The 124297-nt window shown below is 41.1% G+C and overlaps 2 protein-coding genes across 14 annotated transcripts; one reads left to right on the forward strand and one right to left on the reverse strand.

Annotated features, from left to right (window-relative positions):
- Positions 1 to 8322: 8322 nt before the first annotated feature.
- On the reverse strand, positions 8323 to 81061 carry CDK8 (cyclin dependent kinase 8). 9 transcript variants are annotated; one of them, XM_055542512.1, is made up of 13 exons: positions 80991 to 81061; positions 56497 to 56572; positions 47406 to 47516; positions 43614 to 43754; positions 28031 to 28088; positions 25634 to 25765; positions 18780 to 18923; positions 16250 to 16319; positions 15368 to 15440; positions 12688 to 12785; positions 11962 to 12040; positions 11686 to 11844; positions 8323 to 9485 (listed from the first exon to the last, which is right to left on the reverse strand). In XM_055542512.1, the coding sequence occupies exons 2-13, from the start codon at positions 56518 to 56520 to the stop codon at positions 9360 to 9362; spliced, it is 1215 nt and encodes a 404-aa protein (XP_055398487.1). In that variant the 5' UTR covers positions 56521 to 56572; positions 80991 to 81061; the 3' UTR covers positions 8323 to 9359. The 9 variants fall into 9 exon arrangements, with proteins under 9 accessions (XP_055398487.1, XP_055398483.1, XP_055398482.1 ...); XM_055542508.1 differs by lacking the exon at positions 80991 to 81061 and adding an exon at positions 80255 to 80893 and having other exon boundaries at positions 18780 to 18893; XM_055542507.1 differs by lacking the exon at positions 80991 to 81061 and adding an exon at positions 80255 to 80886 and having other exon boundaries at positions 11686 to 11841.
- Positions 81062 to 96067: 15006 nt separating this feature from the next.
- RNF6 (ring finger protein 6) lies at positions 96068 to 105782 on the forward strand. 5 transcript variants are annotated; one of them, XM_055542517.1, is made up of 5 exons: positions 96068 to 96207; positions 96870 to 96955; positions 98983 to 99193; positions 100280 to 100375; positions 102979 to 105782. In XM_055542517.1, the coding sequence occupies exons 3-5, from the start codon at positions 99001 to 99003 to the stop codon at positions 104697 to 104699; spliced, it is 2010 nt and encodes a 669-aa protein (XP_055398492.1). In that variant the 5' UTR covers positions 96068 to 96207; positions 96870 to 96955; positions 98983 to 99000; the 3' UTR covers positions 104700 to 105782. The 5 variants fall into 5 exon arrangements, with proteins under 5 accessions (XP_055398492.1, XP_055398494.1, XP_055398491.1 ...); XM_055542519.1 differs by lacking the exon at positions 96068 to 96207 and adding an exon at positions 96371 to 96443; XM_055542516.1 differs by lacking the exon at positions 96068 to 96207 and adding an exon at positions 96399 to 96581.
- Positions 105783 to 124297: the final 18515 nt, after the last annotated feature.

Below are 124297 nucleotides of genomic sequence, written 5' to 3' on the forward strand. Positions count from 1 at the left end.
GGATCACATTATATACCAGGTTGCCTTATGTGGTACAAAGTACACAAGTTCTAGGAAAATGTACGGACTGTCTTATCAAGGTCAAACTCACTTATATCACAATGCCAATAAATCCAGTCAATCTGCCTAATGTTCTACCTGCCCAACTGTCTCCGCATGCGGACCATGCTTCCAGCCAAGATGGAGTAATGGGACCAGATTTACCCTTCTCCTTTACACACTCCAAAAATTGGACAAAATACATTTAAAAACTGGTTTACAGACATCAGTGGACAGCATGGTACTGTTTCCCCGAGAAACAGAAGAGTTTTGCTGGTGCGTGAGAAGCTCCCAGTACAGGAAAGAAGAATCCATGTGAAGTCCAGTGGTCTTGGGGTTCTGAGCAGATAACAGCTACAGTGCATGGAAGCGGAGGAGGAGGGAATTTAAGAGCAATGGACTGGAGAGTGGGAGGGGCAAGGAGAGGGTGCTTTGGAGATCTGCATGGAGGTCCGCTCAAGCCAGTGCGGGCCTGAGAGGCCTCCGCCAGCTGAGACTCGCACAAGCTGGAAATCGTCTGTGTTCCCACCAGTCAGAGCGGCAGCTGGGCCTTCTGGCAGAATTCTCAGAAGGATGTTTCTTTAGTAGTGGGGCCTAATTTGCTCTAGACTGAAAGGCATGCTAGACTTGATATACAAGCTTAGAAACAAGTATCCAAAAGATACAGTTAATTTAACAGTGTGCCAAAACAAAATTTAACCCTAAGCAAATATAACCCTAGCAACCAACAGAGCAAAATTCAAAACATCCAGCATCCAATGTAAAAAACTACTAGGTTGAGAAATTAAGAAGAAAATTCCATTACAGTGCACCAAAAAGAATAAAACACCTAGGAATAAAGTTAACCAAGGAAGGGAAGGATCTGTATACTGAAAACTATACACAATTTGATGAAAGAAAGTTAAGAAACAAAATAAATGGAAAGATATTCCATGCTCATGGTTTTAAAGGATTAATATTGTTAAAATGTTCATACTACCTGAGGAATCTGCAATCCCTGTCAAAATACCAAAGGCATTTTTTCCACGGAAACAGAAAAAAATAATCCCCAAATTTGTATGGAACCACAAAAGACCCTGAATTGCCAAAGCAATCTTGAGAAAAGAAGAGCAAAGCTAAAGGCATCATACATTCTGATTTCGAAATGCATTGCAAAGCTACAGCAATCACAGCAATATGGTGCTGGCATGAAAACAAGACAGAGATCAATGTAACAGAACCCAGAAATAAACCTGTGCACGGTCAACTGATCTACCACATGGGAGCCTGGAATACAGAATGAACGCAGGAAGGACCGCCTCAACAAAGGGGGTCAGGAAAGCTGGACAGCCTCATGCAAAAGGATGAAACTGGATCCCTACAAATGATCTTGGTGATCATTTTTTGGATTTGACACCCACCGAAAGCAAAGACAACAAAAGAAAATGAAAGTGGAAGTATACCACACTAAAAAGCTGAAGCTCTGATATTCTGGCCACCTGATGTGAGGAGCCAACTCATTGGAAAAGACCCTGATGCTGGGGAAGACTGAGGACAGGAAGAGAAGGGGATGACAGAGGATGAGATCGTTGGATGGCATCACCGACTCAATGGACATGAGTTTGAGCAAACTCCAGGAGACAGTAAAGGACAGGGAAGCCTGGTGTGTTGCGGTCCGTGGGGGTCGCAGAGTCAGACATGACTGAGCGACTGAACAACAACAAACCTAGAAGTGTCAGCTGCCCCTCCCATCCTGAGTCTGGAGGGGGTCCTATGAGCATTCTGTGCTGATGCATCAGAGAATTCATGGCAGGGAGGGATGGAGGTCCCAACAGAGCTCCTGTCTAAAATGGGCTGCAGCCCATGTGGCCAGTCACTGTCTCAGTGGCTGGGGGAAGCAGCAGCCCCCAGGGGCACAGGGAGTCCAGTATAACTTGGTGCAGTGAGAGCCTCTGACTGCATCAGAGATGAATTGTACTTGTCTGTTTTTGCCTATGTAGAGCCTCTTTTTGCCAATGCAGAAACTCAACTGGAAAAGCAATTACCGCTTATTAATCAAGCTGATTTTAGGGCCTATTAATTAAATCTGCATCAGTTTTTAAAATCCATTATATTGTTGAGTATGCTTTCAAGAGACATTATCAGTAACTAGTAAAATACAAATTCTTTTTGTACTTTGTAATTTAAATGGGAAAGCACATGGAGAAATGACTTTATTTGAGAAAGCTCATTAATTTCATTTCTGGCTCCATGCCACAGGACATGTTCTGTGCTCTGGATGGAGTGGACACTTCAGCAGAATCCTGGGCTCATTCCTTTCTCTGACGCCTGGAAGCTGAGATAAAGCAAATCTGACTTTGTCACGTAGTTGACTATGAGCAGTCTCTCCAAACTTCATTTTTCTGATTTGCAAAATGGGGAAAATGATACTTAACTCACAGAACTTTTGTGAGTGTGTATCATGCAGCACCTGGTACAGGGTGGGCATTCAGTGTTACTTTAGGGTCCAGCTGACATAATCGAGTTAATCGTGCAACTTTGAAGAGGTAGATGTTACTTTGCTTTACATGCTGCTTGCCAACATTTCTATGACACTGAAAGCATCGCTGTTGCCATGACTATTCTTGACAGGGGCTTGGGAAAGCTGAAAGACTTGACCGACATGAAGGAACCGGCAGAGCCAAGACCTAGGTCTTCTGACCCCAAGCCCTGTGTTCTGCTGACTCACACCAGTCCTCGCCCCCCAGGACACCCCTCCCACATGCTGCTTCCTCTCCTTCAGTTCAGTTGCTCAGTCGTGTCCGACTCTTTGCGACCCCATGAATTGCAGCACGCCAGGCCTCCCTGTTCATCACCAACTCCCGGAGTTCACCCAGACTCACGTCCATCGAGTCAGTGATGCCATCCAGCCATCTCATCCTCTGTCGTCCCCTTCTCCTCCTGCCCTTCAATCCCTCCCAGCATCAGAGTCTTTTCCAATGAGTCAACTCTTCACATGAAGTGGCCAAAGTACTGGAGTTTAAGCTTTAGCATCATTCTTTCCAAAGAAATCCCAGGGCTGATCTCCTTCAGAATGGACTGGTTGGATCTCCTTGCAGTCCAAGGAACTCTCAAGAGTCTTCTCCAGCACCACAGTTCAAAAGCATCAATTCTTCGGCACTCAGCCTTCTTCACAGTCCAACTCTCACATCCATACATGACCACTGCAAAAACCATAGCCTTGACTAGACGGACCTTTGTTGGCAAAGTAATATCTCTGCTTTTCAATATGCTATCTAGGTTGGTCATAACTTTTCTTCCAAGAAGTAAGCATCTTTTAATTTCATGGCTGCAGTCACCATCTGCAGTGATTTTGGAGCCCCCCAAAATAAAGTCTGACACTGTTTCCACTGTTTCCCCACCTATTTCCCATGAAGTGATGGGACCACATGTCATGGTCTTGTTTTCTGAATGTTGAGTTTTAAGCCGACTTTTTCACTCTCCTCTTTCACCTTCATCAAGAGGCTTTTTAGTTCCTCTTCCCTTTCTGCCATAAGGGTGGTGTCATCTGCATATCTGAGGTTATTGATATTTCTCCCAGCAATCTTGATTCCAGCTTGTGCTTCTTCTAGCCCAGCATTTCTCACGATGTACTCTGCATATAAGTTAAATAAGCAGGGTGACAATATACAGCCTTGATGTACTCCTTTTCCTATTTGGAACCAGTCTGTTGATCCATGTCCAGTTCTAACTGTTGCTTCCTGACCTGCACATAGGTTTCTGGAAAAGGTCAGTTTTCATTCCAATCCCAAAGAAAGGCAATGCCAAAGAATGCTCAAACTACCACACAACTGCACTCATCTCACACGCTAGTAATGCTCAAAATTCTCCAAGCCAGGCTTCAGCAATATGTGAACCATGAACTTCCAGTTGTTCAAGCTGGTTTTAGAAAAGGCAGAGGAACCAGAGACCAAATTGCCAACATCCGCTGGATCATCAAAAAAGCAAGAGAGTTCTTCTCCTTAGGAGAGGACAGTTCCAGTTCTCGACCCTCCATGCAGCCACTAACGGCTCCCACTGCTGTGTATTCTGACTCCTCGACTAAGGTAAGTTCCCTGAGGATTTGATGATGTCAACTATGGCCTGTTTCAGTTGTTTGGCTCCAAGTGCTCCCAGGCTACCGAACGTTCAATAAATGTCTAATGAGTTCCATACTTCTGACCCCTCAAAGGACATCTGGGTTATGAGAAAGCACACAGCTATCTCCACACGAGAGGAAGACTATTAACTGTTCAGTGACATTTTTTAGTGTTTTGGCCGCGCTGTGCGGCATGTGGGATCTTAGTTCCCTGACCAGGGTTGGAACCTGTGCCCCTGCATTCCAAGTGTAGAGTCTTAACCACTGGACCGCCAGGGAAGTCCTGTTCATTTCCTGGTAATATTTCAGAAAAGTTGGAGCCCCAGCCTTTGCAGACTTAAAAAAGAAAACTTAAAGAAAATTGAATTCAGGGGGATCTTTATATAATTTTGGCCTTGTGATCGTTGACGCACTAACTCCACATCTGCTCATTTAAACACTCTACTCTGATTCATGAGAGGTGAGGAAATGATTGGTCATGAAAGGACTTCAAATTTAACTTACCTGTGAGAACTAGGTCATATTATAAGTCTTAAGAAAAAAATATTTCCATATGGAGAGGACACTAATAACAATTAACATATGCTTATAAATTTGGTATGTGTTAAAAGGCTTACAAATACTGGGTTTTAAGTCAAGTTTAAGGTGCAATTTGATATACAAATCACCAATTTAAACTGTATTTTGATGCGTTTTGAAAAATGTATAATGTGTACACAGAATCACCATACAATCAAGATTCTACCAAATGCTCACTTTTATTGCTGAATATTTTATTTCACTGAATTTATCTTCTTGTTGTTGGTCAGTCGCTAAATCGTGTCCGACTCTTTGCGACCTCATGGACTGCAGCGCACCAGGTTTCCCTATCCTTCACTATCTCCTGGAGTTTACTCAAATTCATGTCTATTGAGTTGGTGATGTTACCCAACCATTTTATCCTCTGCCAACTCGTTCTTCTCCTGCCCTCAATCTTTCCCAGCATCAGGGTCTTTTCCAATGAGTCGGTTCTTTGCATGAGGTGGCCAAAGTATTAGAGCTTCAGCATCAGTCCTTCCAATGAATATTCAGGATTGATTTCCTTTAGGATTGGCTGGTTTTTTTCCCCTTGGTGTCCAAGGGACTCTTGAGAGTCTTCTCCAGCACTATAATTCAAAAGCATCAATTCTTCTGTGCTCAGCCTTCTTTATGGTCCAGCTCTCAGATCTGTACACAACTATCGGCAAAACCACAGCTTTCACTATGTGGACCTTGGCAGGCAAAGTGACGTCTCTGCTTTTGAATACACTGTCTAGGTCAGTCATAGTTTTCCTTCCAAGGAGCAAGTGTCTTTTAATCTCATGGCTGCGGTCACTGTCTGCAGTGATTTTGGAGGCCAAGAAAATAAAATCTGTCACTGTTTACACTTTCCCCCCATTTATTTATCTATTCCTCTATAAACAGACACCCATTTGTGGGCTATAATATAAAGGTGTTTTGAACATGTATCTACAGGCTACTGTGTGGATATGCTTTGATTTTTGTTGGTTATAGAACTAAAGTGCGACTCCAAGGTCATATGGTAAGTATACGTTTAACTTTATAAGGAACCATTGAATTGTTTTCCAAAGTGACTGTTCTAGTTTATATTCCCACCAGTAATGTATGAGAATTCCAGTTGTTTCTTATCCTTGCCAACACTAGATTTGTTGGTCTTTTTTTCCCCCTTCTATTTATTTTTTTATTAAGGAAAAATTTAGAACCACTAAGATGCACCTGCTCAGTTCTGCAGGTTTTCACGTTCACTTGTGCTGCAGAAATCAGGACACAGAAGTTTCATCACCCAAAGTAACCCCCCATTGTCCTTTTGTGGTCAATCCCAATCTTGCCTGGCGGTCCAGTGGTTAAGACTCGCACTTCCAAAGCAGGGATTGTGGGTTCAATCCCTGGTTGGGGAACTGAGATCCCACATGTGGCAGCCAAAAGTTAAAAGGAAAAAACCCCCCAAAACAACTCCCTTTTTCACTCTTGTCCCTGGCGACCACAGTTTTGTTTTCTGACCTTGTGCTTCTGCCTCTTCCATTATACCATACAGGCGGGCTCATGGGCATCCAATCAGAAGACTGTACACTTCAATTTTACAGTGTGTGTGTTGATTATACTTCTATTGAAAAAAAAAAAGCTGTCTTTGTAGAGTTTATCTTCAAGGAGTAGAAAAAGCATGACACAAGTATGTGTTGGTGACAGAAGTGCTATGCAGGAAAACAAAGCCACGCCACGGGGTTGGGATGCTGGCTGGTGGGGAAGGCAGGGACAGGCTGAGTTTTATACAGAGAGCAAGTGGGGGGGTGTTGGGGGTGGGGGAGAGGGGAGCCTCTGATAAGGTGCAATTCGAGCTGACTTCAGAGAGGTGAGGGAGAAAGCCAAGAAGCTGGGGAAAGACAGATGCAGTGGAACAGAAAGTGTCAAAGTCTTGAGACAACACCTGTGAGGGAGGCTCCAGGGACAGCCAGGACTGCACTGGAGCTGGAGGAGCCAGGTGATGGGGCAGGGGACACGTGGGAGGACGTGCGGGGCCTGGTGGGGACAGTTAGGGGTCCGGCTGTCTGGGGGAGGTCAGCCGAGAAGACTGGGGGTGCAGGGAAGAGGAGGAGGTGTCGGCTAGAAGTCCCTTCAGGAAAAGTCGCACATGGGGTGGGCAGGGCTAACAAGCGGGCACGTGTGTGTGTGACGATGTGCCAAGGCTGCCGTGTGGCCCGGAACTGGGCGGGAGGATCCGTCATGGAGGTGCAGGCGGGACAGTGGAGGCGGGAGTCTGCACTTGGATGTGCTCAGTCCAGAGAGAACCTAATAACAGCTCAGATGTGCTGGTGAGGTCTAGGGTGGAAATGTGGGCATCGCAGCCAAGGAGCAAGTGTGAAGAGGGGAGGCCTGGGATGGAGGGGAAAGGGACAGAAAACAGCTATGTGTCAAGAGGTGCTATACAGAGACACGGGGCCAGGGGGCCAGCCAGAGAACCACGGCGGGCGTGTGTGTGTCATCTGTCACAGACGCAACACAGTACAGGAATCTGCAGCTTGGGGAGGACACTGGCAAGCCTGGGCAGCACCACCCAGAGAACCGAGGTTGATGAAGGAGTAATGGCATCTGAGAACCGTGTCCACAGAGTTTCCAGCACCCAGAGAGGAACCTGTTGTCGTGGGTTTGGCTTTTTGAAGTTTATGCAGGAGGAAAAGACAGTGGAGCAGCCTACTCTCCGAGTCACTTAGCCGCTACATTTGCTCAGGCTTTAGAGCAGTCTGGGGGCATTGTTTTTCCTGTGCAACCCTCAAAAGGGCATCAGAGCCAACTGGGGTCCTGGTTAAAATAGAAGACTCCATGTTCCACCCAAGCCTACCAAATCAACCTCGGGTACCAGCCCTGAGAAGACAGAAAGCTCTCGATGATTCTCATGTGCATGAGTTTCAAAAGCACGGCACTGAGGGCAGGGAGAGAAAAACAGAAGACAATCAGAGTGGAAGGGAAATTCAGGTAAAAGGGCTATGGAAGTGACAGAGGTGGGGGCCCTGCTCTCAGATCTGTGCCTTGTGTGAGTGAAGAACTAACACGGAAACACAAACTTAGCTTCCAAAAATTATCCGTCCCATGAGGGTCGGGCCACTCGGTTTTAGGATCTCTCAGTTCTTACAATGTCCTAGAATGTTTTTATTTCAATGCATTGAGTTTTAAAGAAAAGAATATGTTTGTGTTTTTAATCTTCTGTATTTTGTGAAGGAGGGACTCCCTCTCAAATAATTATCTGGGATAAAACAAAATGGGCTCAGCATAACACAGATTCTGGCATTATTCTAGAAAGGGAAGGCTCATTATAATGTCTTTCAGTTAGAAAAGTGTCTATTTCTCATCTTAAATTATTGCACTGAGTGTACAGAGAAACGAATTTGTATCTAAACCTTAGGCCACCACTGCATTGTGGAGGCAAAAGATACTATCAATGAAAACACCTGAAAAGGTTTCCTCAGAGGCCACTTGTTAGGGCACATTTTAAAATAAAACACCTGTGTGTACATAAAAATACAGTTGACTCCATATTTTGATTTATGAAAAATAAATTTATTACATAACACCTTGTTTTTAACAATGTTCAATTTTTTTAAATTCAGAATACTTGTGTCATTCATGTAAAATAGTTTGATACAGTACATTGTATGTTATAGGTTTTCTTTTTTCCTCAAAAATTCTAAGGCTCTCCTACTCCTTCTTCTTTGCTGAAGTAAGGGCACCCTAAACAACGTGCGAACAAGTTTTAAAAAAAGAAAATGAACTGAACGAAATTTTAGTAGCACTACACCAACCAGCTTTAAAATCAGGACAAAATATCTGAATCGGATGCCGCACCTTTTTAAGGAAGTTATCACTCATGCTTTTTTCATCTTAAAGCATGCTCACAAATCAGCAACACCAACAAGAAAAATAAAACACTGTCTATGACAATCATTTTAGTTTGTTTGCTGAACCAAACAGGTTTATATCAATGACAACATATTTAATTACTATCAATAGCAGCTTTAATACCAGTCAAGTCATAGATTGAAAATAAAAACAAACTCAGAAGTTGGAAATTAATCTTTGGGAGTTTTGAAACCTTCCTGGAAAAACTATGTGGCTTCTTGTACTTTCCAAAACAATCCAAGCAATATTCTTGGTCAAAGAACACTGATTAATGTAGAAAATGAATCAACCCACTGATAAGACATTGAAATGAAAGGTGTACCGAAATAATCTCATGTTGAGTCTTGGTTGCTTCGTTAACGTATACTGCATGTTTCAAGTACCAGTTAAACCTCTGTGTGTGTGTGTGTACTATTGGTCAGATAATGTTGTTACACTGGAAGAATTCACCACATATGACGACAAATGCTTGCCCCTAGCACGTTTCACAGCTTCAACTGCTACAGACTGTCACTGAAAAAAATGCATTGGTCAGTCTGAACCATGTCAAGTAAACTATGGAAGTAGCAAACCCACAACACAAACTGTGCTAGCACTTTATTCTCAAGCCTAACTCCAGACAGCGACAACGTGGAAGCCACTACCCCAATCGGTGAAAAGCGGTGGAACTCGGCTACCGGACATCTGACTGCGTGGCTGCACAGTACGTTCTCATGGCCCATCCCAGGCTCCCGCTGAAAGCTGCAGGCGGCCTGCGGCACCGCGACAGTGCATGGACGGTGTCCGACGCAGCTCAGTACCGATGCGTCTGGTGGGAGTACTGTGGAGGCTGCTGGGAGGTAGTTGAGTACCCCATGCTGCTCTGCGGCTGCGATGTGCTTGGTCCGGGGTTGGGGTAGGCAGCATGCGGATTGGAACGCTGGAAAAGCAGAGGAAGAGGAGACGTGACTCGGCGTTGCTGTGGGCTGGCTGCACCCCAGGCCAGCAAGGCTTCTGTGTGTTCGAGATGTCCCTTATTTTACGGCAGTAAGAACTTTAAAGGTCCTGTGCTAGGTACTGGCTTTAGAATTAAAATGACAAAACCCTTAAAATCTTTTAGTGTCAGCCTTTCTTTATGAAGGTCAGAAGTACTGCTGATAAAATAACACTAAAGTGAGTCTTACTCCTGTGCTGCGTGGTTCATTCTATTAACAGGAACACCCTTTCATGCTACTCATACCTACCTCATAAATAATTTATCTGGGACACTTCCTCTTGAACTCAATGATGTATACATAGAAGAAATTCAAAGCTAATCTACATACTTGTTTTTTCAATAGAAAACTCCCAACACCCATGCATGACTGAAGAATAAGAAATGAATACGACAAGAAAGGAAATAACAGAATTATTTCTTCAGCATTAGATATTTTTATGCTCTATAAATTAATGAACCTTGTTTTTCAGCTACAAGCAATATACAAAGGTAAAGCTACAGCTATTGAAATGTAGGAAGACTGGTATTCTCAATTCTAGAAGCAGCACAAGAGGTAGAGTCAAATACCTCTAGTTTCAATCAGTTATATTCTTAATTCTCAGCCCTGCACGTCTCTCTCATGCTATTAGCTCCCCAAAACAAACACTATGGAAGATTAACTACAATTTAATACTTTCCTCTTTCAAAGATATCTAATAAATCATGTAACTCGAAATTCCGCCAACCCTAGCAAAAACAACATTTTAAAGAGAGTGGACATGTAAAACTAGTCAGAAATACTATTTTTGAAATCACTCATAAAAACCACCACAATAACGTCAACACACACACACACAGCAGCATTTCCTTGGTTTCAGTGGCAAAGGTTAGAGTCCCGCCCCCCCTCCCCCACCCCTGCTCAGGACGCACACCTTGTGTGCAAACACACTCGTGTGCCGGAGATGTGCTCGTCTCCCAGGTGGGGAGGGGAGCAGCAACCATGAGCTCGCAAGATGCCTGCCTTGGAGCCCCTGCTCGCTGAGCTCACCGCAGGACAGCCACCACTCAGCAGACAGTGATCCCCAGGGCTTCCTAGGCTGCACCCCCCATGAACCATGCGAAGAGTTCCGATCTGATTCCTGACTTGTAGTCGCAGGCTCTGGGAGCCTTATCCATTTATTACAATCTCTTTCCGTAGGTAAATAATTCTCATGGGTCAAGTTTTCAGTACACTTCCACAGTGAATCCAGACCAGATGGGAACAGGATCAGAACAAGGTATACAGTTTTCAGAACGGGTCTGTCTGTGAAGGAACTGCTGTTGTCACTGGAGAGAATGCACAGGGAGCCGCCTAGCAGGTCTGAGTCTGCGTCCTGAGTCCACCCTGGCTTGAGGGGTGAGCGAGGGAAGGGGCTCAACCTCCATGAGCCCCAATTACCTGCCAATAGCGCTTACCTCACAGCTATCATACTGCCTGGAGGAAGGAAGGTCTGTCCCACACTGACAGAAGAGCTGGCACACGCAAGTCTTGACAAGCTCTTCCTATGATCACGTCACCCCCAGCACCACCACTGACACTCAGCAAGTACTCACTGCGCACTGTGAACGCTACTAAGAGTTTTAAGGAAGATAATAATAATGAACACAGTGACTGGTGTCCTCTATCAAACGACTGTCAGTCCGGCTGGCCACTGCCATTAGCTCACCCAGTCTCATTTCATCCTGACGACAGCCTCACACTGACCATCACCCACATCCGACAAATGAAGACACTGAGAAGATCTGAACCACCCCTTGAGGCTGGATGGGGCTGCAGAAGTGAGACCGTCCACTTCCTGAACACCCCCGTGAGCCAGATGCTGAGGGTCGCCACAGCTGCCCCACGGCAGCGGCAGGGTAGGTGCACCCGCTCATGATACAGATGAGAAACTAGAGCCGTGTCTAGGCTCACAGAGCCAACCAACGGCACAATTTAGGTCCAATCACCCCGAGTCTGGCTAAGCCCCCTCTACTGTACCACCGGGCACCTTCCATGCCCATAGCCCTTCCCATCAGTGTGCTGGCATACACGGGCGGGTCTTTTCTTAGCTTTGTCGCATTTCCCAGAGCTCACAAGCCCACAGGCAGTACTGACACGCAGGTCACTGAGAGACAGCCTGAGTACCTGATAGTCTGAGGTCATGATCAGTCCACCTGAGGTAGTGGTAGGAGGGACGACTCTCACTTTCTTCAACGGGGGTCCCTGGGTGTGACTGCTGTCTTGGTTCCCTGGGTGGCCGGTCCCATTCGTGTGGTTATTGCCCGGCTGCTGCTGCTGGTTCTTCTCAATTGGTTAAACAGAGAGACACAGCTCAACTCAGAGGGAGAACCAAAGATGTCCATGCCAGAAGTCACAGGGGCACCGAACAAAGCCAGATGCCAACTGTACTTTAATACTTACTTTGTCTCCTTTGTCATCAGGTTCTTCTTCTGTTAAAAATTCTCGTTTGGGGTAAGGGATCTGACAACCGGCAAAAACACTGATCATAAGAAAAAAGAAAAAGAAAAACGATTTCTGGTATACTAACCAGTATTTCAAATGCTGTAAGTGGTTTCTTGCTTTCATCTTTTAGTCTGGACTCTACCCCCATGTGTGATGTAAAAGCATCTTTCGTGCGACTGTGACACAGCAAGCCCCTTCTTCTCACCACTGGCCACGGGGGGCGGCCCACTGTGTGAATAGTCAAAATACTGCCAGAGGACTCTGGTTTCTTCTTTGATCCCAGTGGTCCTTTTTTATCATCACAAACAAGAGACAGATTCTGGCAGGAATGTGATTAGTCAAACAAACATTTCTCTTTTACTCTCCATGCTACATTTAAAAGGAAAGAAAGAATGGAAACACAAATGTACTTGGGGTGGAGTTTGCAACTGTAACTGCAAGTGGTGAGGCAGACAGTGTGTGGAACCAACCCCTCGCTAACCAAACGACAGAGGCAAATGATGCCAGCCCCGTGCCAGCTGTAAAACCCGAGGACACTTCAGTCATCAGAGCTCACTTTCTGCCTCTCAAAAGGATTCCCCTGGGTCCCCATAAAGAGCGATGGTGACTTAGAGCTGACAACTAGAGGAAAGCAGGCACCAAAAACGTCTATGGAGCTGGTGAGTGAACAAACTGATCACTTACTCTGATGTAGGAAGCGGGTCTTCTAGGAAATAGGGATCCTGCATAGCCTGCTCTGAGGTAATTCGCTTTATTGGGTCCATGGTAAGCAACTTCTGAAGCTGAAACCACAAGTCATAAACACATCACTGTTTTACTTCTCATAGTCACACCTGTGGCACATTGTGGGATGCATTTTTTTAAATTAATAATACCTCAAAATAGGGACAGCATTTATTGCCCCAAATTAACTCCCCTCTCCAAGTTCCCCAATTATTCCATGTAATGTAATAATTCACATTTTAGTCATTCTAATATTCATTATCTCAGTTGGTTCTCCTGTAAGAACTAACTAAACTCACGTCTTCCTACTCTAAACCAACGATCTTTTCCCTACGTTGTCTAAATTGCTATATCCAATTTAGAACAGGACTAAAATTCTTCAAGTTATTATTTTTCTATTAAAGGGAAAACTTGTAATATAAATACACTAGCCACATGTGGCTATTTAGATGTAAATCCACATGAATCAAAACTAAACTAAATTTTAAAAGTCAGTTTCTCAGTCATACCAGGTCCATTTCTAGAGCTCGGCAGCCGCGCATGGCTCAGGACTGCCCTACTGGACAGCATGGATGGTCGGACAGCGCTCTCCTGGCAGTGCGCACCAGTCTACAAACACATGCGGGGACTGGCACAGAACCACAGAGCGCAGGGGCGTGCTTACGAGTGGAGACTCTAAGGAGACTGCTTGGCTTCAAATCCTGACCTTACATTTATTAGCTGAGTAACTCTGAAACAAGTTACTTAACTGCTTTGTAAACCCATTTGTCAAAGAGGGGTTAAAAACAGTACCTTTTATCATTAAGTTTATTTTCAGAATTAAATGAGTTAATATGTAGAAAGCAATTATAATGGTGCTGGGCACAAAGAAAGCACTATATAAGTCTTAGCCATTACTATCATCATCATCATAACTAATATTACTTACAGAAATGTCACACTCATGTGAAAATTCAGTATCTTCTGGTTGAAATATAATTTACTATAGGCTCTATGAAGTAGAACATTTGATGTAACATGTTATTTAAGATAGTATCTAAATGGTGGTCTCTTGGCTTATAACCTCTGACCTCACACCATGATTTCCAGGCTTCAGAGCACTCCAGAATCAGCCGGGGAGCACTTCCTAACAGCCCCAGATGACTGTGCTGCTGGACTAGGACACACTCTGAAAACCATGGAACATGTGGAGATGGTGGGAGAGGAGACAATCAAGAACAAAAGGACAGGAGATATGTTTACATGCAGATGAAATGTTGAGATGGTGACAGTTTAATTTCAATGAGCTGATATTTCAGTAGAAGCATAATTTTATTTTGAGACTGAAAGGAAAAGCATGGATTTGCTACTTAAAACATTCCACAGGTTTAATGAAATTACATTAGAGCTTTCAGATGGGACTATGCAAGACAGTTACCCTAGCAAAAACAAGCAGGTGAGCGGAAAAGAAGGTTGGTCTCTGGAGTGTCAGTGGTGGGGGTGGTGAGAGGCCTCAGACTAGAATGAGCGGCACCGAGCGGGGCGGGTGGTGAGGATCCCCCTAAAGCGGGGCTTCTGCTCTACCACTGCCACCAGTATTTTGTTAGAATAAATAAGGCCGTAACTCTGAAGGATCTAACTTACCTTCCAATTTGGGTACTATCTTAAGTATATTACAGGAAGCCATGATTTGGATAATAATACACTGTGTAGTGATATGGTCAGTTGAGCACTGTCTTTTAAGTTGCTGATTAGATATGAAATGTATGATACAGGACATGATAAAACATGACTGCAGAAGTAGAAGAGTAGAAGGAGAAGAAAAAGCAGAAATGGAAGAAATATTTGCCAAGTGGCCTGGTACTAAAGGAAATTTTAATCCTTTCAAAGTAGAGAAATTCCTGTTTAATGAACTCACTTAAAAATACTGGGAAAAAAGGATTAAAAGAATTTTAAGCCAAGCAAAATACAACTTGCTTCCCTCAATCCTCCTTTATATTACTTTCTTTGAAAAACATAAAACTGAAAAACATTTTTAATTGCTATAATGTAAAAATGGAAATTTCATTGTAAACAAATTTGACAACAGTTGACTATAATGTCACAAGTCACCTTGATAGTGCACAGTTAGATCCTAGCTCAAATCAGTTTTCTACTATGCACTATCTACACACTGCATCTCTCATACTCTTCCAGAAAAAGCACACAATGCACAGCGGCCCTGAAGGCCCTTAAACAGCTACGTTTATAAGCGGCACCTTGTGAGTTAAAATTCTGTAAACAACCTTTCAAACGACTGAAATAACAAATAATCTCTAAACCTTATTTCAGAACAGTAAGACTGTTTTCATTTTGATTCTTTGAAATTTTAAAATAACTGATGAAAACCAATAAACAGAATTTAAAAAAAGTGACAGACTTGGTTCAATGACTGTCTTTAGAAAATTAAATGTAACCAAACATTAAGGCTGTCAAACCTGGGTTTGGAAAAACCTGGGTTTTGATATCATTACTAGTACACACCAACAAGAACTCTCTATTAGTATTACTATTAAAGAACTCCAAGAATACTGAGTAACCACAGAAATTGAGTCAAAAAAGTCAGGTTGGGTTAAACAGGTGGGAAAAATATAGTTCATTAGTACTGTTCTCTAAAACTTACCAAGTGGAATGCTTTACTATCTGGTTTAACTTTATGTTTTTCCATATACTTGATAAGGCTGCAGTTGGTATACCTGAAAGAGAAACACTATGAAATATCTATATTAGATTTGAGATTAATTTTACATTGGGTAAAATTCTCTGAACAGAATTATTTTAATCATAACCAACACAGAACATACACTGAAAATGGTATTAAATCAATTTTACACTTCATTCAGGACTCCCATGAGTCACTTTTAAGTGGACACCACTGATTAAATGCCAAGATAATTTCATGAATAACACACAGACTGCTTAGCTTTTGTTCACATGAATGCTATCGCAACAATGATCTTAAATAACATATGGGTCAAGAGTTGAACTCAGCCTTACTAGTAAGCTTAAAATAAATACAAATTTCAAAAACACTGTCATATAGGTCTGCAAACTGCATATCCCAATCCCCTGATCCTGCTGTGAAAACAGATGAACCATTTCTTCTTCTCTATTAAAAAACCTGCTTAAATTTACAACCCAACCCAGGAGGAGACAGGTGGCTACCAGCAAAGGTTTGTTTGTTTCAGTCTCTTACTGCTTCAGTTGTGATACCTTTCACAGACACAGAGCTTCCAGAAAGTAACAAATATGGAATGAAATGAACTGACTTTTCCCCTCATATCCAAATCAGCTGCTGCTATTAGATATTCACCTTCTTGTATCACCATTCAAACATCTTAAGAAATGAAGACTACCACAATGCAAAAACGTTTATTATAGTAAATAAGTAAAATTATTTAACAGACTAGTCGTCTGTCAAGTATTCTATCATGCTGAGTGTTCAATCTGATCCTGAGTATTCTAGAAAAGCAAAAATCAACAGTCTATTTTCTTGCCAACTTACGTATTTCTTCTGAAATCTTTCATTAATGTTGAATGTTCAGGCATCTTTTTTATATCTTCCCAGTCTTTATCTGTGAAACACATTGATACAATTTTATATTGTCTAGGTTCCTATTATCAAGAACTTTAATAAAGGTGACTTCGCTTATCATTACATGTCCTACATTTTAACCTCCCTGAAAGTACAGACTTCGAATAAATGGTGAGCTGCAGTAAACATCTTTAACTGTAAATGCATTCTCCATACGTTGTGTTCTCTCTTGTTTTTTTTAAACTTTTTAAATGTCTATTTTCTCTATGTTTTACTATAAGTTATCTCAGTTTCTATATTAAGACACCAACAAATTATAAACAAATATTTCCATTATTAAATTGTTCTATTCTTATCTGTAAAACTTTTGTCCCGCCATGTCTTGGTTAATCCAGCAACCGATCTTTTCAACAATAAATGCAGTATCTTCCCCCTCAGCAGCTGTAAGCTGTCCTTTTTATATGGCCCTCCTTATGCTCCCCTTATTAAATACACTGCTTTACGTGGCAATCAAGGTAAGCAGTTATAGCTGTCTGAAACAGAGAGTAGGATATACGAGCATATGAACAAGTCAGCTAGTACCTGGGCTAGTTTCAATAACAACAACAAAAGCAACCCCAGCTACCGGACCCATCAGGTGGAAACGTCTTGGTCAGTTTTGCTGGCAAAACACCACACGCGGTTTGAGAAACCTGCTGTCCCCATCAAGAGGCGTTACTAAGAGGCCACAGGTGCCCACATTCTACCAGGTAGCTTCACGGCACCTCAGCTTTTAAGTGACCTCCAGAGGTTAGCTTCTCTCTCAAGTGGCTTATAAAAATATCTGCTATCTAGCCTCCAGATGCCACATATTGTAAACTAAATACATACTTTAAACTCCTAAATGGAATTTTCTCCTTGACTACTTCCTTGTTCCAATTTCTTTATTTCTATCAATTTCTCAAGTAGAAATCCTGAGATAATCTTTTATTTTTTCTTCCAATTACAGGCTTACTCTAAAAAATTATACCATCCTTTCTTCTCCATCCAAATCACTTTACATGTGGAGTACTGCTGCAGGTCAGAGCTGGTTTCCTGACTTCAGTTACCCCTCTTAAATTTTTACATACCCCTGCCATAAAAACCAAGTAGAACACAAATCACAGCACTAGTTCTCAAGAACTTATCATAGATTCTCCTTCTTTAGCACATCAAATCTAAATTCTATTACCTGGTTTTCAGATTCCCTATAAGCGGATCCCAACTGTGGAACCACACCCTAAGAACCATTTCAGAACCATCTCCTGTGGAAGCTGCCCCTCCTCCAAGGCCCTGTAAGTCAGGCTCCTTCCTCGGGGGACCCCTGAAATGATGAGTGCATTCAGAAGTGGGAAGAAAAGGCCATTCTTCTCCACCTACTCAAACTACTCCTATTCTTTCAAAATTCTACTTAGAGCAGCTCAATGTCAACTCCAAGAGGGCAAGAATCACATCTGTTATATCAACAATATTTTACATTTAACTCAGTGCCTGAAACATGGCAGGTGCTCAATAAATATTTAGTGAATAAATGAAACTCCCATCTCAACAAAGCAATCTTTGTAGAAATGTTGATCAGTTCTGGACAAAGGTAGCTATTTTGCACTTACTGATAATTAAAGGGAATGTGGAATTATAACTCCCAGATATTTATTAATTTTGAGCCACCAACCTGAGAAAAATTCCTAATAAGAAACAATATATTGTTTCTTATTATTATTTCAATAATAAGTTATTGATATTTTAAGTTATTAATATATATTTATTAATAATAAACTTGTTTATTATTTCAATAATAAGTACTTGACTAGCCAAAACTATGCAGGTATTTCAAATGGAGAGTAATGGACTCCTGTTCTGTCACACAAGGACTGGGCTGGGGCTGGAGCTCTAAAGCCCGTGACGACATGCCCCAACACCCCACCCAGCGGCAGTCAGAGCAGGCCCGCTCGCTGTGCGGGGCTGGGCCCTCACTCACATCCTGCCTGTTTTAACTGGAAAGAATGTTCTTACTGACAAGGGTTATAGAGCAAAAAATGCTATGATTCAATACAATGTGTTTCAAGTAGAAACAGTCTTCAAAATCTGTATTCAAACACCTAACAATGACATTATTATTAAGTGCTGTCAGACAAAAAGACATGCTCCTGAATTCTATTCAGTTGCCAATGGTGAGAACTAAAGGCACTTTTTAAACGCAGATATTTCAAATGTTTTATCATTTTAAATATTAAACAAAACAAAACCAAAAACCGAAATGAAACAAAAATACACTCCTCAAATTCAAGAAACCCATAAATATTTTTATGCTAATATGTGAACTCTACAAATTTTGCTATTTCTATGGGTCTTTGATTAATGCAAGTCATAAAGAATTGAGTAAGAGTAGCTTTCATCAGCTAAAAATACACATCCTTTCAATGACGACATCTAAGTTCAAACAACAGTGATTTAAAAACAAAAACAAAAATATAATGTGTACCTGCAGGAAATCCCATTACATTGAATATTCTGTCCAGCTGGTCATGGTGATAAGGATTACTAGTTTTGATGTCCTCTTGTCGACAGTGAAATATTGGTTCTGACGTTAGTAGTTCTGCAAATATACACCCTATAGCCCAAATATCTTCAAAACAAAAAACAAAACAAAACAAAAAAAAGAAAAGAAAAAATAAAGAAAGGAAAAAAGAAAAAGAAAGGAGGAAAATAAAGTGGTTCTTTCCAAAAGAAAATGCATCTTTATCTTGGCAGGAGTGTTTTTTCATTCTTTTTCTCCCCTATAAGTCATATTAAATCCTAAGCAATTATAAATATAAAAAATATTGCTTGTAAATATATATTCCCACCCCATCCACCCGTATTTCATTCTTTGTTATACCTCCATCCCACCCAGTGGTTTCATTCCAAGTTCAATCAAATTTATTATCTAAATTTTCTGGTGAGTTTAAGTGCTTCACACATTACCTTATCTGTGAAATACATACAAAGCTGCACACAGAGCATAGGAACCATAAATAAATAAAACTAAACAAACAAACAAAAAAACAAACAGAAAACCCAAACAGCCTTGGAAATTGGGCATACTTGCTGAAATCAATCAGCACCATTTTTTGAGGTAAAACACATTTTTTATTTTTTATCTAGTTTATAGACTTATTAGCTTGTAAAGTTTAATAATTATCCTCCTGTGTTAGCACTAGTTAGCAAGGTGCTGTTCCAACAGGAAAAAGACAACGCCTGACCTTAAATATTCTAACAAAATAGCATTTCTCCTGGAAGGACTTTCCGTTCAAAGGGTTTCTTCATGCTATAGCAGTGTCAGACTTTGCAAGTTTAAGTGTTTAAAAGACAAGAAAACAAGGGGCAAAATACTACCTTTCAATAGGCACAGAGGCTATAACTTCATAAGAATTATTTAAAAGCCAGGCAAAGGGATTCCTCTGTATACAACAAATTTCCTTCACTTACTTTAAGATACAGGCTAACTTTCATTCATATTAAATTCTTACTAATAGAACTATTAGAAAGATAAATATGCCAATTTATAATCTGAAGCTGCAGATACTCCATTTCTACCCTTAACAAATCCCTAAACCAGCAATGGCAACCTCCCTACACTCAGGACAGTGCTGTGCACACAGCAGACTATAGTAAACGGTATCTCACTGATGTAACCAATACCTGTGGCAAACATAAAAACTATGTGAAGTCAAAGTCGCTCAGCCGTGTCCAACTCTGTGATTCCATGGGCTTTACGGTTCATGGAATTCTCTAGGCCAGAATCCTGGAGTGGATAGCCTTTCCCTTCTCCAAGGGATGTTCCCAATCCAGGGATTGAACCCAGGTCTCCCACATTGCAGGCAGATTCTTTACCAGCTGAGCCACCAGGGAAGCCCTGAATAACTACAGGAGGACAGTTAAAACCACTATTAAAGCTGATTATTCAGACCTGTTAATAATGGCCACTTAAATAGAAAGTGAGGGGAAAAAATGTTAATTAATAAATAACTGGAAATTCCTAAAATCTAAAACTGGAATATACATATTTCATCTAAAATTACCACACTTATATTTCAAAATAATTAGTTAAACCTCTATTTACTTTAAGATTACAAGCAAGACTATAAGCAAGTGATTTCAAAAATGATGCTGTCTGCTCATCAGTTTTCTCCCCTATCAGAGAACCAAATCAGGCCAACATCACCTTATGAAAAAGTCTCCTCAAGAAATATAAGCCAGGATATCTTCGTTTTACCATCAGAAAGTAAACGGGAAAGTTCATTATTTTGTGATTATGCTTTTTATGTGGAAACCCCACAGAAAGGTGACCTTTGATCATCTCAATCCAAAGGAAGAAGGTAGGCAAGCTAAGTGGGGTCACCGAGAGGGCCTGTGGGTCAGTGTGCATCTTTAAAACCCTACTCATGGCACCTAAGAGACACTCTGTCAACTCAGCCTGGTAATGAAAAACCCCAACAAAGAAAATAAAACATGTAAAGGAAGATGAACAGTAAATAAGTAGTTTAGCTACCCTCACTCGACACTGCTTTAAAAGTCAAGAAAGTAGGAAAAATACTGAAACTTGTTTAACTTTACCCTATATAACTTCTCTCTTCATGTCTTTTCTATTATTTTTCACCTGTTATCAATTTCACCATCCTTCCCTCCTTCAAATACTGACCCAGACAATAATCATGAATTTGAGTTCGCTGATCAGGCTGTTACTTCAGATAAATTTCTGAATCTTTGTCAACAAGTTTCTTCTACCTTGCCTATTTTTTCAGATTGTGCTGAATTCATAAGAAAGTCCTTTCTTGCTCACCTACCTGTCAAATTTCTTCTAGAAAAACTTTTCAAATTAAGAACACACAAACCCCATATACTTCTCAAATTCTGTAACGCTCATGTGTAGCTACAGAGCTAACCAGGCAAAGCAGACACCAACTGGCAGGCTATGCAGACCCAAATGGGGGGAAGGAGAGATATATATTAAATTTGTTTTAATCAATAATTATAAGCCTCTACCTTAATGCAAGAGTAAATTCTCAATTCTCCCCGTCTTACCGAAGTTTATACTTTAGAAAAACTTTTAAGACTGCCCTAGTGACAATTAAAGAGTTGATTCCCCTCTTTTACCCTTCTCCAAAGTCAATCATACAAAACCCTCAACACTCAAAACTGAATTAAACTTTGTCCCCATGTGTAACGAGCCTATCTCCGTTGACTAATCTATCATTTTCTCTCTCGGGTTTAATGACTCGGCTCACAGTCTCCTACAAGGGAGTGAATGACCATGGCACCAAGACCTATTTGCAGCAAGGCTGGGAACAGGCGGGCTCATGTGCTCAGATTTCCCCCACACTCTCCTGCTGCCTGTTAGTACCTTAGTATTAACACGACCCACCTAACTCCACTGGCAGGTTTAAGCCTTCTCAGTGATGTCACTGAAATGAACATATTCAGCTAATAATATGTAAGTTCAACCACAAAGGCTCCTCTATCTGCTTCAGGAAGCCCAAGTGCCAGGAAAGTGCACTGACAGTGGTTTGGAGGCCCTGCCGAGAACCTCCCCGCACCCCTAGGCTACCCACCCGGGGAGCAGGAGGAACGTAATGGTGCAGGAGAGACTGGAAGCAAGGTAGAAGTTTCATTTTTCACTTGTGGATTCTAGTCTTTATTCTTAAAAATGTATATAAAAGTGATTTATGTATGATTTCTGTCTCTCAAATGAAAAAGCAATCTGTAAGATCTTGCATCATTACTTTTTTGATCCAATTTTTTTAATGCAGTTGTTATCACTTTAGTTTTTTGTATTATTACTAACATTTATTAATTTTTTAATTAAAGGATAATTGCTTTACAGAATTTTGTTGTTTTCTGTCAAACCTCATTGGAGGAAAGCATCCTCCAGGACTGCTCTGGGCCAGGCCAGGTGCTCGTGGGGACTGGCACGGACCTTGGTCTCAATTCCTGCCCCGCATTAGTCCCCGGTGCTCTTCGTGCCCCAGAAGGCAGGGGAGTCTATCCAAGGGCACAGAACGCTTAGAGTTAAATGGACCTGAGAGATGATTTAGGCTAAATCCTTGTCTTCAGAAAACGAGGCTGTGAAGGACACATTGTCCTCCGACCCCCAGAGTGACAGAGCTAAAGCAACAAGTCAGAGGGCTAGGCTTCTGCTGTTCAAAGATGGCAACATATTTTCCACACATATTCATTCTGTTTCTCAAATGGATGGAGATCCCTTAAGAGTAAATGACATAATTTTCATAATTTCCATTCCAAGTTTAAAAAGCCTAATAGTTATCCAATAACTTTTGATGTTAATGAGGAGGAAGGCCTCTTACGACCCAAAATAGGCACCCATTTGAACAAAGCAATCTATCTAATAGCTGGTGAGTCCAGCTCTGTGATGAACAGCCCTGACCTAGAACTGGTAAACTGCTCTGGAGGGTAACAGCTTGTTCAGATCTCAATGCTCACAATGAAAGATGGGTTTCTTAAGAAAAAAGAAAAAGATAAATGATGAGCCAGAGTCACAAACCTATGTGATAGTTTATTTTTTCTTCAATTTATATCAATTCAGTCTCAAGTTTTCCATTAATAGCAGCTACAAGTTGGTAATTACTTTCTTATTTGTATAGTCTTTAAATATGTCTTACCAAAAGTAGCACTGCTTTTAAATATTCATTTTCTAGGTGGAAAAAAAAAGCTATGTATGATAATAGTTTACATGCTTAAGCATTTAGAATACACTTGTAAAAAAGATAATCAAATGTATGTTTAGGTAGTAATATACATTGAAAAACAGGACTAGCTTCAGTAATCTTTACTTTTCCTCCTAACTGACTTTTTATAAAATATTTTATTTTGGAATAATTTTAGATTTGTAGAAAGGTTGCAATAATAGCACAAAGTCCCATATCTAATAATCTACCTTTATTTTTCTATACAGTAAAATGTGATCTCAAAGCAGATATAAAGATCAGTGAACATAAAAGGTTTTATGAAAAAAGACACATTGACTTCAAGATTGCTACGAGGGAAAGAGTACAACCATCGCTCCTTCCCCCTCTGAATACACACTGAAGTGACAGCAAAGCCCCAGTAACACAGAGCACGGAAAGAGACCATCAGGGATTCCCTTGGCAAGGAACCACTTCTCACCCGGGGCCATGTAGGCAATGGCCTCCAGCGGTGACAGCTGGGCATGGCCCACCCAGTTAGGGGATTTCAGCTACTACCAGGAGGGGAAGGTGGACGGTGTGACCAAGGACGTTCTCCCTGAAGAGGGAGAATTGTGACTAAGACCTGGATGAAGACATGTGTGCAGACCTGACTCAGCAGAGATACAGATAAAAACATTTCTGGAAACAGTTCAGAGAAGGCCTCAGTCCACAGTATTATTGTTGGATGGAAAGCAGATGTGTCCTGCACAACTCAGGGAAGATTCTGTGCTTGGAAATGTCAAATACAAAGACTATATTTTGAACTGTGGACCACCCACCTCCCCTGCTTCCCAAATGCCCTGAGACTAGCAGGTATACAAAGATTGGGCTGAAGGTTGGAGGATTCTTCCCTAAAGAATCTGAAAGTCCTCAGGGCAAAGACTCACACATGCTGGCATTTAGGGTTCTCCATTAATGGCTGCTCTTGGCTGGATCACTCTAAAGTAAAGCCTGCCAGCCTCGGAGCTCTCCGATCCATGCACACTAAGTTCCCAAGCAGTGTTCTGTAACCTGAGTCTTGAATGCAAAGAGACATCAAGGGTCAACAAACAGTTGAAGAATACTAACCACATGAAAGGGAGACTAAGACAAATCAATGAAGAGTGACTACAAAGAAAACACAGAGAACAAGAGAACAAGAAAGGGTTCTTAGAAACTAAAAAGACAAAGGTAGAAAAACATGAGCAGAAAAGTGGTACAAAGGATACCAGTCCAAGAAATCCTACATCTGCCTACATGCAGCTTTGGCAAGAGAGAAGTAAAACACAGAGGAGGAAATCAAGTCTACTTCAAGAGAATTTTCCACAGACAGGGGATATAAACTTCGAACTAAATGGGCCTGTAGGTGGCCAGCAAATCGTGTGAAACACAAGGATGAGAAATCCTCTGTTTTCAGGAACACAAAACCCCACAGAATCCACCACCACGTGAGACCTTCCATTAGCAACACTGATGTCAGAGCACAGTTGAGGAGCCTCACCAAACTCTGAGGGAAAATCACTTTGTACCTGTAACTTTAGTCCCTGCCAAACTGTAAAGTATGACAAACGCATTTTTTTTTTCAGAAATAGAGAACTAGAAAATTTACCTCTAAGACAGGTTACTTGAGAATATTCCACAGCAAAGTAAGGGATGAAATACTGAAATCCAGAATGAAACAGATCCAACCCAGATGAACAAAAAAAGGAAAAAGCAAGATGAAAATCAATCCAGAGTAGAGCAAAGTATAAGAGTTGGGGATGGAGTTATCCAATAAAATAAAAATGGGTTTAATATCATTCTGGAGAACGTAGAACAAGTAAGCAATAAAGGCATACAAAAACAGAGGCATGAAAAAAGGAAAGACAAAATATATAAGAAAAAAACTACTTGATGATAAAATTCTACCAAATAAAATGAAGCAGAATAAAGATGTCATAAAAGGATTGTGATATAGCTATGATAAAAGGTGGTAGCTGAATATCAAGTCCATTACAATATGTAGTTAAGTATAAACAACAGTGGGCATTATGGTTTGCAAACAGAAAACATCAACAAAGTGGTAACAATAATGATAATGACCAATATTATTAAGAGAGCTTATACATTGAGAGGCTGGTGGGGGAACAAGTAGAAGAGCACTCATTTCCTAATTCTTCATACAGGGAGATAATACTAATAAAAACTGAAAAGTGAGTGACCATGTTCTCAGCTCCTACTTATTTTCATAATCTTCTTCTACTTAATTTTAAGGGAAATCTTTTAGAAGCTAGTCTTTCTTTTGGCAAAAGAAGTATTTGTCTGAAGTTCAATGATTCAGAAATTTTATTGTGTTTATTTCTCTTTTTCACCTAAAATTAAACTTAAAATAGTTTTTACTTAGAATTCAGTATGGGCCCATTTATTTAAAAACCTTTTTAGCATCTGTTTATTTATCAGAAATAGATGTCTGGAATGTATACCCCTAATGCCAATGATGGTATTTCTAGACAGTAGAATTTTATGTTAGTTTTTGCTTTTACTTTTATAATTTTCTGTATCACTTGACCTAAAAAATATACAGACATATGTATATTTCACAACAACAAGGCCACTTTAAAAATGTTACAGAACTTTAATCAGTTCTACTCACCAATAGCTTTGGTATAATGTCTTGCTCCAAGAAGTAATTCTGGGGCTCGGTACCAGAATGTAACTACTACTGGATCCAAATCTGCTAAAGGCTTCAAAGGTGAATTAAATAGTCGGGCAAAGCCCATATCAGCTGTAAAAAATAATAATAATAACAACAATGCTAAGTAAATAGATTTTTACAAATGTAATTGATGACTCTAATTTTACTATTATTATTTAGTAAGATACGAAAAACGTGAATTCTGTGGGGAGAAAAACCAACAAAACATCTCACCCCTTTCAGAAGTCTAAATATAAGCCAAGGTTGAGATCTTCATTCATTGCAAACTACTGCCACTGGGTTACAAACTCACTCTGCTGCCTGAGGTCCAGGGTGACCCTACTCCTCCCGGCAGATTTCTTTCCGTCTGTCTTACCACCAGGGGGACAGGGCTGTGCAGCCAGCCACATGTTCATTCTTTTTACTGGTCACAAGTACCAGGGAATTAGATCAGTTAGGGTGAGGCCTCCCGTTATCTGCATCAGTAAGCATGCTCACTGGTATAAGCTGATGTACAGTATGACAATACCACTATTTCCCCCCACTTATTTGGGTTGAGTTTTTTCTTTAAAGAATTGTGTTTGTTTTTTTTAAGCAGGAAAAGACTTTAAAGATCATATAATTCAATCACCTCCTTTTTCAAATGAGGAAACTGAGGACAGAAGAAACTGATTTGACAAATGTCAACAGCTCGTATCTCAGAGCTGGAGCTGTGTTGAGATACAGTTCACAGCATTTCGCACAGTTTACTATGCAGTGCAGTTATTCAGGCACAGCTGTTTGTCCTAACGAACCATGATCTTACAGATAAAAATGTTTTTGTCTCGCTATCCCTTGGAACATCAAGTACAGTGTCATTACACAGAGCTGCCAAATACACATTGAATGAACAATCACTAGTCATACCACCTATTCAAAAATTTCAAGATTCATCCACCATTTGTTGGATTTTGCTCTCCTAATACACATTTTTAATGAAGCAGGCCTCAATTGATCTACTTATAGAGGTTAAAAAAACCAACACAGAAATGTGGCAAAGAACTAAAACCATGAGTCAGATTACTAAATACTGATTTACAGAAGAATGTATCTTAAGTGTGACTACTTTAAGCTATTGATATCCCCCAAGCCTGTCAATATCATACATGTGACACAGAAATAATTCCAAATGAGATTATTTTTAGTATATAAATTTTCCCCGAGTCTTACAGTAGCAAACACATCTGTAAATACTGTCTGGCTGGGTCTTTTAGACTGTGCATGCTTTGAACTTACATTTGAATTTGATGCCACCACGCTGGTTGGATGAAATCTGCTAAATGCACACCTAAGGACCTAACAGGCATTTGACGCTACGTAAGGACCGACAGGGCCTGATTCTTAAAGCAAGCCAATTGACTAGGAGCATTCTGAGATGCATCAAATGTTTGTCAAGAATTTTGCAGTTTATATCAAGGGTATTTTCCAAGTCTAATTAGAAGGAGAAAATGGGATTGGAGGATTTAAAGGGGAGGGTGCAAAGAAGGGTTGGGAACACCTGGGTTTTTCTTTGCTGGTGAAGTGGTACAAATCAGCTGATAATCCCAATTTATACTAAATTTGGCAATCAGAAATTCCTATTTATTTTGTTATATACTTCCATAATCCTGCTGCTTTAAAATTAAGATAATTTGGTTACTACATTTCTTCTATCCACACACAAACTAAATAAATAAACACACAACTTGGAAATGACAATGAAAAAATAGGATAAATAAATCTATCTCTATCTTTATAAGTTATCAGACCAGAAATGGGTAAAAATTTGCACTGATACATAAGAAAACAGAGCTATTAGAAAACATGCAGAGGCACAGAAAGCTCGTTAATTCTTTTCCCTTCAGGCAAAGGCTCGTTAGAACCTACCCAGCCTCAGCGGTATTCTTAGCTTGTAATCCCTGACCTAGATGAGGCTAACAGAAGGATATGTTCGGATCGACCTGGCTCAGGGAAACAGAAAGGATGGTATGATTAGTAGTTTGCTGTACGCCCTTAGGACTAAAGGCGAGGTTGGCTTCTAACAGGGATAGAAGCCACTCACCTCTACAGGCTATTTTTAATGAAGGCAAAAAATTTCTAAGAAACTCACATGGCTTATTTTATAATTAGAACACTTCAGTCTCTAAAGATTGTCTGACACCTTTTGAGAGTGTGAAACATTTTTCACTTTTAATGTATACTCTTTAGAAATGGCTTCGATCACATGGAACTATATGAATAAATGCATATTATTACAGCAAAAATTAGAAGTGATAAAGCTGCCTGCAAAAGTTTTAAAAGAGTGCTACGCTGTGACTTATCAAAGATATAACATACCAATTTTTACTCTTCCTCGCTCAGGACCTTCACCCATAACTAAAATATTAGCAGGTTTCTGTGGAAACAAAATAGTGTTTTTTTTCAGTAGACAGTAGTGGTTTCTTTTAAATAGACAATACGCCAATATAACATAAATCCACCTTTAAAAAAACCACATTTACTCAAAAATTAAAATCAAACACAGGAAGTCACCAAAGAAGCTTTATGTGTGTGTGTGTGTGTGTGTGTGTATGCCAAGTAATATGCAACTTCATGAAGGCCAAATATGGTAGTGCTTTCTCCAGGCAGAGCGAGGGCTTTTCTTGGCGCTGTTATCAGTCTGCTTTCACTACTGTGGAACATCTGGCAGAAAGTTACAACGCTCTGCTTCCTTCTAACTCTTTCAATTATATAAAACGCCCTGCAACTTTAAGGGGAAATGTATCTTCATATATAATATAATACTGCATTATTAAAATAGCAAGTTAATTACAAAGAAGGGGCTACCTGATAGCTTTTTTTTTTGGGGGGGGGGAACCACATAGTATATATCTATGTTTCAAACAAATTATAGAGAAATCAATGTAAGAGCCTTTTCTAAATGAGTTAGCAGAGTAGTAGAAATTTTCCATGACCTGAACAGTTCTCATTTTTAAATAAAAAAGGAAACTAACATATTAAAATGAGATTTTACAAAGGTAATACTTCAAACAGTTTTTAAATGTCTAAAAACATCAAGATTAACTGTCATCTAAAACCCGTTATGGTGGTGTATCTACCACACTAACATGCAATGTAAGGGCTGCCCTTCTTGAGGAAAAAGGAAGAAGGGAAGAAGGCAGAGGAGGGAAGGCGGCGGCCACAATCTCTCTCAGGCCGCCAGCCTGCTGTCCGCCTGACCTGACTGCAGTTCTATCAGTCTGCCAAATAAGAGCGAAACCCGAGCTCAATCCCTTTCAAATGCGGATCAAAGCAATCTTGAAGATCAAATTAAACATCTTAATGAAGGCTGTGTACAGTGGGAACCAGGTCACAGGCTCCCCTGACCATATTTAACAACAGCCTCTATGCTATTACTGACAAAATGTGACTTCCAGGACATTACTCTACCAACTACCAAACATCAAAATTATTTCTTTATCCTCAGCGAAAGGACACTTCTGAAAAGGCAGTGCACACATTTCAAAGGTTGAAAATTCTGCAGCTTTTCAGGTGAGGAAATGCGGCACCAGAGAGTGACTGGCCTGCTCTGAGTGCGACGGATAAGCTGGGGCGGTAGCAAGGATCCAGCCTGTCCCTGAGCAGAGCCACCCCCTTCCCAACATGCCCTGCTGAGAGTGATTTATACAGCCAGCTTTAAACGGATGTGTATCACCATAGTCATGATCATTATGTTCTGCTCAAGAAAATGTTTCCAGAACCTCTCTCATCACACCCGCTCCTGCCCCGAGACAGCAGGGCAAGCACAAGGAAGTGCAGGGCTGATAATACTCCCCATGAGCCACGTGGAGCTGCCAACCACAAACAGCACTGCCCACCGCTGACACCAGATGAGGCTCTACCCCAGAGCAAACCAGGGCTCAGGGAGGCTTGTGGAATGTGATAGCAGGGGTGGGCCCTCCCAGAGGCACAGGCAGCCTGTCCACCTGACTGGGGGTAGGGCTCAGGAGGGGACCTGGGCATCTGGGCTAGAATTCTCTCCTCATGGGCCATCAGGGCAGGAGCCCCGAGACAACTCTTGAACCCCATTTTGATTCTCCTCTCATCAACTCTGGCTTCTCTACCATCGCCAGGGCTCACTTCCAAAGAGACAAAGCTGATCATGTCACCCCCTTGCTTAAAATCTTCCACAGTGACAGGGGAAAATTATCAGGAAAACAGTGGAACAGAAAATGATAGACACACTGTGAATACAACTGGGTTAAAAAAAAAAATGTGCCACGAGTAAGGACTAGAAGAACAAAAAAGGTTAGTGACAGGTAGGGATGAACTTTTTCACAAGTTTCTTTGAGCCCTTTCCTGTGCTTTACTATTACTTAAAGGCTTCACCTTTCACGGCGCCTCCCCACCTGTGCTGTGAATGGGTAGAAGTCTTCATGGTGGGAAGCCAGGTGCCTGCAAGCTCGGCTCCAGGACGACTCCCCCTACCCCAGGGCACGGCCCTGCCACAAGTGTGCTGCCTGACTGTCCTGTTCTGTGACTAGTCAGACCTTTTTCACAACCACATCAGTGCTGGCCCTGTATTTCTGCCACAACAACTTTCCTTTCCTCTGTGTTACTTGGCAATGTCTGGTTCTCCACTTGCCTTTTAAAGATAAAATATGCGAATACATCCTGACTATAAACAGGCCACATACAGTTAAGAGAGTCTGAAGAGTCAGAGACTCTTCCACCACCCATCACTCCTCCACCGCATCCCGAACACCACGCCATCCTCGAGAGTTACCAGCTGATTATCTGGCTTGCTGTGATGGATTCTGCTAGCACTCAAGTGCTCCTAAAAGATTACTTCCGTTTCTGGCAAAGGCACAAGCACAAAGGGGCATCTCTTTCTTCCTTCTATTCTAGAGTGGAAAAACTCCCTCTTTTGATTTCTTACTCATTCAGCAGCTGGGTTCAGATCTGAGAAGCCCTGGGGTGGGTGGTACTGGTTAGCCTGCTACTAGGCAAAGGGAGGGAAAAAAAAAACCCCTCTTGGTCTTCATTTTATTATACACTCAATGGACTGGCCATGTCCCAAGCAGCTTGGTTCTGAGCCTTGGTTTGGAACAGTCTCTCTATCAAAGTCTTGCCTGGTATTAGGGTTTGGGGCCAAAACTCCAGATAATAATTAGAACTTTTTCTATTAGACAACTCACTGCCTACTGCATGATCTGAAGTAGATCTCAGGGCTGAGACACTAAGCAGACTTAAATTAGTGGTTTTAAGTTCAGCTTTGGCATGCTATATAGTCAGAAACAAAAGAGAACGGTGTTCAGTGCTGTTTTACTATTTATAAGCAGTGAGTTGCTCCCCATGGGATCTCCCATGGTACCATTCCACAGGCCTCAGACAGTGACAGTTGGATTTAGGAGACAAATTCCACACTACATTTCTTTTGAGAATGTAACCTAATGGAAAGTTCAAGAGAAAATGGCAGAAAAACCACAGAGACCATGAATACTCTTTTATTTGTTTAATCAGTACTAAGGAAGACTTCAAAAGACTTGATTTTTGTTTTAGTACTTAATGCCACACCGAGACAATACTATATCCTCCAAAAGGCTAATTCCTTTCATCTTTGTCTATCAGTGGAGAATCTGATAGCCCTAGGGCCAAACCATCCAAGTCACTGATGATAAAACACAGCAACAATCATGACTTTAGTGAACTGCAATCAAATGTAATCATCTTAAAGCAACATACAGAACTCTGCTGGTGACATTTTGATGAGGCACATCCCCCATGAAACTATCTGCTGCTACATACAGCAAAGGTCCAATGTGACCTAAAAGTATTATAGCATCATGACAACATCTTCAAGAATAGTTATCTTACTCACAGAAGTGACTACAGGACACCTTTATTGCCTGCTGAACAATGAAACAGATGGATGAAATACTTTTCCAAGTCTACTTCTTTGATTATTTGAAACTATGCCTTGAAACAAGCCTTTCTCTTGTTTTCTTTCTGCCAGAAAAAAAACTAATTTTGTATTAGTTTGCTATGGAAAAACTTAAACGAACTTTTCGGCCAACCGGAAATTAAAGAGTGTGCCCCTGTTTTACAGTCTCACGGCTTGTCTTGTTTTATGTTGTTGTGCTCCAAAAAAGTCTCCACTGCCATTTCCTAGATGTCTGTGTTCCAGAGATAACCATTCCTGGTGAGACTTTCTGCTCTCCAGACTCTGTCACATTGGGAAACATCATATTGACGACTGGCAAACAGCAGAGGGGGTAAACTGGCTTCATTTAAGGGCCCAACTGGGGAAGAAAACTAAGGGCTGCCGGGAACCGCATCTTGAGAAAGACAGGACCTGGGCTGACTAGTCAGGAAACTGCCATTATCAGTTAGAGGTATCTCACACAGGTACAGAACTGCACAACGCTGGCATCTCTGTCAAGCTAACTACAAAAACTTTTTATTCTAGGGATGAAGCCAGGGTCTTCATGTGTTCACTGACTTTATCAAGGCCAAATGGAGACTCTGAGTCAGTAAGAAAAGCTGATTTTTAATGGATCTATGAAAAGGAGACAGCGCTACACAAGTAACCACTGTCAAGTGCTGCTCTCCAAGATCTGTTTGGAACTAAACTTACACTGTAACCAACACAGCCCAGTGGCACACTTTCTGGACACTTGATAACTCTCAGTTTGGTTGTTAATCATTGTGTGCCATAATACACACCGATCTGTACTTCAAATTACACTTTTCAATTGAAGATGTCTAATTGTTAAGAAAATATTTCTGCTTTTACTTCTAGTTTTGTGTTCTGAGAGATTAATGCAGAATCTGTACCTTTATGAATACTTATTATGTATATCTTTATCTTATACTACACACTGAATTTTTCTAGACATACATTTTTATTGAATGTTTATTTATATATATATTTTTATTTCTAGGGTGTGCTGTGCACATTGCGGGATCTTAGTTCCCCAACCAGACATTGAATCTGGGCCCTAGGCAGTGGAATTGCAGAGTTCTAAGAACTGGACCACCAGGGATTCCTAGGTAATGCATATTTTAAAATATATTCTTTTATATGTCCCTAAATGCTAAGCAGTTCGACTGTACCACATTGCTTCATTCCATAGTTTTTGCTTATTCTTTATTTAAACAAATTTGTCACAATCTGATTTAAAGCATATCAAGGTACATAATTATATATTTCTAATTCCTTCTATACAACTGCCAAATTGAACAAACCATAAGCTTTTTGGTGTATATTCATTATTTCAATCATCCTGCTGTTATAAAATGTGTTTCAATCTTTTGAAATAAAACATACTTTTTTTGCCACACCCCATGGCATGTGGGATCTTAATTCCCTGATCAGGGATCAAACCTGCATCCCCTGTGCTGGAAGGCAGAGTCTTAATGTCTGGACCACCAGCGAAGTCCCTTGAAATAAAATATATTTTATGTGACACTCTAATTTTTTCTATATTTGAACAGACACAGACTCTAGACCCAGAGTTCTCAACTTTTTTTCTTCCCCTAAACATTTGAGGAATATAACAGACTTCTGAAGATGAGGAAGTATGATTAAATGCTTAATAGGCTAAAAAAAAAAAAAACAAACAAACCAAGGATCCCATCAACTATTAGTTACGTGATCTTTACCTCCATTTTCTCATTTATAAAATATGGATAAAAATAATGACAAGTTAGTGTTGCAAAGATAAATTTTGCTAATGTACATAAAAGACAATATAATGCTTGATATATTAAAAGTCCAAAATATAATGATAGCTAACACTATAATTTGTTAACAGTAACTCATAACTGAAGTGATTTAAGTAGAAACTCCTGGGGGCAGGGTACCCATGTATGATTGGATAATACCGCCAAGACGATTTTTCTGTATCACCCTAGGAGATGCCCCTAATTTGTTTTTATCTAGATGTCAGTCACTTATACCTTTTACAGATCAAAAAAACTGTTTATTATTAGTAATAGCCTCTTAAGAATTAAAGCAATAAAAATACAGACTCCTGCAGGAGATTAAAATATAGAAAAGTACAACGAAAGTAAAATTTACCTAAAACTTCACCTCACAGAGTTAGGTCATTACAAACATTTTGGTGGACCTAATTCCAGATTTCTCTAAATCTACATTATTACATGTATACAAATATCTTAGAAAAGCCTTTTTGATTTCTGTATTCAGTTAACAGTGAACAAATAAATAAATGCATAGCACTACTGTATTGATCCTACTTTATTTAGCCTCCCCTACCATAGCTCCTTAGGTTATTTTTAGACCAGAAGAGCTCTAGGACATTGTCAGGTAACAGAGGTAACAGAGAAGTCAGAAGGATAACAGCTGCTGACTTGCTTACACACTTAGAGGTTTCCTTATTTTTATAAAGAACTTCAATCAGAAATGAATATTAAATTTTGTCAAACATTGAATTTTGCAAAAGTTTTACATTTACAACTACTGAGATAACCACAGCGTTATTCTCCTAGCATGATTAATATGAATTCTGTCAACAGGTTTCCAAATACTGAATCATCTTCACATTCTTGAAATGAACTTCATTTACTTGGAGTATAGTAATCTTTTAATGTTCCTCTGGATCCTATTCGCTAATATTTTATCTAAGATATACGCAAAAATGTTTATACGTGACACTGACCGACTGTATTTATTAGGTTTGTGTTTAGGATAGATTCTGAGTTACCTGTCTCACAGGTTAGAAGGCTGTTGAGGAACTGCAGGAAGGGGAATGACATGGTGTGCTTTGCTTTCTAGAGGTCATTCTGATTGCTACGTAGATACTGGACCACAGAAACGTAAGACTGCAAGGAGGGACGATCACGTGCTTGTTTTTTCAGTAATCCAAGTACCCTGGATTAGAATAGCAGCGATAGAAACGATAAGAAGCAAAGTCAAGAGGCAGGAAATGGACTGCAAAAACTCAACTGTGTGCACTGGGAGGTCAGGCTACTGTAGAATCAATGAAGAGGAATGAGTGAAATGAATGAGCAGACCTGGAAGTTCATTTGGGAAGTGCAAACCCACATCCTAAAAGCAAGGGGGTCTGAAATATTCCTGTTGGTTTGCACCTGTCCACTGGGCAGACGCAGGGAGACTGAGCTAGGGGGACTTCATCATCCCTGCTCATCTGCCCTTTCCTCCCTGGCTAACTCTTCCCACAGCGTCTTCTCCCTGAAAACAAGCACTACAGTTGACTATTCTTTGAGAAAAGATGCTGGTCAGATGACTGGGACCAATGGCCAGTTGTGCTACTTCAAATCAATGTCACAGGAGAGTCTTACTGTACTTCAATTTGAAGGTAGCACTGGTAAGAATCCAGTTATTCAATCAATAAATATTTATCATGCAGCTAATATGTGCTATCCTGGGTACTAAAGATATACCAGTAAGTGAAATGGATAAAGTTCGCACACCTAAGGTACTTATTCACAGTCCTAGGGCAACCTAATGATGGACTGGAACTAAAATGCACTGACTGAACATTTATTATGCGCCAGACAACCTAATATTTCACTCTCTATCAAAGAGACAAAAATATGGGTCTGGCTCCATTTTATGTTAAAAAAAAAAAAAAAAGAGAGAAAAGATATATGTGACTTAAAACTCAGATAATCTTCTATTTCTAGCCAATTTTCAGGATTACTCAAAAATATCATCTTCAGTCTCTTTTTTTAAAAAGCTCAATTAAATTATTTAGAATATCTGTCTTGTCTGGTGAGAAATGGGACTTAAAAAAGATTCTAGTGTCTTGCTGATCAAGGGTCTGAAAAGATGATTCATCGAGAATCTGAAAGTAGATGAGAAGCCACATGCAAACTAAGTAACATAGTGTTTTTATAATCAACTTCTAATCTGCCCACATAAGCAGGTACAATGTCTGGAGCTGCACTATTTAGTAAAACAAAGTGGGCCACTTTTTCATCATTTACAAACAACAGAACATGGTTCATTGTGCGTGCTCAATATCTAAATTACACAAATGTGGCATATATTAAGAAACTAAAGGGACTGTTTACAATCAAATACTTCCAAGAAAGAAAACTGTCCAACTGTCATTTAAGTCAACATACTACAGAATAAACACAATATTCGTTATGTTAACCAAAAGTAATGCAAACCTCATTTTAGTTTGCCTTAACTCATTCTTATCAATAAAACCTATGTTTCAGCTTCAAGCCTAAATTTTATGGATACAATTTTGTATGTTTTCCTAGTTATACAATTAGACAAATAAAATTGGAGGAAATCCTTGGAGATTCCATTTATTCCCAGTAAATAAAGCAAATCTCAAGTAATAAGCAATGATTGATCCTGACAATCACAAAGCATTTTTCTTCTAAAAAGCTGTGTTTTAAAGAAACATGCTTAATATATTCCCAATACTCATTTCTAGGAAGCTAAGCACAGAGAAGGAGCAGCAACAGCAGTCAGAACAGAGGCCTTGAACACAGTCTCCTTTCTTCCCAGCTGGCCAATCAATTTGTTTCTTTGCTTCTTTCAGCATTTGGACAGTGTCAAGGTCCTTTCTGCTTCCCCTGTCCCCTAAAGAATGTACTGCCCCCTCCTTTTAGGCAGACAAAAAAGTGTATGCATGGCTTTTTTTCCCTTAATAGCAACCATCCCTTACTGACATAAAACAAATACACTAAACAACACTGAATATTATGGGTGAACTTTAATAAAAGACTAAATAGGTATTTTCTTCTGTTTCCTTCTGTATGATTATAACATGTTAACTGCAAACTATTAGAAAATTCAGGAAGGTATTAAAGGAGGAAAGTGAAACTTGCCTGAAATTCTCCCACCTATAAATAAACCCTAGTTAGAAAAACATTCCCTACAGGGATGCTGCTATTCAACATGATTTTATTATCAATGTCAATACATTTGCATAAAATATTGAAGTATTTATAATTAGAACAAAGTATTTTCTACACACTTGATCTTCTCTTTTCCTAAACACATCAAGTACCTTTTGGGCAACAGTCTAAGACCAGCGGCTTTCAAACCTTCTTGAACACAACCCACAGGAAAAAAATCACTCATGGCCATAGTTACACACACACACACACACACACACAAGTGAAACAGTTTCATGAAGCAACAACCTCCCTCAAGACATATGATGTACTCTGATATTTGCTCTGTTCTACTCTATTCCATTAAAACATTTAAAAAGGCTGGTTGTGTTGTGTGATCTCCCAACTCACAGCTTACAACCTGCAATTTAAAAATCACTGACCTAGAGGGGAAAATCCCTAAATTCAGTGATCCAGCTTTGAAAATAATTAGCTAAGTAACCAGAATCAGGTAATTTAATCTCTTTTCTTCTGAGTTTTCCACTTCCTTGTAAAGAGCTCAGCAGTCAATGAGAAAATGAATCTAAAAATCCCAAGCAAACCAACTAATTATATTACTGTTTACAAACTTTAGTATTAGTAAGCAAATCTAATAAACCAGGTGATCTTTTACTCAAATAAGAAGAATCAGATAAAAAACACCCCAATAATTCATCATGTTATAATCAGTAATTAGGTGCCTTCATAAAGTAGGCCCTATGATACTGAATCTGAGTCAATGGCTCACTCCGAAATTTTGATCGTACTGAACAGTTGCTAGGAAACCAACTCATCCTTCACCAAGCACAGTTAAACTCTCCCCCCACCACCAAGTGATTCCATGTTATCCAATATAATCAAAATAAACTGCAAGGCAGCAGCACTATCAGATTTTTCTTTTTTTAAATAAGCCAGATTAAAGCTCTGAAATAGCTTGAGCATTTTATAAACATGTTCATGCAATGGCCCACTGGGCTATTTCACCTCACATGCTACACAAGACAAGACATCCCCCTGGGATACTTCCAAAGGAAATCTCTGCAGACATTTATTTTCTAGGAAATTTTACTATGGCGAAAAACTGTGCAAAAAACAAAGAACCTATTTTGCAGTGACTGCTCTGTCACTGAGCTATACCCACCCCCCTCCCCTGCCAAAAGAAAATATTCTGAATTGTTTTAGGGCAGGAGTGACCAACTTCAGATAGCTGTAATACTCCAAAACACTCCAAATTTCATATACAGCCTTGTAATTCAGCTTAAAGGAAAAAAGGAAAAAAATTACGGAAGTTATAGTATATCTTACATTATCCATTTGGTGCAAGAGGATGAAAATATAGCCTATGTGCCTGGGAGCTCCAAGTTAATTACCACTATGATAAAATCATTAAAGTGGTAATTAAAATGAAATTTGGGGGGGATACTAGATTTTTTAAAAAATGGAACACATTAATGACCATATGATAACTGATATACATGTAATGAAAGTTAATGGCAAGCAGGTAAGTCATAATAACTACTTCTCTACTCTCTATTAAATTCCTTAGGAAACAAGTCAAAAGCACAAGTCTTTAATACTTACTTAAATACAAGTAAATCATTTGATTTGATTATAAATCATTTCTATGTTAAGTCTGATACAGCTGAATGAATATTTTCAACAAAAAGCACAAAATTCAGCCAACAATAAATTCACTAGAAAATTTTAAAAGAACAACTATCAGCTAGAAATTAAAATACTGACATTGTGATTAGAAATGACCTGGTCTGCTAAATGTAGGATTAAAGTGAAACATTGGCGATGTAAGTTCAAAATAGTTGGAATGTACAGAAGAGAGGCATGCCCACCCCCACCCCATTAACAATTAAAAGAATAATTCACACAGAAGGGACTTCCAGAAGTTCTGGAAAGAAAAAAGTGAGGGATGTAAATCAACAATGATGAAAACGTTCCACCCTTAAGATTAAAGGAGAAAAATTGGAAAAAATAAATGACATAAAGTGAACATGAGAACAAACAGATAAAGGGCCAAGAAATAGGTCTCCCTGGGCGGAACAAAAATCTGGGGGAGAGGAAGGGTGCGATGGATGAGATCAACAGATCACTGTCATTAGCTGAATGGTCTCTGAACTAACTGATAAGAGCTGAGTTCTTTTCAGTGGAAAGAAGGCTGCTGAAAGGACTTAAAATGTGGTATGAATAGAAAAGAATTTTTTCTACACTGTTTCACTGCACTAAATCATAGCAGAGATAAGAGAGAGTGAAGGGAAGAAGTGCAGCAGAGTCTGTGCGCGTCCCTAGATACGGAGAAGTGTCAGGTAACATCGGAGATAAGCTATGGGGAATAACCTTGGAGACCACTTTGCTTCTGTTACAGACGGGCTAGTTCGTTCATTCACCCCATGTAAGCAATACTGTATACATTACTGTGTATTCCACAGGCACTGGGAAGTCTACAAAGATACAAGAAGTCCCAGTCTTTGCCCTCAGGAACTTACCATCAGATAGAGGAGTACAATTACCCAACTAGTAAGCACCCCAGGGGTACTTCAAAATAATGCTACAGGGTTTAGAAGTAAACATTCTCAGTCTCAGCTAGTGTGACTCGGGTGGTGGGTGCTAGGGGCTTTTCTGATGAGATAGCAGGAGCAGAGCTTTAAAGGATGAATAGAATTTCAAATGCTGGAGATGAAGGGAGGAAGGCATTTAGACAGGCAGGACAACCTCTGGGTTGACTGGAAAATAAATATAAAGAAAGAGATAAAAGAAAAACAGGAGACTGGAGCCAGACCATAGTGGTGTTTTTAATCTTCAATTCGGCAGCATGCATACTGGTGAGAAGTGTTTTTCAAATTCTTAATCTATCACAGAATTTTCCCTAGGAAGAGAAAAATTACTGAGTTTGAAATTTCACAATTGCACAAGAAAACAATGACAAAATTTAGAAAGTTTTATTAAAAAAATAATCATTTCCACTGATAGAGCCGAGACAGTGAACTGGCTGGACATCCTCAAATAGGTCACAATGGACCTATTTGGACTGGTGGTCACACCCTTGCCCATGTGCTCTAACTCAATCCCGGAGGACTACATCTCAAAGGCGCGTTCAGTCACCACTGCTGGATCAAGCCTGGCTTCTACACAAAAAGGATCGAATATGACTTGGGTGCTTCAGGCTTTTTACTAGACTGGGCTCAGGAAAAAACCACCAACCAATTAGGCTAATGGACTTCAAAATTCTTATTTTGAGTCATTAAAACATATCTTTACTTGAAGCTTTCCTAATATTTCACACTTAGTTTCTCTTTATGATACATATGGCAAAAAACCCCCCCCAAAACTTAATATTCCTTAACTCAACAAAACACTCCTATTTTATGTAAGCAGATAACTGGGGGGCTGGGGCGGGGGAGAATATGGACAACACAACCCTGAAATACCTCTTCCCACGATGCATGTGTCTCAGTTGACCCGTTTAAATAGGATGGCTATTTTGGGTGTCACCTTGGCTGGACCATAGTGCCTATACATCTGGTCAAAGACTATTCTGAATGTTTTCTATCAAGGTGTTTTTAGATGAGATTAACATTTAAATTTGTGGACTCTGAGTTAAGTGGGATCACCCTCCATAGTGTGGGTGGGCCTCACCCCAAAACAAAAAGGAATTCTGCCAGTGGACTGACTCTGGACTCAAGTGCAACTCTTGCCTTGGGTTTGCCAAACCTGCCAGCCTGACCTGCAGCTTCTGGACTGACCCTGCCTCCACAACTGCCTGAGGGAGGTGCTTAGGAGAAACCTTACTCTCTCCACACAGACCCAGTTCTCTCTGCACAGACCTGTTCTCTCTCTCTGGAGAACATGATTAATACAGGTGATAATGCCAGAACCAGGACTATAGACTGCTAGTCAAACAACTTTCATTTCCAAGGAGAGGAGAATATGAGAAGAGAGGGGAAGGACGCAGTCCCAAAGAAAGAGTAAAGTTACCTTACACACACCATTGTTTTTATTTCTCTCTCCAGTTTACTTTGAATTCATAAATTATCTCACAAATACTGCATAGTTTTCCTTTCCAGCCCATTTCTTAGAACATCTGCACATGTGTACTTATTACTACATTCAGCCCAACAAGAGTTCCAGAATTATCAAGTCTACTTTCTGTGGAGGATGACAGACCTCAGTTACTGATTTGCTACTACATAACGATCAGTAGTGACAACATTAACTTTTATTTATTAAATGGTAACGTTAACTATACGTATCAACCAAAGAACTCCATAACTCTATCAACTCAAATCAGTGTTTCTATTAACAATAAAGCCAATTTTATTAAGCAAAAGCTTCAGTAACACTCTGGACTATTTTCAAATGGTGTTTTTACGGGGTGTATGTTAATTTTCTACCTTGATATGAAGCTTCATGTGGCAAGTCAGCACTTTAAGCAACTGGTCCAATTCTTAACATTAGAAATCTACGTAGATCTGCTAAGGTTGGTATCACCTCATTTCATCTAAACCTGACTGAAAAGGAGCAAATAACATAATTAACTAGTAATTATACTGCAAATAATAACTGCTTGAGGAAAGATTTTTAAAAAAAGGTCGTGTCATACAGCTTCTAAAGAATATTCTTCAGAGTAAATACTTTTAATACTACATATATGAATATCTTATGTAGCTGTAGTTGAAAAATTATACACTATCAATCAAACTCCAAAATTTGATTTTCAGTTGGCAGGAAGGTAGGCACAGTTTTAATAAAAACTATGATTATGAATCTTTCCTTCAAGAACTGAAGAATAATTCAAGAGGCAGGGACCTGAACCAGTAAGATCCAGCCTAGGGGAGGAGGTTATCACTTCGATGAGAGAATGGTTCAGTGGGCCTGCGACGCAGAGAAGGGTCAGGCGTTTGGCAAGAGCACTAAGAAGCCAAGCACAGACATTACAGGAAACCATGCTTCAGACGGAAAGTCAAAGGAGGCAGCAGCAGACAAATAATTGATTACAGTTTAGGAAAGATTGTGGATGAACACACTTCTAAACAGATGGCAGTGGCCTAGCAAGAGTGGGTACAGCACCAGGAGGGATCTGCTTCAGTGAACAGGAATATTTTACCCCGATACTGTTCAGAATTGCCTGTATCTGGTAATAATAAAGTGTGACTACTTTTAGTTTGTTTCATTATTATTTTTAAATCAGCTGCAGACAGTGCGTTCCTTTGTCACCTGCACCTGGGTACACTGCTCCACGCCCCCTGTCTCCTGGGGCACCACCAACACAGACTTCTGAAATGACCTGCTTGACACTGTCTCTATGCCAAAGACAACTGTTCAGGCTGTGTCAACAGAAAGAACTCTTCCAAAAGAAATCAGACTTCAAAACTATTTTCATTACTTTCATTATTTCATAGTCTAATTAACACTAATGTAAGCAGTTCAGGTATATTATGGGGCTTCCCTGGTGGCTCAGATGGTAAAGAATCCACCTGCCAATGCAGGAGACCCAGGTTTGATCGCTGGATTGCAAAGATACCCTGGAGAAGGGAATGGCAACCCACTCCAGTGTTCTTGCCTGGAGAATCCCATGAACAGAGAAGGTACATTATATATTAGATTCTTGCATGGAGAATTCCATGGACAGAGGAGGTACATTACATATTAATATAAAAATTAAATACTGGTTTAAAAATCAGTTTGTGTTCATCTAATGAACACACATATTTTAGTGATGAGAAAATATTTAAATTAAAAATACAACATTATCTTAGCATAATTAACTCTAAGGGAGAAAAATGCCCTTTAACCAGATTCTATTCTTTTAAAATCATGAAAAATGTCAGGAGCTCAAAAGTAGTAATAGTTTTCCCCTAAGCTGACTCTTCTAAAAGCTGAAATTTATTTTCATTTTCATAAAGAGACAAAGGATTTTTCATATTTATGTTCTGTAAATTCACTGCTTATAAATATCCTAATTCTATTAAAAATAAACTTTGCATAAGATAAAAAGTTATTTCAACCAAATTTCTGATGTGTTACTGGTCCTACTGTAAATGCTTTTTCTAGGCTTGAGAACTGGAGATAAAATAACTGCCACATGTATTTCAAGGAGATTTACTGAAGACAGATGAAAGAACCAGAAACTACAACACCTGACTGAAGGCAGAGACGAATGCATTAAACACAGAGCACCCAGCAAAGAGCACGCACGTGAGGGCAGAGCGGCTCCACCTTATCCGGATGGAGACTTCTCCTAAGTACACATGTGATCAGAGACCACGCCACAGCTTCCAGCACTGTGGCTATAACTGCTTGAAATGAAGGCATTGCTACAAACCTCACTAGAGTCACTACATTTACAAAGAAAAGAACAAAAACACAATGTAATTATGCAGTATGAAAGGGGTAAACAGGAATCTGAAATTTAAATGATTTAAATATATAAAGCTTTCATGAACAAGCACAATTTAATCAACAATTTAATGCTATACTTTTTTTTTAAGGGCATACACTATTCTGCGATGTAAAATAAAAATAAAGTCAACTTTTGAAGTTTCTGAATTCTTAAGAATTTAGTGTACCTTAACATGGCAAGGCTTCTTAATAATGTATCCAATCATGATTAATAAAGGCTATTGGCTGAGAGACTGCTACTAATATAGTGGGGTTCAAAAAATAAGCACTTAAACACTTCTCTTCTAATATTCAACTTCATATGCAGTAGGCTCCAAAGGTTGTATTTTCAAGTTATTCATAAATACACCAACTTCCAGAGTTTGTCTGGCATTTAATAATCAATGTAAAGCAAGCCAACGCTTTATTTACAGACTTAAAAGCTTACCAAAACCAGTGTGGCCTCTTTCACCTCTTAAGCACCAGCTCATGTATGTCCCGAAGCAGGGGACATCACACAGAAGCACAAGGCTGGGCTAGTTTTGAGACCGTAGCATTCCTGCTTCCCCTGTAAGATCTGCAGGCCTGTACAGCACTAACATCTAGATATATCACCCAACTCACAAGTGCATCTTTCTAGCTTACACCTAACTACGTTTCAACTTACCAAATCCCTGTGCAACACCCAGTTAGCATGCAGGTAGTGGATCCCATCCAGAATCTGATACAATAGTGACTTCACCATCCCCCGAGGTAACTGAACTGGCTTCTTGTTTGCTTTAGAAGCTCTGTGAAACTTGATTATATGCTGAAAGAAAGAAAAATATCACCAGAAGCTTAAAAAAGAAAAGAAGGAAAGACAGTTTGATAAATAATATTTTCCTAACTGAAAAAGAAACACTCAGGGATTTCCAAAGATACTGAAAATATCATTTCACATTCTGCTGGATAGCATAAATAACCTTAAATAACTACAGCTAAAAAGTCATTTCCTGAGCATGGGATAGGGCCTCAGAAAATAAATTACAACAAAGAAGTAGAAAGTAATGTGATTTTATTTTTAAAGTATAATTAAAAATTACTTTCAGAGTTACTTGACCTGTTTAGTGAAAATTTTCAAGAAACAAATATCTGTTATTCAGCAGTGAATAAAATGTGTATTAAAAGAAAGAAAGAAAAAAAGAGAGTTTTGGCTGGTTGACATAGCATAGGTGTGGTACCTATTTACCACAACTGGGTTATAAAGAAAGCAAATGGAAAAATATTTCAATTAAGTACACAGAAGCACAAAGGAATAATATGTAAATGACCAGTACATATCTCTGGTCATATAATAATACTTAGAAATATGAATGCTTCAGACGAGGGGGGAAAAATGGCCTTGAAACATCTAGCAAAGCTTTCTAGGTATAATGTTAGTGGACATCCAGTAAACATAATGCCGCTTTATAAATAGAAAAATCATTTTACAAATAAATGTACCTCAACAGAAACAAGATCCAATGTTTCAAACTCTCGACAGATGTCTTCATTGTAATGAAAGCACTCAAACTGCAAGAAAATCTAGAAATCAGCTGCAGCCAACTCTGCTGTGCATACCACTGGGCACAGGCCCGAATCTAACAGGCACTAGAGCAGACTCCTGGCCAGTATCTGACTGCATATGAGGTGTATTCTTGAACTTAGTAAAAATAATTAAAACAGGAGTGATTATTTTAATAGTATATTGTTTAATAGTATAACTTAACCTTTTCATTTCCCTTTTCTTAAGATACAGAAGTAGAAAATGGGTAAGAAATAACTAATGACTAATGAGTGAAAGAGTTTTATTTTCCAAAGAAAAAATACAGAGCAAAGGCCTATATTTGGGAAGGTAAAGGGTATCAGTTAGTGCCTTTAGTAGTATGTAGTATGATTAATCAATTTAGTATGATTAATCTATCCTTTAGTAGAAGCATGATATTATTTTAATTTTCTTCTCAGTCATTTTTTTGAAGTACTTAAGAACAGGCAAACAAAACAGAGCTATAGTAAGTCTTAATAATCTAGACTGTTTTGTCACCTATCCAAAGAACTATCCAAGTCACATCACCTTAAGAAGAACCAGCAGCTCTCAGAGCTTAAAAAAAAAAAATTAAGATACATTAAAAAAAGAAAATTAAAACCTGCCAGAGTAAGAATGAAAGGAACAAACATGCAGGGGAGGTAAGATAATAGTTGATGCCATATACATTTCTTTAGGCAGTATTTTCATGAAGGTATTACAAATTACTTTTTTACCAATATTTTATAGCTACAAAAACTACAGTGGAGAAATTTCTTACCTTCACTTTTATTCCTGGGCTATATAACAAATATGCAATATGCATACCATAAGATTTCACCAACACCTAAGTAATTTTTTAAAATGACTTTTTATTCTTTTTGCCTTTGCTGCCTTATCCCAGCTAATTCATTTCAATATTCCAATTAAAATAAGAAAATAAAATGGATAAAGAGTAGTTTTAGTAAACTGAATCATCATTTGGTTTTTATTAAAATGAGCACTAGAAATGCTTATTTGGCTTAAATGAGTTGATAAAGCCAGTAATGACTCTATCCACACATTCTGCTGTGCTGCTAAGTCGCTTCAGTTGTGGCCAACTCTGTGTGACCCCATATATGGCAGCCCACCAGGCTCCTCTGACCCTGGCATTCCCTAGGCAACAGTACTGGAGTGGGTTGCCATTTCCTTCTCCATATACACACATTACATGCAGCTTAATTTATTAAAGTATAATTATTATACCTACACATAAAATTAAATATTACATACCAGTTTTGCTAGAAAACATGTTGAATACAATACTATCTCCTATTCTCAAATATGTCTTATTACATATCATGCTTATCAAACTAGCCTGGAAATTTTCTCATAAATTTAGATTATATAATTTGATTTTATATTACATTTGAATATGATAAGTGTTCAATACTGGCCACTCCAATTTAATGAACTTTTATTAACAGAATCCAAATTTGATTTGATTAGATTTCTTTTACAATAACAGAAGCCAACAAAAACTATCATGAACCTTGGGCAATAGTCTCATAAAAGAGGGAAAATTTCATGTGTCTATTTTGTTTGAAAATAGTTCTTTCCAGGTAACTTATATAAGAATAAATTGAATCAAATCACATTTAGTCATGTAAAATAGCAATCTACAAACAACACAAAAAAACTTTTAAAAAAAAATAAATCTGAAAGCATATGAAACCAAAATAAGTTTCAATTTCTGGAGTCTGTTAAAGTTAAAATGACGGAAATGAGGATTCATCTGGAAATCAGCACAAGACTTTGAAACTTTCACTATTTTCAGAAGGTAAATTTCCTTTTACACAGTTTTACTGAGATTTGTGCTAGCTTTATTTCAAAATTTTGTACTTCCATTTATGAACTACAGCTGAATGAAAAGATATATTTTGAAAATTCTGAAATTGAGCCAGGATACAGTAATCCCTTGCATATGTTTTCTCTTTTTATTTAGCTCAATAAATGCACAGCCATGCTAATTCAGTACATATAGACAGGATGCAAAACATAGAAAAATATTTAAAGAACTTATTATGTATTAAATAGCAGAAAAATATATTTCACAATAGTGAAGTAGTTGTTAATTAATTAACGACAAAATACTGGATGTTATTTACTTGTAAAAAAAAGCAGTAAAAGTATTATATTTTACAGATGGGGAAGCTACCCCTTCAGAGTCATTAAGAGATTTGCCCTATGTCATATGACAAATAGGCCCACTAAATCTCAATCCGAATGAGTGAATCTAAGTTGCTCAATTGTGCATGACTCTTTGAGACCACAAGGACTATATCTATCTATCTATCTATCTAGTCCGTCGATGGAATTTTCCAGGCCAGAATACTAGAGTGGGTAGCCTTCCCCTTCTCCAGGGGATCTTCCCAATCCAGGGATCAAACCCATGTCTCCTGCATTGCAGGCAGATTCTTTACCAGCTGAGCCACAAGGGAAGCCCAAATCTCAATCTAGTTCTCCAAATAAATACAACATACTCAGGTCCCTACACAAGGTATTATCACCTTCTCATCTTAGATTCCCTTCACTATAGAATAAAAGGAAATACTCTGCTTTTAAACTTTACAACAAAACAGTTATTACTGTTACTTTTTTTTATGTTGTCAAAATCCACAGCTAGGAAACAGTATTGAAGAGCTGTTTATACTCTTCAGATTCTTTTGTTCTCTGCAGCATGTCAAACTGATAAGAACAAAAGTAAAAATACAAAGCAATACTCTAGCCTTCATACTTTCTCAAAAACATTCTGAGATCCCTTTTATCTTAAAATAATAACTCTAATACTACGATGAGCTCCCCAAATTGTCTCCAGTTAGTCCTGTTGATCCCCGACTGAAACCACTGCCCCACATCCACCACGGTGCGCCTTACCCAGAGGTCATGTTCGGCATAGTCAAACAGAAGCCACACTTTCCTGTCTGCGTGAGACAGAAACACCTTTTGAAGAGAGATGACATTTGGGTGCTTAAGTTCTCGAAGTAGCTGCAAAACAAAGGAGAGTCATTAAAAATCTCTGTCATAAAAGTAACATGAAAAACCCCACACTGTTTGTAACTCAAAGGCAATACAAACCTAATGGTACTCAATCCTAAAAAATCTAATAAATACTCATATAATTTTGAGATGCCCATACAAATGAATACAAATCTGTGGGCAAAAGATACTGAAAAGATATAATTGTGTAAATCTGTCAGTTTTGTTGTTATTGTTCAGTCAGCTTCCTTCTTTAATGTTTTTATTATGGTAAAATACATACAATGTAAAAATTACCATTTTATGCTACTGATGAACCTATCTGCAGGGCATGAATAGAGACTCAGACATAGAGAACAGATTTATAGACACATTGGGAGCAGGAGAGGGTGGGAGAATTGAAACAGCAGGACTGAAATATATTCGTTACCATATGTAAAATAGATAGCTAATGAGAAGCTGCTATATAACACAGGGAATTCAGCCTGGTGCTCCCTGATAACCTAGCGGGGTGGGATGGGGTAGGAGTTGGGTTCAAGAGGGAGGGAACATATGGATACCTATGGTTGATTCATGTTGATGTATGGCAGAAACCAACATAATAGTGTAAAGCAATTATCCTTCAACTAAAAATAAATATAATGTTAAAATATTATGTTGTAAACATTTTATAATAAGTAAATTTTTAAGAAATTACCATTTTAACCATTTTTAAGGGTACAATTCAGTAGCATAAGCACACTCACAATGCTATGCAGCCATCCCCAACCATCCATTTTAGAACCATTTTATCATCCTCAACAGAAATTCTGTACCTGTTAAGCGATAACTCCCCACTTTTCTCTCCGTGTGAGCCCCTGGTAACCTTTATTCTACTTTCTGTCTCTATGATTTTGCCTATTCTAGGTGCCTCACATAAGTAGAATCATTATTTGTCCTTTTGTGTCTGGCTTATTTCACTAAGCATAACTTAGTCTTTAAGGTTTATCCATGGTGTAACATATATCAAAATTTCATTGCTTTTTATGGCTGAGTACGTTCCATTCCATATATACACATTTTGCTTATTCATTCATCAGCTAACAGTCACTGGTTATTTCCACATTTTGGCTACTGTGAATAATGCTGCTATGAACGCTGGTGTATGAGTACTCAAATTCCTCCTTTCAGTTCTGAGTAAATACCTAGGAGGGGAACGGCAAGATCATATGATGACTCTATGTTTAACTTTTCCAGGAACCACCAAACTGGTTTTCACAGTAGTTTCACCATTTACATTCCCATCAGCAGTGTGTTGAGAGTTCCAATTTCTCCACACCCTCATCAACGTTTATTTACCTTCTAAAATTTTTTTTATAATAGCCACGTCCTAATAGGTATGATGTGGTATCTGCTGTGGCTTTGATTTGCACTCCCGAATGACTCATGGTGTTAAGTATCTTTTCATGTGCTTATTGGTATATCTTCCTTGGAGAAATGTCTATTCAAGTCTTTATCGTAATGTCTATTCAAGTCCACTGCCTATTTTTGAACTGGGTTTTTTGATGTTGTTATTGAGTTGTATTTCTTTATATAGTGTAGACATTAATCCTTTAGCAGTATATGATTTACAAATATTTTCTCCCATTCCACTAGTTGTCTATGTTTTGACATCACACAACGATACACTTAGATCTGTAGTTCGTAATTCTTTGAAAAACTAACTATAGTTGTCCCTCAATATCAGAGGGGGTCTGATTCCAGGACTCCCCAATATCCCACCCCACGTGGGTACCCAAATCCCCCAGTGCTCAAGTTCCTTATGTAGAATGGTACAATATCTGCATAGAACCTATGCACATCCTCCCATATACTTTTACTTAAAATATCTAATACAATGTAAACACTATACAAATAGTTGCTGGAGCATGGTAGATTCAAATTTTGCTTTTTGGAACTCTCTGGAAATTTCTTCCCCCAAATATTTCCTTTTTGCAGTTGGTTGAATCCATGGATACAAAGGGACAACTGTAACAGCAACATAAGAAAACACAACAAAACAACATTCATCACCACTGAATACCAGATGAGAACTAAGATCTGTAATTCTGTGAGATACAGTACCTATTTTCCTAGGTATTTACATTACAAAGTAAAGTTGATTAAAATTTTATAAATGTTTCATAAAATAATAAAGAGCTTGTACAAACAGAAACAACCAAGTAGAACACACTTTCAAGGGCTTATTAACCCTTGTCATCTCCTAGAAGGACATTCTTCTATTTAAAACCTTGTATCTCCTTATTTTATCTCCATTTAGCAACCCAAGTGGCCCTAATAATCCATCAGCAATCCTCCTCCACCAAGCAAAAACAAATAAAACAGCAACAATAAGAAAAAACTTCTCATGAAGCCTGATATTCTGTCTTTATCAGTTAGAAATGATTTACACCGTGCCCTGCAAATGTGTTCCAAAGACATGACAGATCTGTGAGAAAGTCAAGGTCTTAGAACTTAGGACTCCAATATCTTTTATAAGAATACTGTCACCAAAACAGGTATCAAGTAAATGTAATGTTAATAATGTATTAGGGGCTCTGAAATGAATTCACAAAACAAAGACTACGAATGGACTATATATGAAGTCATTTATATGAACAATTATTCTTTGGAAAATGATTATTCTATTTAGGAACAAGATTAAATTCAAGTTATATATTTCTACTTTTAGAACAAAACTTCAAACTTATGAAACTCTAGAGATTAAATACAAATTCTCTGAAACTTAAGCCCAATATCTAAAACTATTTGCTAATTAACAAACAAGGCCAAGAATCTGATACAGGAAAGCTGGGACTTTGGGGTCACTAGGGACCAGTCAGCTGGCTGGAAGAGGGGACCTAGTGCTAAGTTCATCTCAGTTCTGGGTCAGTGTTTTCTCCATTACCTCACAACTGGAACACACTTCTCAGCTGGGCAGCTATTTCAAATCCTCTCTGGAAACCAGCAGGGTGAAAATTATAACAAACAAACTCCAAAGCTTTGGCAAAAGCTCTCTCAAATTTTTAGAAACCTACATATAAGTAGGTTATTCTCAGGTATCGCCTGAATCTCACCTCTGAGATGAGGTTGAGTTCCTGTACTAAAAAGAAAACAGCAGCAACCATTTTACTGAGCTCTTTCCAGGTGCCAAGAATGGGACCAAGTATGTGACATGCACTATCTTACTCCATCATGAATTACCCTATGAAATATTTATACTGCTTCTGTTTTACAAAGAGGAAATGGTGGTGTAAGGAGATTAAATAATTTGCTCAAGGTCACATTCATAAGTAGTGGTTAGAATCAGGATTTAAATGCTTTCAAAGTTAATTAATTTCTAAAATACAAATCCAACACTCTGTGGTCTAATACCAACACCTCCTAAGACCTAGCCCCCAGAGGCAGTAATCCTTCATCCAGGGACACAGATATTTTAAATATATACTAGGCTGTGAACTGGACAGTGGCAGGCACTGTGTTTTGATTATCACGGGACTGCTAGTTTCAAGCACACTGCCTGGTACTTGAAAGGTATTCATTAAACACCTGGTGAATATATGAATAACTGAATTCATGAATAAACAAAATATATCAGCTAAAGGCATCGTCAACACACCCTTTGGCTTCTGAATTGTGGACTAACATCAATGCTTTCATCAAAAAAATCAATTCACTTCTATTTTTAAGAAAATCCATCTGATTGGTCAAATATTAAGTCTTTGAGGGCAATGATTTTACTAGTGAGTAAGTATGATTATTATAGTAGTAATAAAAGTGTTACAGACTTAACTGAGTTTGTGTTTGCAAATTCTTGTGTTGAAGCCCTAATCCCGGGGCCCTCAGAATGATTCTATTTGGAGATAAGACCCTGAAAGAGGCAATAAAAGTAAAATGAGGTCAGTAGGATGGGCCATAATCGAATCAGAAATGGTGACCTTAAAAGAAAAGGAGATGAGAACGCAGAGAGAGATGACCTCATAAAGAGGCCACAAGAGGGTGGCCATTTGCAAACCAAGGAGAGGTCTCACAGGAAACCAACTGTGCAGGCACCCTCCACCACTAAGAAAACACGGTTCTGGGTTGTTAAAGTCCCCCAGTCTGTAGCATTCTGTTGTGGCAGCCTGGGAAAACTAGTACAGTAAATAGCTATTACTACTGAGTACGTACAACATGCTCTCCTGGGAGCTGGGTCACTGAGGGATTGGAGCTGGCTGGAGCTGAGTCTCTGTGAGGAGCTGCCTCTAAGTAAATATTTACACTCACACACTTCCAGGGAGCTGCACTACATTTAGCAGGGCTGATTTACCCAACACCTGCCACACACCAGGCCCTGTGGTAGGTGCTACACAAGGTCCCGGGATATAAAATGTGCTGAGACCTTCCACAGAAGCCCTCTGGCAGCAGATAAATTCAAGTGGGCAGGCCATCTGCATGCTGTGGCTGCCGCAGTGATGACTGGCATCTACTGAGGAGCCAACAGGTACCCAGAGCTCACCGTGCCCTAAGAAGTGACCAATGCTCCTCATGCACAGAAACCCTATGAGATATCACTGCTCTCATTTTACAAAGAGGAAACTAAAACAGGGAAATCAGGTAACCTGAACCTGCTTTGGGTCCTACAAGCCAGGTAAGTGGTAAAGCCAGGGTAACAAGTGAAGTCAAAGTCTCTCAGTCATGTCCGACTCTGCAACCCCGTGGACTATACAGTCCATGGAATTCTCCAGGCCAGATTACTGGAGTGGGTAGCCATTCCCTTCTTCAGGGGATCTTCCCAACCCAGGGATCGAACCCAGGTCTCCTGCACTGCAGGCCGATTCTTTACCAACTGAGCTATGAGGGAAGTCCAAAGCCAAGATAAGAGCCTGGGTAATCTGGGTAGGGTCTTAACCACTCTCTGCAACCCTGTGAGGCAGTGAGCTATGAGAGGAACAAGGAGACCAGTAGCGGGGGAAAAAACTAGTAATCAACAATAAACTATCTGGAAAGCCTCACATATTTAAAAATTAAACCATGTATTTCTAAATAACCCATGAATAAAAGAAAAAACTCACAAAGAAAATGGAAATTGTACTATGTGATGATGATAATACAATGTGACAAAATTTGTCAAGAAAAAATGAAGAAAAACATAGCTTAGGGGCAAACTTATAGTCTTCACTGCCTTATTAGAAAACAATAGTTTTTTAAAATATCAATGACCTAATGGTCCACCTTAAGAAGATAAGAAAGGCAGGCCAAAAGTAAGTAGAAGAAATAATAAAGTTTAAGAGCAAAAATCAATGACACAGAGAACACAAATTACCAAGTCCACAATGAAACAGGCACACCACTATAGAGGCTACATTTATGAAAGACAGTAAGAGAATATTCTTAACCTTGTGCCAGTAAATTCAATAACGTAAACAAAATGAAATATTACATAAAAAATACAACTTAAACACAAAATGCTAAATGTGAAGATATATGGTTTGTGAATTCTGTCAAGCATCTGAGGAAAAATAATTGCCAACTGCACGGAAACTATCAGAATACAGAGGATGAAGAAAGGCTGCCTGACTTGCTCTGTGAGGACAGCACAACTTGAATACTGAAGACAAAGGCAGTACAAGAATGATAATCATAGACTAACATTCTTCAGAAGACCTAACACTCCTTAACAGCACACTGGTAAATCAAATCAAGTGATATATATAATCAAGCAGGGATTATTTCAAAACTATAAAATTGGATAAATATTAGGAAAGTAATCAATGCAGTCAGCCAATATAACAGTAAGAGGAAAAACAATACAGTCATTCTGTATACAGAACTATACAGAAGAACTATACAGTCATTTCAGAACATGTGAAAAAAGCATTTGACAAAATTCATTACCATTTACACACACAAAAAAAGGGAACTTCCTAAAGCTTGGCTGATGATATCTGTAAAAAGCCTATAGCTAGCATTTAACTTGATGGTGAAACACTGAAAACACTTTCCCCCAAGACTGGGAACAAGTAGTAAGATGCTGGCTCTTACCACCATTCAACATCTTCTGAGAGGTTCTAGCCAATGCAATAGGAAAGGAGAAAAATAAAAGAATATAGACAGAAAGAAGTAAAACTATTCCCATTTATAGATGACATAATTATTTATGTAGGAAATTCCAAGATATCACCAAACCTACCAGTGAATTTAGAAATAGAGTTTATATAATATATAGCATTTTAGGGCTTTCGTTGTGACTTGGTGGTAAAGAACCCGCCTGCCAATGCAGGAGGTATGGGTTTGATCCCTGGCCTGGGAAGATCCCACATGCCACAGAGCAATTAAACTCATGCACCACAACTATGGAGCCTGTGCTCTAGAGCCCGAGAGACATAACTCCTGAGCCCACGTGATGCAACTGCTGAAGCCTGTGTGCCCTAGAGCCCGTGCTCCACAACAACGGAAGCCACTGAGTAAGAAGCCCATACACTGCAACTAGAGAAAAGTCCACGCAGCAACGGAGGCCCAGCACAACCGAAAAGAAATAAATAAAATTATACATAAAAAAAGGATGAAGGAAATACTCAGAAAAGATATACATAAGTAAGTGGGTAAATCAGGTAAATCTAAATAAATTTGATTAAAAAAAACTTATAACATTAAAAAAATCAATCCTAAGTACAGAAGCAAAGAAGTAGAAAATATTTTAAAATAATACACACATAGTACAGAAAACATAAAGGAATGAATTTAACAACTATGTAAAGCCTCCACGCTAAAAAACTATAAAACATTGTTGACAGAAATTTTTTAAAAACCTTAAAAATGGAAAATATACCTTCTTAAGATTCATGGCTTGGAAGTTTAAGTATTATTAAGATATCAGTTCTCCCTGAACTGATGTAAACCATAATCTCAGCAGGCATTTTTTAGAAATAAAAATGACTAGCCAGTTCAACAATGTACATGCTAATTCAGAGAACCTAAAATAGCCCAAACAATCCTGAATCAAAAGAATAAAGCTGGTGGCATTATACCACCTCACTTCAAGTCTTGATGTGTGTGATGCAGAGTGATCTGGAATCAGCCATGGAGAGACAAAGAGATCAATGGAACAGAATAGAGCCCAGAAATAGTCCAACACTTACAGTCATTTCGTTTTTTACAAATATGTCAAAGGAATTCAATGGGAAAGAGTCTTTTCCAAAAATGATGCTACAATTGAACATTCGCATGGAGAGAGGGGAGGAGACATTCAAGCATTACATCAGACTACAAATAGAAATGAAGTGAACAGATCACAGACTTACAATAAAAGCTAAAATTGCAAGGCTTTAGAAGAAAACAAAGGGAAATATCTTCACAATCAGCAAACAGACGAAGATTTCTTCAATCAGACACAGAAAACAAGTCATAAAAGGAAAAAACTAGCAAATGAGACATCATCAAAATTAAAAATTTCTGCTCACCTTAGGTAGAAGAACCACGACCAAGTACAATAAAAATAAGGAGTACTCCTTACTGTGCTTAACTGCATTTACAATTATCAACACAGATAAAAAGCTAAGAATGTTTCTGAAATGAATGGAGTGTTGATTTAAAAACTTTTTGTTGACGAATAATAAAGACAGAGGAAAGCACATGAATGGTAAGTGCACAGCTCAGTGAGTTTTCACACGTGAAACCCACATGACCAGACCCAGGGCAAAACCAAGAAACAGAACATCACTAGATCCTGAAAGCTCCCTTGTCTGTCCTTCTGCTCCCTCTCTGCCCCTCCGAAGGTCATCACTATCCTGATGTCCAGCATCACTCACCATATTGCAATGGATTTTAATTCTTTACAACTGACTGGAACACAGAGAATAGTAGAAGTTGCAGAACTGACAGTTAATGAACAGGTATCTTACCTCAAGATTCAAGAGTATGAGAATTTTATCAATGAAATGAAATACAGTTTTCATTACAGCATACCTTTGGTTAAGAACGCCCTCCATCTCACTCCTATTCTTCCCTTGTGGGGATAATACTTACATGGCCTCCAAAATCTGAAACCTTCCTCGATTCTCTAGTTATGTATATATACCCTTTTCCCAGTCACTTCTATCACAGTGCCTGTTATATTGTTCCTGTAAGAGTTATGAGTCTCCTTTCTCATCAGTGTGTAAACACTTAAGGCCAGGGTTCTTGACTTTTCTAAGTTTCTATACTTTAACTTGGTCTAGTTGCTGTCAACATGATACAAAATAATTGACTATTAGTTGAAAACCCAATGGTATAGAAGCTGTTAAATGAGTAAAATTATTTAAATTAATACCTCCAGGCCATAACAGCCTATATCTGTAGAAAGAGGGCTGAAAGCAATACAAGTAAAGACTATTATATTATAATACATATTTTAGAATATTCTGACTAGAGACTGGAAAGATAAGTCTGGACCCATAGTTTCCCAATGGTAAAAAGTGAAGTAAAAGCTCACTTTAAATGTACGAATAATTATTTGGTAATGCATTAACATGAATATTTTCCTGTGGAATCAAAATGAGATTTTAATTACCATATGGCAATGATATACATATGCAAAAGAATAGACAGAAACAATGAAAATCAAATAATCTCATTTTAAGTTCATAAGTAATGGCAATAACTTCATCTTATTAAAATAGAAACATGAATTTTATATGAATTAACATATAATAAATACTTTTATTACACACAATGAAATAAGAATAACTGGATCCTTATCTATTTAGTGACTTTTTTGGGAAAATATATCTATTTATATAAACAACTGAGACTTAATCCCAAATCAATTAATTTATATAGCAATTTTTGCTAGAACTACATACCATCTTTACACTTTTCTATAAATAGTTGATATGAAAAATACTTCTCAACTTTCAATTAATGTGTGTTTGTGACAAACACAATTCAGAGACTTATATAATTGATACGCATAAGTCAGTTGATAATGATGATAAAAAAGAGCTTCACTTACTGCTATTTCTCTACATGCCGACATAGAGATCCCAGTTCCTTCTATTTGTTTTAAAGCATAGTCTTTATCATCTTTCCTGTGAAAACAAAGTGATTTTAATATATAAATAAATCTAAATGTACATTCATTTTAATATATATAAAGAAATAGGAATCACATACACTTTGACACTCTTCATATATAATCACATAATTTCACATAGGAAAAACTTTTTAGATAATCCAGCACAATCACATTATTTGATGAGGGAAGTTATAGTCAAAGGAATAAAAAGACCTGTCCAAGGCTCTATGCTTATTTGCACAGAAGAGAAAGAAGATTCCAAAATGAAGCTCCTGACTTCCACCAAGTAAGGTTCTTTCTGCTTTAATATGTGTGTGTGTGTGTGTACATGTGTGTACATGTACACAATGCATATAAAGTAAAACTTGCTTTCTTAAAACCCACTCAGATATTAAGGGGTCAAAAAAGTTAAGAAATGAATGCATCTCTCATGAAGTACAAAATGGTTATGATTTAAAACATGTTGTAGTTCATATCCCCAGATACCTTCAAAGAGCTTCACTCAGCTTGTGTTTGCTGAGCAGTCACTGTCTCCAGAACTGGGGATTGACTGGGGTTCCCACCTCCATGGTGGAGCTTTCTGTGTGTACCGGTGGTGAGAGGTAACTAACCGGCCCACTACAGGATATGTGCTAAGGCGCAACCCGCAGAGGTGACCCAAAAGTCATGCTGTGGAGACCTAAGCCAAGTCTCCTCAGCGGAAATCCCAACTAACCAAGGCTGAAAGACAGTCCTCAGACCTTCTGGACTGGGGACACTTTTTCTCTCTTGGGTGTCACTGAAGACCCTGTGAAGAGGTTCTATCAATATTAACCCTCTTAGCATTTAAAAATGGGAACTGTTAAAAACACAGCCCACAAAAGCACACACCCACTAGCCATCAGAGCAATGGCATCATCACCTGCCTCGTCACCTTTGAGAAAAACCCACTGTACACTCATGAGAAGCAGAGTGAGGAAAAGCAAAGAATACAGCACTATTGTGAAAATAGTGTTGACCCTGCAGATCCTCTGAAAGGATTTTGGGGACACCTAGGGCTTCCCAGATCACACTCTGAGAACTGTGCTGTGCTAAAAGGGAAACAGTGTGCCTTGTCACCTGAAGGGAGGGAAAAGCATTTGAAAAACAGTCACATTAAATAACTGGAGATGAATCTGGGGATATAATTAGGAACCAGATCATACAAGTCTTTTTACTCCAAGAACAAGAGGAGGTGCTCCATTCAAGATTTTTAAACAGGAGAATAGCAATCCTCCTTTGGGGAAAACATCTTTGCCTACCTTTCTTGAATGCTAGGGAGGTGTGTGTTGGGGGTGGGGGGTGGGGGGGAGAAGGACAGGAGGCTGAGAGATCAGTTAAGTCAACAGTGTTAGAATGACTCAGGTGAGAGGTGATGCTGGCTGCTGCAGAGGAGATGGCTGGAGCCACGTGAGGCAGCACCGCAGCCCACAGCATAGAATCCTGGGGCTGAGAATGGAGGAGTCATCACAGACGATGACTCCTGCCTCAGCGAACAGGCTAACAGCATCATTCACAGGTCAGAGGGAACAGGAAGATGAGCGCTCCGCCGTGTGCAGGCTGAGTCTGATACTTGTGGGACACCTACGTGGGAGTGCCAAGCTGAACAGACCTGTCCAAAGAGAAAGCTGAAGATATTAGAGTGTACATACCATCATCCAAGTCAGCAGAGTACATGAGGGGAGATCAGAGATGAGGAATGGCAAGAAAAAGAATTTCAGAAATGGGCAGAATAGTAAACAGTATCCAAAGCTGCAGAGAAGCCTAGTAAGGTGAGGACTGAGCAGCGTCCGCTGAATTTAGCAATGATGAAGTCACCGAGGGATGCTGGACTAGGCAAAAATAGCTGCGGTGACGCAGCAGCAGAGTCTACACTGCAGAAGCTGAGCAATGACTTGGGCATTAAGTCAACTGAGACGTAGGTGATTCTTTTACGGTGATAAAATAAGGCAGCAGTTGGAGTAGTACACAGATTAAACATTTTTTAAGATGTAACAGACTCGAGTATGTTAAGTACTGAGAGGAAGAGCCCAGAGAAAAGGAAATGAGAGGGGAAAAGGAGAAAAGCAGACTGAAATGGTGGGGGGAGGAACTAGATTGCAAGCGAGGTCAAATGCTTCTCCATCATATCACTAACAGGAAGACTAAGGAGGATATAGGTGCAGAGGGGTGGGTTCAGAGGCAAAAGCCAGGGAGTTCTCATTCTGATGGCTTTCATATTTTTCCGATGTTGGAAATGAGGTCAAATACTAACAGAAAGGGCAGGGTGATAGAGCTGGGGTTCTGAAAAGACTGAAGGTTTGACTGAACAAAGGGGTAACTCCTTAGAAAATCAATTAATTTTATTTAACACTTTATTATTTTAAATTATTAAGTCTGCTTGGCTTTATCTTTGCTTACATATTTACACCTTATCTTTAGTTGCAAAAACAAATCCCAATGACATTATTTTTCTGAAAAGAGATTTGTTTTATGACAATCAGATCTACAAGTACTTTCTAGCAAAGCACACAAATGGGCACACATTATATTAAAAATACATTAAGAATATCTATACTTAATGTTCACCAAGTTGGAATGATGTCTGAAAACTTAAAGGGGGCATTAAAGAGAGTAACACAAAAACAAAATGAAATTGGGATCAGAATAAATCTACCAGGGATTAGACAGTTCATGTGCAAGGTACTAATTTAAACAGATGGTCAACCCAGGAGTGTAACAGGTTGTTATATCTACTGCTGAGGATGACTTCCTAAACTAGAGCCCTCTGTGGAGAGAATGAGCAGTGGGGAAGGAAAAAAACCAAAGACTAACTCATTCACCCCCCTTAACAATCACCTCTGGACTTTCTCTTCTTTAAAAACTGCCTTGTGAAAATTTCTTCAAAATGAACTAAAAATTTTGAATCTGCAATCATTTCTCTCCCTCACCCCAAGTAATTACATGTTTTTATCTTTTAAAAAGTTATAAGAAAGAAAAGTAAATGGGAGAACACTTTAAAAAAAAAAACAAACCTTAAAAGATGTGTGATTATCAAAAAGGCAACAACCTCTTAAAACTCACCTAATTACCATAACATAACAGTACTTGGTGATGTGCGGAGCACATTTCTTTAACCACAAAGGCAGACTAGAGAGGAAAAGGAGTCCCAATCTAGTTGTAGTAGTCAGACTATCAATAATAACTGCAGTACAGGGTTCTATATAAAGTACTATAAACACAGGGGATGTTCAGCTATACCTTGAAGGGTTGAAGGAAAGCTTCTGCAAGAGTATACTTAAGCAGAAGGTCTTAAGACTAAAGAAGCTTGTCAGGAAAGGAAAGAGGGGTTGGGGAAAGAAATGAGTAGTTACATGAGACACCCCAGGAAGGTAGAACAGCATGAACAAAAATACTGAGGCACAGGCAGGGTCTGGCTGCTTGGAGAACAGCAAAGATGAGCAGCAGCTGCGTAAAATCATGGAAACACGCGGACAGCCCCGAGGTCTGCCTGCTTTCAGAGGCAGGGTGGGAGCAGAACTTTCACGTCAGCTGTCTCCAAAGGGTGCAGAGTATGTGTGCCTCACCTCAAGGAGTGTACAAAACAAATGAGGACGACAAAAGAACATTATTACATTTAAAGATAAGCAAACAAAGCTAGAGAAAGTATGTCATGTGACATGAGCAAAAAGTGGAGGGTACAGCCACGATGAACACTTGCCTTTAACAGATGGGGGGGTGGAGGTAAGTTAATGGCTGCAAAGGAGTGCTTACAAAAATGAGCAGTGTTTTGGTAAAACAGAGTACTGAACACACATATCAAACTTGACTCCCCTCCTACACCCTACTAAAACTATGGAAAAGGCACAAACTTATAAGGAAGAAAAATGGGAGAGAAGATGGCATAGAAATTTGGAAACAAGAACAAAAAGTAACGGATGACAAAGATCCAAAAAAACGGAAGAAGCTGATAGAAAGCTGAGCACCACCTGGATTTTCAGAGTCAAATCCTCAAAGCTGAGACCTGACAAGACAATATCCCTCTGGAAGCAGAGCTGGCTAGGCAGAAGATAAACTGAGGAGAGAGCCTAAGAAACAGCAGTAAAACACAGAGAAATGCGAAAGAAAAACAGAGAAATCAGAGAACCAGTCCAGGGAATCCAAACAATTAGGAGTTTCAAAAAAAAAAAAAAGAACAGAAAAGAGGCAAAAAACTTACAAAGTAATTCAAGAAAACTCCGGCAACTGAAGGACAGGATTTGTAACACTGCAAGGGTTCAATGAGTTCCCATCACAAATGAAAGCCCACCCACATCAAGACACAATATTTAGGTATTTCAGAAAAGTGGAGACAAGCGGCAGATTTTACAAGCGTCCAGTGAAGATGGGTAATGGGCCACCTAAAAAGGATCAATGTTATTCAGCCACAAGAAAGAAGGAAATCCTGCCACTTGTGATAACTTGGATTACGTGTGGATCTTGAAGACACCATGCTGCTGCTGCTGCTAAGTCGCTTCAGTTGTGTCCAACTCTGTGTGACCCCAGAGACGGCAGCCCACCAGGCTCCCCGTCCCTGGGTTTCTCCAGGGAAGAACACTGGTGTGGGTTGCCACTGCCTTCTCCAATGCATGAAAGTGAAAAGTGAAAGTGAAGTCGCTCAGTCGTGTCCAACTCCTAGCGACCCCATGGACTGTAGCCTACCACGCTCCTCCATCCATGTGATTTGCCAGGCAAGAGTACTGGAGTGGGCTGCCATTGCCTTCTCCAGACACTATGCTAGGTGAGATAAATCAGACAGAGAATATCATTTACATGTGCAGTCTCCTGTAAATAGAGAAAGCAGAAGAGTGGTTACCAGGGGCTCGGGGACTGGGGAGGTATTGTTTAAGGGTAAAACTTGCAACCAGCAGACAAAAAAAAATCCTGGAGATCTATGAACAGCACAGTGTACTATAAACTTCAAAGTTGCTAAGAGACTATATCTTAATTATTTCCATCACAAAAAAAGAAATTATGTGATGTAATAATTCTGGTTAACATAATTTTCCAGAGCTGTTCAACCTTATCACTGATGTAAACAACTATCTTCCCTTGCCAGATACTTAACCAGCTCTACATGCTCTCAGATTAGGTGTTTGGCTATTTCTGAAGTAACATTAGGGAAAGCCTGCACTTGAGCTCCCATGGAAATGGCCTTGCCATGTTCTGCAGTAAAACTCCTTGGATCCACAGCTCTCAGTAACAATGACAGACCACTTCCTCAAATTACTGGAAGACTGTCCAGCTAGAGACCCCAAATTGAGGATTCCTAAGAATCATCAAGAAGACAATCTCAGAATAAGAAAATTATTCTGAGATTAATTTTCTACCCGAGACCTTTAAATCTAGTGGCCTGAGAGAGACGGCTTCCACCCTCAGCAATTACAGAACAAAATCTAAATAGTTAGAACCAAAGATTGTCAGGCTTTAATCTTCATGTTCTCTTTTTTAGTTCTTTCCCTTCCTCTCTGCTGCTTTAAACTTCTGAATTGTTAACAGACACTTATTGTTTCTAACAATGATACCCATAATATTGCTCTTTGCACCCCGAGTCACTCCTTGCATGAGTCTTATTCCCGGGTACAATTTGCTCAGAAGTTCACTAAAATTTGCAAATAGGCCAACTATTGAAATTGGTAGCCATTCTTTTGGGTGCAACTCAGCTCATTCTAGTTCTTGGATACTCAAGTACTAAGCAATTCTTTCAAATAGCCAACTAAAAACAGTAAACAAGACAAACAGCCCTTATGATGTTAAACCTAGGATGGTTTGTCTATGCCCAAACCACACTTGGGACCTTGGTGCTTGGATTACAAACGGTTAACAATCTCTCAGCATTTGCAGTGCGCTAGAGCTCAGGTGCCATCTCCAGAGTCTTCCAGTGCACAGCCACTTTAGCTTCAGAGGGCTCAGTAACTAACCTTACAACAGAAAGTATTCATAAAGTACTGACTTTGGTTAACAGTAGCTGAGGCTTTCCGAACAGTCTCCTGGTCAGCAGAATCCCAGCACAGTCGAGAGCTGGATTTCACAGAACAATGTCCCTCAGGGCTGAATCTGGCCAAAAAGAAGGCCTGAGAAAGTGAAAATAAACCCCACTGATAATCAATCTCTGATATCTCTCAGAAATTAGTGGCAAGGCCAGTAGAAAAGGCAAGCAAGAAATGGAGTTTTGCCCAAGGCTACAGCAGAATGGCAAAAGGACTAGAACGGCCCTTTTCTGAGCGATGACTGCTCTGACTGATGATGTCCAGCTCTGCTTCGCTCCTCCCGCCTTGAGCAGAGTACTGAGGCACCCAATTACCAAACAACCCCCCCCCACCACGCCAGGATCCAGCCCATAGCTGGTCTCCTCAGTTCTTCCTTAGAATCATTCCACCCACCCTCACCTAGAAGACCCCCCTGCTCTGGGAGCCAGGTGTGCGCCCACCCTTGCTGCAGCAGACCAATAAACTCTAGTACTGGTGTATTCCTGTGGCCTGTATCATACAGGATGTCCAATTATCTTACACGAAGTTACAATGCATTAAAGCAAACTGAACAACAGTCCCTTTCATTTAAATCGGGTCAGCTCTCAGAGAACACATTCTAGCTAGCCATGCTAAGTTTTGCTTAAAATTCCTTTTCAGGTTAACACGTTGGCTCTTTCAATCATTCTGACAAATGGAATCTGCAACTTTTTGGTTAATTACATTAGTTTATTTAAAAGATTATTAGAACTACTAACTCTTGATTTGGGGGACGTTCCTGTGCTTGGCACTGTTATAGTTCCTAAGATTTACCAATGAACAAGACAGACCCAACAGGAGTTACTTCCATGTTTCTCGGGAGCTCCAGATGCCAAGCTCCGGGAAGTTACAAAGCTTCTTGCAAACTTAGCTATGAATCTCTCTCCTCTGCATTATCGTGAGGGATTCAAGCCCAGTTTGTTAGCTCTCATACTTCAAATACATCTTTATCTTGTTTGGAAAAAAGCTACGTAAAGTTTAAAAAGTATTTCTAAGCTTGGAGACTAGAAAGAAACTCCTGGTCCTTTCTGTCTGTTTAGTTACGAGATTACAGTAAAAGGATCAGATACCACTAAATGTACACTTGGAGTACAACAGGTGAATATTTTTTAAATGTTCAGGTGTATTCACATGCCTGATGTGATGCTCCTTTTAAGAAGAAAATCTTTGGGGCCAAGCAGAAATAAATTGGGCAGATATGCAAAATAGCAGGAAAGACCAGTCATTAGGGAGTTAAGGATTACACATTAATTTCTCTTTTCAGTGTTGCTCATTTCTTCTAGCATGAATATTAAGGAGAAAAAGAATGATTATAAATTACCAGTGCCAAAATACAGTTCTTGAAGTCAAGATGCCGTGATTATAACTTTATTCTTCACAGAGCTGTGTTCAAAAAAAATGACACTGGGAAGACGACTTAAGAAACATGGGTTGGTTGTTTACTTTGATGGAAACCCCCACATTTAATGATATCTGATCACATTACTGTCGATATATTTAAAACGCATATGTAAATACATGCACATATATATATATACATGTACACGTATGTAGATAAAAACTTTCACATACATGAGACAGACAGACATATATACATCCCAAAATACATGTGTCTATGTACATGCAGAGGAAGAGGAAGAAGAAAATCATTTTTTATGTAGTTAAGTTACTGACTGGCCATAGGACTGTTTTAACTTAAACAGCTATGAGAACAATTATACACGTGCTTCATGAAGAAAAAAGCATGGTGGTTATTATATAGTTTACATAGCTATGACAGATTATCCTTTATATGGCAAGTGTCGTTTAATAATGACTCGAGCTGTTGTTACATATTCTATGAACAACCAAGAAAACAGGTGATACCTTAAAACAAAAGATTACTTGAACTTTCAAGCTTTATTTGTAGCATTCACAGATCTACAACCTTTTAATTATGCAAAAATGAAATACAGTGAAGAGGCAACTGTGTGTAAAAACTATGATTTAACAAATTAACATTCTGAGTGGTTGGAAATCAAGAGAAAAGGCACAATCAACTTCAGGAAAGGAGGAGGGCTATCATCAAAAAATCCACAAACAAAAAATGCTGGAGAGGGTGTGGAGAAAAGGGAGCCCTCTGCACTGTTGGTGGGAATCTGAGTTGGTACAGCCACCATGGAGAACAGTAAGGAAGTTCCCCCAAAATTAAAAATAGAGCTACCATATGACCTAGCAATCCTACTCCTGGCCATATATCTGTAGAAAAGAATAATTCAAAAAGATACATGCACCCCAATGTTAGCTGTTTAGCCAGGACACAGAAGCAACCTAAATGCTCATCAACAGATGAACGGATAAAGAAGATATGGTACATATATACAATCGAATATTACTCAGCCATGAAAAGGAGCAAACTTGGGTCATTTATAGTGATGTGGATGAACCTATATTCTGTCACACAGAGTGAAGTAAGTCAAAATGAGAAAAACAAATATTGTACATTAATGCATATATATGGAATCTAGAAAAACGGTTCTGATAAACCTACAGGGCAGGAATAGAGGTGCAGACGTAGAGAACAGGCTTGTGGACACAGGGTGGAGAGGAGGGGGTGGGATGGACTGAAAGTAGCATTAATATATATATACTATAATGTGTAAAATAGGTAGGGGGAAGCAGCTTTATACCACAGAGAGCTCGGCTCAATGCTCTGTGATGACCTAGAGGGTGGGAAGGGGGGGCGCGGGAGGGAGGCGCGAGAGGGAGGGGATATGTGTATACACAGCTGACTCACCCTGTTGTACAGTAAAAACTAATACAACATTGTAAAGCAATTATATCCCAATTAAAAAATAAAGTATACGGGACGATATACATAGTTCATGTATGTGTGCATACTACATCATTCTATTTATTTATTTAAAATTTTCATCACACCAAGTGGCATGTGATTGATCTCAGTTCCCCAACCAGAGATTAAACCCTCACCCTCCGCAGTAGAAGCATGGAGTTTTAACCAAAACGTCCCATCATGGAAGTCCCAAAAAGGAAACAAGTGTCCTCGATTTTTACATCCAAAGGGTCCTAGAAACAATGACTCTGACCTTCCACTCTGTGCCCAGGGCTGACTATACTTCAAATCTATCCCTTCACTTTCCAAGTTGAAAGACCCAAATCCTTTCAGTTTACATACTATGGTACTCTTCTCCCAATCATTTTATCGTATTTGCCTTTCTCCAGAGCTATTCTAGTTCTTGTCTTCCTACAACATGACGATGCTTGTCAAAAGCAAAAAGGTCTCATGATTTTGTACAATGGTAGGATTACATTTTCCACTTTGTTTTCAACACATGGTCTAATGATACAGTGAACACAGTAGTCCCCCCTCTTACCAGCGTTTTCAGTTACTCGTGGTCAACCACAGTCTGAAAATATTAAACGGAAAATAAACAATTCGTAAGTTTTAAACTGCATGCCGTCCTGAGCAGCATGATAAAATCTTGCGTCTCGCCAAGGATGAGGATCACTTCTCTGTCAAGTGTACCATGCTGTTAGTACATGGGAGAACACAGGAAATACGCCACTATCCAAGGTTTCAGGCATCTTCCAGGAAGCCTGGAGTGTATCCCGTCTGGATAAGGAGGGGACTACTATTTCATCTGCTCAACTCCCTGACACGTGTTTTTCTAGAGATAACTTCCCCCTGCAATTCTTTGGAACCCACTCAAACACTTTCAACAAGAACAAATGTATTGGTACAACCAGATCCTATCAATAAGCACTGTTTACTAAGCTGAGCATCAACACTGCATTGACTTAGAGCAATGACAAATGTCTCAATCTATAGAATGGGTCCTCTGGTCACCTGAAATCAACAAATATTTACAGTACTTACTATCTACCCTGTACTGGCAAATACAGGCAAGTCTCTTATGGCATGAGTTTTTACAACACAATATGGTTATAACATCACCAATTAATTAGGGGGGAAAAGTCTCCACACAAAAGCATTATTACGATGCAAACTGGAATCAGCACAGAGTAAACAGGAAAAATAATAGTTGCATGCAAAGAACAGGCACACACAGATGCATTGTTTGACTGTCTGGGTGTTCTTCTGGAATGGAATTGTTTTGTTTACCCAAGCATTCTTTTATTCTTTTACCACTGGTAATGGTAGCAGTATTACCAGCAAGACTGCTCAATCAGGGACAAAGGTTGGGAACCTCAACCTTCTGAGTAGACTAAATGGTAAAGAAGCAAAGTTTATTTCTGTCCTGTTTAGTCAACAGATGTATTCCTCTTAGAATACAACTATAAAAATACTTATATCACAGCCAAGTCCAACAAAAGCCCTCTAGCACCCATACCCCAGTGAAAGAGCTGTTTTTATAAGAGATTTTTGGTAAGAGATTTCTCAGAAACACAATCATGACATCATAGGCAGAAGCATTGTAAGTTACTATCTGCAAAAAGACATATTTAGGAAAACTGCCTACTAATAAACATCACAAATTCTTCCTGAAAAATACAAATTAGCATAATTGGGCACTGGAGAAATAGTGGAACCACAAACAATAGAACCAGTGAGATTAATTTAATAAATATGTTAAAATATGTATAATTTACATGGCCCTATGAGAGCCTGAAAACTTTCTTTACATGCTTTATCATATACTATACAAAGGATCTCTGTGGGATGAATCTATTTTTATAGACAAGAAATCCACAGTGCTCAGAAAGATTAAATGAATTGATCCAGCTGGTATACTGCATGTCAATCTCATATCTAATACTGCTATGAGAATAAAAATTAGTTAAGTGTTCTCACCCATAAGGATAGCTATATTAAAAAAAAAAAAAAAAGGTTGGGGTGGGAAGAAAGTGTTAACAAAGATGTGGAGAAACCGGAACCCTTGCGGGTTGCTAGTGGGAGTGTAAAACGGTGTGGCCACTGAGGACACAGTCTGGCGGTTACGCACAAGGCCAGCGCTCAGGCACCATGTGATCCAGAAACTCCACTCCTAAGTGTATATCCAAATCCCACATTTGTATGTATATCCTAAGCGCATGTATATCCAAGGAACTGAAAGAAGGGACTCAGATGCACACCAATGTTCACAGCTGCCTTACTCATAATAACCAAAAAGTGGAAACGACCCAACTATCCAACAACTGATGAGTGACAAAATGCGATACATGCGAAACCATGGCTGGGCCTTAAAAACGTTGCATTAAGTCAAAGAAGCCGGTCACAAGAAACCACATATTGTATGATTTCATTTCAATGACATGTCCAGAACAGGCAAATCCAGACAGAAAGTAGATTAGCGGTTGCCTAAGGCTGGAGGGTTGGAGGGTAAGTGGAACGACTGCTAATGGCTGCAGGGTTTCTTTCGGGGGGATGAAAATATTCTAAATTAGATTGTGGTGACAACCACACAACTCTGTGAATATACCATAAACAGTGAGCTGTACACTTCAAACAGGCGAGCTGTACGGTATGTGAATCATACCTCACTAAAGCTATCAGAAAGCTTTATGAACTAAAAATGCATAACTTCTTGACAGGTTTCACTAATATTTTCTGCATGAAGACTACTAGTATTGAATTTCTCTACTTAATACATTACAACTAAATCAAAAGTACTTTTTAAACACTTAAAAATGAGTCACTATTTTAACAAATATTATCTTACATTCCAAAACATTTCAGGGATAATCATAGTACAGAATTTCACCAAGGAAAAATGTAATTGTGCTGCATTCTGATTTGAAAATCAGCAAGGATACTTAAATTCGGTGAGTTCAGCTTTACAAAGTGCAACGGAAATAGAGCAAATGCTACATTATCCAAATCAAATAAAGGTTAAAAAGTGGTAAGGTTGGTTAGTATTTCTGGCTTGCATTGAAAACTTTAAGCATTTAAAGTTAACATAAGGTTGAATCACCCTTCAGAACTGAATGGGCCCCATCCCTTCAAAAAAAAAAAAGTGCAAAAGAGCAACAGGTGAAGTAGGAGATGTGTATGCTACTCTGACAGGCTTCTTTATGTTTTTCATGTATGCACGTCCAAGCACACATCAAGGCTCTGCGGAGGTTAGCTAGTCTTGGCTAAAAACAGGACAATAGTTAACTTTCAGTTCCAGGGTATCTGGTTTAAACTCTCAAGAAGTGCTGGACGCATCTGTACTAAAATAGGTTTTCAGATAAAAAGATGAAATGTTTGCATACTTTTTCAGCTTCTTATCTGTCTATAAGAAGTACTTTCCAACTTCTGTTGAGCAGATATTATGTAAATGAAGAAAATGTTTAGCTGAACTTAAGACTTAAAAAAAAAACTCTTCCAAATTCATAAAACACATCAGAACTGTCTTATAGATAATCAGGTGCCTGCCTACTGACATAAACAATTACCACTGCTGAATACACAAAGTTAAGCAATTCCACTGGCAACAGAAGAGGTTCCAGTTTTCCGTCTACAGAGGCAAGCCCAGAGGGGAATACGACTGAGACCGGAGACAAGGAACAAGGAACAAGGTCAAAGTCAAAATCAGTACAAAACAGAAAAAAAGCAAGCCAAAAAGGGGTGAAAAGGAAAAGACTGGGTCGATGCTGGTCAGGGAATGAAAAGATGACCAAAGTCAAGCAACAGGAAACAGAGAGAAAGCTCATTTGAGCAACAGAGGAGTACACGCAGTCAGGCTGAACAGGTGGCTGGAGGGAGACGCTCCATCAAGAGCTCCAGTCACATGCAACAGAACAGAGTTCAACAGCAGTGTTCAGCTGGAACAGAGAAATCTCATGAACATGAACACAAAATAACACGTGAACTTCATAATGACTGCAATTTTAAATGTCCACAAGTCAATTTCTTTATGCCAACCAGCAATCTAAAATACCTCGGACTATGCAGGGAAAGAAAACGTACATCAAAGTTTCCAAAAGAACAATCGAAACAATTCTGACTCTACAATGCATTTAACCCCATGATTCAAGCATGTTATTATTGTATTTATTCCCATTTCTTCCTTCCACATTAAGTTTTGTTTTGGGAGTTTGGATGAGAGTGTAATTGGTGCAAACTTTCTTGAGGACATAAGACTGGATCTCAGAAGAGCCTGAAGCCCAGGCCTGTTAAAGAGATACTCCTGGGAAACTGACCTACACTGCAGCAGTCTAACAGCGACGTGCCAGGGTCATGTATCACTTGTGCTTGGCACGCTGATCAGTCTCTAAAACAGTTGACAGAAGCCTGGAGGGAGCTTCCCTTGCTTCATGCATACTTTGCTCCTTGCCAGTGGTATCCTCCACAGCAAACCTCCCTATGGGGAAGGCTCTGGGGGCCTGGGCAGTTCCATCTCTACCTGAGAGAATGCTGTATGCAAAGACTGATATAAAGGACATTTACTGCAGTACTGTTTAAGAGCATTAAAAAAAAAAAAAAAAGAAAACAATCTAAACATCCTCAATTGGATCTGTGTATCACTAATACAGTATGTTCATAAAACAGAATGACAAGCTGCTGAAGTGAACTGCGTTATCACGGCTGTTGTGTGCAAGCTCAATTGCTCAGTCATGACCAACTCTGTCTGACCCCATGGACTACAGCCATCTTCAAAACATAAAAACTGAGAAAAGCAAGGAACAAAACATACGTATACGCCATCAAACAATTTGTGTTTAAAGATGATGACATACAGACCTTTCTAATTCCTACATATAACCCAGCAGCTGCTGATAAACGTGACTTCATAAAAGAGTTACACACAAAATAATATCATAACTAAGTCCAAAGATGTTTGTGTCCACAAGCTGGACAGCATACACAAGAAACACATCTAAGTGGACAGCTCTGAAAGAAGAAATGGGTGACTGGAGGAGAAAGAGATGAGAGGACTTAAGTTTTCACTTCCTCAGTATACTTATGTTTTGTACATACGCATGTGTTATCTGCTCAAATGAATGAAGTATTAAATTTTAAAGTCGACCCAGGCATACACCTGCTTCCACCTGCACACACAGGAGGCTGACAACGACTGTCCCTAAAGAGGGGGACTGCTGTCTTCCCGCATAGCCTTACATTCTGCTTGATTATTTATCCTGAGAGCTTATTAATTTTATAATCTAATCTTATAACAGAAATATAGCTGTTAAAGAATACAATCTTTGACCCTAAAATTCCACTGCAAGAACTTGATACTACACTGAAGAACTGTAGTCCTATTTTCTAGGAGCTTCTTTGCTCACCGCAATGGCCAAAATTTAGAGACTACTTAAATTTCATCTATCACTAGAGAACTGGTTAACTGGATACATATTTACATATAAATCTGTGTGTATATCAAAATAATGTGACGCCCGCAATAATTAAAACTAAGGATTTAGAGCTACACTCAGACATGGAAAGATGCATAATATTCTTGAGTGAAAACATGTAAAGTTGTAGTAGATGTCATTCATTGTTTTCTCCACCACAGCCCTATCCCACTTGCCTGGAAAATCCCAATGGACGGAGGAGCCTGGTAGGCTGCAGTCCATGGGGTTGCTAAGAGTCGGAGTCGACTGAGCGACTTCACTTTCACTTTTCACTTTCATGCATTGGAGAAGGAAATGGCAACCCACTCCAGTGTTCTTGCCTGGAGAATCCCAGGGACGGGGGAGCCTGGTGGGCTGCCGTCTATGGGGTCGCACAGAGTTGGACACGACTGAAGAAACTTAGCCAAAAAAAAAAAACTATAAATACACAAATTTGCCTCCCCCCCCATTACAGCTAAAGAAAAACTAAAATGGAATGTCAAATATTTAAATGATTTAATTTTACATTTAAAAGAACCTTCAATGTTAAGTCAGCAGTAGAAAACAAATATAAGTACTCCTTACTGTGTGCTTAACACTTTCTTGGGAACTGTGTATAAATTGAATTTTTTTTGCAAACTGAGTCCCAAGTTAAGTATGTTAGGATAGATCCCTTACTTAAAGGGCTTATTTCATAAAGTGAAAAAACTCCAAACAAATGTATTTATCCTATATGAGCTTAAAATTTTCATGAGATTTATTGGCTTCCCTTAAAACAAGCCACATAAAAATAATTTTTCAATACCTACTCTTTTCCCCAAAATAATGACTTGGAAAAACTATGATACAGCTGTTTGACAAGTTTGGGTTATTTTTTTTTAATCCCTTAGTTCTCTGCTGCTGCTGCTGCTGCTAAGTCGCTTCAGTCGTGTCCGACTCTGCGCGACCCCATGGACTGCAGCCCACCAGGCTTCTCCATCCATGGGATTCTCCAGGCAAGAACACCAGAGTGTGTTGCCATTTTCCCCTCCAATGGATGAAAGTGAAAAGTGAAAGTGAAGCCGCTCAGTCGTGTCCAACTTTCAGTGACCCCATACTGCAGCCCAACAGGCCCCTCCATCCATGGGATTTTCCAGGCAAGAGCACTGGAGTGGGGTGCCATTGCTTTCTCCTTAGTTCTCTAGACAACCTATAAAATTCAGGTGTATCGAAACACTCACAGCAGGCATCCTGATGTGAGGAATTCCTCTCCTTAGGATGACTGTTAGAACTCATGGGTTATAATAAAGTTAATAGATTTTAAAGAGCTTGTCTAGAAAGATGAGTAACTTGAGTTACCTTGAGTAGTTGTTAAACTACATAATTATTTATTCACATAACAAAAGAAAATTTCAAATATGAAACAATCACAGAGCTTAAATAAAATTAAATGCCAACTTTGGTTAAGAGACTAATTATATTTTTCTTAAGTTTAGAAATAAAGGTTTGATACCCATTTAAACTGATGCACTGGCAAGGTATACTTTAGAAAATACTTTATTCTTTGTAGTATAAATTATTCTTGTAATTTTTCAAATACCTTTTTTCAATTAACAAAGCATGCATCTGGCTTTTGGTTTTGTTCAAGTCTGTTTCTGGTATCAATTTAGCCAGCCCATCAAACTTAGTTTCTATGGGTATTTTCACAAAGACTTTTTTATTTCGAAATATGCTCAAGTTTTTAAGTTTAGCAACTTTAAAAGGAAAATTTTCAGATATCAATTTTAGGTACACCAAAAATAAAAAAGTATTAAAATACCTGTCAACATTTGGCAATATGCCAGGAAGTAAGGGGAACACAATTACTGCCCTAGAGGAAATCTATAATATCTAACCCATGAATATTCACCAGAAAGACCCTAAGGATATATAAACAGTAATCACATATATACTGAAGTAGTTACAGAATATATCTATGAAAAGCTAACTATGTATTGTGGGGTGATGAGTGAAGAGAGGATTATTGGAGTTGTACTTTAAGAAAAAGCAGTTAGGATTTCTGAAGCAATATGTCAGAACCGATTTCAGCTGAGGGAAAAAATTGCCCAGCAACAGGTGCTGCCTGAGAATAAGTTCAGAAGGGCAGTCTGATATAATGGAGGAGGAGCAGTTGCATTAATCTGAATTTCAGAATCACTATGATATAGACTAGTGTGTCAACAATGTCCTGGCAATAAGGTATCCTGGAAATTAAGGTGTCCAGGTCTTGCGGACAAAGGACAAATCCTGGTTCTAAACCAAAGTCAAGGTAGAGTCACTCAAAGTGGTTCTCAGCTGCTTTCAAACATTTGGCAGTTTCTCAAAAAGCTAAACAGTTACCATATGACTCTGGGTATATGTCTAAGAAAACCCAAAACATGTATCTACACAATAACTCGCACATGAAGTTTCACAGCAGCATTATTCATAACAGCCAAGAAGTAGAAACAATCCAGATGTCCACAAAGTAATAAACGGATACACAAAACGTGGACTATCCATACAAGGCAATAGTTTTCAACCATAAAAAGGAATGAAATATTGATACGTGCACAACACAGATGAATACTGAAAACACTACGCTAAGTAAAGACACAAATGGCCACATACCGTGTGCTTCCATTTACATGGAATGTTCGGAATAGGCAAACCCAGGGAGAAAGGAAGTAGATGGGTGGTTGCCAGGGCCTGGGCAGAAGGGGAGCTGTGGAGTGACCACTAACCAACGTGGAGTTCCTTCTGACAGGAGAGAAATGTCCTGGCACAGACAGCAGTGATGATGGCACAGCTCTGTGGACAGACTAACAGCCGGTGGGCTGCACACTTTGAGAGCGTGAATTTTATGCTATGTGATATATCTCAGTTTTAAAAAGGGGATTCTCAGCATTTTTTCTGCGATGACACACCTGAACGACACGACATAACTCTATCAGTAAAAGCAGCTTACTACAGCAGGGGCTGGATTTGTGACTTTGACAATCACTAAAAAATCTTGAGAAAATTATACTAAAGGGTCTTTAAGTATTAAGATCAAAATAACGAGTGAAAGTCACTTTCAAGAGTCACTTCAAGAACTGCCTTGGGGTGACAGTTTAAAGACAAAAAGTATCACAGTAGTTTCAAAGAGATGGCCGAGGCCTACTTAAGCTGCTGTGAAGGAAAGGATATACAAACTGTTCTGAAGGAGTTAAGGACAGTAGGATTTCCATTCTCTAGCAGCAGAGACGGACACGACTGAAACGACTTAGCAGCAGCAGCTAAGAACAAAAAAAACATGAAAAAAGAAACCTAGACAACGAGGATTCATTCAACGATGCAAGACATGACAAGAAAGATAACACCAGCCACAGGGAAATATATATATATATATATTTATCAACACTCATTTGGCATATACAGTTCCCTTACATATGTATATTTCAAGTGTTTGTAAATCATAATTCTGGACACAGATGCCAAGAGAACAAATTTTTGAAAAAGCAGGTAAGTTTGCAAATGACCAACAATAACTTATAATAATATATCATTATTTCTGTTTTCCTGGCTGATATTCAGTATGCTGGAAGCCCCCTCCCTACCACCTCTTCACACCACCGAGAGTCCCAATTAGAGGAATTCCCCCTCCGATCTACTGCCACCACCATCTCAGCAGCTAGAAAATTCTGGTTCCCTACTTCTAACAGAGGTGAGGCCAAAGGAAGATCATCTGCTATTGTGAGCCATAAGCCAAAGGTTGTCCTGCCGTGGCAGTTCACACGTGAGAGCTACTCCTAAACCAGAAACTTGGACTTCAGAGGCTGCTTGTGCTCTGATGCACCAATGTTCTTGTGGTGGCAAAGTGCCTCAGAGACAATTAAAGCACTCAGTGTGCACGCGTGCTTGGGTGCTCAGTCGTGTCTGACTCTTTGCAACCCCATGGACTGTAGCCCGCCAGGCCCCTCTGTCCGTGGGATTTTTTTCATGCATGAATACTGGAGTGGGTGGCCATTTCCTGCTCCAGGGGATCTTCCCGAGCCAGGAGGGGTTATTTACCACTGCGCCACCTACATGCTGACAAAGTTATCCCTGTGCTGAACCGGGGCCTCATGAGGTTCAATGCGAACAAGGGAACCTTTGCAGAGCATGTGTGGAGCGCTACGCATACAGCAGGAGCTTGAAGACACTGGCAACAGACAGATATGAGGAGGAAAGGCATGGGAAGAAAGAATCCAAACCCACAACCTGTGCTGGGGTCTGTAAGAGCACAACAAAAAGCACTCTTGCTGTCCTCTCGACATGTCCTTTCTGAGGAGACCTTCCCTGTCCTTTCACAGTCAACAGAGTGCTGCCCTCTGTGAGGGGCTTCCCTGAAAGCAGAGAGGTGGGAGCTCCATGTCTGTGTCCCAAGAGCACCTGGTATTGATTATCATAGTGCTTATTAAATGGCTACAGCTTATTTACATGTTTGTTTCCTCAGCAGGTATCTTCTCAAATAATGGAGTGTTTTACTCATCTTTGCACTGTCAATACCTTGGACAGTGCTTGGCAGACAGAAGCATCCAGTAAATATTTGCTGAAAGAATGAGTGGATGGATTTCTTCCAATGTTAGAAGAAACTGTAAAACAATCAAACAAATCCAAAATGCATTAATTTGCCAGTCTTGCTATTAAGAAAATGGGATCTAAGAATGACACCTCAGAGTGGCCTAACCTGTGGATATGAATTCACTGAGTATCTAAGGAGGTGAGTTTAATGGCCAGCAGGTAAAAAACGCACAATGTTCTGCCTGTCCCTTTCCATCACAGGTTTGAAATGTTACAAGGAATAGTCCTTACTGAACATGCAAAATCCCCAGTGATAAGGATTATTACATGCTGGATTTGCCACGTCTGACATCTAAAGAAATACTTAAATCAAATTCAAGCTAGATATTGGGTTCAGCGATATTAAGAAGAAAACTAGCAGAATCCTTCAGGGGAAGATAGGGTTCCAACCAAGTTCTGATCACAGTTAAGGAATTAAAGCTGACTCACAGGGTCAGTGCAGATCAGATGAGTCCCTCATGCTAGCCACCAAATGAGTGGTGCACAAGAGTGGGATAGCTACACGAACCTGGCACCTTCACAGGTAAACGGAGGGAATGTTACGGTGGGATAAAAGACATGTTAGGTGTGGGAGCTGACAAGTCTTTGGAAGTTACCTGTCTTCTCACTGGTGGTTGATGAGAATCCACATTAAAGCATGAGACTAAGAAATATGGAAGTATATTACTGCCTAAAGTAAAATTTTTGTCTTAGTACTTGTTAACCTGATCTTGCAAAAGTATTTTATAGTCATGATTTTTACTTCTTCAAATTACAGTACAAGTCCCAAAAAATTATCAACTGAAACCCTGTAATCTTCTAACAAGGAAACAAAGGTCTACAAGGACAAATGACTTGCCCAGGGTCACACTGGTGATCAGAGGCAGAGTCTGAACTCACACTCAATTCTCCAGTCCCCCCAACTTAACAGTTCATCCTAATACACACACACACACACACACACACATAGTAAATAGAAACACCCACATTGTTATATACTTACTTTTGCAGCATTAGAAAAAACTAAGATTGTTCAGAAACATACTAAGAAAGTATAAGTTAACTGAAAAGACTAGCCCAGGGATAAGGCACTCATGTTTTCTGAAATGACTTCCTAAAACACCAAATCCCCATGACTATGCTTATATTTATCTTAATACAAAGCATGATGGTTAAGAGCATGGGTCTGGAGTAAGAGACTTGCTTGTAACCCCACAATTCCAGCTCTGACATTTAATTAGTCATGTAATCATGGACAAATTTGCTTCACCTTTAAACCTCCGTTTCCTCAACTGTAAATCTGAATGAACACAACTGACTGGTGTGGTACCTATGAGGATTCCACAGATGATGGCTGTCAAGGCTTTGCCCACGTCCTAAGATTCACTCAGTAATTTAGCTACTACTGTTACTATTTCTGCCTACTAACCTCTGTGCTGTCTACAAAAGTCCCCCAACAAATGTATTGTGTATTTCCCTCCTCCCTTCCACCTCTCTCTCTCTCTCTCTCTCTCACACACACACACACACACACACACAATCCCAATTATCCAACCCCCAAGCCCAGTTTTTGTTCTTTTGAACATAAAGTACAGAAGACTAAGAACCCTATTCAAGAAACTCTTTTTGCTTTTCTTTTTTGGAGATCAAACTCTTACCCCAAATCAATTTTTAAATTCTACAATGCCCAGTGCCAATAATGAGAGCTTAGAATTTAAACACACAAATTGTTTTCTGGTTCTCACACTTTTCTATTCCTTTGAATAAGACAGGTTTGGTTGCCTAAATTCTGCAAAGAGGAAAAGCAATTGACTCAGAAAGAAAACGAATCACCCTGCTTGCCACTGACTACCCTTTTGGTGTTAAGGCACAAAGGACACGCTCAATCTTATTTATGGTGACAGTAAGAGCAAATTATTCCCAAGATTTATTGTACATTTATGTTTTAACTCTACTAGAACCTGAAATTAACAGAATTATAAAAGATCCCTTTTCCCTGTATGTAATCATGCTTCAAAGGACTCCCCCTTCCCCACATTCCTTAAAATGCCTTGGTATACTTAGTATACTGGCAGGAGAGTGTTACTACTACTTAATATCAAAGAACTGACCACGTTGTTTATTTCCTAAAACAATAATTTAAGAAGCTAACTCCTCTGGTATAAATTCCTTTACTAATTAATCATGTCTAGGATGTCCAGGATGCTCGCTGGACAACATCAAAGATACATTTACATACGTTCATTTTAATAGCCAAATGACAAAGGGGACACAAGAGATGAAATGGTTGGATGGCATCAACGACTCGATGGACATGAGTTTGAGCAAACTCTGGAGACAGTGAAGGACAGGAAAGCCTGGCGTGCTGCAGTCCTTGGCGTCTAAAAGTCGGACACAACTGAGTGACTGAGTAACTGAAATGAACTGACATCAAAACAAAATTTGTTTCATTTTATTTAAATCTGAGTACTCTTTTTGAAGACGTTACTGTCTGGGATCCTAGAGTTCTCTGAAATTTCAGCTGCAGAATATATAACCTCATTTGAAAATAAATCAATACTAGAACCAAATTATCTGATCATCTTTTTATAAAAGATTAAATAGCCACAAATTTTATTTTACCTGGACTTAAATGCATTAAATTACATTTCACTGACAGAAGATCAAACAAGCTTCATAAATATAATACTGCATTTTACCAGAGTGAGGTTATAAGAAGCCAAACCGAAAAATATTCCCTCTGGAACACAGAAACTGTTGAAAGTAAGTTTAAAACTCTCTTGACATTTGATCCATTTTTTAAAAAATAGTTCTTCCTATGAACAAAATCATTAATGGCTACTGAAAAACAAGCCCAAGGAATTATAAACAAAAAGTTAATGTTTCCAAATGCAAGGCTACCTGGCTATCATGAATGACAAAGATATGTTCATATACCATACACCCATCTATTTTTAAATTGTACAGATTAAATTTAAATCTCCTAAAATTATTCTTAGCCTAAGTGAAAACTTGACCACGAGATATAAAATGTGATCAAAAGTACCTCCTGCCAGTAAACAATATTACAGTTTTTAATAAAATGTTAAATCAAAGTTAATAAAATTTAGATGTTTTATTAAAATAGTAATTTATGAAAACAGAACTGGTTTTTTCAGAGATCAAAAAGAATTTAAGGTCACCAGAATTTTATAGAACAGATGACAGACTGGTCAAATGTCCTACAATGTCTAACCTCATGGGATCAGGGATTTTATGAACATGCTCCAAATTACATAATACTGGGGGACAGGGAGAGGGCATAAGGCTCTTAAAAACATTGTATAGGAAGTTAACAAGGATAATTTTTTAAATATGTACTTTATTACAGAGTAATACTTCAATGAGAAACATAATTAAACAAGAGTCAGCAGTATCTCCAGACACTGATTTCTCAAATGTCACCCAACTATCCATTCCACTTAAAAGTAGTTGTGAATACATGCAGCACCTACAGGATCAAGTTCTCAACTCCCTATCTTTGCAGATACCAGTACTGCTTTACTGCTGCATACAAGCACTGAAACTTATATTCCAAATTAATTAGAATTACTATCTTCTTCCTTATAGTCCATTTTAAGTTATTTTAGAAAGATACCTCAGCAAATCTAAGAAAAATATTGAATACATAGCTCCTTCCTTTTCCAATATTGAGGATACTTTAGTATTTATAAATATGGCTTCCCCCCAACCCAGGTAACTTCAGCTTTATGAATGGTTTCATTTTTTTAAGCACTAATACCGTTCTGAACATATCCTCCCATCTAATTTGCTGAAAAAAGCAATTATTTTAAACGTTAAACTGCAGCTTAACCAAACTAAGAGTGATGTTCAAGTAAACCTACTTTGTTTATAATAAAATCTAAAGATTATATAAGCTTTGACGCCCTTTCCAGCTTTTTCCTATAGTGTCAAAGGTGAGAAAGACAACATTCGTTTTTACAAGAGGAAAACTAGGAGTTAATAGATTATATTTCTCATCTAAGAAATGTCTTCTCTTCTGTCAACATTACAAGACATTCATCTACTGACAAAGGAAAAATGAACAGTTCGCTTGCCGGTTTAGGAAACTAAATTGGGAGCATTACCAGTCATAGACTTAATTAAGTTATTTCTAGGTAAGAACATTTAAAGCAAAGAGACTATTTAAAGTTCGTTGCCAACTGCTAAACTGGGGGGGAGGGGGGTCTGAATAAGACACCCCTATTTGTCATTCGCCTTTCTCCCCACCACCTACCCTGCACCAAACCCCCATTGTTCTAGGTAAAACTCGCAGCTAATGATAGCGAAACAGCAACTGCTACGTTTCTGCCGCAGGTGATCGATCACCGGGAGGAACTCTTCAAAACCACCCTGACTTGCTGCTTTCTTCCCCACAAATAAAACCCAAATGGGGTCTTAAATCCATCACCAACCTGTGCGGAGGAAAGGATCCCAGCTTCCCTTCCGGGCTGATGGATGTCAGTCCGGAGGCGGGTGAAGGGTCCCCTAATAAATCGACCCCTCCCTCCAACATCATTTAAGCTGACGTTTTATAAGGAACATTCAAAGAAATCCGGCACCGAAGCCCTTGAAAAGTACAGAGCCCGTGGATCACACGCTCCTCCTCCCGACGAGCGGCGCCGGGAGACCACTGGAGCGGCTCGCAGGATGGGGGTGGGGGTCTTGCGCGGGCTCGGCCCCCATCGGGCACTACGTCCTCCCGGAGCCCGGCCCGCGGGAGGCTGCCCACCTGCCCCGCCGACACTCACCCATCCTTCCGCTTGGCTTTGTAGACGTGACCGTAAGTGCCTCGGCCAACTTTGCAGCCCTCGTATTCAAACAGGTCCTCGACCCGCTCCCGCTCGCTGCTCAGCTTCACTTTAAAGTCATAGTCCATTGTCACGGCCGGCGGGGCCGGAGAGCGGGGGTCACGGCGCCGCGGCGCGGGGGCGGGGGCCCTCCGGGAGGCTCCGACAGCCGCGGCCCCCGGGAAGCCGCCCGCTCTACGCCCGGCGGCCGCAGCGCCGACCCGGCCGCGGCGGCAGGAGCAAGAGGAGGCCCCGCGAGGGCGCCGGGGACATCCAGCGGGGCGGCGGGGCGGGGGCCGGCCGGGGTGGGGTGGGGGGACACACGCCGAGGAACCCGGGGGCGCAGGAGGGCGAGGGACGAGGGCTGGGGGTGGGGAGCGCGGTCGCTGCCCTTGTCCCCGCGGGCTCCGGGGCTCTGGCTCCTGCGCTCCGGCCGCGCGCTCGGCCCCCGCGGCGGGCGGCGGCGGCGGCGCGGCGGGCTCTCCCTCGGGCGCTCGCGCCTAGCCGCGCTAACACACGCTCACGCTCGCTCCCTCGCTCGCTCTGCCGTCCACTCAGACAGAAAGGCAGCGCCGCACAACAGCCGGCACCACCTCAGAGAGCGGAGGGCGGGGACTCGCGGAACGCGGCCGCGCTGTCGCAAAAACGTCGCGAAGACCCGGGCCGCTCGGCTTTCCCCGCCGCCCGCGCCGCGCACCTCTCCAGCCGAGCCTCACTCCCCCGGGGGGCGCGTGAACCCGGCGCCGTAGCTGCTGCCCAGTGAAGCCGCCACCAGCACCACGTGGGCCGTCCTGGCGGCAGCTGGGGCTCCAGACTACAGCACCCAGAATGCACCGGCCGCCGCCGTGGCCGCCCCGCCTTCGGCTCCGCCCTCCGCGAGGGGGGAGGTGGGAGCGATGCACGATGGGATTCGTAGTCCAGAAGAAGGGGAGGCGTTTCGATGACCACTTGGGAATTTTTTTTTTTTTTTTTTTTTAACAGCGTTGTCGCTAAAGTCAGATTTGGGCCAGAAACTTAACTAGAGAAATTTAAGCGTGAGGGAGTCTAGTCTGTGTTAGAATCACATTTTGTGCCACTTCCGAACTCCAGAGTTTAAAGGGCACTATCGTTATCGAAAAAAATAAGTCTAATTATTGATCAATGACTCACAGACTATCACTCGGGGAATCCTGTAGTTCACGGTCTAATAAGGGCTGCACAGTAATAGCAACGTGCTGACATGCATTACAAACATCAGTAAAAGGGAGTCAGTTGGGAGTGGCCACGCTGCCCCTAGAGAGTGGCACTCTTGTGACAGAGGACTATCCTTTCAGAGGAGATGATACTTTGAGTACGGCCTTTTGTACCACTGCTCCTAAGAATAGCTATTTTTAGCCATGATTACAGCAATGGATCTAAATCCATAAAAACTGTTCATAATTTTAAGGGAGGAAAGGTGTCTGCTGGAGGAGTCTTGGTATCTTTATCGTTTTTTTAAAAAATATTTGGCTGCACCAGGTCTTAGTTGTGGCACTCAGGATCTTTAGTTGCAACATGTGGGTTCTAATTCGCTGACCAGGGATGCAACCTCCGACCCCTGCATTGGGAGTGTGGAGTCTTAGCCACTGGACCAAGGAAGTCCCAGTGCTGGTATATTGATAATAACGCCTCATTTTGTTTTATCCCCCTTATTTAGATGTCTATTTTTCATATTTTTATTTTACATTAATTTTATGTTTATATTTATTTTACTTTTCCCAACTGCTACCATTTTCACGAAAGTTCCCCACGGTGTCTCTCCACTTTGAACGTGCAACCAATTTTTTCACCTTTCCCACGATATTCATCAAATTGTGTTCTTTTATTTCCTCTTCCTTGCTAGATTATTAATTTCTATAAGAAGTCATATTTGCATCTTCCCTGATGCCTAGTATCATGGCTTGATTTTGGTGTGCAGTAAACATGTGTTGAGTTAATAGGTAAGGACGTTTGTGTCAAAAACATCTATGTTCATGGGATTCTCCAGCCCAGAATACTGGAGTGGGTAGCCTTTTCCTTCTCCAGGGGATCTTCCCAACCCAGGGATCAAACCCAAGTCTTCCGCATTGCAGGGAGATTCTTTACCAGCTGAGCCACTAGGGAAGCCCAAGAATACTGGAGTGGGTAGCTTGTCCCTTCTCCAGCGGATCTTCCCAACCCAGGAATCAAACAGGGGTTTTCTGCATTGCAGGCAGATTCTTTACCAACTGAGCTATCAGGGAAACCAGAAACATGTGTTGAATTAATGAGTAAGGATGTTTGTGTCAAAAATATCTATGTACAAATGATGACCATGATACCATTTTATGAAAAATTCTCAGAAGGGCTCTTCAACAAATTTCCCAGGAGAAAAGAGTGACTTCACCACTGGTTTAAACAAAGTTGTTTTTCCTAGTACGTCAAATACTATTTAGTGTTTAAATATACTGACTGGTCAGGGGGCCTGGGTTTGAATCTTGATGTACCATTTATTAGCAGTGTGTCCTTGGTCCCTGAATTCCTTTCTTTGCAAAATGGAGATATAAGAAACCTCAGTGACTTCCCTGGTGGTCCAGTGGTTAAGACTTGAGCTTTCACTGCAGGGGGCTCAGGTTCAATCCTTGAATGGGGAATTAAGATCCCACATGACTCACAGCATGGCCAAAAAATTAAAAAAAGACCTCAGCTTACAGTAAGTGCTCCAGAAAGGTAAGCATTCATGAGTGGGATGTTAGATGTTTCTATTCAGTGATGTAAATTGGAGGATTTCTAGCAGGACTGTTCCTTTGCATAAAGAATTTAATTTTTTTCCTAAATACAAATTTAGACTAGACTCTTCCTGAAGCTTATACATTTTGTATTTCTCAAATGATGTGGTTTTTTGTCCAAGTGTTTACTCGTAGATCCTGAGAAACCAAAACACGATGCTAGAGAAAAGGTAGTGAAGAAGCTTGGGACTGGGCTTGCTCCCACCCTGGCCCTGTACCCACTTCCCACATCCCTTGCACATAATATTCCTGAATCCTGAAGGTCTCCAACTTCTTCAAATGACTTTTGACTACTGTTATGACTTCATCCACTTTATGGATGAAGATAAGACAGACATCCCTGTGAAGAAACCAAGTTTGTTTGTTTGTATTTTAAATAATTTTATTTATATATTTTACTTTTGGCTGTGCTGGTTCTCCACTGCTGTGCCGTCTTTTCTCTGGTTGTGGTGAGCGGGGGCACTCACTTGTTGCGGTACACGGGCTTCTCATTGCAGTGGCTTCTCTTGTTGTAGAGCACGGGCTCTCGAGTTGGAGCTTCAGTAGTTTCTATGCACCGGCTTAGTTGCTCCTTCCATCCCCTGGGATCTTACCAGATCAGGGGTCGAAACAGCATTGGTAGGTGGATTCTTTACCACTGAGCCACCAGGGAAGCTCCTGAGTTTTTTTTTTTTTCTCCCATAAAAATAGTTTAGATTTAAGAGGTACAGCATGATATTTTGACATACATGTACATGGTGAAATGACTCCTGTAGTCAAGCTTGCCATGTTTCTACTGTGAGTAATCCCAGAGTAGGAAAGGAAGGCCGCCTTGGACCAGGAAAGAGAAAGACTTGCTTTTCTCTCTGCAACTATGGTGTGAGTTAGAGATCTGGACTCTAGGTTGGGGGCACACAGGGGTGAGCTGGTCCCTTAGCAGAGTATCAGGATAGGGAGCAAAGGAAGAGAGAGCCACTAGGGCCCCTGAGGGGAGCTTGGCTAATGTGTCAGGAGCAGTAATAGCTAATATCCAGCTTGAGGTTTTTCTTTTCTGTGTGGTAATTCCCTTCTATCATCCCTAAGACATAAGCCGGTCTTACCTCTGGAGCCTGTGTCCAGGCTTGGAGGAAAGGAAAAGGCAGCAGCTGGAACCTCAATTATAGGAGTGAAGAAGTGGCCCACAGAGCCAAAGCAGTGTGCTGGGAAGCCCTTGGGGCTCACGCTTGTATTCCAAAAACCTGAGGGAGGGATCAGAGAAATCAGCTTCACACTTAACTGTTGTTTGACTGAATCGAACATATCAGGGACCTAAGGGCTCCCGTTTCGGTTTGATTTCAGCCTCAGGTCATCCTGATGTCACGTCTCGTGGCACCATGGTGACTTCCAGTGACACTAGAGCATCTGTGGCCCTCATTGGTCCATGTTCCAGACAACGCACAAGCCACACTTGTGCTTCTTGTCTTAAAATGTGGTTCTTTACATTCTAAATTTAACATCTCCAGTCTAAACATGCCTCTCAAACACCAGCCCCACATTTCTACTGCCTCCTGTTCAGCCTCAGGGGATAATGTGCTGTCATCTCAAACTTAAAATTTCTGAAACTGAGCATACCATACGGTGCCCTGAACCTCCCAATTTCCCGGCACAGCGGTGCCCATAGACAGACATTCTGTTGTTTTCCTGCCAACCATCTGAGCTCAGGCCTTCATTTGCTGTTCACTGTCCTTCGTGCTCATGCCAAGTATGCTTTTGTCCCATTCTCAAAGGCTGGATGCTTCCTCATACCATCTCTGACCTTTGCAGGGCTACCCATCCTCCAAGGTACAGCTCAAATGCCTAAGTCAGTCACGCAGCCTTTCCTGGTTCTGGCAACTGAATATGACCTTTCTCTCCCATGAACTCCTACCCCAGCCCTGGTACCATTGCACTTGCTTTGTAACTCACATAGAAACATCATAGCTCCCTCATATGCGTGCATGCTAAGTCGCATCATTCATGTCCGATTCTTTGTGACCCCATGGACTGTAGCCTACTAGGCTCCTCTGTCCATGGAATTCTCCAGGCAAGAATACTAGAGTGGGTTGTTCTGCTCTGTAAGATCCAGGGGATCTTACAGACCCAAGGATTGAACCTGGGTTTCCTGCATTGCAGGCAGACTCTTTACTGTCTGAACCACCAGGAAAGCCTGGCTACCTTATATGGTAGTAATTTATTTTGCTGTTGTTGCTTAGTCCCTCAGTTGTGTCTAACTCTTGCAACCCCATGGATTGTAGCCCACCAGACTCCTCTGTCCATTGAATTTCCCAGCCAAGAATACAGGAGTGGGTTGCCATTTTCTTCTCTGGGGATCTTCCTGACCCAGGGATTAAACTCAAGTCTCCTGCTTGACAGGCTCATTCTTTACCACTGAGCCACCAGGAAAGCCCAGCCATTTATTTTATGTACTTAAAAAAAAAAAATCTTTCCTTTAACGAATACCTTAATGACCGAGTCTCTAACTTCTCTTAGGCCTCCACACAGGGCCCAGGACATAGTTTGCATAATTATAAAGAATTAGAATGTGCTGCATTGGCTTGGTTTCTATAAAGATTTAAATGAACCTTAATATAAAGGGGGGCAAGTCATTTTAAAACGTTTGACATTTTCCTCAGCCCTTCCTCTGAGCATGTGCTTTTTGCAGCAGAAGGATTTGGTGGGTTATGATATATGAACATAAAAGTCTTACTAAGTCTTCTCAGCATTGATCACTTGTCTCTGCAACTTCTAATTCCATTTTCTTAGTCAGTATCTCAATTCCAGTTCTAAGTGATTTAATGTAAAGTATCTATTCTCCCATTCTACAGGTTGAGTGTTCATTACCTTTATCATCAAAAAGCACAAATTAAGCAACTATATTTGAGTGTAATGTTAGACATGATAAATAGCAGCTTCAATCTGTCTAGTCTTTTATAATTTTTCAAAGAAAACACTGATGCAAAAAGTTTCTCGACTCTATAAGCATCTCGAATTTAATTTAGACCCTAGAAACCACCAGAACAAAAAAAAAAAAGAAGAAGAAAACTTTCAAAAATAACTTTCTTCCCTTAATCATGTGAGTGTCATTTGCTCTTACAGAGTCATTTCCTCCACATGACTGGACACATGACCACTAACAGTCCCTGAATTTGAGGTAAGATGCCTGTCATTAGAGAAGAATCAGCTCTGCTTCTCAATTCCAGTTCTAAAAACCCCAGGAAAGACACTGGACCAGCTGGGTCAGGAGCCTGCCTTGGACCAGTGAAGTGTGGCCACGGAGGCAGGGTTATATAAGAATACAGTGCTCCTTCATTCAGAGGGATGAGGAAGATGGGGGTAAAGAGCTCACAGGAGAAGGGGGGAATGCTCTAAGTAAGTACCATGAAGAAATGAAACAGGACAATGAGACGGAAAGTGGGCCCAGGAGGAGATTACTTAGATCAGGTCAATGGCCAGAGACTCTCTGAGGTGATACTTAAGGGGAGACCTGAGTGACGAGGAGCAAAAGCTGCCAAGGGGAGGGAGGCAGAGTGGCCCAGATGGATGGATCTGAGGGACAGCAAGTGCAAAGACCTTGAGCCAGGAGCCAAGGAACAGAAAGAAGGCTGTGTGATAGGAGTGTAATGAGGGGAGAGGTTGTGTGAGATGAGGACAATGAGGTAGGCAGGGGCAAGCCTATACAGAACTTTTTGTAGTTGCTCAATCGTGTCCGACTCAACTCTTTGCAACCCCATGAACTGTAGCTCACCAGGCTCCTCTGTCTATGGGATTCTCCAGGCAAGACTCCTGGAGTGGGTTGCCATTTCCTTCTCCATGGGACCTTCCTGACCCAGGGATGGAACCTGGGTCTACCTGTATTGCAGGCAGATTCTTTACTGACTGAACCACCAGGGAGGTCATTTAGGCCACAGGTTTTATTTTGGAGCAACTGGAAGGTTGCAAGCAGGTTAGTGACCAGGTGTCTTTACTTTGAAAAGAACAACTTGGCTACTATGTTAAGAATGGATTCTAGAAGGCAAGATTGAGAGACAGATATATGGACAGGGCAAGTAGATAGACAGATAAATAGATAGATAGGGGACTTGCTGATCGTTGGAAGGGATGTAAAGAAAGAGGAATCAAGATGACTCCTGAAGATGTTGCCACTTACTGAGATGGGGAAGACTTTGAAAGAGATAAGTTTAGAAGAAAAATTAAGAACTCCATTTTGGACATGTCAAATAGGAGATGTTGCAGAAATATAAGTGAACATTCCTAGTGGGAAGGGGGATATGGGAGACTAAAGCTAAAAAGAGTGATCATGGCTAGAGATAAAAATTTGGAAATCATCAGCTGTACAAATTGACTCGATCACCTGCAAAGTGTTACACTGAGAACAGAGCAGATCCCTGAGCACCTCCAACATTCCAGGGGTGGGTAGAGGAGGAGCCAGAAAGGGAGACTGAGAGGAGGCAGCCAGAGGGTTATTTGGGGGCATCAAGGGGAATGATGTCACAAAAGACAAAGGAAGAACAAGTTTTGGAAAGAAGGGAATGGTCGATAGTGTTGGATGTTGCCAAGAAGTAAAGCAAGATAAGGAGTATAGTGTTTAATTTACACAGTGTTTCTCAACTTCTTTTAAAATTATCACCCCCCCTCCAAGGAATAGTTTTAGACATTTTGCTTCCTAACTGTCCACCCCTATGAAATGTTAATACCACAGATACACTGTGTATCTGTTTACCATGGCACTTTGAGGACCACAAGCCATTGTAATAGCTAAGAATTTTGGGGCCTCTTAAGAGCCAATTTCTTTGGGGGGGTCCCCACTAAGACCATGTGACTTATCTCTATAGATTGTTTTGGATAATAAGTGCAGTTTTGGTGGTGAGATGGGGGCAAAGCCGGTCTACATTGAGTGGAAGAGTTAAGTTTGAAGTAAGGAAATGGAACAGAGTGTAGATGCTTCTATAGCAGAATGGTTAGGAGAACTGACTGTAGCCACAAAATCCGACTTTCATATCCAGACCTACAACAGGGCACCATGTTTTTCACTTCCTTGTGCCTCTGTTTTCTCAGCTGTAAAATTGGAATTATAGTAGTAACTAAAGAAGAGAAGCAAAAAGCAGATGAGAAAAGGAAAGATATACCCATTTGAAAGCAGAGTTCCAAAGAATAGCAAGGAGAGATAAGAAAGCCTTCCTCAGCGATCAATGCAAAGAAATAGAGGGAAACAATAGAATGGGAAAGACTAGAGATCTCTTCAAGAAAATTAGAGATACCAAGGGAACATTTCATGCAAAGATGGGCTTGATAAAGGACAGAAATTGTATGGACCTAACAGAAGCAGAAGATATTAAGAAGAGGTGGCAAGAATACACAGAACAACTGTACAAAAAAGATTTTCACGACCCAGATAATCACAATGGTGTGATCACTGACCTAGAGCTAGACATCCTGGAATGTGAAGTCAAGTGGGCCTTAGAAAGCATCACTATGAACAAAGCTAGTGGAGGTGATGGAATTCCAGTTGAGCTATTTAAAATCCTGAAAGATGATGCTGTGAAAGTGCTGCACTCAATATGCCAGCAAATTTGGAAAACCCAGCAGTGGCCACAGGACTGGAAAAGGTCCGTTTTCATTCCAATCCCAAAGAAAGGCAATGCCAAAGAATGCTCAAACTACCGCACAATTGCACTCATCTCACATGCTAGTAAAGTAATGCTCAAAGTTCTCCAAGCCAGGCTTCAGCAATATGTGAACCGTGAACTTCCTGATGTTCAAGCTGGTTTTAGAAAAGGCAGAGGAACCAGAGATCAAATTGCCAACATCCGCTGGATCATGGAAAAAGCAAGAGAGTTCCAGAAAAACATCTATTTCTGCTTTATTGACTATGCCAAAGCCTTTGACTGTGTGGATCACAATAAACGGTGGAAAATTCTGAAAGAGATGGGAATAACAGACCACCTGACCTGCCTCTTGAGAAACCTGTATGCAGGTCAGGAAGCAACAGTTAGAACTGGACATGGAACAACAGACTGGTTCCAAATAGGAAAAGGAGTACGTCAAGGCTATATATTGTCACCCTGTTTATTGAACTTATATGCAGAGTACATCATGAGAAACGCTGGACTGGAAGAAACACAAGCTGGAATCAAGATTGCTGGGAGAAATATCAATAACCTCAGATATGCAGATGACACCACCTTTATGGCAGAAAGTGAAGAGGAACTAAAAAGCCTCTTGATGAAAGTGAAAGTGGAGAGTGAAAAAGTTGGCTTAAAGCTCAACATTCAGAAAACGAAGATCATGGCATCTGGTGCCATCACTTCATGGGAAATAGATGAGGAAACAGTGGAAACAGTGTCAGACTTTATTTTTTTGGGCTCCAAAATCATTGCAGATGGTGATTGCAGCCATGAAATTAAAAGACGCTTACTCCTTGGAAGGAAAGTTATGACCAACCTAGATAGCATATTGAAAAGCAGAGACATTACTTTGCCAACAAAGTTTCATCTAGTCAAGGCTATGGTTTTTCCAGTGGTCATGTATGGATGTGAGAGTTAGACTGTGAAGAAGGCTGAGCGCCGAAGAATTGATGCTTTTGAACTGTGGTGTTGGAAAAGACTCTTGAGAGTCCCTTGGACTGCAAGGAGATCCAACCAGTCCATCCTGAAGGAGATCAGTCCTGGGTGTTCATTGGAAGGACTGACGCTGAAGCTGAGACTCCAATACTTTGGCCACCTCATGTGAAGAGTTGACTCATTGGAAAAGACCCTGATGCTGGGAGGGATTGGGGGCAGGAGGAGAAGGGGACGACAGAGGATGAGATGGCTGGATGGCATCACCGACTCAATGGACATGAGTTTGGGTGGACCCCGGGAGTTGGTGATGGACAGGGAGGCCTGGCGTGCTGCGATTCATGGGGTCGCAAAGAGTCGGACACGACTGAGTGACTGTACTGAACTGAACGAACCTCTTGAGGTAGTTGTCATGGTGAAGGCACTTAGTAATATATGTATTTAGAATGGTGCCTAGCTATGGTAAGTGTTCGTGTATGTTAGCTATTACTAGTCTCATTCAGGATGTTAGCTGTGAAAGGGAGATGAGTAGAGCCTACAGCATCAGGGCTAAAACTGGGAGTGAAAGTAAGATTGAAGGAAGCTTTGTGAGTCGCAAGAGACTGGAGGTATTTCCTTAATTCAATGGAACCGTGTATAAGGGATTAATGAGAATGATGAATAGTTGTGGACCCCTAAACTAGCAAAAGAGACTGGACCAGAGAGGGGAGACTTGTGCATGAACATCTCCTCTGTGGTTAAAAGGTAGGAAGAGAAAAGGACACAAACTATTGTCACAGATCTGTTGCCCTACAGTCAACCCCAAAACACAGTGGTGTGAAACAGAAATTGATTTTTTCTCGCCTTTCTGGGGGTTGGCTGGGCTCAGCAGTCCAGTCTCATACTTTCCTACATCACCTGGGAGAGCTCTTAAATGGCAGAGGTTAAAGTGTTAAGGTCTCTTGAGGCTGGGGCTCTGGAACTTAGACGGCATCACTTCTACCACATTCTGTTGGTGAAAGCAAAACTCAAGATCAGCCCAGTTTCAAAGACTGGGCAAGTAGACCTCACCTCTTGTGAGTAGGAAGTGCAAAATATCATCCATGCTTTTCTGTCTACCAGTTCAGTTCAGTTCAGTTCATTCGCTCAGTCGTGTCCGACTCTTTGCGACCCCATGAATCGCAGCACGCCAGGCCTCCCTGTCCATCACCAACTCCCGGGGTCCACCCAAACTCATGTCCATTGAGTCGGTGATGCCATCCAGCCATCTCATCCTCTGTCGTCCCCTTCTCCTCCTGCCCCCAATCCCTCCCAGCATCAGGGTCTTTTCCAATGAGTCAACTCTTCACATGAGGTGGCCAAAGTATTGGAGTCTCAGCTTCAGCATCAGTCCTTCCAATGAACACCCAGGACTGATCTCCTTCAGGATGGACTGGTTGGATCTCCTTGTAGTCCAAGGGACTCTCAAGAATCTTCTCCAACCAGGCATGGATATATATGACTCTGTAGATTTGGTGAAAGTAGTTCTGTTTCAGATGGCTTTGGTTTTCTCTATATGGTAAAAGTTTGCCTGCTGTGAATGAGCAGACAGGTGTGGAAGGAGAGAAAGCAATGATTTCATACCTGAAAAGACTGCAGGTTGAAAACAACCTTTGGGCAGAATCAGAGAGATAGCTGGCAGACCGTCCTAGGACTTCCAGCCAATGTCAAGGGCCCATCTGCAGGTGCAGCCATGCAGTGTATCAGTATCCGTCTGCCCTGCTGTGAGGTTTTTGACACCAGCACTCAACAGCCCAGGTGGAGACCAGACAAAGACAGATGTTGGATTCATCCTGGATTAGGGCCCTGCCAGCTGGGTAGGATGAAAAGATGAGGGATGGCAAGTGAGGATTATTGGCAGCAGTGAGTGAAAAGGACAGACTATGACATTTAAGCTGGGTCAGGAGAGAAATGAAGACAGGATTTCCCCTCTTTTTAACACTAGCTTGATGTTTTTAATTTAATGTTTTGCAAAATAATTTTAAAAATGCCTACACTCATCCCTTGCTTCATTAATGTCTATGTATGGTGCCAAGACTCTTCCATCAAATACCTACTAAGTAAAAGAGACAGCTGAAAAAATACATATAACAGGTTAAAAAATTACTTTTCTTAGCTAAGAGATTCCCATTACAGTGACCAGTAAGAATGTTGCAAACTGAAAATTTCTCCCATTTGTTGATGATGAATTCTGCTCTCGTGTTCTGTAACTTTTAAAGAAAATTTACCTCTTTAAATTGATATTCAGGAATATAATATTGTCCTTTTATCCCTCTGCTGGACACCTTTTTTCTTGAATAAGCATATGACTTTAAGTTTCATTTCAAAGTTTATTTTGCTACACCCAAGTGTAGCAAGTAATCTATAGGATCACCGTTTAGTTTCATGTTAGTTTTTCAAGGTTTAACATCTTACTCTGGTTTTTCATTCCAATATGCTTCACCCTCCACATAGCTGGACTATGCTACTCAGAAAAGCTGAGTCATTTCTGGCTGGTTCCTGTCCAGTCATGAGTCTCCTGTGAGCCACAGAGCTCTCTTTCTATCGAACACAAACACGATTAGGTCACCTTTGCAACCACCTGATACTTGATATGTAAGGTTATTTGTTTCCATGCAGCTCCATGCTCAGAAACTCTGGGGCTTTTCCACCCTTCATAACCCTTCCCCTTACTAGCCCAAGGTCAAGTTCCATCAGATGATTGTCCTTCTTTCTCTGAAACCCTATATCCTTTTTAAATTTTAAAACGCTATTTTATTTACATCATTACTCCACTCAGAAATCTTCAAGGATCCTGTGTGACCTTTCACCGCCTACAGCCTAGCTCCTTTATCTAATATTCCAGCCTTTATTTACTTTAGCCTGACATGATGAAAACACCTTAAGGCAGCTTGCAGTGGAAACGTTGGAATTAGATTCATTAGCTCCACATAGCTACGTTTCCCACAGTCCGAGCTCTTCCGAGCGTCCACTACGGTTCCTAACCAGTTTCTCCTATGCTGCTTTCCATCCAATTAAACAGTGGTTTGCGACCTTGGGTGTCCATTGAAAATACCTGGTGAATCACTCTAGCAATTCTGGTGTAATTGATCTGGGCTGCAACTGAGCAGTTGGATTTTTAAAGCTCCCTGGTGATCCTAAGGTTGGGAACGCATTCAAGGTTGGGAATCGCTACGCAGGACACGTTTATTGATTCTCTGTAAAACAATCACCATTCCCCTCCTTTCCTCATCCACACTCCCCTTCCTTCTTTACTTCTCTAATTCCTGTCACCTCTTTGAAATTCAACTCAGGTATTTCTGGGATCTTAGCTCATCACCCAAAGCCAATACCTTCCCAAAGTAATGCCCTTTTATTGTTGTTGTTCAGTTGCTAAGTCATGTCTGACTCTTTGCGACCCCATGAACTGGATTTTAAATTTCAATTAAGGTTGTCATTGTAAGAAGCCAAGATCATTTAAACATTTTCAGTACATAAAACAGCAAACATACAGAAGATCCTTTTAATGATACAGTTTTAATTCTTTTATACCTTTTTATTCCTAATTGTAAAAATCTTGGAGTTAAGAGACACACACAACCTAGATGCCCATCGACAGATGAATGGATAAAGAAGTTGTGGTACATATACACAATGGAATATTACTCAGCCATAAAAAGGAACACATTTGAGTCAGTTCTGATGAGGTGGATGAACCTAGAACCTATTATAGAGTGAAGTGAGCCAGAAACAGAAAGATAAATATCATATTTTAACACACATATACAGAATCTAGAAAAATGGTTCTGAAGAATTTATTTACAAGGCAGCAATGGAGAAACAGACATAGAGAATAGACTTATGGACATGGGGAGAGGGGAGGAGAGGGTGAGATGTATGAAAAGAGTACCATGGAAACTTACGTTACCATATGTAAAACAGATAGCCAACAGGAATTTGCTGTATGACTCAGGAAACTCAAACAGGGGCTCTGAATCAACCTAGAGGGGTGGGATGGGGAGGGAGATGGGAGGGAGATTCAAAAGGAAGGGGATATATGTATACCTATGGCTGATTCATGTTGACATTTGACAGAAAACAACAAAGTTCTGTAAAGCAATTATCCTTCAATTAAAAAAAAAAAAGACACACAAAAAAGGCCAGGTACTACTACAGTAAATGAGATTAATTAGGGTTAGGGTTAGGGTTTTGGCAGGTTATGAGACCTAGAAATACAGATATCCAGAGTGATCCATCTCTCTGTCCCAGTTATCATATCTAGAACCCTTGTAGAGTCACTTTATCTTGGGCTACAAAACTAAAGCAAGATACTAGATTCAGGTTCGGTACATTACCTGACCATCTGTCCACAGAAATCTGTAGAAATTTCCACATGGTAAATTACATGGTTAGACTTTATATTTTTTTATTCCTTGGGTAGGGAGTATTATGGGAGAAGGCAATGGCACCCCACTCCAGTACTCTCGCCTGGAAAATCCCATGGATGGAGGAGCCTGGTAGGCTGCAGTCCATGGAGTCGCTAGGAGTCAGACATGATCGAGCGACTTCACTTTCACTTTTCACTCTCATGCATTGGAGAAGGAAATGGCAACCCACTCCAGTGTTCTTGCCTTGAGAATCCCAGGGATGGGGGAGCCTGGTGGGCTGCCGTCTATGGGGTCCACAGAGTTGGACATGACTGAAGCGACTTAGCAGCAGCAGCAGCACGGAGTATTATACTCATTAAAACTCATATAGATACTTGAAATGATTTGTGCTTGAATTTTAGATGTCTCGTGTGATTTTCTCAAACTTGTACCCACAGTTCCTGAGGTCATTGCACTAACATGCATTAATCCTGTTTGTAAAAAGTTTGCCTTCTTTTTTCAGTCATGCTGCACAGCATGCAGAATCGTAGTTCCCCAAGCAGGGATTGAACTTGTGCTCCCTACAGTGGAAGTGTGGAGATCTAACCACTGGTCTCCCAGGGCAGCCTCAAGTGCATTTTTCTCTGCTCATTCATGCAGTTGTCTGGGGGTACATGTGCCAGGCCCTGTGCTGAGTTCTGGGACTATAAAAATGAATGAAACCATTTGTTCAAATGGAAGGAGTTTGGACCTTAGATGGAAGATACCTATAAATGAACAGAAAATCACATCATTGTAGGAACTTACTCAGTGGCTGTCTTTTTCAATTGAAAAGGAGGGCAAGAGGCCTGGTTGGTCTCATCTTCTGCTGTTATCACTAGCACCTAATTCCTAGCAGCACCCAGTAAATATTTGTTATCTTTGGAGAAGGAAATGGCAACCCACTTGGTGTTCTTGCTTGGAAATCCCCATGGACAGAGGAGCCTGGTGGGCTACAGTCCATGGGGTGGCAAAGAGTCCGATGAGACTTAAGGATTGAACAGCAAAATGAGTAAATACTAAAACAGTTCCACAGAGGAAGCTATGGGTGCCCCCATAGAAAGGACATGGGCCTAGTTTTATTTGTGTCTGGAGGTTGGCGTTACAGTGTCAAGTCAGAGGTATCAGAGAAAAAACCCTTTGACCATGAGATATGAAATGAGTCCTGAGAGATAAAGGAAATTAGGTAAAAGTAGGGTTGGGGTTGCCTAGGAGTTCCCAAGACTGAATTTCAAGTAGTTCCCAGATACCAAGGAGTCCAGTCTGTAGCAGTACGCGGCAGAGATGACAGTGAAGCGAATTGCAGGCGGCATCATTTATACATTTCCATTTTTAGTCTCTAATAACTATGCCAATTAAAAAGCAAACCAACAAACGTCCGTCGACCCCTACGACACTGGTAGCTCATGGATTCCCAAGCTCACACCGGCTTGTTACCCAGGAGCTCAGCGTGATGGCGGGGATCGACTAGCGCTCCCCAGTTAAGGCCATGAATGAATGAATGAAGAATTCACAGCACTGTGAGCACCCGCGCAATGACTGAGTCTTCTGGACCATAGGGAAGTCGGGGAGCCCCTACCAGGCTGAACAGGGACTCAAGGGTTTAACGAGTGGTGTGAGGCGAGTCTGGAAAGCGTCACATCTCAGAAATAAAACCAGAGGCACGACTGTGGGTAGAGTTTCAACGCGCCTTCCTAGCGGGAAGGTGAAGCAACAGGAGTAAAAAGCACTCGAGTTGACGAGGGCTGGCAATTTCCGACGAGCGATACGGGAAAGCGGCTGGGTGTTGAGCTACGCGGTACCCAGGCGATCCAGGGATAGGAGCCGACAGCTGGGCTTCACGCCAACCGGGGAGGGCGGCCCGAAGACCGCCAGCGCCGAGGGCCGGAACGCTGGACGCCGCCTCCCGGGCCCCGCCGGACGCGGTTTCCGGTCGTACCGGCGTGCGCCCGGCAGCGGTGGAGCGAGCATCTCCAGTCGCGCAGGGGGCGCGGCCCGGCCGTCCCGCCTCCAGAGCCTTGCTGGACTGTCCCGCGGCACAGCAGGAGGCCTCTCCTCAGCAAACGCCCACAGAGGGCAGCAACCTCCAGAGGCGCGGATGCGAGCCCCGCCCGCCGTCGGGGTCACTGCCTCCGGGACGCACGCTTCTCCTCTCCCGGCAGCTGGAGGGAAGCGGACCGAACGCAGGCGAGGTGAGGTCCTAGGAACTCTCCAGGCCTCCAGCGAACTTCCGGGAGACGCGCCCCCCCCCCCCCCCCGCCCCTGAGGGACCGCCCCGAGCCCTGCCTCTTCTCTGATTGGCTACCCGCGTGCCCGCTGCACCGCCCTGGCCGGTGATTGGCGCTGAGGCGCAGTCTGTCAGCCGCCTCCCTTGGGAATCTGGGTCGCCAAGGGAAGCGTTCGTTACTCGGGGACGGCTTGGGAAGAGGTTGGTCGGGCCCTCTGAGCTCGTTTGTTTATTGTTCCGGAGACCCTACCCCCGGCGCGCGCTTCCGTCGCAACGGCCAGGAGAGGAGCCGGTATCGGAGGCGGAGGGCAGGGGTGGCGAGAAAGTGAAGATTGAGAAGTGAGCCTGAGGCCCCCAAGCCCGACTGCCTCCGAGAGGGAGCGGGGTGGGAAGAAGGGCCCTGAGAGGAACTGTCACCCTGGGAGAGGCCTAGTTTCTGCTGCGGGGGAGGGTGGCGGGGGTTCATGACCTAGTTGTTCGGGCATCTCTTTTTCTAGGTGAGTCTGTCCACAGAATTCACTAGAGATTTTTGCTTCGGCTTTGCAGCCGAGTTTGGAGACGTGTAGTCCGTTTCCTCGCCTTCCCAGAAGCCATTGACTGAATTCATTCACTCTCTTGTCGCTTTAGATGAGCAGCCGTCAAAAAAAGCACAAACAATGGAAGGACGGATGCCACTGCTTATGTTAAAAGCATGTTGAAAGGAAACTAAGAAGGTATTCACTTGGATTTAATTGTGTTTAATTGTACGAGAGAATTACCTTTTTGAGGAGAAGCACAAAAGTTTTGACTAATAATAAAATTTAGTTTGGTCTTGTGACGGGTTTCAAATTTTTAAAATCTTTTAATATACAAGAGTCACATTACTGCCGTACCTATCAAATACGGTCTTTGCTAATGATGGACGTAGTCCTGACCATGCAACATGAAAAGAAATCGGGAATTTTGGATAATGTTCATTTGCATATGATTACATAGTGCTACAGATCTTTTAAAAGTGACGTTATCCCTGTTAAAAAAAAAAACTTGTAATTTAATGTTAGACTGTGTGTGAGATTGGATAGTAGCTAACTCATACAATAAGTTACACTCCTGGGCCAATTTCACTTTGTTTTTAAAGTACCAATTCATTGTTTGTTGCTCAGTTGCCCAGTCATGTCGGACTCTTCTGCGACCCCATGGACTGTAGCCCACCAGGCTCCTCTGTCCATGAGATTTCCCAGGCTAGAATACTGCAGTGGGTTGCCATTTCCTTCTCCAGGGGATCTTCCCGACCCAGGGATCGCACTGGAGTCTCCTACATTGGCAGGCAGTTCTTTACCACTGAGCCACCTGGGAGGCCCAAAATATCAAGTTTGCTTGTTAAACACTGAGTCATAGTTATAACAGTTGCTTCATTGGCCACCTAGTCATTTGACCCTCTAGCTTCTATTAAGTTATATGCTGTCTTATACATATCTGTTAGTGACATACTGGAAATTGTCAAGGAATGGTTTATTTCAGCCACATGTATGCATGCTAAGTTGCTTCAGTGATGTCTGACTCTGTGACTCTACGGACTGTAGGCCACCAGGCTCTTCTGTCCATGGGAGTCTCCAGAACCCACACTCAAAAATACTGGAGTGGGTTCCCATGCCCTCCTCCAGGAGCCTTCCTGACCCAGAGATTGAACCTGTGTCTCCTACATCTCCTGCATTGGCAGGCAGATTCTTTGCCACTGGCACCACTCAGGAAGCCCCATTTCCGCCACAGAACACCCAAATTAGCTCTTGAAGTTAGACCTGGGCCCTACCCTGGAAAATTCTGACCTGGATTGGGGATGAACTCTGGACATATGTATTCTGGAAAATTTCCTCAAGTGAGTTTGATATGCATTCCCAGTTGAGAACTGAAGCTTTAATGACTTAGATATGTTTAAGAAATTTTAAGATATTTATGAAATAAATAGTTCTTCCCTTGATTTCCTTATGGTTTAAAAGTAAATTTCTCAGGAATAACATTTCAGGATAATTCAAAAGCAGTGTTTGCCTCAGCAAGGTCAGGAAGTTTCACTGGCACTCAGCAGCCTCTGGACTAACCACTCCAGTCTTAGGAACAAGGTTCTTATGGAGAGTCACAAGAGCTCTGATGTGCTTGCAGGATCCCCAGAGCTGTGCATGTAGTATTGTCTCCTGTGAGGTGTAAGAGAAGTCAACTCCAGGTCTGTTCAGCTAACTTATTTTTACTTCAACAAAATGCAAAGAGGGTAATATTACATTTATGAACTTTATCTTGGGAAGAAAACCCCTACTGGAAATAAATGTAAATGATACTCTCCCAATACCCAGTAGTCCTATGCTTATTAAGTAAAGAATGTGCACAATTCAAGGTTAAAATCTGTATGCTAACAAGAAGTATTCGGATATTTGGAATATATTAGACCAACTTTACAGGAGAGTCAAAGAGGTAAAAGTCAGATAATCACTTTGGTTTTCAAGTATGAGAAATGTGTGGTGAAACCAAATCCATTCTGACTTCAAGGACAGCTTTCAGCAAAGCAGTAGGCCCAGTTGTGTTGTATTGCCTAGGAGCTGTTAGTATTGATATTTATTTTACATGTAAGTTTTTCACTGCAAGACTTGGCATACGAAGTATTTGAGTAGTGGGCAGATTTTTAAAATGAAAATGAAAAAAACAAACATGAAGCCATGTGTTTAGTCAGTCCATGACTAATACCTTGAATTTGTGTTTGTTGTTTGAACAGAAAGCCAGGAGTCTCAGCATGAATCGATCTAGATCTCAATCAGATGATGGTGGTGAAGAAACCTCATCCCAAGACCAGCATCACCAAGAAAATGAGAGAAGGTGGCAGCAAGAGCGTCTCCACAGAGAAGAAGCCTATTACCAGTTTATAAACAACCTCAATGATGAAGATTACCGGCTGATGAGAGACCATAATCTTTTAGGCACTCCTGGTAAGGGATAGATAAAACAGAAAATACCTTTTGCAGCATTATTAAAAGTTTCAGCGTTAGGAGGGGTTTTTACCCCCATCTTCCCTGTTCCAAAATATACTGTACTGTTTTGGTGACTTCAAGAGCTTTGTAACATAAAAACATAGAAAAATCACTGGCGTACTTCTGTATGTCATAAGTAGGTTAATATTGGGGCTTCCCTGGTGGCTCAGCAGTAAAGATGCCACCTGCCAATGCAGGAGATTCGCTTTGATCCCTGGTCAGGAAGATCCCCTGGAGGAGGAAATGGCAGCCCACTCCAGTATTCTTTCCTGGGAAATCCCAAGGACAGAGGAGCCTGGTGGGCTACAGTCCATGGGCTTACAAGAGTCAGACATGACTTAGTGACCAAACAAGAATATTGAATATATAGCACTGTTACACAAGTGTCAAAAAAACCAACTGGTTCATGTACAGGATAGTGTCCAATATTTACATATGTGGTTCTATTTCTCTTAAGTAATATTTGTACAAATAAAATACTATTCATTTCAAACCTGATTCTAACTCGTTACTGTATATTTATTTAGTTGAACTAATAACTCCTCCAAAGTCAGATGTGCTCCATAATTTCATTACAAATCAAATTTCACAATGAACTGGTTGAAACTTGCAGGTTTGTATGTAATATATTTCTGTGTTGCATATTTGCATACTATATATTGGATTACCCATATAATGAACTAGGTAAAATTCAGGTAAAGATTTAAAAGTTTTCTCTAGAAATATTCCCCTCTTAATTTCTTTTTAACTCTGACAAAAATCCACAGAATTATAGCCCATGGGTTCCTAAGTATATCAACTGGGAGCACTTTATTAATGATTCAAATTAAATCTTATTTTAATTTAAATAAAACATTAATAAATGAAACAACCAAAATGATGTGTATTTGCATCAAGTAAACAGTTTTTACTGTCTTCAGTTTATAGAAATGAAAACAGTAGAATGTCTTTCACAGATTGCTAAAGATTAGTCTGACCATAAGTTTTCATAAAACTTAGTAATTTAAAAATTTGAATTTCAGTGAGCTTTTTTCTGTTTTTTAGGAGAAATAACATCAGAAGAATTACAACAGCGGTTAGATGGTGTCAAGGAACAAATAGCATCTCAGCCTGACTTGAGAAATGGGACAAACGCCAGAGGTACTATGGACTCCTTTCCATAAGGAACAGGTTTGATTGGAGTAATTGCAGACATGAGCTTCCAGGACCTTGTCTGATGTTGGTTTTTAGTGTTTTTCAGATTTAATGTGATACTCATTCAGGGAATATTTATGAATTATATGCAAATCAGTACAGTTTGGCAGTACAGGACAGAGGTTGCATATAAAGATGTCTTATACACCCATTGCCTTCAGGAGCTCCTGTGTATGAAATAGTATATTAATTGCCAGAAGAATTCTTTTTAATTTTAGAATATACAGACTAGTTTTTATTTTTAAATTAATATAACTAAGCTTGGCTTTTAAAAAGTTATACAGAGCAACACAGAAAGACTGAGTCAGGAAAACCTGTTTGTTGCTTTGCTGTGTTGTTTTTGTGTTTGTTGTATCATTTTACTGAACAAATACTAAGTCATAATATAAGTTCTTATAAAAAACAAATTGCTTAAAAAAATTCAAACTAAACAGAAGTGTATAGAATTAAAAGTAGAGCCAGCATTAAGGTCTGCCCGACCACTTCCTTCCCCACAAGTATTTGTTAGTGGTAGTTTCACATATTATATCAAGATCATGGTATAAATTAGGGTGAAGACTATTAAAAACCCCAAGTGCATTGGCTCGGGAAGATATAAGTTTACTCCTCTTTCATGTTAACAGTCCAGCACAGACACACTTTACTCCATAAAGCCTCCTGGGACCCACCCAGCCAGCAGAGTGGTTCTACAACTGTGCTGTCCAGTGCAGCAGCTACTGGCCACATGGGCCTATTTAAATTTAATAAAATTGAAAACTCAGTTCCTCAGTCATATTAGCCACATTCAGGCGTTTAATAGTCCCATGTGGCCAGTAGCTTCTGTATCAGATAGCACAGAGACAGAGCACCTCCACTGTTGCAGAAAGGTTTACTGGACATCGACTGCTGCTGCTCCAGGGTGCGGCCTTGATGATCAAGCTAAGTCACCACCACATCTAGGTTCCAACTGGCAGTTCTAGGTCCAAAGGGAGGCACAGGCACCTGCCTGAAAATGAGCTCTCTCACTTCCACTCCAGTTCCATTGATGAGAACTCAGTCCTATGAACACCCTGCTTGCCAGGCTGCTCCCAAGACCGTCACAGTGCATTTACAGTGGAAGAAGGGACCACAGGTTTTGTGAGATATGAGTGACCTCTTTCATGCATCATTACTGCATCCTAGTAATTAAAGAAGCGGCATTTAGAATGAGTTAATGTTTACCTGCTCTTTACTCATATCTCTTTGCAAATTAAAATGGAAAGTGGAAATTAACTCTTGTTTTCTTTACATTGATATAGGCAGATTGTACTATATGAGTATAGCTGGTAAGACTGGTCCTTTGAGATATGTTTTAATGGAAAATGTACTCATCACAAATGAAATAGCTTATATTTTTAGAATATGGCTAAAGTTGCTTATTTTACTGATAATTAATAAAAACATTTTTTAATGAGAGATTGCAGTAACGAAATAAAATCAAAGCAGTCCCATTTAATAGCTGTTTTTGAGTAGAACAGACTTTAAGGGTAAAGTCTGTGTAGTTAATATGCATTACAATGCCTTTCATTGAGTTTTGTACTTTAATAACCCACTGGTTAAAAACAGAAAATGTAAGCTTCCCACAGTAGCACTGTCATAGTCAAAGAAGTTTATCAGGGGCACAGTTATTTCTAAATTGATTCATTCAGCAGTATTAATTGAGAGTCTGATTTCTACCAAATAGAATAGAGGTTGGGGATTTAACAGTGAACAAAATAAGACAAAACTTGTTTGTCTTCATGCAGCTCACATTCTAAATGAACAGAAAATGTATTTTATTGTATTATATATAATGGCTAACATTTATTGAGTGCTTTCTCACGTTATATCATGCCAGATGTTATGTTAATTATATACCATGTCTTCTTTTATCTTCATGATAATCCCCTGACATCTATCCTATTATTATATCAAATTTATGGATAAGGATATAGCCATAGAGAACTGAATTAAATGCTTAAAATTTCCTTTCTTTACATAAAGACATATTATGGTTCTAATATTGTACTCATAAAGCCACAGTTCTTGAGCTATATGTTTTTGGCAGTTTCTAAGAAACAAGATTCTTAAGGTTACCAAAATACCTAGTTGCAAAAAACACTGTTACCTTTCCCAAAAGGATTCTACAAATTCAAGTGAATTATGTATGTTTTCTTGCTATGTTTTATTAATATTGCCATATGAATAAAGCAATTTAAATGTACAGTTTTAGTAATGGTTATATTTTTCATTTGCCTTAATATTTTGCCAATAATAGGCCTATAGAAAGCAAGAGTGAAGATTTCTTCACACTTCTGCACAAATAGTATTTAAAATTTTATAATGTTAATTCACACTGTGTATTATAGTATGCTTGTAGTATACACCTTTCTTTTAGAAAGTTCATTTTCTTTTTGGCTGTTTTTCATTCATTCAAATGCACAGATGTTCTTAAATATAATTTAATTTATTAAAAACTTTATAAGCTTTCAATGAAAATCCAAAGATAGATTTCAGGAATTGATGTTAAGTTGATTTGGTTTGCTTTCCAGACGCAGGAATCCCTCAAGAGGGTTCGAATGAAGATTCTCTGCTGGAATGGCTGAACACCTTTCTTCGCACAGGAAATGCAACTCGAAGTGGGCAGAATGGGAACCAGACCTGGAGAGCTGTGAGTCGAACCAACCCGCACAGTGGAGAGTTTCGGTTTAGTCTGGAAATCCACATCAACCACGAGAACAGAGGATTTGAAATGGATGGCGAAGACTCTGTGGGTATGCCCTTCTCAGATGTCAGTCAAGATCAGGCTGCAGATGGGCCCCAGAGACCAAGCAGTCCTGTGGCCAGGCGAACCAGAAGCCAGGCTGCAGGGAATCTCAGCCGTGGTGCTCGCATTCCCAGGACACGCCTTGGCTCCAGCGGACAGAGCTCAGTTGAAGGCTCTCTGTCTCCATTGGGAAGACTAAGAAATGGAATTGGGGGTACATCTGGCAGTCCTGGACCTGGTGCCCCCCTCACTCATCTCGGCACCCCATCAGGTGGGAGTGAACTCAGGCAGAGGGAAGGGCAGCGGTTTGGAGCAGCCCATGTCTGGGAAAATGGGGCCAGAACCAATGTCACAGTGAGGAATACAAACCAAAGACTAGAGCCCATAAGACTACGGTCTACTTTCAGGAGTCGGAGCCGGTCGCCGATTCAGGCGCCGAGTGGCACAGTTTACCATAATTCACAAAGAGAGAGCCGGCCTTACCAGCAGAGCACCAGGCGGTCTGTCAGGAGGAGAGGGGTAACCCGGGTCTTCCTGGAGCAGGACCCAGAAGGCAGAGGGGCTGCGTCCTCGCTTTTCTCCAACTCCAGGCTCGTGTCCAGAATCACGGTGGAAGAGGAGGAGGAGGAGCCCAGCAGGCTGCCTGCGCCTGTGCGGCGACACCCGACCATCACCCTGGACCTGCAGGTGAGGAGAATTCGTCCTGGAGAGAGCAGCGACCGCGACAGCATCGCCAACAGGACTCGGTCTCGGGTGGGGCTGGCGGAGAACCGGATCTCCTTGGAGAGAAACAGCGGGGGCTTCCACCGCAGCATCTCACGCCAGGAGCGCTCGGGGATGCGCACCTACGTGAGCACCATCACAGTGCCGCTACGCAGGGTGTCTGAGCACGAGCTCGCCGAGCCATCTTCCACGGCGCTGCGATCAATCCTAAGGCAGATCATGACTGGCTTTGGTGAGCTGAGTTCTCTCATGGAGGCCGAGTCAGAGTCAGAGGCGCAGAGCGATGGCTCGCACGGGCCGGTGCTGCGCTCAGACGCGGGTCCCCTGGGTGGGGCTACCGGCCCTCCCACGGGAGGAGCCCCCAGGGGCCGGCTGGCCCGCGTGGAGCTCACCCCGCTTCATACCCTAGCCAGCGACCCCGTGATGGGCCGGCCTGCACGGAATTCAGGTAACTTAGTGGAGACGGGAACACTACCCATTCTTCGCCTCGCTCACTTCTTCCTGCTTAACGAGGGGGACGATGACGACCCCACGCATGGTTTAACCAAAGAGCAGATCGACAATCTCTCCACCCGAAACTACGAGCACAGCGGTGCGGACGGCGAGCCGAGCAAGGCCTGCAGTGTGTGCATCAGTGACTATGTGGCCGGAAACAAGCTCAGGCAGTTACCCTGCATGCACGAGTTCCACATCCACTGCATCGACCGGTGGCTCTCAGAGAACTGCACCTGCCCCGTCTGCCGGCAACCTGTCTTAGGGTCTGGCCTAGCCAACAGCGGGTGACGCCCTGAGTCCCTCAGACGCACACCACCATGGAGCTGTGTTCAGGCATTGTTTTCTTGAATCATTTGTGATACGCTTACCAGGATGAAAAATAGCAGATGATTATAGTTTGAACTATTTTTTGTGTGTGCTTTTTTAACTTGTTAAAAAGAGTAAATTTATAGAAAGTTTAAAATGCAAATGTTAAATTATCCTAAAGTACAGAATAGTTAATATTGCTAGAACCAAATAACCTTTAAAATATTTTTATTTTGGTAATTTTGTTCATGCTAAGCACTTTTGTATTTGCACAGTTTGGTAGGTTACAAGTGCATATTTGTCCGAAAAGTCCTGCAGGGTTTTGCTTGGACTTTCAGGTTCCACAGGCTTCATACTGTGTCCAGACGTTGGTATCTAAATAAGCCTTCCTATAACTTTTCATTCTAAGGAAAGTGTCTTCATGAAAGAGTCCCTGGCTGAATGTTTGCTTAATGCACTTAAGTTACTTGAAATGTTAAATTTATTATGCAGTACTTAAATTTAATATGTGTATATATAGGTATATAATTTTAAGGTTAAAATATTCAGTCTGAAAACTACTGGTTGGGTTCTTATTTTAAGCTGTTGGGCTATTACTGCATATGGCACAATATTTAATATTTGCAGGATCATCTCGGGGAGGAAGTGGATTAAGATATTTAAAAATAGAGATAATTTATGAAGCGTTTCTGACAATCTGACTTACTAGACAGCAAGCAATATATAACACTGAACAAGTATTTCTTTTTTCAGAAATGGAACATGGACATTTTAGAGCATAGAGGTTATTTGAGTTCTGCCTTTTCGTGACTTTTTTGAAAGTGCAAACCATTTTTTGGATTAAATTAAGTAAAATGTACACGCATGGGTTCTCAAATTTAGTTTAAAATCTAAAAAAAAAAAACCTGTAAAGAATCAAATGCATAGATACTATGTTAAGTTCACTTGGAGGCCAAAAAACTCCAAATACAACAATGACAACAAAAGTAAGAGAATGTAGAACAAACACAAAGTATGCGTTGAAGATCTGTTTCTACCAATAAATATTAAAACGTGTCAACTATTCTCTGTTGGTCCACTGTGGTTTATTCACTGAAAGAAATCGATATTTCGCATCAGCTGGATGCCAGGCAGTGTTCCAGGTGTCAAGGATTCCATAGAGGAGAGACAGAGTCCCTCTCCTCACGGGAAAGACATCTGCTCTTAGAAGTGGAAGCTCGGTTAATAAAATGAGTTACTGTTCTGACTTCCATGTTTGTTCATGTCATTAATGACAGTTCCTGTGGTGACACTGCCTGGACAAAATCACAAGAACAAGCACCTCGAGGCCGATTCCGTGAGCCTGAGGTGTATCTCCAGACTTAGTTTTCCTTTCCAGTTAGTGGCTAAATGCATTTTGTTCAGTAAGATACATGAACAGACGTTGTTAGGGAGAGTATTTCACACCTAGAGTGAAAGGTTTATGTAAAGGTGGTAACTTTGGAGTAAATGGTTTATGTAGGGCTCGCACGCAAGGGACATGGGACTCGGAAATTGGATCTGAAGACTTTAAATACTAGACTTAAGGACTTTTTACTTTACAGACTTGAGGTTTCTCTTGCTAAATTATATTGGCAAAGAGAGATCATTTTTCATGTTTTGGGAAGACTGGTGCAGAGTGCAGTGGAGTGGAAAAAAATTGGAATCAAAAAGTCAATAAAGGAACAATTACTGTAAATTTTTACTATTATCATCATCATCACCAGTTATTATCTAACCCAGGGTAATGGCAGTGATACTGGAAAGGGCAGAACAACACTGGGGAATAAAATACATTATTTCGTTGTTTCTTGTTCACTGTGAAGAGGTGGGAGGTCGTAGGTAAAGCATCTCTGAGGGCAGAAGGGAGGACACGTTATAAGCGTGGCCAGTGTAGACATTTACCTGAAACAACTGTGTTCACATATCTGTCCCATTCATTTGAGTGTGATCATTTGGCCCCAAGAGACTGTGGGCTTCCTAGGTGGTGATAGGGGGAAAGAATCTGCCTGCCAATGCAGGAGACTCAAGACTCAGGTTCGATCCCTGGGTCAGGAAGATCCTCTGGAGAAGAAAATGGCAACCCACTCCAGTATTCTTGCCTGGAGAATCCCATGGACAGAGGAGCCTGGTGGGCTACAGTCCATGGGGCCGCAAAGAGACAAACTGAGCATGCGCACACACATAACAAGAGACTAAATCCAGCAGTTACCGCTCAGATGAAATTTTCCTCAGGAAGTTCTAGCTGCCTGTCCTGACGAGTTCAGAAAATCAAGGAGAACAAAGAAATGGGGAAATGAACAAAGTAGGGGTCAGGGAGAAATGACAGTGCGTAGATCTTGGTACTTTGCGAGTTGTGGAAGGACTGCATGCAGAGAGATCCCAGGTAGGCACTGGATGTGAAATTCGATGGTGGGCAGTATGGAAAATTCCATGAAAGCAGCAGGAATGCCTAATGAGTTTGGTAAATTGGTACCCTGGTTGGGAACAAAGAAGTGTTTTCTTTAATAATTTCATTCATCTTCCAGTAAACAAATCCCATGACAAATACAAAGGCTCATTATCTATTTATAGCATCTACTCAGCAAGGATTGTACCCTTTGTGCTTCCAATATAGAAAGGAACAGATCATTTAAAATCCTCCATTTGAATATTAGCTTCCCTGACATGTCCTTAGAGCCTTTTCTGTAGAGTGTGGCTGTCTTGCAAACTTCTGTCAGCTTTCCAGCCAGATACCTTGGTGGCTTAGGTGGTAAAGAATCTGCCTGCAATGCCGAAGACCTGAGATCAATCCCTGGGTCCGGAAGACCCCCTGGAGGAGGAAATGGCAACCCACTCCAGTATTCTTGCCTGGAGAATTCCATTGACAGAGAAGACTGTCAGGCTACAGTCCATGGGCTCATAGAGTCGGACATTACTGAGTGACTTTCACTTTCCTACATATTACATCTTTTCCCCTCTTGTATTGCAGAGTTTTATAATTTCAACTAGCATTGTTGTGATTTGATTATCTTTCATCCACTCTTAGGTCGTTTTTCTTTAAATCTTTAATGTGACTTCACAATTTAAATCTCCCATGAGCTCCTTGAAGTATTATTGCCACTTAACACAGGGATTCCCAATCTCTGGGATCTAATGCCTGATGATCTGAGGTAGAGCTGATGATAATAATAGAAATAAAGTGCACAATACATGTAATGCTCTTGAATCATCCTGAAAGCATTGCCCTCCCCCCCCCCCCCCCCAGTCTGTGGAAAAATCTATGAAAGCAGTCCCCCATGCCAAAAAGGATGGGGACCTCTGACTTAACACAGTAGATGGCAGAGTTTAGACAGTCAGTCACAGTACTATTTGTTTGCCTCCAAACCTGTGCTCTTCCCACACCCTGCATTCACAGAAGCAGAAATGCCTTGAGACATTTTCAGTCTCCTTCCTAAAGACATTTTTCTTTCCCTTTGTGTGTGTGTCTGTGGGGGGGGGGGGGGCACACCCCATGTGTGACACGTGGGCTCTTACTTTCTTCTACCAGATATCGAATACGTGCTCCCTGCCCTGGAAGCTCAGAGTCTGAACCACTAAACCATCAAGGAGGTCCCTGAAAAAAGATTTTTCTAATTTTGTAACTATTACATCGTGTTTCCATGTGCAAATACATCTTTTCTGTCTCAAGGATGAGAGAACTGCTCCAGAAAGATATCAAGCATAATCTATATTATAAGGATAAATCCAGAAAAGAGATGAATTAGTTCAGTTCAGTCGCTCAGTTGTGTCCGACTCTTTGCAAGCCCATGAATCACAGCACACCAGGCCTCCCTGTCCATCACCAACTCCCAGAGTCCACCCAAACCCATGTCCATTGAGTCAGTGATGCCATCCAGCCATCTCATCATCTGTCGTCCCCTTCTCCTCCTGCCCACAATCTTTCCAGCATCAGGGTCTTTTCAAATGAGTCAGCTCTTCACATCAGGTGGCCAAAATATTAGAGTTTCAGCCTCAGCATCAGTCCTTCCAGTGAACACCCAGGACTCATCTCCTTTAGGATGGACTGGTTGGATCTCCTTGAAGTCCAAGGGACTCTCAAGAGTCTTCTCCAACACCAGAATTCAAAAGCATCAATTCTTCAGTGCTAAGCTTTCTTTATAGTCCAATTCTCACATCCATACATGACCACTGGAAAAACCATAGCCTTGACTAGACGGACCTTTGTTGGCAAAATAATGTCTCTGCTTTTTAATATGCTGTTTAGGTTGGTCATAACTTTCCTTCCAAGGAGTAAGCATCTTTTAATTTCATGGCTGCAGTCACCATCTGCAGTGATTTTGGAGCCCAGGAAAATAAAGTCAGCCACTGTTTCCACTGTTTCCCCATCTATTTGCCATGAAGTGATGGGACCCGATGCCATGATCTTCATTTTCTGAATGTTGAGCTTTAAGCCAACTTTTTCACTCTCCTCTTTCACTTTCATCAAGAGGCTTTTTAGTTCTTCTTTACTTTCTGCCATAAGAGTGGTGTCATCTGCATATCTGAGGCTATTGCTATTTCTCCCGGCAATCTTGATTCCAGCTTGTGCTTCTTCCAGCCCAGCGTTTCTCATGATGTACTCTGCATATAAGTTAAATAAGCAGGGTGACAATATACAGCCTTGATGTACTCCATTTCCTATTTGGAACCAGTCTGTTGATCCATGTCCAGTTCTAACTGTTGCTTCCTGACCTGCATACAGGTTTCTCAAGAGGCAGTTCAGGTGGTCTGGTAGTCCCATCTCTTTCAGAATTTTCCACGGTTTATTGTGATCCACACAGTCAAAGGCTTTGGCATAGTCAATAAAGCAGAAATAGATGTTTTTCTAGAATCTCTTGCTTTTTTGATGATCCAGCAGATGTTGGCAATTTGATCTCTGGTTCCTCTGCCTTTTCTAAAACCAGCTTGAACATCTGGAAGTTCACCGTTCACGTATTGCTGAAGCCTGGCTTGGAGAAATTTTGAGCATTACTTTACTAGTGTGTGAGAAGAGTGGAATTGTGCAGTAGTTTGAGCATTCTTTGGCATTGTCTTTCTTTGGGATTGGAATGAAAACGTACCTTTTCCAGTGCTGTGACCACTGCTGAATTTTCCACATTTGCTGACACATTGAGTGTAGCACTTTCACAGCATCATCTTTCAGGATTTTAAATAGCTCAACTGGAATTCCATCACCTCCACTAGTTTTGTTCATAGTGATGCTTCCTAAGGCCCACTTGACTTCACATTCCAGGATGTCTGGCTCTAGGTGAGTGATCACACTATTGTGATTATCTGGGTCATGAAGATCTTTTTTGTACAGTTCTTCTGTGTATTCTTTCCACCTCTTCTTAATATCTTCTTTTTTTTTTTTTCTTCTTAATATCTTCTGCTTCTGTTAGGTCCATACCATTTCTGTCCTTTATAGAGCCCATCTTTACATGAAATGTTCCCTTGGTATCTCTAATTTTCTTGAAGAGATCTCTAGTCTTTCCCATTCTATTGTTTCCATCTATTTCTTTGCATTGATCACTGAGGAAGGCTTTCTTATCTCTCCTTGCTATTCTTTGGAATTCTGCATTCAAATGGGTATATCTTTCCTTTTCTCCTTTGCTTTTTGCTTTTCTTCTTTCACAGCTATTTGTAAGGCCTCGTCAGACAGCCATTTTGCTTTTTTGAACTTCTTTTTCTTTGGAATGGTCTTGATTCCTGTTTCCTGTACAATGTCATGAACCTCCGCCCATAGTTCATCAGGCACTCCGTCTATCAGATCTAGTCCCTTAAATAAGAGACATCTGAAGATGCTACATTAAGGTCAGAGTTAAAAGGCTGTGTCCGAAGGCTTTTCACGAATATTATCAATCCTTCCATGCAAGAACATACCAGGAATTTTTCATCTTTCTGCATCTCTCCATTTGAATAATCTCCAGCCAGAGGAAGAAGACATCATGTAGGAATGGTGCTCCAAATGAAGCAGGTGGTTTTGCTTCCATTGCAGAGTCAGCAGGGTCTCCCCCTCAACCTTGTATAACATTGGAAATCAGAGACCTTGGATATCTGTCAACATAGACGTGGGAGGTGATTTCCTGGGAAACCAGAGCTGCCTTTTGTTGAGAAGGCCAAATGTTCGTGTTTCAGAGGATGTGGCTGTGTGTTCCAGCGGTGGTGGTTGCCTTGATGTCTTTAGACAGGTGGAGGGTACTTTTCAGTGACTCTGAGTGTATTAGGCCCTGATGTTTCTGCCCCTATGATAATTACAGATCCATAAATACTTTCAGCAAGTGTGTGTGTGTATATATATATATATATATATATAGGTATGTTTTATTTTGAGGACTACATCTCTGAAGACTCTTGAGTGGGGGAAGTTTGAGCTGGTTCATCATGTTGCTCTTGGGATTCAATTCAGTTCCAAAGCTGGTCCTCAGATCTGTGGCCTTCTAGTACAAATGAATATGAGGCTGCATTCACTTCCGCAGTAACTTTAGCAGCATCTGCTAGAGCCGTGCAGGTTTCAGATCAGAGATGGTGACAGGGACAGTGATGATGTCATTCAGGCATTTCTCATTATCGTTCAGGTAAACATTTTAAGGTCATATTTCTTGGGCCGTATAACACTGAGTATCTTATAAAAATGAAATAAACTAGGAACATTCAACCTCTGTTATATTTAAGCTCCAGAGACAGACTCATAGAATCTCAGGCCTAGGAGAAGATGGACTATCTAAGCACATCCTCTTTGAAACCCCAGGAGCCTGCCCTTCAAATGTCTCAGTTAATCGCAGAGCCTACTTTTAAAGACAAAAGATTACTTTCCTCTCACAACACAACACGATGTTAGTCTGGGTCTCTGCGCAGACACACTTGACAGCTTTATACATTGTTGTTTTGTTTTGTCTCTAAGTCGTACTCAATTCTTTTGTGACCCTATGGACTGGAGCTCACCAGGCTCCCCTGTCTATAGGATTTCCCAGGCAAGAAGAGTGGAGTGGGTTGTCATCTCCTCCTCCAAAGATTATACATACAAGAGATTTACTGGGGAAGCACCTGTTAAGGATAAAAGGGTCAGAGCAGGAGCAGGTGAGGCGAACCTCCAGGCTACTTTGCATGACTCACACCTCAGACAAGAGGGAAGGAGGAGCCTCGGGGAGGAGAAGCTTCAGACCACTGGGCGGTTCTGGGAGAGGATCCTCAGGGGGGCATCATCAGGGCTGGCAGGGGAGTCCCCCACTGGGCAGGGATGGCCCAGCTCTTGTCCCCGCTCAGGTCAGTCATTACCTGGGGCAGCTGAAAGAACAGCAGCCTGGACCTGGAAGCCTTGGCAAGCCCAAAGGGTGACCCTTGGAAGCTGTTGGTCAATCGTGTCCCCACTGCAGGCTGTCTTGCAGGGTACACCTGCATGGTCGCCACAAACACGTAGCATCCTTCATTTCCCGAAACAGTCACAACTGGATCCTCGTTTAGTCTGAATCCTGCTTCTCTCCAAAACCACCAGTAACCATTTTCTATTGCTTAACCTCAACTCTCATGAGGTAAGTTAACTTTCCTATGGGTTTCCACTTAGCTCTCCCAATTTTGTGTGTGTGCTCAGTCGCTCAGTTGTATCCGACTCTTTGCGACTTCATAGACTGTAGCCTGCCGGGCTCCTTTGTCCATGGGATTCTCCAGTCAAGAGAACTGAGGTGGGTTGCCATTTCCTCCTCCAGGGGATCTTCCTGACCCAGGGATCAAACCCTCGTCTCTTAGGTCTCATTGGCAGGTGAACTCTTTACCACTAAGTCACCTGGATAGCCCAGAAAGCAGTAAACCCAGAGGTAATTCATACCAATAACTCCTAAGTACTAACCTTCTGAGCAGTTTCCCATGTTAAATAATTTTATTCCTCTCACTTCTACCCACAGGATCCTCTTAACGTTTGCCAAGTCCCTCTGCCAAAGCGCAGAACTGTCCCCGTTGTCCTCCATGAGCAGGATGCTCTCAGAGAGGCAACTGACAGTCTTGATTAGGAACACAGACTTGGGTGACAGATGTCAGCTCAAGTCCCAGATTTGCTACATGACGGCTTGGAGGCCTTGGGCAAGTATTGTAATGCTCTGGGCAACGTTTTCCTGGTTTGTGAAATATGGATACAATGATACCTGCCTAGTGGGGTTAAAGAAGATAATGCATGTATACACTAAAAGCCCCCCCAGCACACGGTCCTCCATAAATATTGTTAACATCGTCCCCAGTCCTGAGCTTAATTAATGAAAGGACTTCTGTTGCTGACTCATATCCAATTTATGGGCCATTAGGCTTAGCCTTGGGGTACTTTTGTTCATTACTTGTTCTGTATCTGCCAGGGTGATACTGACGTCTCTGTTTTTCCTTCCTAATTGTACTCTATTTTTATTCTTGCTCACTGACCCTCTCTCTTCTAGCTTTTCTGCAAAGTCTGTGCTTCTGGGAATCAGTTAAAGGTTTTCCTTTTTTGTTTGGGGTGGGTGTTTAGTGATACTTTGAGGCAGAGATAAGAAGCTGCCGTGTATCATTGTTAAAGCACTCCACCTCTGAGCTCTAACAACGAATGCCTCTTCTGGACTCACAGTGCTTCCTAGGTTTTCAGGAAGCTGGCACAGCCACAAAACTCTTTGATCCTTGTTTCATGAATAACAGTATAGTGAAAGCTAATGGGAATCCCCCAGTCTGATTATGATGTGATTCTCTCTTACTGCCAATAATCTGGAAAGGAAGGAGAGGGTGCCAGCCCCACTCTGGAATGCTGATAATACTCCTCATCAGCACATCATCCTAATTTTCTATGACATTTCGTCTGCCCAAAGAGGTTTCATGCTTCATGTCTCATTTGATATTCAAACCAACTTGAGAGTAGGTTAGGTAAGAATTATTTATGTTTATTTTGGAAGAAACTCAAGTACAGAGAAATGAATAATATGCCCAAATCAATCAAAAGGCCCAGTAGCAGTACCAGAAACAGATCTTAGATTTCTGGATTTTTGTTTCATGCTAAGTGACCAAAGAATCTGAATGTTGTAGATACCGGTGCAAAACCCAGGAATCCCCCAGGCATGCCATCCTCTGGGGAAGAGGTGTGGTGAACAGTGACAAATAGGCTAAATTGGCAGCAGTAAACCATTTTTTACGGTTCTTCCTCATGGGTGATCTCCAGTTCTTCTCCAGGTCTCCTTGCCACTTCCTGCAGTGTTCCCTGAGGTCCCGCCCATTGTTTGTGGCTACCATATCAGTAACGATGTGATATTGTGGCGGTCATACCTTAAGTCTGTCAACTCTCCTACTGCACCCAAGAAAAAAACTTCCCCTAATGGCATGCTTTGAGGGTTAGGTTATCGATTATTTTCTACAGTATGTGTGAACATTAAATGGGTAGAGCTTGGTTTGCTTAAATTGTCTTTAATCATGTTACATTTTTAAACATCCAAACCTATATATAAATAAGGAAAGAAACCAAGTTGTGGTCACCTGCCCCAGAAAGATTCCATTTTGCACTAAGGGAAGGGGAACCACTTGATCTTTGCTACTATCAGGCCCAAGTTCTCTGAGTTGATACAGGTGAGAGGGTGAGCAGAGTTCTCCAGCACCTCACAGAGAACTGAAAAAGAGTGATACCAGTATCATCTCACTGTTTATTCAGACAGCATCGTACTATCTTTTAGTTCTCATTTTAGACCCTGTCTTCACTTACAATGCAATTTCAAGTTTCCGCTCAGCACACCCCCTTAGGGACCAAACAAAATTTAAAAATAAGAATCACTGAGAATGAGATTATCTTCACAGGATACAAACTTGGTTCCAACCAAAACAATGCTGGAAACACTTCCAGCAATCATTAAGAAGGTCTTTGGAAATATTGCTGAAGTTGACCTGGAGTCAAATAAGTCAGAATTATTCTGAGTCTTAAAGGCAAACATGCCTAAAACAAAACAAAACAACAACATAACAAAAAATGATTATTTTGTAACAAAGCATTCAAATAAGAAAGCCAAAGGGGAGACCTCAAATGTTAATTATAAAATGCATCAATTTCTAAGCAATGAAGAGGCGAAATCAACAGATAATTCAGTCTACCAGTGAACATTCAATGTTATGGTGTCAGCTGCAGAGCTGAGTTGAAAAGAAAAAACAACAACTAGATTTTCATTTTCTGTCAGGAAATTGGAGTGAAAAGTAGTTACGTTTATTTACAGTATTTCTGGAGAAGGCGATGGCACCCCACTCCAGTACTCTTGCCTGGAAAATCCCATGGATGGGGGAGGCTGGTAGGCTGCAGTCCATGGGGTCGCTAAGAGTGGGACATGACTGAGCGACTTCACTTTCACTTTTCGCTTTCATGCATTGGAGAAGGAAATGGCAACCCACTCCAGTGTTCTTGCCTGGAGAATCCCAGGGACAGCGGAGCCTGGTGGGCTGCCGTCTATGGGGTCACACAGAGTTGGACATGACTGAAGTGACTTAGCAGTAGCAGCAGTATTTACAGTATTTCAGTTCATCTATATTTCAGAAGCAGCAGTATACAATCTGAATGCAATTTACACTTTCCAGAATGCACATGGCGAGCATGTTTTTCCACCATGGGGAAGAGGGTAGAAGTTAAGTGACTAAGAACAAAAGACCTGATGAACTTCACCCTCCAGAGCATCTCCCAGATTGTACAGGTTGGGAGTGCTTGGAGCTCTGTGGGAGGCTCAGATAAACTCAATCACAGGAAGCTAAAGGGTGTTTGAGCTTCCCTGGTGGCTCAGAAGGTAACGAATCCCCTGGAGGAGATTCAATGCAGGAGACCTGGGTCAGGAAGATCCCCTGGAGAAGGGAATGGCAAGCCACTCCAGTATTCTTGCTTGGAAAGTCCCCCAGACAGAGGAGCCTGGCAGGCTACAGTCCATAACATTGCAAAGAATTGGACATGATTGAGCGACTAACACACAAAGGGTGTTTAGCTCCAGAGTTTGTAGCCTGTAGAGATAGTTCTTTCTTGTTTCACAGGCTCTTTGCAGAGAGGGAGGTGTTGTGCTAACCCATCGCCACAGAATTCCTAGTCTTCTCAGTGCCTTTGAGAAGACTTCTATTTAAAAATTTGCAGTAAAACACTCTGAATATACTCGACCCACAGCCCAAACTGAAAGGATTATCTGCCCAAGTCCTGTCTTCTCTGGCTGCCATGGCAGCAGAAGTTTACAGCATGGCTTCTCCTCTAGCCTTTATTTATCTAAATCTACTCATCTTGGAAGTCTCAACTTTTTCCAGAAAATCATCTTGGCTTACTCTAATTGAAACTATTCTCTCTTACTAAAATCGTCTCTCCCTCAGGGCTAGAGTAAGATTTTCAGAGGACTGTGGGTGTGAGAAGGGTCTGATGTTCCCCCCATTATAATCCAAAGCAAAAACAACCCTGAAATATGAAACATATGTACAAAGTTTCTAACTTCTTTCTATAATTGTTATTTACATGATTTAAGAAAAAAAAACCAAAACATTCTTTCAGACTTCCCCGGTGGTCCAGATTTTAGGAATCTGCCTGCCAGTGCTGGGGACACTGGTTTGATTCCTGGTCAGGGAGGATCCCACATGCTGAGGGGCAACTAAGCCAGTGGACCACAATAATGAGCCCACTCACCCTAGAGCCCATACTGTGCAACAAGAGAAGCCACTGCAATGGGAAGCCCGCTCAACTACACAGTACACCCAGCTCAACGCAGCTAGAGAAAGCCCGTGTGCAGCAGGCAGCGCAGCCAAAAAGAAATACAATTTAAAAACCCATTCTTTCAAGAATTTTTTGGTACCCTTGATCTGGTGGTACTCAAGGCAATGCTAATACTGTTAGTTGGATCATCCACCTGTTTTCTTCACCAGAAGTAATGTGTTACGAGGTTAAGGACCTTGGATGATAGATTCCCCCATCTCTGAAGCCTAGAATAGAACCCACATATAATAGGTTCTCAGTTTGTTTGACTAAGGAATAACAACAAAATCTTCTAGCTGTCTTCAAATGTTTCAAGAATGTCATTTGGACGTATGTAAGTGGGGATACCAGACTGGGTTTTCTTCTGCATTTCTGAAGGCAAAAACCTGTGCATGGGAACTACCGGCACTGAACATACTCATCTTCTGACATTTAGAGTTGGTCATCATCTGTAGATTAGAGATGATTAGGGTTGAACATGACCCTCGGCAGCCTCATAATGTACTAACCTCCCTGCTGTCAGTGGAAGTACTCAAAACAGCATGTGTCAGGGGATTCCTTCTTGCAAAAAGTAGGCAGAATAACAACCCTCCCCAGCAGATACTCATGTCCTAATCCCTAGAAAGGCAGTGCCAAAGAATGTTCAAACTACCACACAATTGCACTCATCTCACATGCTAGCAAAGTAATGCTCAAACTTCTCCAAGCAAGGCTTCAGCAATATGTGAACCGTGAACTTCCAGATGTTCAAGATGGATTTAGAAAAGGCAGAGGAACCAGAGATCAAATTGCCAACATCCATTGGATCATTGAAAAAGCAAGAGAGTTCCAGAAAAACATCTATTTCTGCTTTATTGACTATGCCAAAGCCTTTGACTGTGTGGATCACAATAAACTGTGGAAAATTCTGAAAGAGATGGGAATACCAGACCACCTGACCTGCCTCCTGAGAAATCTGTGTGCAGGTCAAGAAGCAACATTTAGAACATGACATGGAACAACAGACTGGTTCCAAATCGGGAAAGGAATACGTCAAGGCTGTATATTGTCAGCCTGCTTATTTAACTTACATGCAGAGTACATTATGAGAAATACCGAGCTGGATGAAGCACAAGCTGGAATCAAGATTTCTGGGAGAAATATCAATAACCTCAGATATGCAGATGACACCACCCTTATGGCAGAAAGTGAAGAAGAACTAAAGAGCCTCTAGATGAAAGTGAAAGAGGAGAGTGAAAAAGTGGCTTAAAACTCAACATTCAGACAACTAAGATCATGGCATCTGGTCCCATCACTTCATGGAAAATAGATGAGAAAACAATGGAAACAGTGAGAGACTTTATTTTTGGGTGGCTCTAAAATCACTGCAGATGGTGATTGCAGCCATGAAATTAAAAGACGCTTGCTCCTTGGAAGAAAGGCCATGACCTACCTAGACAGTTTATTAAAAATCAGAGACATTACTTTGTCAACAAAGGTCAGTCCAGTCAAAGCTATGGTTTTTCCAGTAGTCATATATGGATGTGAGAGTTGGACTATAAAGAGAGCTGAGCATGAAAGAAGCAATGTTTTTGAACTGTGGTGTTGGAGAAGACTCTTGAGAGTCTCTTGGACTGCAAGGAGATCCAGCCAGTCAATCCTGAAGGAAATTAGTCCTGAATATTCATTGGAAGGACTGATGCTGAAGCTGAATCTCCAATATTTTGGCCATCTGATGCAAAGAACTGACTCTTTGGAAAAGACTCTGATGCTGGAAAAGATTGAAGGCAGGAGGAGAAGGGGATGAGAGAGGATGAGATGGTTGGATGGCATCACCAACACAATTGGTGAGTTTGAGTAGGCTCTGGGAATTGGTGATGGACAAGGAGGCCTGGCGTGCTGTAGTCCATGGGGTTGCAAAGAGTCAGACATGACTAAGCGCCTAAACTGAACTGAACCGAATCCCTAGAACCTGTGGATGCTACCTTACGTGGCAAAAGGGACTTCATAGATGTGATTAAGATAAGGATTTAAAGTGGGGAGATGATCCTGGATTATTGGCAGGGGGTTGGGGGTGTTCAGTGTAACCCCATGTCCTTAAAATCAGAAAAGCTTTCCCCACTGAGGTCGGAATCAAAGGATGATGTAAAGAAGGGTCAGAAGAGGTAACATTGCTGGTTTTGAAGAAGGAGAATGGGGGTCACAAACCAAGTAATAAAGTTAGCCTCTAAAGAAGTAAGAAAGGCAAGAAAGACCCCACCAACCCAGCAAGAGCCCCCGAGAAACAATCACAGCCCTGCTATCTGATTTTTTGACATGCGTTGAATTTTTTTACTTCTGTTGGAATTCTAAATGCATCGAAGTGTAAGATAATAAAGTAATGTGTTTCAATCCATCAAATTTGGTGGAAAACTAATACAATGACCTTTAAGGCTTTTTACCAGATCTAAGGTCCCTTGGACTGCAGGGAGATCCAAGCAGTCCATTCTGAAGGAGATCAGCCCTGGGATTTCTTTGGGAGGAATGATGCTAAAGCTGAAACTCCAGTACTTTGGCCACCTCATGCGAAGAGTTGACTCATTGGAAAAGACTCTGATGCTGGGAGGGATTGGGGGCAGGAGGAGAAGGGGACGACAGAGGATGAGATGGCTGGATGGAATCACTGACTCGATGGACGTGAGTCTGAGTGAACTCCGGGAGTTGGTGATGGACAGGGAGGCCTGGCGTGCTGCGATTCATGGGGTCCCAAAGAGTCGGACACAACTGAGCGACTGATCTGATCTGATATGATCTGAAGGCTCCATAATGCTACCCTGGTGGAGGAGGGATTGGATTAGAACCAGGAAAACTATTCCAAAAGTGAGAGGTTTTAAATTTATTTATCTTCTCCTTTTTTTTATTTGCCACCCCACGCAGCATGTGGGACCTTAGTTCTTCAAGCAGGAAGTGTGGAGTCTGTATGAAGGGAGGTGGGGTGGGGGCTGGGTGTGGGCGGTGGAGGTGGCAAATGCCCTAATCGTCTCCCCTGTACCATCAGCATTTCTCACCATTCTCACCTTGTCCACCAACCATTTATTCTTACAGAATCCAGTTTCCCATTAGTGGTGATGAGGCCACTTCACCTTGAAGCTGCTGCATCACCCTTAGGATGGGTTACATGCTGGTCTGCCAATGACCAGTTACACTCCCTAGAATTTGTAGACCTTGGACATTAACCCTGTTTCTTTTCTTAATTTTTATTGGCATATAGTTGCTTCACAACCGTTGGGTTAGTTTCTACTGTACAGCAAAGTGAATCGGCTATACTAAACCCGTTTCTTCCAGGGGGAAACTGGTCTTGCTTTAGGCTACCTGCTGACTGCCAGTCCTATTTTTTTGACTCCCAGTCCAGTGGGCTTGCAGTTCAGGGCACTGTGGTCCCAAGCTGGTGTCAGATATGGGTGAAGCTAAACATTTCAGAGAGGGATCTAGCATGTTGGTTGAGAGCATGGCCTCTGGAATCCGAGCGGTCTGGGTTTGAATCCTGAGGGCCACTTTTGGTAATGGGACCTCGGGTAAGTTATGTAACCATGCGTTTACCCACAAAAATCACTGCTCCCAGAATTTCGCTTAATGCCCCCACCCCAAAACAAACAAACAAAAAACACGGTGTAATTTTAATTTTTTACCCAGTCCATCAGAAGGAGACAGGTAAGGGTGGGTCGCACATGGCTCAGAGGAGTCATGAAGTGAGATGCAGAAAATTAAGAGGTGCGGTATTTCTTGCACACCAGAGCTGACATTCACACCAACACCCCAGGCACCCTGAGAACTCTCTTCTCCTGCGATCCCCAAGGCTATCGGCCTGACCACCAAACATTCACCCCTCCTAGGGCCGGCTCGGTTTTCTAGGCCTTTCCCCATCCCGTGCGTCTCCCGCGGGCTCCCAGTCCACAGACTGGCCCACACATTGCAGCCTGGCCCCTGGGAGCCCAAGGCGGCGGGACCAGCCGTCCTCGGGCTTGTGGTCCAATCACTGTTCGCCCGAGAACTTTGGACTTGGTGAGGTCCCCGGGAAGCCCCTGCGCGAGGGTCGCGGGTCGATCCGTACAGCCCACATGCCACCGAAACCCACCTGAGGGCCTCGCAGGAAGGCGGCGGGAAGAGCGCCAGCCCCCAGGGCGGCCTCCTCAGGATCTGCAGCGCTCGGATCAGATCAGTCGCTCAGTCGTGTCCGACTCTTTGCGACCCCATGAATCGCAGCACGCCAGGCCTCCCTGTCCATCACCAACTCCTGGAGTTCACTCAGACTCACGTCCATCGAGTCAGTGATCCCATCCAGCCATCTCATCCTCTGTCGTCCCCTTCTCCTCCTGCCCCCAATCCCTCCCAGCATCACAGTCCTTTCCAATGAGTCAACTCTTCGCCTGAGGTGGCCAAAGTACTGGAGTTTCAGCTTTAGCATCATTCCTTCCAAAGAAATCCCAGGGCTGATCTCCTTCAGAATGGACTGGTTGGATCTCCTTGCAGTCCAAGGGACTCTCAAGAGTCTTCTCCAACACCACAGTTCAAAAGCATCAATTCTTCGGTGCTCAGCCTTCTTCACAGTCCAACTCTCACATCCATACATGACCACAGGAAAAACCATAGCCTGACTAGATGAAACTTTGTTGGCAAAGTAACGTCTCTGCTTTTGAATATGCTGTCTAGGTTGGTCATACTTTCCTTCCAAGGAGAAAGCGTCTTTTAATTTCATGGCTGCAGTCACCATCTGCAGTGATTTTGGAGCCCCCAAAAGTAAAGTCTGACACTGTTTCCCCATCTATTTGCCATGAAGTGATGGGACCGGATGCCATGATCTTCGTTTCCAGAATGTTGAGCTTTAAGCCAACTTTTCCACTCTCCTCTTTCACTTTCATCAAAAGGCTTTTTAGTTCCTCTTCACTTTCTGCCATAAGGGTGGTGTCATCTGCATATCTGAGGTTATTGATATTTCTGCCTGCAATCCTGATTCCAGCTTGTGCTTCTTCCAGCCCAGCGTTTCTCATGATGTACTCTGCATATAAGTTAAATAAGCAGGGTGACAATATATAGCCTTGACGTACTCCTTTTCCTATTTGGAACCAGTCTGTTGTTCCATGTCCAGTTCTAACTGTTGCTTCCTGACCTGCATACAGGTTTCTCAAGAGGCAGATCAGGTGGTCTGGTATTCCCATCTCTTTCAGAATTTTCCACAGTTTATTGTGATCCACACAGTCAAAGGCTTTGGCATAGTCAATAAAGCAGAAATAGATGTTTTTCTGGAACTCTCTTGCTTTTTCCATGATCCAGCGGATGTTGGCAATTTGATCTCTGGTTCCTCTGCCTTTTCTAAAACCAGCTTGAACATCAGGAAGTTCACGGGTCACATATTGCTGAAGCCTGGCTTGGAGAATTTTGAGCATTACTTTACTAGCGTGTGAGATGAGTGCAATTGTGTGGTGGTTTGAGCATTCTTTGGCATTGCCTTTCTTTGGGATTGGAATGAAAACTGACCTTTTCCAGTCCTGTGGCCACTGCTGAGTGGCCACTGCTGAGTTTTCCAAATTTGCTGGCTTACGTGCTTATGATCATTTATCTCTTTACCTATAACACTAACTGACTGCAATTTGAAGACACAGGCAGCTTAGATAGATTCTAAAACGTATTCATTTTTGTAGAAGTAGAAATGAGAAAGTAAAATTGAATATGTTGAACAAGTAGTTTAAAAAAACTTGGAGAAATAAAAAATGGTGACTGAATTATTTATCTACAGAACTGGAAATTATAAACAATTAGTGAACAATTTCTCTTTTGATTTACATGTTTCAGCCCTGTATCTCACAGTCCTGTATCTGACTTTGCTGGAAATTCATACATAGGTCTTTAATGTATTCCTCAGACTATATGATTAGTCTCCTCTGTTTTACCTGCTCCATAAAGGCATTTAAAAATTTGTTCAAATACTGAACTATTTCAGTCCAAAAGACACGCTATTTTATAGAAATCTGTTACACTTTTACTCTAGAAATCCTCAAGGCTTAAAATACATAAGCCTTTACTGCTGCTGCTAAGTCACTTCAGTTGTGTCTGACTCTGTGCGACCGCATAGACGGCAGCCCACCAGGCTCCCCCGTCCCTGGGATTCTCCAGGCAAGAACACTGGAGTGGGTTGCCATTTCCTTCTCCAATGCGTGAAAGTGAAGTCGCTCAGTCGTATCTGACTCTTAGCGACCCCATGGACTGCAACCCACCAGGCTCCTCCATCCATGGGATTTTCCAGGCAAGAGTACTGGAGTGGAGTGCCATTGCCTTCTCCAACATAAGCCTTTATTTATGTATAAATATAATATAAATTTATAATATAATATACATGCATATATGTAAAAGTAGAGAATATTTCACCATCAAAACTACAATAATATGGGAATTAAATGATTTTTTTAAATGATATACTGGGTTAAGTGCCAAGGAGAATAAATTTTCGAAAGATCAGAGAAAGTCCTTCTGAGGACGTGGCCTTTAATCTGAAGGATGAGCAGAAAGGAGGAGGGGTCTTTGGGGAAACAATACAGAAGTGTGAAGTGTCATCTGGGCAGAGATATCTCTCCCTAAAGAACTGCACACGGTCCATGTACCCGAAGCCTGCGGGAAGGAAGTGAGGCCGGGTGGACTTGGACCGGTCCATTGCAGACAGGTCACACAGAGGCTGCAACCTGTGTAAGGGTTTTAGATTGCATCCAAAAAATGCAGTGGGGGAGCCAGTCACAGGTTTTAATCAAGGGCAGAAATTCAAGTTGATTTAGGGAAGCTTCTGTTTCCCTTTTTCATGCCCTAGGTTGCTGAAAGATGATGCTGTGAAAGTGCTGCACTCAATATGCCAGCAAATTTGGAAAATTCAGCAGTGGCCACAGGACTGGAAAAGGTCAGTTTTCATTCCAACCCCAAAGAAAGGCAATGCCAAAGAATGCTCAAACCACCACACAATTGCACTCATCTCACATGCTAGTAAAGTAATGCTCAAAATTCTCCAAGCCAGGCTTCAGCAATATGTGACCCGTGAACTTCCTGATGTTCAAGCTGGTTTTAGAAAAGGCAGAGGAACCAGAGATCAAATTGCCAACATCCGCTGGATCATGGAAAAAGCAAGAGAGTTCCAGAAAAACATCTATTTCTGCTTTATTGACTATGCCAAAGCCTTTGACTGTGTGGATCACAATAAACTGTGGAAAATTCTGAAAGAGATGGGAATACCAGACCACCTGATCTGCCTCTTGAGAAACCTGTATGCAGGTCAGGAAGCAACAGTTAGAACTGGACATGGAACAACAGACTGGTTCCAAATAGGAAAAGGAGTACGTCAAGGCTGTATATTGTCACCCTGCTTATTTAACTTATATGCAGAGTACATCATGAGAAACGCTGGGCTGGAAGAAGCACAAGCTGGAATCAGGATTGCAGGCAGAAATATCAATAACCTCAGATATGCAGATGACACCACCCTTATGGCAGAAAGTGAAGAGGAACTAAAAAGCCTTTTGATGAAAGTGAAAGAGGAGAGTGGAAAAGTTGGCTTAAAGCTCAACATTCAGGAAACGAAGATCATGGCATCCGGTCCCATCACTTCATGGCAAATAGATGGGGAAACAGTGGAAACAGTGTCAGACTTTATTTTTGGGGGCTCCAAAATCACTGCAGATGGTGACTGCAGCCATGAAATTAAAAGACGCTTTCTCCTTGGAAGGAAAGTTATGACCAACCTAGATAGCATATTCAAAAGCAGAGACATTACTTTGCCAACAAAGTTTCATCTAGTCAAGGCTATGGTTTTTCCTGTGGTCATGTATGGATGTGAGAGTTGGACTGTGAAGAAGGCTGAGCACCGAAG

Source organism: Bubalus kerabau, chromosome 12 (genome assembly GCF_029407905.1).
Source record: "Bubalus kerabau isolate K-KA32 ecotype Philippines breed swamp buffalo chromosome 12, PCC_UOA_SB_1v2, whole genome shotgun sequence".
NCBI classification, from domain to species: domain Eukaryota; kingdom Metazoa; phylum Chordata; class Mammalia; order Artiodactyla; family Bovidae; genus Bubalus; species Bubalus kerabau.

What these genes read in the sequence shown, in the direction of transcription:
- CDK8 (XM_055542506.1), bottom strand. Translation starts at nt 80,382, where the DNA reads ATGGACTATGACTTTAAAGTGAAGCTGAGCAGCGAGCGGGAGCGGGTC. An exon ending in ACATTATACCAAAGCTATTG is followed by an intron (nt 18,924 to 25,633) that starts GTGAGTAGAACT and finishes TTTGTTTTGAAG; the next exon opens with ATATTTGGGCTATAGGGTGT. An exon ending in TCATGACCTCAGACTATCAG is followed by an intron (nt 9,486 to 11,685) that starts GTACTCAGGCTG and finishes CTGCTTTTCCAG; the next exon opens with CGTTCCAATCCGCATGCTGC.
- RNF6 (XM_055542517.1), top strand. Translation starts at nt 99,001, where the DNA reads ATGAATCGATCTAGATCTCAATCAGATGATGGTGGTGAAGAAACCTCA. An exon ending in TAATCTTTTAGGCACTCCTG is followed by an intron (nt 99,194 to 100,279) that starts GTAAGGGATAGA and finishes TCTGTTTTTTAG; the next exon opens with GAGAAATAACATCAGAAGAA. An exon ending in AAATGGGACAAACGCCAGAG is followed by an intron (nt 100,376 to 102,978) that starts GTACTATGGACT and finishes TTTGCTTTCCAG; the next exon opens with ACGCAGGAATCCCTCAAGAG.